The 144179-nt window shown below is 36.4% G+C and overlaps 9 protein-coding genes and 3 long non-coding RNA genes across 16 annotated transcripts; 7 read left to right on the top strand and 5 right to left on the bottom strand.

Moving 5' to 3' along the window:
- The first annotated feature begins 3618 nt into the window (after positions 1-3618).
- On the top strand, positions 3619-11491 carry LOC132630270 (UNC93-like protein 3). Its single transcript, XM_060345859.1, has 10 exons — positions 3619-4006; positions 4416-4579; positions 5796-5859; positions 5935-6048; positions 6214-6258; positions 6347-6597; positions 6683-6773; positions 8925-9037; positions 9125-9248; positions 11141-11491. Exons 1-10 carry the CDS (start codon positions 3851-3853, stop codon positions 11324-11326), a joined length of 1308 nt encoding a protein of 435 aa, XP_060201842.1. The 5' UTR covers positions 3619-3850; the 3' UTR covers positions 11327-11491.
- A 2182-nt stretch (positions 11492-13673) lies between these two features.
- On the top strand, positions 13674-14351 carry LOC132633722 (uncharacterized). The gene has a single exon (XM_060350222.1). The coding sequence runs from the start codon at positions 13848-13850 to the stop codon at positions 14229-14231; it is 384 nt and encodes a 127-aa protein (XP_060206205.1). The 5' UTR covers positions 13674-13847; the 3' UTR covers positions 14232-14351.
- A 3587-nt stretch (positions 14352-17938) lies between these two features.
- Positions 17939-20803, top strand: LOC132630272 (DNA-directed RNA polymerases II, IV and V subunit 6A-like). Its single transcript, XM_060345861.1, has 6 exons — positions 17939-18087; positions 19744-19777; positions 19874-20049; positions 20142-20193; positions 20294-20361; positions 20470-20803. The coding sequence occupies exons 1-6, from the start codon at positions 18056-18058 to the stop codon at positions 20537-20539; spliced, it is 432 nt and encodes a 143-aa protein (XP_060201844.1). The 5' UTR covers positions 17939-18055; the 3' UTR covers positions 20540-20803.
- A 13650-nt stretch (positions 20804-34453) lies between these two features.
- Positions 34454-36097, bottom strand: LOC132630279 (putative late blight resistance protein homolog R1B-17). Its single transcript, XM_060345867.1, has one exon. The coding sequence runs from the start codon at positions 36095-36097 to the stop codon at positions 34454-34456; it is 1644 nt and encodes a 547-aa protein (XP_060201850.1).
- A 54-nt stretch (positions 36098-36151) lies between these two features.
- On the bottom strand, positions 36152-38652 carry LOC132630275 (uncharacterized). Its single transcript, XM_060345863.1, has one exon. The coding sequence runs from the start codon at positions 37787-37789 to the stop codon at positions 36152-36154; it is 1638 nt and encodes a 545-aa protein (XP_060201846.1). The 5' UTR covers positions 37790-38652.
- A 2209-nt stretch (positions 38653-40861) lies between these two features.
- LOC132630277 (short-chain dehydrogenase TIC 32 B, chloroplastic-like) lies at positions 40862-48747 on the bottom strand. The gene is made up of 8 exons (XM_060345866.1): positions 48503-48747; positions 43420-43651; positions 43245-43324; positions 42872-43024; positions 42711-42790; positions 42322-42406; positions 42190-42236; positions 40862-41151 (listed from the first exon to the last, which is right to left on the bottom strand). Exons 1-8 carry the CDS (start codon positions 48612-48614, stop codon positions 40978-40980), a joined length of 963 nt encoding a protein of 320 aa, XP_060201849.1. The 5' UTR covers positions 48615-48747; the 3' UTR covers positions 40862-40977.
- Positions 48748-51013: 2266 nt separating this feature from the next.
- Positions 51014-56532, bottom strand: LOC132630276 (short-chain dehydrogenase TIC 32 B, chloroplastic-like). Its single transcript, XM_060345865.1, has 8 exons — positions 56192-56532; positions 53516-53747; positions 53335-53414; positions 52801-52954; positions 52470-52548; positions 51954-52038; positions 51824-51870; positions 51014-51337 (listed from the first exon to the last, which is right to left on the bottom strand). The coding sequence occupies exons 1-8, from the start codon at positions 56301-56303 to the stop codon at positions 51164-51166; spliced, it is 963 nt and encodes a 320-aa protein (XP_060201848.1). The 5' UTR covers positions 56304-56532; the 3' UTR covers positions 51014-51163.
- A 15990-nt stretch (positions 56533-72522) lies between these two features.
- LOC132633723 (uncharacterized) lies at positions 72523-75046 on the top strand. Its single transcript, XR_009579760.1, has 2 exons — positions 72523-73363; positions 74697-75046. It is a non-coding gene; the product is annotated as an uncharacterized LOC132633723 (long non-coding RNA).
- Positions 75047-83503: 8457 nt separating this feature from the next.
- Positions 83504-92209, top strand: LOC132630280 (probable ADP-ribosylation factor GTPase-activating protein AGD6). The gene is given in 4 exon segments (XM_060345868.1): positions 83504-84374; positions 87660-87749; positions 91432-91881; positions 91884-92209. Coding segments are annotated over 4 exon segments (1341 nt in total). The 5' UTR covers positions 83504-83630; the 3' UTR covers positions 91941-92209.
- Positions 92210-95569: 3360 nt separating this feature from the next.
- On the top strand, positions 95570-105840 carry LOC132633724 (uncharacterized). 2 transcript variants are annotated; one of them, XR_009579761.1, is made up of 4 exons: positions 95570-95731; positions 97600-97677; positions 99942-99998; positions 100755-101016. It is a non-coding gene; the product is annotated as an uncharacterized LOC132633724 (long non-coding RNA). The 2 variants fall into 2 exon arrangements; XR_009579763.1 differs by lacking the exons at positions 99942-99998; positions 100755-101016 and adding an exon at positions 105609-105840.
- A 9755-nt stretch (positions 105841-115595) lies between these two features.
- LOC132630281 (uncharacterized) lies at positions 115596-116150 on the top strand. Its single transcript, XM_060345869.1, has one exon. It carries the CDS (start codon positions 115596-115598, stop codon positions 116148-116150), a length of 555 nt encoding a protein of 184 aa, XP_060201852.1.
- A 1774-nt stretch (positions 116151-117924) lies between these two features.
- LOC132630284 (uncharacterized) lies at positions 117925-135353 on the bottom strand. 4 transcript variants are annotated; one of them, XR_009578558.1, is made up of 4 exons: positions 126779-135353; positions 120173-125765; positions 119358-119410; positions 117925-118344 (listed from the first exon to the last, which is right to left on the bottom strand). It is a non-coding gene; the product is annotated as an uncharacterized LOC132630284 (long non-coding RNA). The 4 variants fall into 4 exon arrangements; XR_009578561.1 differs by having other exon boundaries at positions 118510-119410; XR_009578560.1 differs by lacking the exon at positions 120173-125765.
- Positions 135354-144179: the final 8826 nt, after the last annotated feature.

Here is a 144179-nt window from a genome sequence, read left to right on the forward strand (position 1 = left end):
ATAATATATATATATATATATATATCGTTTTTTAATACAAGAAATGCAAAAAAAATAATAATTATAATTTCCTATTTCGTTTTTTTATTCACGAAATACAAAAAAAAAAAAAAACCTATTTCGTTCATTAAATTACGAAATGCAAAAAAAAAATAAAAAAAAAATAAATCAGTTTCCTTCATTAATACACGAAATAAAAAAAAAGAAAATAAATCAGTTTCGTTCATTAATTCACCAAATACAAAAAAAAAAAAAAAAAACCTATTTCGTTCATTAATACACGAAATGCAAATATATATATATATATATATATATATATATATATATATATATATATATATATATATATATATATATATATATTTTTTTTTTTTTTTTCCAATTTCGTTTTTATATGAACGAAATAATTTTTTTTTATCCTATTTCTTTTTTTAATACACGAAATGCAAAAAAAAAATTATAATTTCCTATTTCTTTTTTTATTCACGAATTGAAAAAAAAAACCCCTATTTCATTGATTGTGTCACGAAATGCAAAAAAAAAAAAACAAAAGAAATAAAAAAAAAACAAAAACACCTATTTCGTTGATTGCACAACGAAATGCAAAAAAAAAAAAAATACAAATCAATTTCGTTTTTATTCACGAAATAAAAAAAAATAAAAACACCTATTTCGTGAATTGATTCACGAAATGCAAAGAAAAAAAAATAATAAATCAGTTTCGTTCATTTAATTCACGAAATAAAAAAAAACACCTATTTCGTTGATTGTATCACGAAATGCAAAAAAAAAAAAAGATAATAATAAATCAGTTTTGTTGATTTAATTCACGAAGAATAAAAAAAAAATTAGGATAAGCCTATTTCGTGAATTGATTCACGAAATGTAAAGGAAAAAAAAAAATTCTTGCATTTCGCTACATGTGTAGCGAAATGCAAGTGATTGAGTCGGCACCGGAATAGTACGTTGTGTGGGTATTTCGTTGGTTATCCAACGAAATACCCATTTTGATCTAAAAAAAACATACTATTTTTATCTAATAGCTGCAAAAATAAGTCATTTTAGCTCCGGACTCAGTTTTGTTCCAGCAGCTAATGAAGAAAAGGTTAAGTGAACTTTGTACATCGACACTTGATTAAAGACCTCAAAGATGTATATGGTGGGAAAGAATCTCAATCTTTCAATATTAAAAAATTGATTTAGATAGTAAAAATTATTTTAATACGATAAGAAGGCCGATTATGAAAAAATGGCTAAATAGTTAGTCAATTGTGGCAATACGCATTGCCACCTATATATTTTGATGATAATTTAGGAAAACGAAAGAGCACTTTCATAGTTTAATGGTAACCGTATAAGTCTAAGTAAAAAACATAATTTCCATTAAATAGCTAGTAGTTAAAAATTTAAACATCATATAAATTATCAAAAACTTATCCACCCGTAGGCATAATCTAATTTAGTATATGAATTTATATAGACTATAACTATCTCAAGTTAATATAAAAGCTATTATGTTCCTGCGAATTCAAAAGTTGAGCTCTAGATCCAACTATCCAAACCCCATAGTTTATACACATTCAATAATACTTTCAAATACACTCTTATCACTAAATTATAATTACTTAATTTGTATACATTTTCACCTTAATTTTTAGAAATTGCTAATTCAATTCTCATTGTTTTCATTATCTTTTCTCTTTCTCTTGATCCTCGACCATCAATGTTATAGAATTCTGTTAATTTGATAAACATGTCACTTTATACTCTGGTAACTAAAACATAAATGACGCTATGATATGACTCAAAAAAGCCTCAGAACTTTGATTTAATGGGAAGAACATAACACGTGACGTGTGAGTTAACTACACGTTACGGATTCTAGTATGAGCCCGTTTGGATTGGCTTACAAGTTGCTTATAAGCTGTTTTCAGCTTTTTTGAGTGTTTGACTGGCCAACTTAAAGTCATTTTGTACTTAAAATAAGCTCAAAAAAATATTTAGGCCCATTTGACTTAACTTATCTAAAGCAGCTTATAAGCCTCGTCCAAACAAGCTCTATATTCCGGACAAAAGTATGAAGAGAAGGGTAAAGGGGCTAACCGATTATCCAATTTTTTTTTTTTTTAAATGTGACCCAAATAAAAAATATGACCCAAGAATCTTCAGTCAAGGAAAACTTGGGGTGTATCTGGAATCATGGGTCTTTTTTTAGTAATTTTTACTTGGCATAGCTTACTATGTTACATATTTATGGAACATAACTATACTTTTTAATAATTAAGTTTAGTAGCTATAATATTATATTTTTACAACTTATAGCTACCCACTTTTCTACCAATTAACTTACCACTCTCCACACCCATATTTTTTAGTTGCACACTTTCTTTCTCCCCCCTTTTCCTAAATATACACGTTTCTAACTCCCCATCTCCCCTAATTTCGTGCTTTTCAAATCAGTTTCTGATTTCTTTCACTTTCTTTTTTTACTCTGTATTAATTGCTCATTAATTTTAACCTTTTACCCTCAAAATTCAACTCTATTTCCTAAAATATGTAAGATTCTCTGTTATTTTTGCGTTTTAAACGACGAATATATATTTGAATTCATCTGTTGAAATATTGAATTCAAGTTGAGTTCATAATTGAGGTAACAACGTTTTCACTGCAACTTTTTTTTTTCTAAAATTTTGAAAAATATAGTCAAAATATATGAAAAATATATCTGAAATATAGTCAACAGAAACCAGAATAAGTAATATTGAACATATTAATCAAAATATAATTAAAAAATATAGCCAAAATATAGTCATAATTGAGTTCATAATTGAGGTAGCAACGTTTTCACTGTAACTTTTTTTTTTTTCTGAAATTTTTCTAAATATAGTCAAAATATATAAAAAATATATCTTAAATATAGTCAACAGAAACCAGAATAAGTAATATTGAACATAATAATCAAAATACAATTAAAAATATAACCAAAATATATATGAAAAACAACTAAAAATTTCAGAAAAAAAAAAAAAAGGTTGCAATTACACGATGAAACGTGTAATTCAGTTGATGAACAAATCAAGCTTTGCATGATTTATGGAACATTAAAAAGAGATTTTTTTTAGTTATATTTTGGGAAAAAATATGAAGAGAGTTTTTAAATTCAAATTTTATGTGAATGATTAGATGTTGAATGAGATATGTGATTAGATATGGAAGAGAATGAGATTTGCGTGATTTATGGAACATTAAAAACAGATTTCTTCTTAGTTTTGAAAAAGATTTTTTCCCCTTAAATAGAGGCATTATTTGCTCAACAGTTCCGTGTATTTAGTCTATATTTTGGCTATATTTATGCGACGCGTCCAAGACCTAAATATAGGAAAAATCAGCTACGAATTGTAAATAATGAATTTGTGATTATAACGCAGCTAAAAGATAGCTATTTATGAAAATTTTACCTTTTTTTATTCCTAAAGTTTGTTATATACTTCAATAAAAATCAAATCTTTTGTCTGTTCCACTGGGAAAAAAGAAAATCTTGATTAGTCTCAAATAATAATAAAAAAAAAAATCTCAACAAACATTAATTACTATACAAAACAAGAAACTTATCACTATTTTTCTTTGTTTTTCTCTCACCCACCATGGCCATATGTCAGTTATTTTGAGTAGCCTGTTTCTGTATGTTTTTTTCTTCATAGTCCTTTTGCCGGCAAATGCCTTCACTCATTTTCTCTCTCTTTTGACCAAAAAAAAAAAAGGAAAACTGTATATATACACTTGTATACATAAATTCTTTGGTGGGTATTTATTGTAACTTGTTAATCTTGATTACTTTTTTTTTTCCTCAATGGATACTGATGAGGAAAGACCCCTTGTTGAAAATTCCAAGAATCAAGAACCAATTGTGAATAATGAAAGAGATGTTCATATTTTAAGCTGTGCTTTTTTATTGATTTTCTTGGCTTATGGGGCTGCTCAGAATCTTGAAAGTACTATTAATACGGTATGGTTTTTAATTCCCCTTTTTAATGAAGTTTTGGAGTTGGTTTCTCAAATGATCAAATAACTAATAGTTATTATATCATAAAGTAATCAAGAAAAAAAAAGTAACTTCCTGAGATAATAATTCCATCGGTTTCAATTTAAGTGTCTTAGTTTGACCGGTGAGACTTTTGAATCTTGTGGCCTTATGTGTAAAGTAGCAAAAAGTTATTTGCATGTTGTGGCGGTAAAGAGACACTCTTTTTGGGACAGACTAAAACGGGGAGTAAGACACTTAAATTGGGACGGAGGGAGTATTAGTTGAGTGATCACGTGAGAAATCAACCCTGTTGGACAGAATTTGTTTTGGTTCTTGGTGATTTAGAAGTTGAAGTGAGTGACTTTGAGGTTTTTTTTTTTTGTGTTTTCAGGAAGGAAATTTAGGGACTACATCACTTGGGATATTGTATTTGTCATTTATGGTTTGCTCAATATTTGCTTCATTGGTGGTAAGGAAACTTGGGTCAAAGAATGCTTTGATTCTTGGAAGTACTGGATATTGGTTATTTGTAGCTGCCAATTTGATGCCCAATTGGTATGATTTCTTTGCGTTTATTGCATTTTGCTTTTCCAAAATTAAATCTTTGACCAAAAGGGGATGCTTAGGATATGTTGATGACAGTGATTGTGTGATGCTTGTGGTTGTTTTGTAATTGTAATTGGAATTATGTTTAATGATGTTTGTGCGCTTATGGATCCTTAATGTGAGTTGAAACATGAAACTTGTAGTCTATTGGACTAATTACTGAGGTCTATCGGATTTCATATTTCACCTTGTGAGGTTGTGGCATTAGCCATGAAGTTCATTGAAGTGGTTACAGAGCTAGACACCATTGCTAATTGCTAGTAGCAATAGTGTAGCCTTGTCGTAGTTGCGCTTAGAAGGATCAGTGAAAGCTTTTTAAAAGTGCTTTTCGAAAGAAGTACTTTGGGGAGAAACTACTTTTTCTGCTTCTGCTTCTACTTAAAAACACTTTTTCTCCTCCTAAAAGTTTGGCCAAACACTTCAACTCTGAAAAACAGGTACTTCATTTGAAGGAAAAAAAAAAAAAACACTATTGGCCTTGGAGAAGCTTGGCGAAACAAGCTATAAGTCATCAGTCATGTTCTGAAAATGAATGTTTCAGGATAATAGACATAGCATCCTAAAATTACTGTTGCCTTTCTCGATCTCCCATAAGTTTAATTCGGGAACACTAGTTATGTTCTGAGGTTAGCCAAGGTGCTTGGTGAATGATATGCTTACATTGAAGTGACTATTAGAAAACACTAAAACTGTATCAGTGGTGGAGCTGAAGATATGTTCTACCTTGTCTTCAGTGACAGATTTTTTTCCCATCATCTGGGAATTGCGATACATTAGTGTGGTTCCATTTCAAGTATAGAATTTACTTTTCTTGAATTCTTAGCCTTTCATGCATATCCCTATAATTTTACCATGAGACGTGTGTTATCTTGATTTTCTAGGATATAACTAAGTTATACTTTATTGAAAGACATAAATAAGCTATAAATATCTTCTTTTGGACTCGTAAGTTGCCTAATGCTAAGGACATTAGTCAATGACCTTTAACATACCACATCAATGATCAGAACATTTTTAAAAGTTCTCTCATCTTGATTCTACAATACAAGTTTAATTCGTGCCTCATTGCTGTGAGATTTTTAATATATTAATAGTTAAAAATTGATTCTGTTGCTTAAGGTATTCGTGAATTTCATTTGTCAGCATTGATTAAGCTATCTTGTAGGTATACCATGGTCCCAGCTTCTTTATACCTAGGTTTTGCTGCTTCTATAATATGGGTTGGGCAGGTATGACTTTCTTTTAAGAAGTTGAATTTTGTTTTTGCCTTCAGCAATAACCTTAGTCTTGTCATTTGTGATTAGGGGACATATCTTACTTCCACAGCACGGAGTCATGCAAATGATCATAGCTTAAATGAAGCAGTAATAATTGGTAAATTCAATGGTGTATTCTGGATGATGTTTGCACTTCATCAGGTACCTTTTATGAACTTTGCAAGTAAAGCTTCTTGATATATATATATGTGTGTGCGTGTGTGTGGGATAATTACATTTTTGGACCACTGGCTAGCGTCCGTAATTAATTTTGGAAGACAGGCCAAAAATGATATTTTTGTGTGCTTAACTTTTTATATGTTGCAGTTTGTCGGAAATCTTATCACTCTTGCTTTGATGAGAGACGAAGAGGTAAGCATTTATTCAGATTAAATCCTCAATTTCTCAGGATCTTTTTTTGTCTTTCATTAAAGATATGTTAGTTTTTGTGTTGCTACAGGGAGGAAGCACTAGCGGCACAACTTTACTTTTCTTAGTTTTTGTGTGTACCATAACCCTTGGTGCCGTTCTAATGTGCTTCTTAAGTAAGAGAACTGGTAAAGAGGAGGCAAGACAACAAGACTCCTCCGCTAGTTTTGTTTCTTCTGTGGCAACTTTGTTAAAGTCTATCATGACCCTTTTACAAGACATAAGAATGCTCTTGATCATCCCTCTTATTGCATATTCAGGCTTACAACAAGCATTTGTATGGTAAATGATACTTCTAATATTTCATTATAGTAGAGTTTGAGGCTCCTTGTGCTGTTCCATTATTTTAATTGACGTCATGTTTCAGGGCTGAATTCACAAAGTATATCGTTAAGCCTATAATGGGTGAGAGTGGTGTTGGCGGTGCAATGGCCATATATGGGGTTTTTGATGCAATTGTAAGTATGCAAATGCAGAAACAGACAATAGCCTGTTTGGCCAAGCTTCTCCAAGGCTAAAAGAGTTTTTTTCTTCTTCAAGAAAAGTATTTTTTTTCCAAAGTTGAGGTGTTTGGCCAAACTTTGAGGAGAATAAAAGGTGCTTCTGAGTAGAAGCAGAAGTTGTTTTTGAGAAGCTGAAAAAGTAGCTTCTCCCCAAATGCACCTTTTTGAAAAACACTTTTGAGAAAAGACACTTAGAAGCACTTTTTTTAAAGTTTGGTCAAACACTAATTCCTGCTCAATAGTACTTTTCAAATTGATTAGCCAAACACAAATTACTTTTAACCATTAGTACTTTTTTGAAAAGCACTTTTCAAAATAAGCTGATTTTAGAAGTTTGATCAAACAGGCTATAATTCAATCTTTAGTCACATGTTGACTCAATATGTTGTTTGACTGTGTTCTTTGAGCAAACCGCATTTACTCTTTATGGTACTGGATTGCATCGTTGGTGGTGTGTTCTTCAGTCTTCTACGAGGAAATTAGAGCAGTATTGTCCTTTTCACATTCTCTTTAGTTGTGTTTCTAGTCTATTGGCGAGCCTTTAGTTATAAATTTTGTTTATTTCGTTATTTTTCTTTTCTTCTTTTGTTCCATTTTTATTTTTTAGATTTAAGATCTGCTTTAGAAAACATCTTAATCGAGTACTAAGGTAGTTGTAGTAATAAAAATACTGTGGTCTGAGAGAGTAATTGATAATCTTCAGGGATAGAAGAGAATTGACAGTGCGAATTGAGCACTAACCAAAGTAACACATCATCCATAGAAATATCATTGCAAACGATCTACTCTAGCTGTATCTCAGGCGCATTTAAGTCATTATGATACACATTTTTTGTAGTCTGGGAAATATGTAAATTCCTTGTATAATGCTAATAGATGGCAAATTATGTTGTTATCAAAGTGCATATTTGTTATATATTGTGTTTGATAGAGTTATAACTAGAATAAAATGCTTGAGTTACTCTGTAAGAAATGCAAGGTAAGGCTGCGTACAATAGAATAGACCCTTGTGGTCCGGCCCTTCCCCGGACCCCGCGCATAGGGGGAGCTTAGTGCACCGGGCTGCCCTTTACACTGTAATGAGAATAAAAACTGATGTGAATATACTTAAGTGCAATGATTTACTTGTTGCAATTATTTCTTGTAAGTACTAATTATCACAGCGTGACTGAAGGAACTATGTGACTCAATTATTCTTGTGAACCCAGTGAATATAAAAGGGAAGACTCAAAGGAGCACATTTCAAAAACATTGAAAAACCTTCAAATATAATTATAACAGTTCAATGACAACTTAGTTGGAGGCCGTTAGTAACACTAATAATGGTTTCTTTTTGTCTGAGTTATGATTGAACAACATATCCATTTCTGTTCCTTCCCCTGTAAAATTCCTACATATCTATTAAAACATGTTCTCCCGTAAACTTATGAAGAAATCATATCAGTTTAAACTGTATTTTCAGGAAATAATAACAAGACTAATTTAAAGGCACAATACATGTACTCTCTAAAATCAACCTTCATTAATCGAGACAACGTGTAGATATTCTAGTTTAAGGCAGCTCGATATTCATAGTTTTCCATTAGCTCAATTACAGGAAGTTCTGAACGTTTACATAATCTTGACACCTGCTTGGATTTACTGTGTCTTGAACAAAATCTATTCATGGTTAGGTATACTGCTTGTATAGGGGAGATCTTTCCATCATTAATAAAAATATTTACCTTATCAAAAAAAGATTCATGTTTATGTGAAAGATAAATTTAAAACAAAAAAACAAAAGAACTATACAGTTCACTGCCTGGGTTTTGGTTGACTCATTTTTTTTTTAATCAAGCTTGGCACAAAACTATACAGTTTTTTGATATGCTATCATAGCTATATTTTGTAATGCTTTCAAATAGGTTTAAGCAAATCTTAGACATTCCTTATTAGCTTTTTCAAATTTACTACAAAATTTGTAACTCTGCATGCACATTCTCTGTAGAACTGTGGGTATGTCAGATTTGATAGTAGTATCCAGGCAGAATACATTTGCCTGATCACCCTGATATAATGCTGTGATAATTATTTTATTGTATGTATGATTGGTGGACATTGTCTCAGTGTTCTCTAGTGGCTGGGAATTTTACCTTTGGTCTCTCATCTATCTCGATAATTGTCTCCGGTGGAGCTTTAGTTCAGGGTGCTGTATTGGTATGGATTCTACTGACTCACAGGTTTGCTTCGTGTAATGTTCCCTTGTTACTTTTTGGAAGAAGTTGATCTTAGTTACTTCAAATCTTATTGTTTTTCCTCTATTTTAGTGCAACTGGTGGAGTCCTCGGCATACTATATCCACTTCTGATTGCAGCCTTGTGGGGCATAGGCGATGGAGTCCTGAATACCCAGCTAAGTGCATTGCTCGGGATACTCTTCAAGGATGATCTGGTATTAATTGCCAACTTTTCCTATCATTTTGACATTTATAGGAATAGTTCCTGAGTATGATGCTTTTTTGTCTTTCTTTAATAGCCTGTTTGGGCAAGCTTTTGGAAAGCCAAAAGTGCTTATTTTAGAGAGTTGAGTCTTTGACCAAGCTTTAAGGGAAAAAAAGTGCCTTTGAGTAGCAGCAGAATTGTTTTTCAGAAGCTGAAAAAAGTAGCTTTCCCAGAAGCGTTTTGGAACTTTGGGCAAGCAGAAATTACTGCTTTAATATTGCAAAGTGCTTTTCAAATCTGATTAACCAAAGACAAACTGCTACTCTCTAAAGTACTTTTTTGGAAAGCGCTTATAACAAAAAGGACTTTTCAAAATAAGCAGATTTAGAAGTTTGGCCAGATATGGTATAAGTCCCTGAGTATGATACTTTGTATCTAAAGCTATAATTTTCCATATAAAAGTAAAAGTGCCCATGAATTTGAGTTAGCTGATATAAGTCACTGTGCAAAGTAACTTACACCAGACTGCCCAGGGGCCAGAGTGAAGCCTCAACAACATACCGAGTGTATTCCCACTAGTGGGGTCTGGGGAGGATGGTGTGTACATAGCCTTACCCCTACCTTATAGAGGTAGAGAAGATGTGTCCGAAAGACCCTCGGCTCAAATAAAGCAGTTTAAAGCAAGTTTGAAAAGGAAATACCGTAATGAAGAGCATAACAGTATCAACAACAAATAATACGACAGCCGAAAACAAAAGAATAACAGATGCTAATAGAAATAGAAATCGGCGAATAAGATAATAGGAGAGTGATAATAAAGAAAAGGAGACAACATGTATTACAAAAATCGGGTAACAATATAATATGAAAGTAATACTATTAATACTGATATTGATATGGGAAACTAGACACGCTCAACTACCTAATAACCTTTTACCCTAGAGTGAAGCCTCCCATCAAGAGAATTTTAAATCTCATAATCATCGGTGGAAAATTCATGCGTACGCTGAATGTCAAACAGTGACCAGTATTGTTTAAGCTTCAACCGCCTGAAATGCTACTCGACATAAAAAGGAAGGAGCCTGAACATTTGTTATATGGGGATTCAAAATCTCTTTCAATGATATAGATCTTGATTTTGGCAGACAAGGAGAAGGGTCTTTCTAGTTTTCTTTCATTTTACTATTATAGAAACTAGTACAAAGAATCGGCTTTGACCGTGTGGCAGTTCATGTTCTGGCTAGGTCAAGGGAAGTAGGTTAGAAAGACCCCGACCCCTTTTTAAATGTACACATGTCTGGAGGCTCTATTGCTGAAGCATATCGTACTTTGTTGAAGATATAATTAAGTAAATAACAGTCTATTCTTTCTGATAGCTTAAGCTTTTATGAGACAGTTGCATAATTCAACATGATATCAAAGTAGGGAGAGGTACTGGGTTCGATTCTCGCCGCCACCCGTTATAAAAAGAGTTTTCATGTGCTTGGCCCATGAAAAAAGAATCAGGTTCGCAGTTGTGTGTGTGTGGAGGGGGGGGGGGGGGGGGGGGGCGCTCGGGGTATTGAAGAGCTAATTAAGTGAATATAAGTGTACTCTCTCTAAAACTTTTAGAGAGAGGTCACAAATTTACACTGGTCTTACACTGCTTGTTAGACATTTAAGTAAATATAATCGTGCCCTCGCAAATAGCTGAAGTTTTCGGATGAAACGATTACACATTTGAACATACTTTAGAGTTTAAAAGACGGTCTTACACTTTGGCGTTTATCAGTGTAATGCTTGAATTAGTTTAGTGGCAATCTCCTCATAAATGTTCTGAATTCTATTACTTAATATTATGCCTGCCTTTCACTGGATTCTTGCTTTTACATTAAATATCTAATCATTTCGTGCTGAACGCAGGAAGGAGCATTTGCCCAGCTTAAGCTTTGGCAGAGCTTTGCAATTGCCTTAGTCTTTTTCCTCGGCCCCTACATTTCATTGCAGACAATGCTAGTGATTATGTTCGTTGTCCTTTGCTTGTCGGTGGTTGGATTTCTTCTCCTGACTCTGAAGATAGAAAAAGCATTCTCGTATCGAGCTGCCTAAGGCGATGCCAGCGGGACATTTTAGTGTTGTATCAACTATGCTATCTTCTAGTTCTGCAGTGTTGTATTTATATTTGAACCTGCCTGGTGCATTGTTTTCTGTTCAATTGAATTTTCAAGAAATCTATTTCACAATATCTATCTTGTGTCTGCTGTTTTCTGTTCATGTTATTCTTTAAAAGTCCCTTGTTTCAGTTGCTTAGAGTAGGAGACTGGAGATGTGCTGAGCGTTCACGTACATACTTCAACTGATAAATGGCCCATATATTACTCCATCCGGTTAAAAAAGAGTGTTCACTTAGCCATTGGCACATCCCTTTAGAAAATACTAACTTCTAGGCAAAAATAGGTGATTTGACTAAACGATCTTTAATTAAATAGGTATTGAGATTTAATCACTTAACACAAAGGTAAATCTGAAAAAATAAGGTTAATTCTTTTTTGATTTGGTAAGTAAACACTCTTTTGAACAGGAGGGAGTAATGAATATAGAGGTAGAAATGATGCCAGGTAGCTGCTTGTAGCACTCCTATTTAAAACTTCAGATCGGCTTTGCTAAAGCCTAACTTCAGACCTCAAGTTGAAAGTTGAACTTTATCATAGTTCAGGCTTGAGAATTGAAGTTAGGCTTTGTCAGAGCACAACTTCATACCTATAGGTCTGACTTTCAATCAGATCTGCATATTTAAGTTGATTTTGAGGCAATTAAATTTTACAAATTTTGTAAATCTAGACTATTCTTTAAATAGGAGTCCCTAAAATGGCTATTTTGCACTTCACCCAATAAGGAGAATATGAGTCTAGCCAAACTAGTTTGGAGTTTGAGGGGTAGTAATTGCTGCTGAATTTTGAATGCTTATGGTTTGTGACATTGTTTAATTGGAGTATGGTTTGTGACATGGTTTGTGAAATTATGCTTTCAAGTCAAGCCATACCATTAGCTTAGGACTTCGATCCAGTGGTAAGAGTATCAGTTATAGGTACCAAACATTGAAATTATGTTTTCAAGTCAAGCCATATCATTAACACAAGGCGTTGATCTAGTGGTAAGAGCGCAACACGTGATGTGTAAATTAAATGCACGTGAGAGATTCAAACTTTGGCGCATACAAAAGGTTGATATTTAAGTGAAGAAGCGCATAAGCGTGTCCATTATCCATCGTGTCAGGCATTACTATCAAGGCAGTTTTCTCCATTCCAAATTATGATTACCTAAAGGAACTTAACACGTGGAGAAGAAAAGAAAAGAAAATTGACAACAGTTTATTGGATTACACGAATGGATAAGAAAATTTACATTCATCCTTTTATCACATTGAGTTAATGGGAGCGCCATTGTTGTCATAGTCATTATGATTATGATTATCATTTTTTTTGTCATTTTAATAATCATTATGATTATCACTGCATTATATCATTATCGTTATTTTCATTGTTTCTGTGCTGTAAGGAAAAGAAGAAAAAGAAAATGCAAACACCTAAACTTATGGTCAAAGAGCAATATAAGTGTCATGTTGAGCACTTAAAAGTTTTATTCTTGTATATATACCTAGGGCAGTTGACACGAATCCGAATATTTATTCTATAAACTATAAAATAATTATCATAGTTTTCTCACCAAACCCATACCAAGAAAATAAAATAATATAGTGCCATATTGTCCACGTTGTCCACCAAAATAACCGTTCGTTTTAGTTGTAACCCTCCTTTGTTATCTCACCAAACTACCAAAAGATTAGCTTCATCTTGGTATATAATGGCGGAGTTAGTCAACCAATTATTCATCCATTACAACTAAAATTTACCTTGTATATACAGCGAATTTTTTTATATCAGCATTGTATTTAATATGTTATAACAAGTGGCTTATCTTATTTTTGAGTTAGTAATTCTAATGAACAATTACATGTAGTTATCATTTAGGTGATCTGATAGTGCAAAAGAACATGAACGAACTATGTAGTTATCACCTTTTATGGACTATTACATGTAATTATCATTTAGGTGATCTGATAGTGCCAAAAAAAAAAACGTGATTTGTGTAATTATCACTTTTATGGACGCACGGTTACATGTAGTTATCACTAATGTGAGTATGTGACCTAATAGTACAAAAAAATCAAAAATAGCGATGATAACTTTTGTCGCTAAACAACAAAAATCGTTGCTAATCTTATTTAACGATAAATTAGCTAGCGACGGATTATCAAAAGAACTTGTCAGCTACAGGCTATGTACCAACATAATATATATTAGGGATAAATTTCGTAATCACTTTTTTTTTTTCCGATACTTCAATGTATATATAAGGTAAACTCTAACAAGTATCAACAACTAAACTACTTGAAACCATGTTGTGCTTTACATTCTCAAAGTAGTTAAGGTTAGGTCCATCTTTCCCATAACAACAACAAACATCCTTATTATTATTATACCTTATGTTTGACCATTAATAAACATGTAAACCCCATTATATTCATTCATTCTGTCTTCTCTACAAAATTCATATTCTTTTTCCAAACATGAGCTTCACTTTCTGGATGAACTCAATTCTTGAAAGGCTTTCTTTGAGGCTACCATTGCTATTCTATGCAGCAACATGGACAACCCTTTTAACAATAATAGTAGCAGTGGCTTCATTTTCACCGGAATTTGCCTTTGTATCGGCGATAACACCGTCTTCTTCCTTCTCTCAGGCTTGTCATAATCATGGAAAAGGATCTGTGAGAATTCCATTGGATCTTCCATTAGAGGTTTTTTGTTTCCCTACTGAGGTGTTTAAAAGGTCTAAACTGGATTTGCTTGTTCCTCCTATTTTTGCGGCAGCTATTGTGGCTGTTTCTGCTTATGCTGTTAAAGCTTTGGCTTTGTGGGAGGTTGATGATCATGAACAAAATCAATTTTGACTTTTTTTTTTCTTCGTTTGTAAGTTTTTTGTATTTGTTAGGATTTAATTTTGTCACACTTCATTTTGATTCTTTCTTTTGGAATAGTAATATATTACAGTCTCTAGTTTTATTTGGTCATTACCAGAAAATCGCTAATTTCTGACCCAGTCATGCTGAAATTTGGCTCTCGGTAAAGAAGTTACGACGGAAGGTCCATTGAAAATTTAACCTACTAGCCAAATTTTGATGGATTCTGTGAGAAATAATTAGCGATTTTTTGATAATAGGTGTGTAACAATTTATATTTTGCAGTGGACCCATAAATTCTTATAAGGGACGTCAGAAATGTTACATCAAAACTTTTATTCGACCCGAGGGTCTATAGAGAACAGCCTCTACCTTCAACTTTTGTTTCCCTACTGAGGTGTTTAATTAAGAGGTCAAAAATGGATTTTGCTTGTTCCTCCAATTTTTACGGCAACTATTGTGGCTGTATCTGCTTAGGCTGTAAAGCTTTGGCTTTGTGGGAGGTTGATGATGCACAGAATCAATTTTGATTTAAAAAAAAAAAAAATTGTAAGTTTTTTATATTTGTTGTTTGGGATTCAATTTTGTCACACTTTATTTTGATTCTTTGGAACAATATCATACAGCCCCCTCTAGTTTGTCTAGTTTCTTTGAATGAAAATATTTTTTTGTTGGTCACTACCAGAAAATCGCTAATTTCGACAGACGTTTCGTTGGAATTGGCTCGTCGGTGAAGAAATTACGATAAAAAATCGATCAGAAACGTTGCCGATGAGCCAAGTTTGATTGTCGGAAACGTTGCCGACGAGCCAAGTTTGATTAAAACGTAGTAATTTTTTAGTCGTAAGCATAACCATTTATATTTTGTAGCAGAGCTGAATATTCGAGTAAGGGAATTCAGAAAATACTACATTAAAAGTTTTCCTCATATAAAGAAGATTCAACAAGTTATATATAAAAAATTAAATCTATATGCAGTACAAAAAATTTCAGCTAAGAAATTTAGTTGAACCCCCTTCATCATACCTAGCTCCGCAACTGTTTATAAATGAGTAAGATCTTGAATTCAAACACTGTAGTTTATCTTGAATTCAAACTGGTGTAGTATCTTAATCAATTCAAATATTGTAGTTTATCTTGAGTTTAAAGGTTGCAGCTTATTCATTTTTTTTTTTTTGTTGGTAATTTGTTGCAGCTTATTCTTCGTAATAAGAAACGGATTTACTCTTCCTTTAGAATAGGTATTAGAATCAATCTGCGTTTACTTCACAAATTCTGGCACCCTTTTCTCTTAATTTCTCATTGTCAAGCTTTATAATTTGTTAACCCCTTGCGAGTTGATCGGTAGTCATGTCAGCTCAATTGGTAAGAGGCGATTCCCTCTGGGGAATGTAAAGGAGCACGGGGACGCGGGATCGAGCCCAAGTAGCGCTGCATGCGTGAACATGAGCTGATACCTGAGCGACTGTGCAGAGACAATACCTTTGGTGGTGGGTCCCAGAGTGGATTGCCTCACTAAAAGGCGCCTTTTTAGTGAGGCAATCCACTCTGCAGCTCAATTGGTAAGAGGCGATTCCCTCTGGGGAATGTAAAGGAGCACGGGGACGCGGGATCGAGCCCAAGTAGCGCTGCATGCGTGAATATGAGCTGATACCTGAGCGACTGTGCAGAGACAATACCTTTGGTGGTGGGTCCCAGAGTGGATTGCCTCACTAAAAAGGCGCCTTTTAAGTGAGGCAATCCACTCTGGGACCCACCACCAAAGGTATTGTCTCTGCACAGTCGCTCAGGTATCAGCTCATATTCACGCATGCAGCGCTACTTGGGCTCGATCCCGCGTCCCCGTGCTCCTTTACATTCCCCAGAGGGAATCGCCTCTTACCAATTGAGCTGGTACATAAATATTCTATATAGCAATAAAAAATACGGAAAAGGCTCAAATATGTCATTGAACTATCGAAAATGGCTCATTTATGCCACTCGTCAATAGTTTGGCTCATTTATGCCATCGCCGTTACGCAAATGGCTCATTCATGTCATTTTTCATTAACACAGGTTTTACAATAGCAGATACGACACGTGACCTCCAATTAGAGGTCCACGTTGTTTAATTAAACCAGCTAATTTCAAATCTCAAAATAATAATAATAAAAAAATCCGACCCAAATTAATGAAAATTGGCATGAATGAGCCATTTTGGTAACGGTAATGGCATAAATGAGCCAAACTATTGACGGGTGACATAGATGGGTCATTTCCGATTGTTCGATTGCATATTTGAGCCTTTTCCATAAAAATATCCGGATAAACAATGTCGTTACGTTATAGAGATGTCAGCTCTCCTCGAATTAGGTAAGTCAAGATGTCTGCTCGAATTTCTTTGAGTAATGGTATTGATAAATTGGAGTTGTGTTGGCTATGAATACAAATTAAAGTTGTTTTTGAATTTTTATGAATTGTGAGTAATTTGGAGTGAAAAAAATGAAAACAATTTTTTTAGTGTTTTTTTAAAGGGAAAAGGGTCAAATATACCCCTCTACTTTATTTTATTAGTTAAATATACTCTTCGTTAGGCTGCACCAAGATTTGGAGTTAGATTTAAATATTAAATTTGAGGTGAGTTTTGAGATTTTATCATTTGGGTGTGTTCTTGTTTTTTTTTTCCATGGAAGAAGATGAAGCTAGAGCTTGATGATGATGATGATACGCGGGTCGGGCGGGGCGGGTCAACAAAAAAAGTGATTTTTTTTTAAATTGGGTAATTTGAGAGAATTTGGCGATTTCCATCCAAATAGGGGCATAAGTGTGAAGTTTGAAGAAGGCAGGGGTATTTTTATTAACTTTCACTAACAGAGGGTATATTTAATTAATAAAACAAAGTAGAGGGGTATATTTGACCCTTTTCCCTTTTTTAACCAAACATAATTTTTGAAATTCAACTCCGGAAAAATGAATTTTGTCCGTTTAGGCTGAGCTAACCCAATTAGGGGTGGGCATGATACAACATGGTACGGTATTTGGAACTTCGGTACGATAATTTCGATTTACGGTTTTTAATAATACTATACCATTACCATACCAAATTAATTCGGTATGATTCGGTATTATTAAGTTGGGTTTCAGTGTTGTGCAGTATGGTAAATCGGTAATCATAGTTTGTTTGAGTTTGAATTACATATATGACTTCGGCTATTGAAAAAACATCTCAATTATATCGTACCAACACCTCATACATGTAAAAATATTCAAAAGAAGTACAATCAATTTTCTTTGTAAATCAATTACACCAAAAAGACCTTTCAATTAAGATAGAGTAGTCAAAGTTCCAACATCTAAACAAATAGTTTTGTACTAAACTAATTTATATATTTATTAGTATTATAATACTAATATATATAAATTGTTTATGTAACTATATACTTCGATATTTTCTTTATAATTGAATACTATGTCGAATACCAAATTTTTTAAAAATGCATACCAATAAAATACCAAATATCAATGATATAAAAAATTTCGATTTAATATGATAATCAGTATGTATCATAACATTTCCACCCCTAAACCCAACCACTTACTTGGATAGGATTGGGCTAAGATTATTAAGGCCATTTAGAAGTGAGGCTTTTAAGCCCAGTGGCCCAGCCTCATAAACAAGGACCCCATATTATTTAAGTGTAGTAAATTGCAAACTAAAAACAATATTTTGAGTTGCATTTGTTTCAATTCCCATATAAATAGGGCTGGCTATACCTCCCTATAAATATTATTGTACAAAGAATTAGCAGAGAGGTTTGACTCAAAGACACATTACAATGGCGGACGAAGACTATGATATGGACGGAGGGTTTGTCCCGCCGCCCTTTCTTGCTTTAATCTTTATTTGGTTTAGGGTTTGTGCTTATTTAATCTTACTTCTTTGTTGTTTGTCTTGTCATAGAAGCTTAGGGTTTGCGAATTTGTGTTTTCTTGATTTTTTTTTTTTTTTACTGTCTCCTTTGTTTTCAAAGATTTTCATTCCTTTTAAAGTTTTATTTTATTCTCTGAATTTTGTACATAACCCAAAATCAGTAGGGGTAGTTGTTACCTATGAGTTTAATCTTTTTGTCCTTCTATTAGATTGTGATGTGTTCCTAAAGCATGAGAGCATTGAGAGGAAATAAAGCAAACAAGTAGATGTGTCCCTTTTGTGGAAGTTGGGGTGTTTTGCAGGATTAAACTTTTAAAATGAGGTATTTTACACAATTCAATATGGTAACAGGGCTATGCAGAAGTTTCCATTTGAGTTTCATCACAAACTAACAAAATTGGTAGGATGATGGTATGGGTTAAGCTTAAACGTGGAAACATGGTCTAAAATCTTTTTGTCGTTTTAATCTTTTCAGTTGGAGCAATCTATCCCCTCTAAATGACATATTACCCGTTTTAGACTTTATTAGCTCCATCAATATGGCTTGGAGACCATATTTTTGCTTTCTGGTTAACTCCCTCATTTAGAATTGAAGTTTTTGTTCTCAGGAGTTAACCATGCATCTACTTGATGCCTTCCTACGACGACATCTTTTTTCACCAAAAAAAAAAAAAAGAACGGGGAAACATGGTCAGTGAGGAATCATATAGCTGACACCAACTTGTTTGGGATTGAGGCTTAGTTGTTGTTGTTGTACTTCCTTGTGCATGTTGCAAAAGGAGAAAAAACAGACCCACATACGAGTAGCATATTGAAGATCCAAAATAAACATGTCAAAAATTCTCGAACATTTAAGATTTTAGATGATGTTACTCACACTATTTAATGACAAGGATCTATGTATAGTTCGAAGAGTCTATTCTTAAGATGACCTTGTAGGATAAGGTGGAAAGATACCCTTTTAGCATTAGCTAGACTAAGGTTGCTCTATAACGGCTCTACCATCTGGATTGCTGTTTTTAATGGATCACTTGCATCGGTTTAGAGATTATTATGAAACTTAGCTAATTAGTTCATTTAAGGTAGTGTGGCTGGTAATATACTATTTTGTCCATCAAAATTTGAAGAAAAAATAACATAAATTGTTGAACGAGCTGCATTTCAGGAGTCTCACATGACTGGTAAGGGGAAGGATGTTAAGCAGTGCTGGAGGTTAAGGTCATTTAGCACTGATGTTACAAGTGTACTTTTTTTCTCAAGAAATGCTTTGTATTATTAATATAACACAGTATTTCAGAATTATTAAAACATTGGAGCATTTCAAAAATTGCAGCAAACCTTCTCAATGCATATTGCTTTATGGAGTGCATGCTTATACAAACTTGGGAGATTTCTACTTTTCTTGTGTCAAGCTTTCCCTAAATCTAACAATATGCATTGAGTAGGGTATTGCCATTTTGTACTCCAGCAAAGAGAGCTATTTGTTTGTTGTTTTTCCATTTGGTGGTTGTGAAGCAAAAATATGTTTAGATTTTGGTAAAGGTCTGTGGGTATTGTACCTATTAGTCACTTTATCTGTCCATATTTGTGCAGATACGTGGACGAGCCATTGGATCCTGAGCCTGATGTAAGATGATTTCTCTTATTCATGGTCCTGATTGTAGGTGTTAATGTTGCTAAGTATTTGATGGAGTATTTTTATGTCATTCGGCATAACTGACAGGAAGGAGCAGAGATTGAAGAAGATAATGCTAACCCTGAGGAGATACCAGACCCCCTATTGGGTGAAGCTGAGGAAAAAACCGAGCAAGAGCCTGTGGAACGACCTCGGAAAACATCAAAGTTTATGACAAAATATGAACGTGCAAGAATCCTGGGAACCCGTGCTCTCCAGATCAGGTCATTTTGCTTTTTCCTTAATTTTGCTTGATAAGCTTGTGAAGAGAGATGCATTTTTTTTTTACTTGGTTTGTTATTTTGTCCTGTTGCAGCATGAATGCTCCTGTGATGGTTGAGTTGGAGGGGGAGACTGACCCACTTGAGGTAAGCCTCTTTGAAAACTTAATGCAGAGTGCAAAATGTCTATTTGGTGAAGTTTCTAGATAGCCTGAGTCTTTTTGTTAATGTTCGTTTATGCTAAAAGATTGCAATGAAAGAGCTCCGAGAGAGGAAGATACCATTCACAATTCGTCGTTACTTGCCTGATGGAAGGCAAGACTTCCTTGATCTTTAAGCATCTGTTATTATTTCTTTCCTTGTACCTGGCCTCATCCTATGTCTTGTCGTTTCCCTCATTTTTTTTCTCTTGGTGTTTATCAGTTATGAAGATTGGGGAGTCGATGAATTGATTGTTGAGGATTCATGGAAGAGACAAGTCGGAGGAACTTAACGGCTGAAGTGCTCCTTTGCTTACAGGCTTATGAGGAGTGTTATCTGTTGTTTCTGGTCGTCATGCTCTGTTGAAAACTAAAGTTCTAATGGGTATTATTTGTTTAAGTGTCAACTACTTGATGGAGCTAGGGCTCTGAACTTGGCATGCCTTGCCTAGTTTTTGTATGTGAACCAGTAGGTCCTGAGACTCCAAAAGTTTGTTAAAGGGAAATTGGAGTATATTCTCAAGTTTTCTGAGAAGGAAGGCTTTGCTCATTTTGCATATCATAACTCTTCTAAGATTTTCTAAATGTTTGCCCAATTATTTCTTTTAAACTTCTAAAGATTGCCTAAACCACTTCTAAGCAGTTCTTCTGCTGGACTAATTTGTCACTAAAGGTTTACTCTGCTTCCTGAATGTATTTAAACGTTGTAAATAATGTTCATCTTCAGTATTAACACGACAAATTGAAGTGATATGCGTTTGTGGTACATTTGAAAAAGAGAGCCTGCCTTTCTGGTGGATGTCAAGACAGAATATTACCTGTGTTTTACTAATTGAAAAATATTAATATTAAAACATTACATGTTAAATCCTTTATTCCCTCTTAAATTTAACTAGAGTTTGTTAAATATCTGAAGGTGATTAAAAAGTGCATATTTTTGGCAAACTTAAAAGTATGTTTAAAGGACCATTTTCAACCTACCTCAAACATAAGGTTTCATTTGCCATTCTCTCCTATTCAGTGTTATAATTGATTGAGACCTGAATATGTTTACCCCTCCGTTCTCTCATCCATAGGTTCTTAGAATCCAGTTCTGAAACAAAAATTACATGAAAGAGTCATTTAACCGCTACATTTTGAGAAAACACAAATTATTTGTTTAAAATATTGATATTTACGCGACAAACATAACAATCCCCTAAAAGTTAATGTGATAGGTTAACACAATTAGAATTTGCCAACTGTAAAACTTTCACAAGAGAGTTATTCACTGTGGCTGATAACCAAAATACAGGTCTTAAAGACATGGATACAAGGCCACTGGTTCGAAGCAGAAGTAGAAAAGCTCCACTCTGCACATTTCTATAACAGTTTCACTAAATATGAATGAAATAACATTTCTTTCCGGGCTAAGTTTCTCAGGAACTGCATTTAGCTAATCAATTCTTTAGAGCTGCATTGATCAAGTTGTTGCTGAAATCCCAAAGGTTACGTGTTAAATCTTCGTCTCGTACTCTTTGCAGTCATTGAAGAAGTTTCCAGAGACCCCTTTCAGACTTGGATGCAAAGCAACATAGCAAGTTGTAGCTCCCCCTGTAAAATATAATCATTTTTAGTACAGCTAGTATTTTCCCCCTTCAAAATCTAATGAGAGTTGAACATATTTTTGAAGTAACGCTGCCTAGATGCCAAGGTAAGCCCCAAACTCACAATTTAAAGTCCATTTTTATCAGTGAGAATGAAAAGCAATTAAATTATTAAAAGTTAAAGAGCACAATGTGAAATCATTGTTTTGGAACCTTAATAAAAATTATACCGAAGTTGAAGGATGTTCAATTATGATATTCTGTATACTAGTAGACTTGTGGAGTGGAAGAGAATCAGGGCAGGAATCATGAATAAACTAATCGAGTTTAAGTAATAAACAACGTCGGTGTAAACAATTTTATACCATCAGGTCATCTTTATCTATTATAGCAGGTAACATATCTTATTTTCAAGATTTCGAATCCCAATTTTAAGGAGACTTACCTATAAATATTTTTTGGATGACCTCATAGTGTACATAATAATTACGCTGACGATGTATCCAGGTTAAACATTCGGACAAAATCCATGCCCCCCCAACCAGTTAGCCAGGCTTCGAAAAACTTTTAGACTCTAAATTATATGAAGGACAAATCAATTGGCAAAAAGAAAAGAAAGCTCCAAAGTCCATCTTAGTCACTATGGCCATTTGGAGATTATCTGGATTCCAATTCTGGAGGGTATACATGGACCTTGAACCCCTCATCTCCACTATACTCAAGTACCTCTTCCTGAATTGAGATAATTGAGTTCACAGCAGAGCTGCTGCACCAATGTAGCTCAACACTCCGTAGCACTGGAATATCGCCTAAGCATGAAGGGAACTCCTCAAATTTCTTACAACTTCGCAGAACAAGATGCTCAAGGGAAGTTAAGCAGTCAGAGGAGAAATTCCATCCTTCGATGTCCAAAGAATCTAACTTCAAGAATTTTAGTTTCAGGAACTCTCCGTCTCTCATGTCCCATTGCGCGCCCTCAAAGGCTCTGCAAAATAGATTGAGGACCTCAAGGTGGGGTAATCTACCAATTCTTGAAATTTCACTCCATGGTAGCCGAAACTTTGACAACGTCAGTCTTTTGAGATTCGAGGGTAAGTTGAACTTACATGAAGAGAGCGACTGACCATAGTGTAATATCTTGAGTGATTCAAGTTGACTTAAAAACTCCAATGATGGAAAGTGATAGCAGTCCTTCGAGTCCATTGATATGCATCTCAATTTCCGAAGATTTGGTAACCTTCTCATTACTTCATTAGGATCCATGGCACGATATTTGTCACAGATAAGGGAAGGGGTGGAAATGGTTTGCATGTTTTCAAGTCGGATCAAGTTCCATCCGTCATAGCCATCCCAACCAAAAGTAGCACGTGCTTCAACATGAAGATGTCTCAGTCTAGAAAGTGTCCAAATAGTGTTGTCACGACCCAACCCCGTAGGCCGTGACTAGTGCCCGATCTGAGCACCCGAACCCATCTATTAAGTATTATCTCAAATTCCATCAACTCATTCTAGTATATGGCGGAAGCCGACAAGGCTTTATTTCAAATTTAAGTAATTTCCAGAAAAATTTCGGCAGAGTTTCCTTTGTTTTACGGACTATCCAATATACCCTGCACGCAGAAAATACCAACAAAAGCCACACAGGGCTAACCAAGCAAGATATAAACATATGCGGACCGGCCGCCTCGGCGTATAGGATCGCCCAAACAACATATGCGGACCGGCCGCCTCGGCGTATGGGATCACCCAAACGACATGTACATACATCCATACAGAAAGACCCTAACCCACAAACATGTCCACAGACCTCTAAACAGACCGACAGAATCATATGACGGGACAGGGCCCCGCCGTACCCATGAACGAATATATACAAATGCACTAATAAATATATATACCAAAAGTATAAGCTCCGGAAAGAGAGGAGCACTCCGAATAGCAGAAAGGGTGTCCTAAACAGGTGGATCACCAGGCTGTGCGTCTGTACCTGCGGGCATGAAACGCAGCCCCCGGAGAAGGGGGTCAGTACGAAATATGTACTGAGTATGCAAAGCAGAAGGTACAGAAATAAATCTAAATAATAATCGAATCAGATATATAGAAAATAATACATATCAAAATGTTTATTCCCAAAGTATAAATTATGCATAGGGCACTGGAAAATGTGGTCGCCCGCCTGTCGATGGCGCCACAACACAGCATAACACCAGAAAGTTTCAAATCTCCGAATCCCCGTCACACATCACAACACAGCATAACGCCAAACACAGCATAACGCCAAACATAAGTGGAACCCGGCCCTCGAGCAAGGAGCACGGTGAACCATAAACACAGCATAACACCGGAATATATCAAAAAGCGCACGACAACAGAACCGGCCCGGGAACCGGCGAACGATATCATAGTAGGCACGAGCGGAGTAGTGAGGAATCATATGCATAAAATCATTATTATAAATCCGAAGGATAAGTAAAATAGTCATATTTGAAATCGGAGTAATAATTATCACTTTTTGATTCAAAGTTGTCGAATTTACATAAAGGGCGTCGCGGGACCCACGGACGAGTATAGACCCGAACTGAGTCCGCCTATGAAAAACATACCCATTATACATCAAGCAAACTCCTATAAAAATTATTGGAGCGATCCGAGCCTCTATGCGAAAAATATGGCATTCAGAGATTACAAAATTCCCTAAAGCGAACATTTTCCATGCGAATTTCGGAAAGCGATTACTTCAAATACATCATGGTTCATATTTCATAAAAACATACATAAGAGTGCCAAAGAATATATATATATGGATCATAACATGCTCGGATCTCGAATTTGGAGTTCCCTTAAAGCTCCAATCTAGCCTATGTGAAACTAAGGCACGCCAAAAGAAGGAAGGTTGCTTTACATACCTCAAACGCTCTCCAATATGATCCAACTCCAGCTAAGTCCAAACTATGATTCGGGCTGCCCAAGGTCTACAAACAAGCCATAAAATGCCAAACATTAGCTAAAGACTTTTTGGGCATTAAATTCCAATTTCGCCCTTAACTCTACGGAAATTTGGGCGGCATTTCCCCTGTAAATAGGCTACCCCGAGAATTTAACCCGGCCATATCAATCAACAACAACAGCAACAACCAACCTAACAACATCAACAACTAATTCGGAAAGCAATACAACAACAATAGCTTTCTTTTTCCACTATTCAACAACTTACATAAATTCAATTCGACAACTTACCTTCAAGCCAAAATCGACGCTTATACATTCACATACTAACCCATGCCCCTACCAACAATATTTAAGGACATTCTAAGCAATTCATACAACATTTCCAATAATCCAAATTTTTCTCCAGCTACCCGAAACAGCCCCCCTAACCGAAACAGCCCCTCTAACTTTTTCTTCATTTACAAATTATGGTTTGTATTCACAATTCACCTTCTAACAATACTATCTCGTCCATATACCAATTACATTAAATATACAAAAGCCCCCAAATCAGTCCGCAACATCTACAACCTCAATTTGAACCAATGAACATTCATTTCCAGCATAAAATTCAAAGCGACGACGATTAAAACATTAAGCGATATTCATTCGCTCATTGTCATATAATGTGAACCATTTCAATCAACACTACACATACACATATATGGATGATTCCCAATTGTTCTTCACCTTACAATGATCATAATCAACTAACTAAACATTAATTCATAATTTCAATCACAACACAACAACACCCATCACACGCCCAACCCTCATACATATGGCATCCACTTCACCATTCTTTATTTCATGATTTTTAACCATAATAAGATACTACAACATGAATATAACCATCATAACACAAGAACAAGATCAAATCTTACCTTTTTATCTTCAACTTCCACAAGCCTAGGGTTTCCACAAGATGAGAAATAGTGGATTGATCGCTCCCACAATGCTTCCACGCTACTTAGGGACCTCAATATAGTTGATTTGTGCCAAAGAAATAATTTTTGGAAGGCTAGAATTGATCTTGATTTTTTTTTCAACTTGGCCGTGAGGTTGGGGGTTTTCTCCTTCAACTTTTAGATATTTTTTTTTTTGTGGGAAGTGAGAAAGATGAATACATGGTCATCTTTTAACTAATATGAAGTGCATTGTTGTCCCTTGGCCCACATTAAATGAGTTGGACCACTTAAAAGATGACACCAAATTGTGTGGGCACCACATGGAATTTGTGGATGACTTTCCACTTCTAATTTTATCACTTTTGGTCCCAAATTTTTCCTAATTGATCCATACCAATAAATTCATGCACAACTTATATCTCAAAATAAAATCGAAGGTCAAGAATCCCGACTTTGTATCCCGAAATAATTTTGTCCCTAACTTATCGTAATTAATCCAGATTATTCCACTGTACAAAAATACGGGTTCTAACATCCTCCCCCCCTTAAGAACATTCGTCCGCGAATGTTAGATTTATCTCACGGGTCATACAAACAATTTGGGGGAGTTTCCTTCTCAACTATCACAACCATACATTTATTGATCAAACAACAAAGTCAAATAGAGAATTGGATTACCTGTAGGTTCCGAAAATAAATGAGGATACTTCTTCTTCATATGCTCCTCAGCTTCCCAGGTCATTTCCTCTCGGTTATTGTTCCGCCACAGCACTTTAACAGAAGCCATATCTTTGTTCCGCAACCTTTTTACCTGACGATCCAATATGGCTATAGGCTGCTCCTCATAAGATAGCTCCTCTGTGACTTGAATATCATCTACAGGAAAAACTCTGGAAGGGTCACCAATACACTTACGAAGCATAGAAACATGAAATACCGGGTGTACCGCTCCCAAATCAGCTGGCAGATCTAATTCATAGGCCACCTTGCCTATTGTACGAATAATTTGATACGGCCCAATATATCTCGGACTGAGCTTCCCTTTCTTGCCGAATCTCATAACACCTTTCATAGGCGACACTTTCAGGAACACCCAATCGCCAATCTGAAACTCTAACGGTCGACGTCGTTTATCAGCATAAGATTTCTGTCGACTCTGGGCCGCTAGCAATCTCTCTCGAATAAGTCTCACCTTATCCACGGCCTGCTGGACCACATCTGGACCGATGAACTGAGTCTCACCCACGTCAAACCAACCAATCGGAGATCTGCATTTCCTGCCATACAAAGCCTCATAGGGTGCCATCTGAATACTGGAGTGGTAGCTGTTGTTATATGCAAACTCAACAAGCGGTAAATGGTCGTCCCAGCTACCCCTGAAATCAATAACGCAGGCACGCAACATATCTTCCAATGTCTGAATAGTGCGCTCGGCCTGTCCGTCAGACTGGGGATGGAAGGCTGTACTCAGGCTCACCTGGGTTCCCAATCCTTCCTGAAACGATCTCCAGAACCTAGCTGTAAACTGGGCACCTCTATCGGAAATAACAGACACCGGAACTCCATGAAGTCGTACAATCTCCCTGACATAAAGCCTGGCATAATCCTCAGCTGAATAGGTGGTCCGAACCGGAAGAAAATGGGCTGATTTCGTCAGCCGATCAACAATAACCCAAATAGAATCATACCTCCGTGGAGTGCGAGGTAGACCTGTAATAAAGTCCATATTAATGATCTCCCACTTCCACGTCGGTATCTCCATCTCCTGCAATAGCCCACCGGGCTTCTGGTGCTCAATCTTAACCTGCTGGCAATTTGGACACTGAGCAACGAACTCTGCTATATCTCTTTTCATACCGTCCCACCAATATAGGCATCTGATATCATGGTACATCTTCGTCGACCCTGGGTGAACAGAATATCGGGCGTAATGTGCCTCGCCCATAACCTGTCGCCGCAACCCTGCAACGTCAGGTACACACAATCTGCCTCTGTGAAATAACACTCCATTAGGTGAAATCTCAAACGGAGTCTTCTCCTGTGCCAGCGCTGCGTCTCTGTACTTTGCCAGAATAGGATCCTCATACTGATGCCGCTTAATATCTTCTGTAATAGAGGACTCAGCAATACCTCGAACAGAAACCCCAACATCTCCAGAATCAACCAAGCGAACTCCAAGACTAGCCAACTGATGAATATCGCGAACCATTTCTTTACTCTCTGATGGCACGTCTACTAGGCTGCCCATAGACTTGCGGCTGAGTGCATCCGCCACAACATTAGCTTTCCCAGGATGGTAGAGAATGTCAACATCATAATCTTTCAGCAACTCTAACCACCTCCGCTGCCGCAAGTTCAGCTCCTTTTGCCTAAAGATGTACTGAAGGCTCTTATGATCTGTATAAATGTCAACGTGAACCCCATATAAGTAATGTCTCCACATCTTCAAGGCATGAATGACCGCGGCCAGCTCCAAATCGTGAGTAGGATAATTCTTTTCATGTTTTCTGAGCTGCCGGGAAGCATAAGCTATCACCCTGCCATGCTGCATCAACACACATCCCAAACCAATACCAGAGGCATCACAATAAATCACATACCCATCTGGACCCTCCGGAAGAGTCAGGACTGGAGCCGTAGTCAACTTCTCTTTCAGCAACTGGAAGCTACGCTCGCAAGCATCTGACCACTGAAACTTAGCTCCCTTCTGAGTCAGCCTTGTCAAAGGCGCTGAAATGGAAGCAAACTTCTCCACGAATCTCCGATAATAACCAGCCAATCCCAGAAAGCTACGCACCTCTGTCGGCGTCGTAGGTCTAGGCCAATTCTTTACGGCCTCGATCTTCTGGGTATCCACCCGGACGCCATCAGCCCCAATAATATGTCCCAGAAATGCCACTGAAGATAACCAGAATTCACACTTAGAAAATTTAGCATATAATTCCTGGTGCCGAAGTGTGCCAAGTACCGTCCTCAAATGGTCTGCATGCTCTGCTTCTGACCGAGAATAAACCAGAATATCATCGATAAATACGATCACAAACATATCCAAGAACGGTCTGAATACCCGATTCATCAGGTCCATAAATACTGCTGGGGCATTTGTCAGCCCAAAAGACATAACTCTGAACTCATAGTGCCCATATCGGGTCCTGAATGCTGTCTTGGGAATATCAGCCTCTCGTACCCGTACCTGATGGTAACCCGATCGCAGGTCTATCTTCGAGAAGTACCTGGCACCCTGCAGCTGATCAAACAAATCATCAATCCTGGGGAGGGGATATTTATTCTTGATGGTTACCTTATTCAACTGCCGATAATCAATGCACATCCGCAGCGAGCCGTCTTTCTTCCTCACAAATAATACTGGAGCTCCCCAGGGTGACGCACTAGGCCGAATGAAACCCTTCTCCAATAAATCTCTCAGCTGCTCTTTCAATTCTTTTAATTCTGCAGGTGCCATTCTGTACGGAGGAATAGAGATAGGCTGAGTGTCTGGCAACAGATCAATAGCAAACTCTATCTCCCGTTCGGGAGGTAGACCCGGAAGCTCATCTGGGAATACATCTACAAATTCATTAACCACTGGGACTGACTGAAGAGTCGGTGCCTCTGCCTCTAAATCATGAACACGGACCAGATGATAAATATACCCCTTTCTGATCATTTTCTCAGCCTTGAGGTATGAAATAAACTTACCCCTCGGCGATACTGTATTACCTGCCCACTCTATAACTGGCTCCCCTGGGAATTGGAATCGGACTATCTTCTTTTGACAGTCAACATTAGCATAGCAAGAAGCTAGCCAATCCATACCCATAATCACGTCAAACTCGATCATATCTAACTCTACCAAATCCGCCTTAGTGCAGCGGCCACAGATAATCACGGAACAATCTCTATAAATCTGACTGGCTATAACAGAATCCCCTACTGGTGTAGCTACCTCAAAAGGCTCTATCGGTTCGGATTCTATCCCAATTTTATCAGCAACGAGTGGAGATATAAATGATAATGTAGAACCAGGATCAATCAATGCATACACATCACGAGAGAAAACCAGTAATATACCTGTGACGACATTAGGCGAAGCCTCCTGGTCCTGTCTGCTGGCTAAAGCATAAATGCGGTTCGAAGGACCGCTAGAACCCGAAGCTCCGCCACGACCCCTGCCGCGGCCTGCTGGTGCTGGAGTACCTCGCCCCGCAGGGCGCATCGCCACCGAGGCTGAAGATGAACCACCGGCTGACCCGGTAGACTGAGCTGAACTGCCTGTACCACCTCTAGCCGGACAGTCTCTCATCTGATGGCCCTGACGGCCGCACACAAAGCATGCACCCGTAGCTCGGAAACACTCTCCCGGGTGCTGTCTCCCACAGTAGGAACACAAAGGTCTGGGTGGCCTCATCTGACTGCTGGAACCTCTGTTCAACTGTGAACCTGAAGCCCTGGAGCTCGGGCCTGCCCCTGAATATCCGACACCCTCAGATCTCCTGCCGGTAAACTGTGGGGGTGTACCCCGGCCTGACGGAGGAGGATGTCTGCCTGACTGCTGCTGCTGAGGCTGTCCGCCTCGAGAGTCTCCAGAATAACCTGCGAATCTGGCCCTCTTGGGCGGCCTCCTGTCCCGATCTCTGCTAGAATAATCAGCTCTATGTCGGTCCTCCATACCTAGGGCATAAGCCTGTAGTCGGGCAATATCCATGTCTGCCTGCAATGCCACCGCCATACAGCCATCAATCAAATAGCGGTCTAACCCCATCACGTATCTGTGCATCCGATCGGCCATATCTGCTACTATGGCAGGTGCATACCGGGCCAAAGAATCAAACTCCATATTATACTCACGGACGCTCCGACCCCTCTGCTGCAGATGCAAAAATCGGTCAACCCGCGCTCGCCGTAACTCTGGGGGCAAAAAGTGGTGAGTGAAAGCAGTCACGAACTCGTCCCAAGTAGCTGGGGTAGCACCCTCACCCCTGGATAGCTCCCAGGACTCATACCAGTGAGCAGCAACATCCCGTAGTCTATGCGAAGCCAACTCAACAGACTCAGTCTCTGAAGCCCTGACCAAATCTAGTGAGCGCCGCATCCCCCGAATAAAGTCATGGGGGTCCTCGTCGGGCTTAGACCCGTAAAACTCTGGAGGGCCACATAATAGAAACTCTCGAACCCTCAGGCTGTCACGCCTATCGTCATCATCATCATCTCTCCGCCCGCGTCTGCGAGCCTGTCCCGCTACCAGAGTGGTCAATAACTGCACAGCCTCTCTCAGTGTCCTGTCCTCCGCCCCTTGCTGAGGAGCTGGAGGCGCGGGAGCTGAAGCCCCTGGAGCTAATGGTGAAGCTGCTCCAGACTCCTCTGACGATGAAGACGTAGCAGAGTCGGCTGGCCGGGATGTAATATCACGCATCATCTGAGCAAGGGTCCGAGTACCCTTCTGAGCCCGGCTGGTCTCTCCTACTACGCCCTTTTTCTTCTGGGCGGCCGTCGCCTTTTTCGGAGGCATCACTGAAAGAAAAACAACAACAGATCAAAACAGAATCATCCTAATAGCACAGTTCTATCGCACGATCTAAGATCAGAAGAAAAGACAACATCCTAAATGTCCTGTAGCCTCCTGTTTATAGATGTGGTGCACAACACACCGATAAACAAGACTCTACTAGACACGATCTGTGGACACTCCGAGGACAAACCGCTCTGATACCACTTCTGTCACGACCCAACCCCGTAGGCCGTGACTAGTGCCCGATCTGAGCACCCGAACCCATCTATTAAGTATTATCTCAAATTCCATCAACTCATTCTAGTATATGGCGGAAGCCGACAAGGCTTTATTTCAAATTTAAGTAATTTCCAGAAAAATTTCGGCAGAGTTTCCTTTGTTTTACGGACTATCCAATATACCCTGCACGCAGAAAATACCAACAAAAGCCACACAGGGCTAACCAAGCAAGATATAAACATATGCGGACCGGCCGCCTCGGCGTATAGGATCGCCCAAACAACATATGCGGACCGGCCGCCTCGGCGTATGGGATCACCCAAACGACATGTACATACATCCATACAGAAAGACCCTAACCCACAAACATGTCCACAGACCTCTAAACAGACCGACAGAATCATATGACGGGACAGGGCCCCGCCGTACCCATGAACGAATATATACAAATGCACTAATAAATATATATACCAAAAGTATAAGCTCCGGAAAGAGAGGAGCACTCCGAATAGCAGAAAGGGTGTCCTAAACAGGTGGATCACCAGGCTGTGCGTCTGTACCTGCGGGCATGAAACGCAGCCCCCGGAGAAGGGGGTCAGTACGAAATATGTACTGAGTATGCAAAGCAGAAGGTACAGAAATAAATCTGAATAATAATCGAATCAGATATATAGAAAATAATACATATCAAAATGTTTATTCCCAAAGTATAAATTATGCATAGGGCACTGGAAAATGTGGTCGCCCGCCTGTCGATGGCGCCACAACACAGCATAACACCAGAAAGTTTCAAATCTCCGAATCCCCGTCACACATCACAACACAGCATAACGCCAAACACAGCATAACGCCAAACATAAGTGGAACCCGGCCCTCGAGCAAGGAGCACGGTGAACCATAAACACAGCATAACACCGGAATATATCAAAAAGCGCACGACAACAGAACCGGCCCGGGAACCGGCGAACGATATCATAGTAGGCACGAGCGGAGTAGTGAGGAATCATATGCATAAAATCATTATTATAAATCCGAAGGATAAGTAAAATAGTCATATTTGAAATCGGAGTAATAATTATCACTTTTTGATTCAAAGTTGTCGAATTTACATAAAGGGCGTCGCGGGACCCACGGACGAGTATAGACCCGAACTGAGTCCGCCTATGAAAAACATACCCATTATACATCAAGCAAACTCCTATAAAAATTATTGGAGCGATCCGAGCCTCTATGCGAAAAATATGGCATTCAGAGATTACAAAATTCCCTAAAGCGAACATTTTCCATGCGAATTTCGGAAAGCGATTACTTCAAATACATCATGGTTCATATTTCATAAAAACATACATAAGAGTGCCAAAGAATATATATATATGGATCATAACATGCTCGGATCTCGAATTTGGAGTTCCCTTAAAGCTCCAATCTAGCCTATGTGAAACTAAGGCACGCCAAAAGAAGGAAGGTTGCTTTACATACCTCAAACGCTCTCCAATATGATCCAACTCCAGCTAAGTCCAAACTATGATTCGGGCTGCCCAAGGTCTACAAACAAGCCATAAAATGCCAAACATTAGCTAAAGACTTTTTGGGCATTAAATTCCAATTTCGCCCTTAACTCTACGGAAATTTGGGCGGCATTTCCCCTGTAAATAGGCTACCCCGAGAATTTAACCCGGCCATATCAATCAACAACAACAGCAACAACCAACCTAACAACATCAACAACTAATTCGGAAAGCAATACAACAACAATAGCTTTCTTTTTCCACTATTCAACAACTTACATAAATTCAATTCGACAACTTACCTTCAAGCCAAAATCGACGCTTATACATTCACATACTAACCCATGCCCCTACCAACAATATTTAAGGACATTCTAAGCAATTCATACAACATTTCCAATAATCCAAATTTTTCTCCAGCTACCCGAAACAGCCCCCCTAACCGAAACAGCCCCTCTAACTTTTTCTTCATTTACAAATTATGGTTTGTATTCACAATTCACCTTCTAACAATACTATCTCGTCCATATACCAATTACATTAAATATACAAAAGCCCCCAAATCAGTCCGCAACATCTACAACCTCAATTTGAACCAATGAACATTCATTTCCAGCATAAAATTCAAAGCGACGACGATTAAAACATTAAGCGATATTCATTCGCTCATTGTCATATAATGTGAACCATTTCAATCAACACTACACATACACATATATGGATGATTCCCAATTGTTCTTCACCTTACAATGATCATAATCAACTAACTAAACATTAATTCATAATTTCAATCACAACACAACAACACCCATCACACGCCCAACCCTCATACATATGGCATCCACTTCACCATTCTTTATTTCATGATTTTTAACCATAATAAGATACTACAACATGAATATAACCATCATAACACAAGAACAAGATCAAATCTTACCTTTTTATCTTCAACTTCCACAAGCCTAGGGTTTCCACAAGATGAGAAATAGTGGATTGATCGCTCCCACAATGCTTCCACGCTACTTAGGGACCTCAATATAGTTGATTTGTGCCAAAGAAATAATTTTTGGAAGGCTAGAATTGATCTTGATTTTTTTTTCAACTTGGCCGTGAGGTTGGGGGTTTTCTCCTTCAACTTTTAGATATTTTTTTTTTTGTGGGAAGTGAGAAAGATGAATACATGGTCATCTTTTAACTAATATGAAGTGCATTGTTGTCCCTTGGCCCACATTAAATGAGTTGGACCACTTAAAAGATGACACCAAATTGTGTGGGCACCACATGGAATTTGTGGATGACTTTCCACTTCTAATTTTATCACTTTTGGTCCCAAATTTTTCCTAATTGATCCATACCAATAAATTCATGCACAACTTATATCTCAAAATAAAATCGAAGGTCAAGAATCCCGACTTTGTATCCCGAAATAATTTTGTCCCTAACTTATCGTAATTAATCCAGATTATTCCACTGTACAAAAATACGGGTTCTAACAAGTGTATGGCAAACAAACTTCACCTCTCAAGGCTTTGAGAAGAAAAGTTTCAAGGTACAAGAGTTTAGATATTGTTGGTGGGACAGACCTCATGGTGCCCTGAAGAGCTAGGTACCTTAATTGGATCATTAGCTCAATATCTTCAGGAAAAGAATCTCCAACATTAATGCATCCCAAATCCAACACCCTAAGTAATCTAAAACCAATACATATAGGGGAGACATCATACGGCTTTGTCATGGATATGTCATTAATGCCAAAGAACAACAAAGAGCGAACCTGTGGTCCTGAGGACCTAGACTTGACAAAACTCTCCCTTTGAGAATAGATGCACAGCCGACGTTGAGTATGTATAGTACGCGGCTCTTCAGGAGATACAGAGTATGTAGACTCCAAAATATCATCCAAATCATCACGGAAAGTGCGTTTATTCTTGTTACATATAAGCTCAAAAAAGTTCTTTTCTTCAGCTTTTCTCTTGCAATATTCACGCAACAGATCATGAACATGGCAGACTTTCATGGAGCCATTGGATCTCTTTCTGGTAGCCATTACTAGGCTTCTTCCTATCAAGTCCTTTAAGTAGTTCTCTGCTATATCCTCAAAGCTCTTGCCATCTGTTTGTGGGACAAACCCTTCCGCAATCCACAACCATATCAATTTCTTGATAGGAATGAGGGGATGCTTTAGAAATTCACCAAAATAGAGAAAGCACGGTTTTAAGTGATCAGGTAAATGCTTATAACTCAACTCCAAAATGATCGTGCACTGATTGTACTCATCAACAATATATGAACTCATGCTCTCCGCGACTTCCTTCCACCAAACCTCTTTCTTTTCTGTCCTAGCCAGAAGCCCAGCTACCAGAGTAACAGCTAGTGGAAGTCCTTGACAACTTTTTGCAATTCGCATTCCTGGTTCCTTTAGTTTTTCTGGGCAGCAATCTGTTGGAAAAACCTTCTTATGTAATAACTCCCAACTTTCTTCAACGGTGAAAAACCGAAGAGGAGTGGGATGATTGTCAGGCTTCATATCAGATTCAATTTGTGAAGCCAAATCTTGCAGTCGAGTTGTGATCATTATTCTACTACCATTATCATCCTCTGGAAACGACCTCTGCAAGTCATCCCAAGCCTTGATATCCCAAAGATCGTCTACGACAATTAGGTACCTCTTCCTCTTTAACTTTCTATACAACAGTTCAGCTAAATCTGCATCATCTTTCATTTTAGTCGCTTCATCAACATCCTCGAGAACTTGGGATAAAATCCCCAAGAGCAACTCTTTCCTTTTATATACTTCAGAAACATAACACCATGCGCGTTTGTTAAAGTAATTAGAAACCTTTTCATCATTGAACACTTTTTTTGCAAGAGTAGTCTTGCCAAGTCCAGGCATTCCAACAATTGAAATTACATCACGCTCTGTCATCCCTCTGGTAAGGCCATCAATGATATTTTCTGCCACGTCATTGAAACCCACCACTACATCATCATCATCGATTGTTGGAGCATTAGTTCGTGATAATACACAGCTGGAAACCCCTCGAACATCACAACCCGTTTCAAATTTTGCTGTTGTAGATATGTCATTGAACTCTGCCTGGATCAACTTAAGTTGTTCTACAATGTCAGACATCTCAACCACACTACACCAGATGTTCCGATCCTCAACCAAAAATGAGTCAATTGCTTATTCCGCCTCATAGGCCGCTTGCATAACACGTGCCTTCAGATTCTTTAGCTCATTGTTCTGCTTGATAACATCCCAGAGGTTCTTCTTCAGATACTTTAATGTGTCATGCACTCTTGCAATATGATGTTTGGGGAAAGGAACCCGATCAACTTTATGGAGGAGGAGTTCTTTCAGATTTCCTAAGAAAGAATTGAGAAAGCCTAGGTCATTAGTCTTGGGGAATTTGGATGGACCTCTTCCAAAAATATCTCTGGCCACTGTCTTCATGATTCTAGTTCTTTCTAGAAAACCAGAAGTGGCTAACTCCATTTTGTTCAGCATGTCTTCATTCGATTCCTTATTACTGAGTGACATAATAAGTGATCCGACCATCTTCACTGTAGCCCGCCCTTGTGTAAACAAAACATTTAGTTCACTTCCAAGAGAACGGCAGTCGTCTGGTGCATTAAGGAGAGCTTGCAGAAACACCACTTCCTCATAAAGAATTTGAATTCGATCCTTCAAAGTAGCCATCCACTTAGGTCCCGGAAGATCCATGAGATGCACCTCTGCCTTGATAAGCGTGATTTCTTCCTGCAAAAACGTAAGGCGTCCGGTACTATGTCTAGCAACTTCTTCATCCACACCATCTGTGTAAAGGAAGAAAATTGAGGGAGTAATATTACGGGCGATTGATGCAATATGTATCAGTATCAACTTTACCAACTCAGGATACTGCTCCGGAAGATCTGAGAGATAATTTTTCAGAAACATCAAGTCTTCAACAAGGCCATTGATATTATAGTTTGAAAACTCCTCCAGGGCGATCTCATAGTTTACTAGCTCTGCAAGAGTGTCCAGGAGAAAATCAAGAAAACCAGCATCAAGTTCTTCCACTGCTAAAGTGTTCTTCTGACAGGGAATATAATAATGAATGACATCACAGTTGATAGGAATGATTCGTCGAACCAAACAGGAAATGACATCATTATTAGTTCCGCATTCAGCTGGTTCACTTGCATTGCCAATAAAACACCTATAAGATAGATGTGCTGCATCACTGATCACATCCGATGCATGAGCCAAAAGATCTTGAAATTTCTCATTTTCAACGGACAGCTTCGCTACAAACCTTAAGAAATTCTTCAGGAATATTAGCTTTGTTTCAAGAGTTATAATTTCCCCATTCATAGGAAAATAAGCTGCGATACATTCCCTTAAATCCTTTAAATTCTCCAGTACACAATCAGTGAATTCCACAACAAATTTGTCACAAAAAAGGGAATGAGAAAATTTTGAGATCAAAACAGTTGTATAGACTTGTGTAATTTCTGCTTTCAAGATATTAACCTTTTCCACGGCATTGGAAACCAGTTGAGCCATGCTAGCGGGCATGTTTCCATTTATACTCTTAGTATAGAGAGATTGAAAATCTGATTCTGCATTTCGCACCAGACCTTCCACATGCATCAACACACTTTTTGATTCGCTATCCTCAACGTACCGACAAGCCGAACACATAAGGAAAGTCCTCAGAAGCCTTAAATCCATTTTAAGGGTCTGGATTTGATCATCCATCTCAGAAGGTGAGTCTTCATGACTGTCTACACAATATTCCAGACATTTCAAGAGATCATCAACAATACTGTAGGCCATCCCTCTGTCCTTGCCGCTATCTTCTGCTGATTTTAAGCAGAAGCTTTAAACACAAAGTCCTGCAAGTAGAAAGATTTCAGGCCAGCTACCTGAAAACAATCATGAATATGCTTGCACAAATATAGTTAAAAGGAGAAGAGAGACTAGATACAGCAAAATTCAATATTGTGTTATTTATTAGTATTTTTATTTTTTTTAAATGACGGCGGTGTCTGGGTCAGCTCGGGTGCATTCCACTGGGTACTTGTTACCTCCGACCAACACAGATATCGGGTATTACCAAGTGCACATAGCCGAAGGAGATGAGCCCGAGACCACATGCGTAACGAGGTATGGAGCGTTTCAATGGCTCATGACGCCGTTGGGGTTAGCTAATTAGCACGCCATCCACTTTTTGTACTCTTATGAATAAGATTGTTCTCAGTGGTTAAGCCGGGTGAAGATCTTGCTTCCAAGTTAGAATAGTATATCGAAACATATTTCAGAGAAGATAACAACTGAGGCTTAGGCAGATGGAAAAAAAAACCTAGGATTTTTTGTCAGTAGAATTTGAACCCGAAACTCATGATTCTCCGCCACTTCATTGACTAGTGACTACTAGGCCACACCATTGGGTGCTATTTATATCTTTGGCAACTAGGTAAATATTTGATCACTAATTTCACCTTTCCTTTAACATTACAATGTACATTCTAAAAGAAAAAGTTGATAAATCATAGCATACTGATGAAAAGGAAAATACGCAAGTACTCAGAGGGGGATGTAGCCTTTTGGTTATGGGTCCATCTGAATCCATGACTTTCAACACGAAGTGTATATATATATGTGTGTGTGTCTAAATCTACTAAAATCTCAACAAATTGCAGATTTGAACTCATAATATTAACAGGACAACGAGTTCAATGTCGAAAATGTTAAAAGTTGAACTCATTAAGTTTAAATCTTAGATCTGCGTCTGTCGGTACTAATGTTTATGTACTAACCTTGATTCAGATGATTTTTCTGTTTGCTCTCAGCTGATCATGCAAGCCAAACAAATATTCTTTTTTGGCTGAATTTGTAAAATGGTCCAAAAATGGAATCAATTGAAGAAAACTGAGAAAGAAATTTGATGTGAAAGATTGAAAAGCTGTAGTTGACTTTTCTTGAAGTAATGAAATCAAATAGTGAGCCAGTGAGTCCAAAATGCCTCGGTATAATTAATATCCAATTTTTTTATTCATCTTTTGATTAAACAATTTTCTAAATGCAACGAATCCAAGGCTGCTTTAGCGTTTGGTGAAAATTGACCAACCAGTTCATTCCAAGCTACATTTGCGATAAATCTAGCAAAACTATGAACTATCTGCAAATGCACAAGCTAAAAGGAAGGAATTTTCACCAAGGGTATATTCTGGTCACTTGCTAGGTGTAGTTAATTACACTACATAGTAAATTTAAGGATTTGTAGGCTATTACGTTCCTTCCATTACAGTCAAATCAATCACGACTAAGTAATTACTTGGTCAATAAACTGGTCAAACTAATTCTGATGTGAGTTCCAAGCGTAACCTAACAAACGCATGCTCATGTGTTCACAGATTTTGTTTCTTTCTCACCTTATAGTTGATTCGTGCCACTTTATTACTTCCACCGTTCCCATTTGTGTGACAATGTTTGGTACGGAGTTTAAGAAAAAAAAAAAGTTTAAACTTTTGATTGTAGGAATCATTCGGCGGGTCATATCGACTGTTCATATTTCTTCAATTTCCGCAACTATATTGTTGTCATGGTAACCAGTGGTGGATTAGAAATTTCAACAAGGGTATTCAAACAAATCGGAAGAATGTAATAGACGAGATTTGTACATATGACCTAAAATAAAATTTTGAACCTTCTTTATAGTGATATTAGAATCTCCTCTTATCTCAAGGTTATTCGACGATTTATAATATGAAAATAGATTTGTTTTTTCCTATTGATACAGGAAAATTTCTCGTCAGCTTCTCTCCTGATTTTGACTATTTTATCCATAAAGTTTTTTTAAAATTCATAGTGATACACTCAAAAACTAATAAAGGAGAAGCTTCGATTGTAGAAGAAGTAGCTTCCTACCTCCTTCAAGAAGAAAATGAATATTTGCCATCTTTGTTTTAACTAGCTAAGCGTAGGAGGAAAGAAAGGAAAGAATTCCTGTTTAAGATGCTGATCATTGTTACAATGATTGACTCCAGATTATGTTTACTCCTCCTTTCTCACATCAATTGGTTATCTGATCCATTTCTGTAAACAAAAATTACATAAAAGGAGTAATTTAACCACTACATTTTGAGAAATTACAAATTATTTCTTTAAGACATTGAATATTTCTGCGACAAACATAAGAATCCCCTAGGAGCTAATGTGATAGGTTAACACACAATTAGAATTTGCCTACCATAAAACATTGACAAAGTTATCCCATGCAGAGTTATTTACGGTGGCTGATAACCAAAACCAGGGGCGGTCCTATGTGGTTTCAAGTGGGTTCATATGAACCCACTTCATTGAATAATAACACTGTATATACATGTATATTTAATCTATTTTTAAAATATATATATATGTATATATAGTGTTATTTATATATTTCTTATATATTGAACCCACTTGGTAAAAATTCTAGGTCCGCCACTGACCAAAACATAGGCCTTATCTTACGACTAGAATTCCTCTTTTTCCAATCCAATTCCTCCACCGATGCGAACCCCAGTTAGATTATGGCATGCTACACTTTTGAGTTATTGCGAGAACCCGTAAATATCTTTTGGATTCAGGAACAACTCGTAAATATCTTTTTTCCTTTGGGAAGAGCTAGAGCAGCAAATGTTGTAGCGAAGCTGATTGCAAAAGAGGGGAATCAGCCACATGAAAATTAACTTCTGGGGAGGTACGCTTGATATCCAAAAACAGCTCAACAATAGTCGAATAAGTGGAGAATGTTGGGGAGAACAAAAAAAGTTTGGGTAGAGTCGGATCTAACTGTTGGCTAGGTAAGTGTCCTGTAATAAAAGACATATAGACAAGGCCACAGACTAGAAGCAGAACAAGAAAAGCTCAACTCAAACACATTTCTATAACAGTTTCAATAAATATGAATGAAATAACATCTTCTTTCCAGGCTTAGTTTCTGAGGAACTGCACTTAACTAATCAAGTCTTTAGAGCTGCTCAAGTCTTTAGAGCTGCATTGATCAAGTGGTTGCTGAAATCCCAAAGCTTACGTGCTAAAGCTTCGTCTAGTGCTAGCTTGCTTGGCTCGTACTCGTTGCAATCGTTGAAGAACTTTCCAGTGACCCCCTTCAGGCCTGGATGCAGAGCAACATAGCAAGTTGTAGCTGCCCCCTGTAAAATAGAATCATTTTCAATACCTATTAGTAGTATTTTCCCTTCATAATCTAATGTGAGGCAACATAATTATCAAAGTAAGATTGCCTAGACGTTCATTGGTATTGAACCTTAATTCTAATTTCCTAGAGATATGATATCTTAAGTCAGCTTCTTAAAGGGACTACAACATTTTAGGCCGCGGAAATATGAGATAATAGTAAGTTTGTGATGCCCTTAGATGTTCTGCGGCACGTGCTCTAAACTGATGTATTCAACTGAGTTTATAATCTTGGCAGACAAGCCAGGGTAATCTTTGAGATTTCATTATGATGGGTATATATCATTGTATTTGTTGGTCTCCAACCAGGAGTTCCTAATAAGCGCGAATCATCAGCTCGCACTGACTACGTCACTGCCCTTCGGACCTTTATCCACAAAAATTATATCTTAGTTTTGCTAGAAGAAATTTCATTTTAAGTGGCATCAAAAGTTCATGCAGTCTGCAGATGTCTGGATAAATTTGAAATCATACTCGCTTAGCCAGAAAAATCTAATCCTCTAAATACTTGAATGCAGGATTGCAGAGGCAATGCACCGATTTTTGAAAGGTGCTTCTTTAATTTCTGAATGTCCTATAATGCATAGTTAGGAAGCCAATAATGTTCTGTACAAAATGTCTTGATCAATTGATGCCAATAACTCCTATTCCCTTAAGTATGTAATCCTCTGCATATTTGTAATAACGTTCTACAGGGAAATTTTGAGGCAACTAAGTTAAAAAGAGGGGAAAAAAGAAGAGCAGAGCCCTCACACCTCCGGTCAAGTGGTAAGAACGCAACACGTGATGTGTAGTTAGGCGCATGTCACGGGGGTGAATTCTGTTGCAGATAAAAGCTTTTTCTTTAGTGGAGAATGGCTATTATCCACGAGTTTCAAACTGTGTGTCACTAGCCCTCGAGGATTTCTTGGTTTAAGAAAAAAAAAATCAAATGTGGCCATGGGAATACGACTACTATGTGTATTCTATTTCTTGCCAGGAATTTACCCATTTACCTGAGGGACACTCTTCCATAGGAAACTAGAGAAAGCCCTTATGATATCTGTCAGAGAAAATCCAAGTAAAACTCCAGAAAAACGGGTGTCCTCAAACTAATCTTTTCGTAGAGAGTAATATACAATACATACTCATCATAAAGACAGAATGTCTCATGAGATTTGTCATTATTAAACCTGGATGCACTGAGTTGACAGTTATATTTGCTCCCTCTTCCTGCATTTTAGGAGAAGATTACATTAGTGTCGCATCAACAGTTTAAACATGTAGATTAGAAGATTTGCACAATTAAACATGGTATTAAAATCGACAGATATTTTGAATTCTGAGCCTCACGACCTATAGTCAAAAGAATTTCCACGTGCTTAGTCACTAGCATGTGACTGAGCATACTGAAGACTAACAAAACAAACTGTTTAAGCTTGTAAATGAAACAGTTCACACAATTCAACAAATTTAGGCCGTGAACGAAAACAGATCCTACTGGCATCTTACAGTAAGCGAAAGTTTAGAGAAGTACCTGTAAGCGGCGAGAAAGCTCATTGGCATGTAAAATATTGGCTAATTTGGATTGACTATATGCTTTTTTGTCATGATAGCCGGTTCGAAGAAACAACAGATTGGAGAAAATTAGAACGAGTAGTCACGGTTTTATAGAAATTGAGTATACTAGTGTATACCTGCTCTTGTCATTGATTTTGTCAAATTGTATTCCTTCTTTATAAGTGAAAAGGTGAGCTAGCGATGACAAGTTCACAATCATACCCTGAACACCAGTAGCTTTTGCTGTTTCCTTCATTTTGTCTAGAAGTAGATTAGTCAAGTAGAAGTGACCTGAAAAACCAAAGAAAACAACATAAAAGGTTTGATTCAGACGCAATACTTCTACCCAAACATGTAACTGCTAATTCCTAAATTCAGCTCATGTACTTGAGTTGATTAAATGCTACTTAAATTCAGCTAAGCCAAGCAGGCTCTAGTACAACTACCAAAAGGTGCATTTTGAGATAAACAGTGTACAAAAACGACTATAAAATAGTTTGTCAGTGTATACCTAGATGATTTGTCGCGAATTGCATCTCTATACCATCTTCTGAAAGCTGAAATGGACAGAACATGACACCTGCATTATTTCTGGTTTGCAAATTCTCATTAGGCAAACATGTTTTGTTTTTAACTAAAACCCAACCAAAAGGCATATTGGAGAAACATAGAGATCAAGCAATTACATTAAGATGTTGAGAGGAAGGTTAAGTGCTTTGAAGTTATCAACAAATGCCTTGACAGATCTAATTGAGCTCAGGTCAAGTTTCTCAATATCGACACGAGCAGTTTTATTGTCCTTGAGAATAAGCTGTTTTGCTTCATTTGCAGCCTCCATATTTCTTGCTGCAATAATGACATGAACATTCCTCATTGCTAAAACTCTGGCAGTTTCCAAACCAACTCCACTTGCACCTCCTGTACGTCACAAATGCATCATTGTAAAAAAGTTCACTTAAAATTACCAAAAGTCTGGTAAAAACTATACAATAACCATGTACAGCATGAACCGAGGCGTTAGAGCAATGGTAAAGTTATTTTCATGCGACCTATAGATCACGCGTTCGAGCCATGGAATTAGTCACTGATGCTTGATTCTGGGTGAGCTGCCTTTATCACACCCTCTTGGGGTGCGGCCTTTCCTTAGACCTTTTTGAACACGGGATACTTCGTGCGTTGGGCTGCCCATAATGGTTAATTAGATTATCAGGTTTGTTAGAAGCAGATTTTGAAGTATTTACTATTTAGCATCAGATTGCCTGACTTTCCTCCACAGAACAAAGAGAAACTGGATTGTCTGTTTAAAATGTTCAGAGCTCCACTATGCAGCTCCATTAGGTTCAGCCAAATTTCATCAATTATATGGAGGTGACAAAATTGGACAAAACATTTTCTATATATAACATGCAAAACGGATTTCACAAAAAGATTCATAATTATTTTTCTTCCTGTCCGGTGGTTATAAATGTTCATATAAAATTTAAAGGAAAAAAAAAACATTGTTATAAAGTTCAAATAAAATTTAAAGGAAAAAAACACTGTTATAAAGTTCAAATAAAATTTAACGGAAAAAAAACATTTGTTATAAAGTTCAAATAAAATTTAAAGGAAAAAAACATTTTTTATAAATGTTCATATAAAATTAAAAAGAAAAAAAAATAAGTTTCCATGTGATAAATCGAACCGTTTGTTTCTTTTAAGAAGTCCTTAAGCAACAGAATATAAAAAAACATAGTTATAAAGTTCAAATAAAATTTAAAGGAAAAAAACATTTTTTTTAATAAATGTTCATATAAAATTAAAAGGAAAAAAAAACATAAGTTCCCATGTGATAAACCGAACCATTTGTTTCTTTTAAGAAGTCCTTAAGCAACAGAATATACTCCTTTTCGGATTTTTTTCCCGGGAATATTATGATTACACAAATTAATGAATGCAAGACATTGTCTTCCATAGATATTTTTATCACTAAATAAGTAATACTGCCTCCGTTTCAATTTATATGAACCCATTTGACTGGGCACGACATTTAAGAAAGAGGGAAGACTTTTGAAACTTGTGATTCAAAATAAGCCTTGAAAATTTGTGTGGCCGTAAATCATTCATAAAGTGAATTTGTTTCCAAATTAAGAAAAAGGTCATTCATTTTGGTACGGACTAAAAAGGAAATAGGTTCAAACAAATTGAAACACAGGGAGTATATATTTTTACTTTATATTTTACTACTAAAATCATATTTACTTAGTTAAAAAAACTGAGAGTAAGTATTTAGCTTCTATTCCCTCTATTGTTCGACAACAACCGAGAACATTAACACTCCAGATCTAGAGTAGTTAATTTTTTATATTATTGAAAACATAAAGAATATATAGATCTACTAAACTTTTATTATTGAAAACATAAAGAATATATAGATTTACTAAACGTTTATTATTAAAAACATAAATAAATCTTTTATTAACGATTGGAAACATAAAGGATATCGATCTAGATCTATGAAACCTTTATTATTGAAATACTGCTTCACGTTAGATGACAAGCAACCTTTTTTAATTGGAAGTATTTCCTTTGTTTTCCATCCCAAAGTGTTTAAAATCTGTGGCCCAATATCAACAATCCTCAATACCCTTTCATTTTTTTGTGCGGAGTGCCCTTCAAATGCATTGGGTCTTTAATTTTTGCCTCTCAAATTGATGATCTTTAATTTTTGTCTCTTTCGCCTAATATCAATAGGTATGGGGTTTGAACCCTATTTAGTAAAAAAAAAAAAAAAGAAGATAATTTCACAAGGCGGAGTTTTATAACAAAGTTAGGCTTTAAGTCAGAATTTTGCTTTTAGATATAAGTCAAAACTCTGCCTTAAGTCAAAACTCTACTTGATCAGGCAAAGTCTGAAGGTAAGACAGAGTTTTGCAGGCAAATCTCTGCCTAAAGAATATAAACTCTACCTTGTGAATTTTTTTTTAAGTTTTTGACTGAGCGGGAATTCGAACCCAAAACTAAGAGATTCTAACGAAGAGCGAAAATTAAAGACCACCAATTTAATGACCAAAAATAAAAGAACACCCCAAAATAAGGGCATTCCTACGAATTGCCCAAATTGTTTTCCTAAGAACTTCATATTAATACTAATATTTTATCTAAAACTAGTCAAATATAGAAACTTTTTCTAATAAACAAGATAGAGATACACGGAAGAGTGACATATACCTAAATTGAGGACCCTTCAATAAGAAGAGTCAAAGATGCTAGATTGGTCAGGATGAGTGTTTGGGTAACAAAGCTAGCTAGCCGAGTAGTGTGAAAGGTATCGTTACGATAAACTTAATTTGTCCAATAACCAACTCCGAGGCTGCCCATGATTTAGTGCGTAATAGGGATCGGTGGGGATATTTTTCCTTCAACCAACGATTCATTCACTATGAACTAAAAAGTGAACAAGTTAAAAATTACAACAAAGTCAACTAAAAGATAATTACAATAACTGCTCATAATAATCAGAACTAATTATGTGACGAATATGACAAACAACATAATACAAGTTAAATTGCACTACAACAACAACTACACTTTAGCTATATGAATCTCTACTTTCTTTTAAGCTCATTTCATGTCAGTAGCGGCATACTAAACAAAACAATAATATAAAAAATATTTGCACAATCTGTGTATACAAGTAGTTAAATTACCATAACCAAGGGTGGAGTTAGGGGGACGCAAGGCCGAGGTTCATCAAAACCCCTTTCGTTGGAAAATAACACTCATGTTGAATCCTCGCGACTTGTCAATTCATGTGTTTACCTTTTTTATATCTTGAATCCCCTTCTGGCTTCGCCACTTACCATAACCAGTGGCAGAGCTACATATATCGAAGGAAAGTCAACTGAACACTCTTAACGAAATTTCTAAATCTACACACTATCTATATACATAAATAACTTAAATTTTTATGGTAGCAGCTTTATGAATCATATTTTACTAAAAGTGAGAAACTCTTACCTTCAAAGTTAGATTACAATTTTGCCCCTCTTGTATAACAAAATGCAATAAAATTATCTAATTCATTAAATATTAAGAAGTAATATTTCAATTACATGAAAGTTGAATCAAACTTTTCAAGAGCGGTAATGAATTTTAAACTGCATTGAATCAAACCAGAAAAAATTTCTATTCATTTTCTATGATTGAATTCCACGGTAATCTGATTGCTCCCTTGAGCTTCCACTAGCTATTAAAGTCATCGTTTCACAATCTTTTCATATTTTATGTATTGATAAAATGCATAATATATTGCCATTTCATATCACTTCTAGAGTACCTTCTCTGTGTCAAATATTTATCCATTGTTTAAATTATATCTACCATAAAAAGGGGGTGCTCAATCATATAAGAACATCCATATAAAACTTAAAGTCATTTTTTTCCTTGAATCAACTACAATTCCAAAAACATCTTTGTATAAAAATGTAAATATACATCCTAATAAAAAGTTAAATAAAAAAATCAAACGTGAGACATCAGCTTTTGATTTTCTCGAGTACAATGTATCTAAGCACTAAGCTTATATAATTAAAGCAATTTATTTCTTTTGAGTAATGGATACTAATGATGTTTAGCTTTTATTATATTAAAAATTGTAATCTTTCAAAGTGTAATGAGTACAGCTATTATTATTAGAACAAATTATAACGGCAATCATGTTAATGAATTATCTCATCAGTTCAAGAAAACCAACAGATGCACTTCTCTGCATTATAAAGTTATTATTTCATGAGAGGAAAGAAGCGGAGGGAAATAAGCTTTGCTTCACAAAATGGGATGGAGTTAGAATCAGCTAAAGCTAGCGAAGCTTGAAGTCAAGGAAAATTCATGAGGCTGGAGAAGCTGTATACAGAGCAATGATATCTAAGGTTGTACATATATTTATTAGTCTTTATATTTTTCCAACATTTTATTTCGTCTAAATTTGATTTGCAGAATTCCAAATGATATCTGGGCCATATTTCATAGCATATAAATACAGTTGCTTAAAAATGATGTTCCTTCGATATTTCACCATTTGTTGACAAAATTCAAATTTTCGAGTATTTGATTTGATGCATGCATATGCGACATCGAGAGATATGTATACTCTTTTTCCTGCACTAGGATCTTTTTCTCACGGGGTTTTTCCTAGTAAGATTTCAACGAGACATACTATCTATCAATAGACATCTAAGGAGGAGTGTTGTAAATATTAATATTAGTTAATTGTGAATGTCCATAACTACTACGTGTAATTCCACCATTAAGTGTAGTAACACTACCCATCCACTACCTCCTCATTCATCTCCCACAACCCCATAATCTTCCCCACCTTCTCATCAACTACTTCTACTTGAGTTATTCCTAATATAATTGCCCCAATCTTCTCTATATATGATTATGTTATTGTATTGCTTCTTCTCTGGTATATGTATCAATGTAGATGTAAATACATGAAGATAATTGACCAATTAGAAAATTCTCAATTTTGGAAAAAAAAAAAAAAAGGTATTTCTTTTTAGTAATTTCTTCATGGATAGGAAACCAACTAAATATTTAATGGATTCTTCCATCGTGTCAAATATTTCTTTAAGTTCTTTGATTTATTAGAGAAGTATGCAATAAGATGTCGGATCTCTCAAATCCGACATGTTTTTATGTGGTATTCTCAAAGCTTTTGTAATCTTAGAAAAAGGGTATGCGCGTGCCGAGAGACTAGTAGGACTAAATATGAAGTAAAAAAACCTGTAACAATGGCTGTGAGATTGGCGCCATCAATGCCATGAGTGACCTGCTCAGCAGTAGAAGCTGATCCAAATCCACTTGGACCTGGTCTTCCTGTTATCAACCTCAACATTTTTCTCACACTAAATTATCCAAATTAAAGATATAGTGACACAACAAAAGTTCAAACAGGAAAGAATAGAAGAGGCTCAAGAAGAAACCAGTTTTGGTTCAAAATATAAAGAGTGATTCTTGAAGAAAGATAGTAGTAATTAAATTAATTAATGAGAGAAATGACAAAAATGATCCCTTATGTTTGAGGATAGATTCAAAATAGTCTTAAGTATACACTGGACAACTTTGGTCCCTTAAGTTCGCTAAAAATTAATACTTTAAGTCCCCCTCAAACATTTATCAAACTTTGTCTATTAGATTTGCCGGGAACAATGAAAAAAGAAGTTTTAACAATAACACCAAGAAAGTCCAATCATATCCTAAAATATGCAACACAGAAAAAATTGTAGATAGGAAAAAGATATTAAAAATATAGCAGAAATTACATCTTAAAAAGCTACGGTAGACTATAGAATTAAATAAAAAATGGGAGACACTACAAAAATGTACCCTATATGTGAGGTCCCACTAACTGCCCCCACCCCACACACCCCCATAACCCAAACCGTAGGACGAGAATTGTTCAATACATGCTTAAGGGACTAGTTTGACCTTAGCCTCAAACATAAGGTACCGATGAAAATAAGGTACCGTTGTTTTCATTTTCTCTAATTGATGAAGATAATGTTTGAAGGGGAAAAAGACAACGACATGAAGGTTGCAAATTGCAATGAAAGAGATGTATGGGTGGGTTGTTGAGACTTCGAGAGTAGTAAAATATTGACTTAATATATATAAAAAGAATTTTTATTTATTTATTCCTTCAGTTTAACGTAATTTGACTACGGAGTATAACAAAGAATAAAGATACTTTTTAAAATTTGTAATTTTAAATACATTATTTTTTTAAACAACCTAGTAATAAGTAAATAGTGCCATTATTTTAGGAACAGATTAATAAAAATAGTATTTTCTTTTTAGTTATCATAGTTACTAAAATATTTGTCATTTTAGGAAAAAATTCAAGATAGAATTAATTATCTTTCCCTATATTTTAATTTAGTAAACTAGATTGGCGGTGAGTGTAAGGAAAACTGAGATTGAAGAATAAGGAAAATTTAGTCAAAGTATTTTTCAGTTAATATCTTTTAAGAAACGTTTAAAAGGAAAACATAATAACAATTAAAATGGACGTAAAGGAGTACCCTTTTTTCGCTTTTTCTCTTTTAACCAAACCTACAACCCAACCCTCGAAATCAAAATGAAAAAAAAAAAAGAAAAAAAAACTCAAACCTACAATTTAACTATTTCTTTTACAGTTAAATTCATACTTGAATAGAAGTAAGAAGGAAATGAAGTGTGTATCAAACTTTGTTTCTTTCCTTCTTGTCGTTATGTTTGACTTGTTGCTACTTTTATTCAAAAGGCAAGATCATTTTTTTTTTCCGAAATTATAAAGGTATTCAATATTTCCCAATTTTCTCCATTATATAATGCAACTATAACCACTTGACATTATAATTACTTTCCAGTCCCCCATACACTTTTCTAAATTTCAGAATAGCATTTCTATCAATGATGCTTTTCATATTTCATTCCTACAATTGATTGAGATCTGAATAATCACTTCTCATAATCCATTTGGCAAACAAAATTACATTAAAGGAGTAATGTAACCACTACATTTTGAGAAAATAAGAAATATTTCTTTAAAACTGTTGGCGGATTGCATTGAATTTGGGCGAGTCAAAATGGATTGTGTTAATAAATGAGCTCGTCAAAAGTTTTTTGGGCTGAAATTGGTTGAGCTGAAATGGACTAAGAAACGGATCTTTGTGCTTTAATATCTTATTTTTTTATTTTATTTTTTTATAATTTGTCTAAGTATCTAATAATTTTTATTTTATTATGATTTTATAAAACATATAAAAAAAAGGTCTTTTGAAAAATATTCCTCATGAGTCCACTTACTCTACATGTCAACCCAAATTTTACATAGGCTAGATTTAGCGGATTAAAATGAGTTGAGTTAATAAATGACTAGCTTATGACTTCTTAAACTTAAACGGGTTGGACGGATCATATTTTCATGGGCTAGTTTTACTACCTCTATTTATGCATCAACTATAAAAATATATATAATCAGCTAAGAGTTGCATAAAAGCTTAGATGGTGAAGTCTGTTGTCAATTGTGAAAGGTTAATCACACTATTTGACAAGGCGGATCTACAACATAAGATGTGGTTAAGTGAATTCAGTAATTTTTGCTCGGCCTATGAAATATCTATAAATATTTGACTATAAACGCAGTTATTATTGTCTATTAACTTGGTGTAGTTGATCCGCCTCTGATACTTAAGTTTGCCTACCGTAGAACTTGAACATAATAGACGTTGCAGAGTCATTTACAGTGGCTACTAACCGAAAGAACACTTGATATTCATATTTTAAACATAAGCTTAAAATTTAAGAACCAACAAGCTTAAAACTCAACAAACTTGTAACAACAGTTTCATAAAATATGAATTAAATTAATTTCCTTTCTCAACAACTGCATTGAACTTATAATCAAGTCTTTAGAGCTGCATTAACCAAGTTGTTGCTGAAATCCCAAAGGTTACGCGCTAAAGCTTCCTCTCGTGATAGCTTGCTTGGCTTGTGCTCATTGCAGTCAAGGTAGTACTTTCCAGTGACCCCCTTTAGACTTGGATGAAGTGCAACATAGCATGTTGTAGCTGCCCCCTGAAAAAATAGAATCATTGTTTTATTACCTAACGATATGATATATTAAGCCCTTATTGGCTTTGACAAAATTCATTTTAAGTGACGTTAACGGTCAAAATAGATGCAGTGGTGTTCGGGCCAGCTTGGACGTGTTGAGATACTACTAGTATAAAGGACAGCAGAGGCAATGCACTGATTCTTGAATCTATCCTCCGTTCTGCAGAGTTACAAAAATTTAAATGCGGCTATGCAATTAAGTTATTTGTGATAAGGCACTGTCCCCACAGGAGGAAGGGATTCATCTGAGCCCTATTTGTCAAAAAATTATACTATGTATATCAGGTCAATTTTTTTATGTATATATATTATATGTTGAATCCCCTTTACGTGTTTACTTTTTTTAACTTTTTGAATCCGTTCTGTGAAAATCCTGTCTCAGCCACTGACTGACTGTTGAAATTCATAAAAAGGTTAAAATGTTTGCAAGGAAGTGAATTCACTTACCTGAGGGACATTTTTCCATAGGAAACAAGTGAAAGCCCTTAAGATTCCTGTCAAAGAAAATGCAAGTTATTAAAAAAGCTCATGAACCTCTAAGCTAATATTATTTTGTGAATGGTTAATAAATACATACTCATCAAAAGAGCAGAATGCCTCATGAGGGGTGTCATTATTAAACCAGGATGCACTGAGTTGACAGTTATATTTGCTCCCTCTTCCTGCATTTGATGAAAAGATTACACTTTTTAAATAGTTTTAGTAGTACAAATCTAGTTGCAAATTCAGGTAAAACAATTTCATTCTTTAATTTACTATATTCTTTTTAAGCCAATGCTATTTGATGAATATTAGATGAGTTGCACGATTCAACAGTTTAAACATGATAATTAGACGAGTTGTACGATTGAACATGGTATAAAAGTAGACAACACATTCTGAATTAGAGTCTCACCACTAAGTGTCGTCACAGAATCTCTATGAAGGAACATATTGAAGAGTGACTAATCTCTACCGGTTTAAACTTTTAGATGAAATAGTTTTTACAGTTCGACAATCTTAGGTTGAATCATTGGTTTGATGAGCCCATGATAGCAACGCAATTTCTCCATCCTACAGACAGCTTACAGTAAGCAAAAATTTATAGAATTACCTGCAAGCGGCGAGAAAGTTCGTTGGCATGTAATATGTTGGCTAATTTGGATTGTCCATATGCTAGTTTGTCTTGATAACTGGTTCAAAGAAACAATAGATGGATGAAAGTTAAAGTGAGTAGTCACAGGTTAGTACTAATTGAATATACTAGTGTGTGTCTACATTGCACTGGTGCAAAGGTTGATAGAGTAGTATCTATATTACTCGAACTCTTCATAAATGCCACCGAGTGTGTGTCAGATCCTCCAAAAGTAGTGTATTTTTGGAGGATCCGATACTGGTGCGACAACATTTTTTAAGAATCCGAGCAACATAGGACCGTATTATACCTGCTCTTGTCATTGATCTTGTGAAATCTTATTCCTTCTTTGTAAGGGCAAATGTGAGCTACTGATGATATGTTCACAATCCTACCCTGAATACCAGTAGATTTTGCTGTTTCTTTCATTTTGTCTAGTAGAAGGTTAGTCAAGTAGAAGTGACCTGAAAAACCCCAAAAAAATAAAATATAGATCCATTAGAGCAAGTTCTACCAAAAATGTGTACTCAAAAACTTCACTGTCGATTCTACAAGAATTTATTATGAAAGCTTTTCTATTTGCTTCTCTTCGATGGAAGTTTGATTTTTCCCATAATGTGTACTAATTTTTGGCCTAGTTCTTCTTCTGGTGATCCGTTCAACTTCTTATAGGAAAGCTTAATAACGAGCATAGAGAAGAGCTCATGATTAGCTGTTCGGGAAATTTCTAAACGAACAGCTTCAGCTAAATCTTTCAATTTTCTTATTTACTATGTTCAATACTATGTACTCTTCTATCCGTGAAGTAATAGAAATGGATATTACAGAGTTTGTCAGTGTATACCGAGATGATTTGTCGCGAATTGCATTTCTACACCATCTTCTGAAAGCTGAAATGGACAGAACATAATACCTGCATTGTTTCTGTTTTTGCAAATCCTCATGAGGGAAACAATTTTTTTTTTTTCAACTAAAACTCAATCAATAAGGCAGAACTAGAGAAACATAGAGATCAAGCAAATTACATTAAGATGTTGAGAGGAAGGTTAAGTGCTTTGAAATTATCAGCAAATGCCTTGACTGATCTAATTGAGCTTAGGTCAAGTTGCTCAACATCGACTCGAGCAGCTTTGTGATCCTTGAGAATTCGCTGTTTTGCATTGTTCGCAGCTTCCATGTTTCTTGCTGCAATTATGACATGGACATTCCTCATTGCTAAAACTCTTGCTGTCTCCATACCAATGCCGCTTGCACCTCCTGTAAATCCAGGGTGTGATAGACGAATCGGGAAAAGAAACGTGTTTCGTGGACAATATGGATGAGATCATAAAGAAGTTCTCGAGTAAAAGCTAAAAATTGAAGTTCCTCTTCCTCTTATAGGAAAGGAGATTTAACTTGGTTCATTTTTTGTTCATTCATCTACTGCCAAGTTTAAATCTTTCTTTCCTGAGATTCTACATTCCAATTCCTCATACAATAAAAGTTTTTTTTTTTTTTGTGAATCATTAGCAGTTGTTCTTTACTTGTTAATAATTACCAGTAATCCACTCACTTGTTAGGAGCATCTTTAGAAGTTTTTTTTTTTTTTTTTTTGGGTTTCCTCGCGTTATTTGGTATCCACATTGGAGTCCAATTAAATTCGAATTTAATTTGTGACGGGAAGTTCCATATTGCGGGGGATAAAGAACTCGCTAACAAGGGGACTTCACACCACAGAGCTCGAACCCTCGAACCGAGGACTATTTGTATCTTTAGATATTTTGAGTACTGCTAGCATTAGCAAGAAGCATCAAATTGCCTAATTTCCTCTATAGAACAAAGAAAACTTGTATTGTCTGATTGAAAATTGAAATGTTGTTCAGAATTAGTTCCACTATGCAATTCATGAGATGATAAACAAGACTGTAATGATTATGTTGGAGTTAAAAAATTGGACAAAATAGTAAACTTTTGTTGTAGAAAACATAAGAATATAGATCTATTCATTAATGATAATTTTTCAAGAACTAGTCAACTACAGAAAAAAAAATCCATTTTTTTTTTATCAAAGAAAATCTAAATGCCACCTAAGATCCTTTTAGTTAGCAATATACTACCAAGGCAGATCACAAGCTTCACATAAATGATGTACAACCACCTATCTATATTGTCATATTGATTGACAAAAAGTCAAAACCTAATAAATTTAAAACATCACAAGTACTTGAAAAATCTTTGTCTAGAACAAATTAAAGACTGCCGAGCTCCAACTCAAAGGGAAGTTAATAACTTTGGCCCCTCAAAGTAACGGCCTCAATTTTTTTTATTTAATATTATATATTATTACTCCAATTATTTAAAAGATACTAGATTTATGCTTTATTTTTTTGGAACGTGATAGAAGTTATTAGAAAAAAAATAGAGGTTCATTAAATAAATATTTAAATCTCATAATGATATACGATATGTGAAAAAGAACAATTTAGTGATGATATTTATAATAAGAAAATAAAAATGAAGTCTCTTGTAAAATCCATAACTAAGAACCAATTTCGTTGAACCACCCTTAGCTCATAAGGAACAAACAATAAAATCCATAACTAAGAGCCATCACTTACGTTAGAATTTGAGCCATTGCAAGGAATTCTTTTCACTAGAGAAAAAACAAGGAAATAATAAAAATATAAAGAAAATAAGAAACCCCATTATTCCGGTGAGCTAGGTGAACCAAAGAGTCAAAGACCAGCGATGAACTTTCATCCAAACACCTACCTATCAAGTATCGAATATCAATGATTGCACATGCACGTAAAAATTACTCTTTCCGTCACAATTTATCTGACATCGTTTGACTTGACAAAAAGTTTAAGAAAGAAAGAAGGTTTTTGAAAATTGTGATCTAAAACAAACCTTAGACAATTGTGAGGCTACAAATCATTTCATTACGAGTAAATGAGAGATTTTAAAGTTAAAGTTGTTTCTAATTATAGGAAAGTGGCATTCTTTTTGGGCCAGACTAAAAGAAAAAAGTGTCACATAAATTAAAACAGAGAGGTTAGTAGTATGAGTTTAAGTTCTATGCATCCATGGTATTGTAAAGTATGCTCACACGATTTGATCACCATAATTTTTGGTAGATCTCTATAACAAATAGTGCTCACTCCATCCCAATTTTAGTGTCTTATTTTCTTTTTTGGCTTGTCCTAAAAGAGTGTCTCTTTCTATATTTAGTAAATTGATAATTCAAACATTCTACATGACAAGTTTAACACCACAAGAGTCAAAGGATATTTTAGTACATTATACACATTTTTAATTTTAGAACCATAAAATTCAAAAATCTCTTTTTATTCCTTAAACTTTGTGCCAGACAAACTAAGACCTATAACATGTTAAATTACAAAGACTGTGTTAAAGATCTGCACACTATATATCAATGTAGATATTCTACATTGGACCACTGGCAAATGTCTCTGTATAACCTAAGGTCAGGGGTTCAAGCCAAGAAACTAACCATTAATACTTGCATTAGGGTAGATTGCCTACATTACATTCCGTTGGGATACAACCCTTCCCCAGGCCCTATGTGAATACGAGATACTTAGTGCACCGGATAACCCTTTTTCTCAGTTTATATAACTTAAATCTTTATGTTATTACATTGTAATTCAAAAGTGATACTAAAACGGTTGAGCAGATTTATGACTGGGACATGAAAAAACCTGTAACAATGGCTGTGAGATTGGACCCATCAATGCCATGACTAACTTGTTCAGCAGTGGAAGCTGATCCAAATCCACTTGGACCTGGCCTACCTGTTATCAACCTGAACATTTTTCTCACCCTAAATTCTCCAAGAAAATAAGTATATAACACAAAACAAGTTCAAAAACAAAGAGTAGAAGAGGTTCAAGCAGAAACCAATTTGGTTTAAAATATAAACAGTACTGGATTGTTGAAGAAAGATAAGAGTATATAATTAATGAAGACAAAATTTGAAGAGGGAAAAGGACAATAAGATGACGATTGTAATGAAATAGAGATAAGGTTGGGGGTGTGAATATATAAGACATTATTAGGTTACTATATATACACATAGATGAAGTGGAAGAGTTGTTGTTGGTAATGAATTGGGTATAGAAGAGACACATTAAATTCAATTAATGTCCAAGTCGGTGACTGCCTCTAATTACCTTCACCAACCTCTCAACTGTTTTCCTGCTTTTTGGTTCAAAAATATTATAATGGTCTATCTTATTTGCACCCATGATGTATACAGTAATTGTTTACACCAGAAGGTTACAAAATTTATCTAGTTTTTTTTTTTCATCTTAATTTATGTGGTGGTATTTGATTGAGCACAAAATTTAACCAAAAAAAAAAAAGGTTTTTTGAAGTTTGTTGTTTAAAATAAGTCATAAACATTTGTCTGACTATACATCATAAAATTAAGGGCAAAATAGAAAATGCAAAGCTAAATTGTTTCTATATAAAAAAAAAAAAGGAAAAAGAAGTAGGACATTCTTTTCGAGACAGACTAAAAAAAGAAGTAAAATACATAAATTGGGACAAAAAGAGTTTTCCGTCCGTCTCAATTTATATGACAATCTTTCCCTTTTAGTCAATCACAAAAAGAATGACAACGTTCTATATTTAGCAACAATTTAATTCTACAATTCCCACTTTACCCTTAATGAAATGATTTCTAGCCACAAAATTTTATTTGGCTCGTTTTACCACAAGATATAAAAGTCTTCCTTTACTTCTATAAATTGGGACGGAGAGAGTGCTAGATATTACTAATTTGGTAAAATAAGAAATTATTCTAATAACTTCTTGCAACCAGTTAAATAATTCTGATAGTGTTAACATATTGATATTATCAATGTGTATAATTTAAATTATAAAAACAAATGTATAAAAGAATGGACTTGATTTACTTTTACCGATAGTATAAAGAAATTTTACACTATAATATATTTTAATCGATTATATTATGTAATTTTTCCTTATTTTCCTCACATTTACATATTATTACCTGTAGTTAATCGGATTGTGAAATTTTATTGATATTATCAATGTATAAAGTAGAATGAAAAAGAATTAGTATGCTTCAATCAGTATCCCAGTCATAATCTCAATCTTCTTGAATATTCCTTGTGGAATGGTTTCTTCAGATGACAACTTTTTGATTTCTTGGCATTTTGTATTGATTGCACGTTTTAAGTATTAATTTAATTCCCTTAGTGGTCGTTTGGTTTAAGGTATAACATGGGTTATGCCGGTACTAATTTTTATACCAAGTTTGGTATAAGGTATAGATTTATCCCGGGATTATTTTATACCTTGTACCAAACGTGGTATAAAAATTAGTGCTGGAATAACTCAACTTATACCTTCTTAACCCACTTATACTGGTATTATTTTATACCATCTTTCAGATGGTATAAAATAATACCAACAGATGGTATAAATTAGTCCCGGGATTGTAATCCCGGGACTATTTTGACCTCAAACCAAACGACCACTTAATATCTATCGTGATCCTACTTAATAAAATAATGAGGGCACTCTTATCTCGGAACCACTACTCCACTGGTAATTGAGCCTCACTTCTAGATACTTGCTAGTTTGACCAAAACAAAGATTATATTTCAATTTCTATATATAAAAAAATTATTATGAATTGGTGCATATTCATATTGGACACCTTATTAATGCCACCTTCAACATTGTCATATTCATACGTGATCAATGCCATGAATATAGTAAAGTTTTCCTTAAATTATTTTTCCTTTTCTGACGCCCCATCCTAATAAAAGAAAATCATGAACCTTAATTTATTACTAAAACAATATATTCACATATCTTGTTTTTAGCTTATCGATGTAGTTTCACGGCGTTCAATAAATTTGAAGTAAATTTGAGGCTTACAACGTGATAATAATAACTTCTAGATATCATTAGGAAACATATATTTATGGGCAAAATTAAACATTTGTTCTTCGTGAAATGTAGTAAATATGTTATACAGCTTTGCCTCTACAATAATTGAAATAAACACACACATACAGGTCCAAACTAAACTACTAGTAAGTAAACCTTCTGTTTCAGTTTTTTTTTTTTTTTTTTTTTTTTGTACTGCCAAAAAAATCATTTTTTTTTTCTTTTAGTCCATCTTCAAAAGAATGTAATTTTTTTAAATCTAGTAGATTTTTAATTTTAATAATTTCATTTCCTATTTCAGGAATGACATCATATGCTTGAAATTATAAGATTCAAATGATAATTTTTGATATACTAGGCACTCAAGACCCCAAGATTTAAGGGATCATTTTAATATGATGGTACACACTTTTAGTTTAAAATAACAAAATTTATTGTTCTTATATTACATTCTTATATTTTGTGTTCGGCTGAATAAGACACCCAGTGATGACATCGTGCTCACTAGCTACTCTTCAGCCATATTGTTATGAAATAGTCATTGTCATAGAAATTTCATGACAATATCCTGAAATTTCGCATGTGAAATTAAAATTTTATAATAATGAGTATTTTTTGAAAATTTTAACTTTCTTTTTTATATTTTTTCAATTACTAAAATTAAGCTATTACCTCACACAAAGTGAAACGGGAAGTAAAAAATATTACGCGTTGGTGAGAAAGGGACGGGATATCTCTATCAAGTACGAATATATATATCATTATTGTAACACAGATAAGCCTAGGAACAATTGACATCACGATTCATGAATCCAAAACAAAGTGGTCCTTACAAACTTATAAGATCGTGTGAACATGCATGCATGTATGTTATGGAATATTTATGGCCTTTGCTGTTTCTTTTGGGTACAATTCTAGCAATATCGCCGAAGCAAAAGCAGCACTATATGGAATGGTTGGGCTAAGAGGCATGCATGGTTATAACAACCTTATTCTAGAATGTGATTCTCAAATTGTGGTGGAAATGACCAAAGATAATATTAACATTCCTTGGAAGATGAAAGATATTATAAATCACACTCAGGATATGACAAGGAACATACAATGCGAGGTTCAACATTGCTATCGTGAAGCTAATCAAGTCGCGGATGCACTTGCTAAATGGAGCATTACTAATACTTGATGATCCTATCTAGTTCGAGATTACCCTCCACAGCTGTTGGACCTTATCGTTTGGATCATATTCAAATGGCCTCTCTAAGGCATAAACGGAGGAAGAACAATTTTTGCGTAAGAGGATGAATTCCAGTTTTGCATTAGTCTTATTGAACTTACTGTATAGTTTTATTAGGGACTTTAAGATCCCCAGGTTTTGTGAGGTTGGGTCATTTAATGCCCCCTCTAACTATAATTTTGGTGATATGCTAAGGTAACACCACCATAAGGCGGAATTTAAAAAAAAAATGTTATGGAATTATAAGTTGAGAATGAAATAACTTAAATGTAACCAATTAATCTCGTACATTATACGTAAAAGAGAAAAAATGTTGGAGGTTTAGATAATATCGTGTGAACATTTATGAAGTTACAAGTTGATGAAGACACTTAAATGTAAACTAAAATCTCGTAAGTAAAACAAGAAATTGTTGGAGGTTTGATAAGATCGTGTGAACGTTTATGAAATTACAATTTGATGAAGATACTTAAATGTAAACTAAAATCTAGTAAGTAAAACAAGAAATTGTTAGAGGTTTGATAGGATTGTGTGAATATGTATGAGATTACAAGTAGTTGAGGAAGAAACTTAAATGTAAATCAAAATCTCGTACGTAAAAGAGGAAATTGTTGGAGGTTTGATAATATAAGATCGTGTAAACATGTAGGATGAGATTACAAGTTGAGAAAGAAACTCAAATATAAACCAAAATCTCGTACGTAAAAGAGGAAACTGTTGGAGGTTTAATAAGCAAGGTCGTATAAACATGTATGAAATTACAGGTAGAGGAAAAAGGTTAAATGTAAAACGACCCTCCATTTATCAATTTGGAGATCCGCTAGTTAATTAGGCTTATGGACTAATGTGATACAATTTGCTACTAACAAAAATGTTAATGACTCCCACAACATAACAAATGGTAAAATTAATATCGGTGTCCCAATCAGTTTGTACATATCTCAACTATTTTTTGGGTATTTGTATGACTCTACATATCAAGACGTAGAAAGATGGGGAAAAATCATATAATTATAACCAGCTCCTGCGGCTGATTTTTTGTCTTACGACACATCATGGTAATTGATCAAGTGCATTTTTCTTTCTCCACACTTCGAGTACTCAGAAACGGATTCACGATTTGAAGTTTATGCGTTCTGAAATTTATTATATGTATGTATTCAGTAGATTTCTCAATAACTATTCAATGTTTGAAACAAAAGTATTAAATTCTACTTAACCCGTTCCATCCATGCGAGTTCTGCCCCTGCGAGGGCTTGTTGGAAGTTTGAATGTCTTGTGGCTAAATGACGAAAATGCTGAAAAATTGGTGAATATGAGAGTTTGTTTGCTGTTGTTATCATGAATGCTACTTCTATTTACTCTACCAAAAAACATTCACCGAAGAACAAATATTTTTAGCTCTAATAATATATGAAAGTCAAAATAGCTGAGAAATGAATTCAAATTTAATTTGTACTTCCATATATAGTTTCATCAGCAATGAGATCACGAATGCAGTTGAGTCCTATTAATGAGATATTGGATTTTTTCCAACTCCTCCACTGGCAAAGTATGGAGGCTTCCACACTTGTTTTAAGAATTATTTAATTTTCTTATTATTGTTATTTTTTGGCTAAGAATTTATGTGTTTGATTCAACTATATTTTTGGAAAATATGAAATAGGTCATCTAGTCTAGTATAATTTTAAGATGTTCGGCCGGGTGAGGTCGGGTAACCAGGGTCAGATGGGAGGTTTTTGGTTAAAATGGATTGAGTTTTTATTTAATGTATTTCGGCTTAAAAAAAGGAAGTGTCCGTCGTTAAAATAGTGGCGGAGATACATCTTTTGGCTAAGATGACATTTTGAGTGAATTAACAAAAGAAAAGTGACTTTTCTGACACAAAATAAAGAAAAGTGATTTTATTCACCTATTTTTTGATGGTTCAATAACTGTTTGAACTCTCTTCGTAAATGAAGTGAGATACTTATTTTAGTTCGATAGGGGTTGCTCCTTTTTTGCGGTCACCACCTTCGAAAGAAACGAAAGACTTCTTTCACTAACCTCGTAGTCATTCTCAGATAGATCATAATTATAAGATCAAACTTGAAGATAAGTGTTTTACTTAATTATTGGTCTGACTAATTTTTCGATCAAATCTCCTTTAATCAGCCAGTTTACTAAGCATTTATCCACGCACTACAAAAAAATTGGTAATTTGCGGAGGTTGAAAGTTGCAATTCGCTGGGGTTTTAGCCTCCTCAAGCAATTAACGGAGGCTAAAACCCCGCGAATTGCAACTTTCAACCTCCCCAAATTACCTTTTTTTTGTCTGACGTACGTACGCAACGAACTTCAAACCTTGCCACAAATGGTATGATGTTGTCCAACTACATCTTGATTTATTTTTTTTTGTACTAAATATTTCTAAGAAAAATATTTTTCTTATTTGTGTTTGCTTAGACATAAAGTTAGTTAGGGTGTCAACGCAGCATGTGGATTGTGGGTGAAACACAATAAGGTTTAACAATTAGGAATAGTGTCATAAAGATGATGTCTGCTTGTTAACGTAACTTAAATTAAGTAAGCAATGCATGGGCAAATGGCCAGCATTTATAGGCGATGTAAATTCTTTGTCAACGGAAGATATCATGTTCATTGACATAATTCTTTTATTGTATCTATCCGATCATAAAAGCAAGTAATTAATTGAATTCTGACGAATCATAATCCAAATCTGGCACCATGCACATGCATGGTTCAGGCTTAAGGTATACTAGTCACATGAAGTTACTCTATGATCTACATGCATCTACATTAATATACTAGTTTCATTTTCCCGGTTCAAAGCTGGTAGAACATAGTATGTAATTCGTGAAATTAATTTAGATGCGCAAAGATATTTAATATTTGTGTTGGTGAAGATAACATATAGTACATAGTAAAATTAGTCTAGATGCCTGAAGTTACCTGCTAATTGTGTTGGCAGAAGATAGCAGGTATTCCGTAAAATTAGTCTAGATACGCAATCGATATTTGTATTGGGAGAAGATAGCCTATATTACATTAAATAAAATTAGTCTAACACTAACTATGCGCAAGCTAATCCGGACATCATAGTTAAAAAACAAAATATATACTAGCTAGCTTTACTTTTTTTATTTTTAAGTAGGTGACCAAATTAAATCAATTCGATGCGCTTAACATATAGGGAGGCAACTAAAGTCTATTTTATCTTAGGCACATGAGAATTTTATTGAAAATCAAGATGTCCAAACGAGGAAATAATTCTGTATGATTAGTTATATTTGAATAGAAAAAGATAATCTTATAAAAGATTTATAATATTTTATTTATCAATATTTTTGTTAAAAATGTAATATATTAACAAAAATAAAAATTGTAGTAACCCATCAAGGTTTGTGCTGAGTGGTAAGTAGTACTACTCCTTTATCCTTCATCAAAAATCTCGAGTTCCAATACTGCTGTGTACAAAATAACCTTTGTTAGAGAGTATTTTTTTCATTCAATGTAGAACTTTTAACCTTTGTTAGAGAGTTATTTTTTTTTTAATTCCAATGTAGAACTTTCGACGCAAAGCCAATTTAATAGTGCTCCAATACAAATACCGAATGAAAAACCACAAAATTAAAAAGTTAGCAGTAGGCCATCAGATCGATGACAAACGGGATGGGCTTATGTAATAAAGATTGGAATATGACAATCAGTATTAATATATTGTTGATCAGTAAAGAATATCTACTTCTGGTCATCTCGTTAATTATTCTTAAAAAAATTACAATTATGATTTTTATACTTTGACCCACTTATATAATCAACAAATGAAAGGAAATGAAGAAACTTTACACAAAAATATTACTCCATCCGTCTCAATTTATGGAGACTTTTCCTTTATATTCAGTCACAAAAAAAAAAAAAGATACATTTTTATATTTAGTATACTAATTTAACTTTAAACTTCTCAATTTATTTTAAATATATAATTTATAACCACACAATTCCTATAACTTATTTTAGATCAAAAATTTTAAAAGTCTTTCTCCATTCTTAAAATCTATATTCCGTCAAACGCATTCACGGAAAATGAAATGGAAGGAGCACTTAATTTACGAAACGAGTTAGACTTTTATATTTGTCACATATCAGATCCAGAGTTAGCTCAGCAATATTCCTTGAAGACAACTGCAATTATTAATGGATGCGATGATCCTAGAAATAGAATATACCGAGTATTTTATTTGTGTTATATATTATGTGTCACGATTTAGTAGTGGAAAATATTGTTTGCATTCGACCTTTAGATCAATATGCATTACTTAAATTTAATCCTATTTCTTCACTGGATCCTATTAATTTGGGATGCTTTATGTATCGGGCTATCCTTTTTTTACTTAATCATAATCAATTAATTAGTAGAGATTTATATACACAACTTGTTGGACTAAGCGAGCTGAGAGATATGATCTTAACATTATAACATGGCGTGATGTTGTTTGTTTTGGGTCAAATTCACGCGATCTTTTTCTAAAAGGTCTCGCGCTATTAACATTATCCCTGCATCTTATATGTACATGTCTTTTCTTTTCAACTATCAATGTGAGACTTTATTTGCACACTCAACAATCTCCCTCTCGAACTATGTTATGCGTGGCCCACTACCACGATCCACCAGTTAATTTTACAGATTCACTATGTGCCACCCACATGAACGGAGCCAAAGCCCTGAGCTAGCTTCACTACAAGAAATATGGCTTTTAGTGGCGACATAAGTCAGTCGCCACTAAAAGAATCATATTATGGCGACTTTAGTAGCCCCTAAAACTGAAGCATATCGCTAAAAAAATATTCTACCATATTTCGAAGAAAGTCGCCACTAGAGAACAACGTTTAGTAGCGATTTTAGTCACCACTAAAAGATATAAATCTTTAATTGCAACTATAAGCGCCACCAAAGAATGATGTTAGTAGCAACTACAGTCGCCACTAAAGAATGACTTTTTAGTTGCAACCTCAGTCGCCGCAAATATTGATTATTTTTGTGACAACATATAGTCGCCACTGAGCCATTTTTTTCAGTAATTCAACCAATGCTGGCCTGATTGATTTTAAATGGCGACCTACTTTTTTGAAATGAATATACATGTATTTCTATCGATTCACGTCTATTACTAATAGCACATAATTCAACAAAAACAAGCATTTCCCAAGTAGAATATTATAAATAAGTACTTTCATTACAAAATAGTCAATTAACCATATAGTACCCAATACGTTATCATCATTGTCATTGTATGCATTTACATATCATTGTCATTGTATTCATTTACAGATGACCAAAAGAAACAAAACATGAAGTGTATTCACTCTTCAAACTCCTCCTTGTTGGACGCCTTTGACCAAAAAACAAAACATTAGGTGTTTTCAAACTCCTCCTTGATCGTCCCCCTTTGTGATTGTTTAAGAACCTTGTGCCTGCTATTAAGAGAAACAAGAAAACACAAGATCACAACATAGTCATTTGAACTGGCCATGCTTATACTCACCAGCAAAGTGTGGCCAAATATTTTGTAGATAATATATTACTATTATTACAAATGCATACAACAATCAAGACTTCTTAACCAGAAGAAGGATGAGGTTCTAAAATCAAGCTGGATGACACAAAGTTTGTGTTTTAGTTCCATATGAAGATAAGTAAGTTGATAAATTTAACCACACAAAGTCTATCAGACCTTCAAAACACCTTTAAGGCGACTATTTATAAGTTGCTACTATAAATTTGGAGCCAAAATATTTGAGTGGGCGGGAATTGTAATTCAGCAGATACTAGTGGCGACACAAGACAAGTCACTGCTAAATCTTTACCTTCTGTGGCAACTGTAGATGTCGCCACTTATATATATCCTTTTGTAGCAAAATATTAGGTCGCCACTAAAAACTCGCTACAAAAAGCCATATTTCTTAGCTTGTAGTGCTTCTTCTTGTGCGTGTGCATCTCCAAGCTATATCTGGCATGGTAAAGGTAGTATTTCAAATCCCGTGTCATCACTCCTAGTCATTTCTTTACTCGTTTCGTCAAATCAGCCAAAAAATATTCTTAACATTGTGTGATATTATCCGTTTCGAGTCAAGTTCGCATGATTGTTCTGATCTCATACCGTTGAAAGTATTCTCACACCTTCCATGTAGCTCCCTTCTTTCCAGCTACTAATAATATAAAAACTTTATTCATACATATCCAACACGATTCATGTCTTAACACATTAATAATTGACTTGGTGTAAAACACTGAGTACGAATTGGTTTTTTCTTTCTTTAATGGAGGTGGTTCGTGAATAGGAGCAAAAGGAAAAAAGATAAAGAGGGTTTCTGGCAATGATTGAAGTTATGCAATCTTCTTGGCCCAATACTATATAAACCTTAGTTTATCTAGTATTCAAAGTTTTTAATATTTTTTACTGACATATAAAATTTTAAATCATTAATAATGATACTAAAAGATCCCTAGCAAATATTAAATTTGAAGTAAGTGTATTAATATGATTAAAATTTAATCCAGACTAATTGGTATCATCTATATAATAGACTAGGGGGCAATGGCCCGTGCTGGCACGGGCCCAACATATTGAATTTAGAAATTCCATTTTCATTTTGGGAGGAGTGTTTTAGAGCTGTTGTTAAATGATATAGGATATGTGCAATATCTGAATAAGAATATGCAGCAGCTGTTCAACAATAGAGTAGCACTTTGAGCTTTCAGAAATGCAGTAGCTGTGTAACATAGAGCCTGTTTGGATGGGCTTAAAAAAACAGCTTATAAGCCCAAAAAAAAAAAACTGGGATAGCCTAGTCCAACAGATCGCCTCCAATTAAAGAAGCTGAAAATCCTAGTCCAACAGATCGCCTCCAATTTTATCAAAAATTTCCCCTTCAATGTGATAGAGATAGAGAAGTTAAGTTGTCACTAACATTGAAACCATAGCTTTCAAGAAGTCACAATTACATTTTGACAATTATCGAGAGAAACATGCTAAGGAGTAAGGGACCCTCTAGAGTATCAAAACACAGATCACTTTCAAGGTATTCACAATGAAGTAAATGAATTCTAAATGCAAATTACAATTTCTTCTCCGGCGTTCTGCCTCCAACTTTATGTACCTCTCATGTTTATTAGATAAGGAAGCTAGTAACCATTGGCAACATTAATACTGGCTTAAATTTGGGTCAGTCCCACAGCATTCATAAAGGCATAGCAACTTTTCCTTATAATGAGTTTCAAGCATTACTAAAACATAGGTAGCAATTCGACCTCCCAAAATGGCGAAAACGGACAAAGAAGTTGGACAATCTTGTGAACAAGAATTTCCGGGTGGGTGTTTGAGAAGAGAGATTAACTTCATGATTCAATTTCTCATGGATAAGAGATAAAGGGTAATTCACACAGTTCTATTTTACAGTTCATTCCACTCTTTCTACAAACTTTCTTAAGTTCTTTATAGTCATTTCACTGAAGTTTCAAGAAATAAATGGCATTTCTTTTTTAATGTAATGAAAATGGATATTGGCTTAACCCAACTATAGGAGCTAGCTGAAGTATTTGATATACTAAAACTGCTTTAAGAACTCCAAAAAAAAAAAGGGAAGAACATCATAAGTGCATTGCTACAAAACCTTGCATCATTGAACCTTTAAATGCTTTGGCAAATGTTACGACATATTGGGCTTTATGGACATGTAATAGTCAATCTAATACTTGGGAAATATATTTAACACTTGAAAATTTAATTGCTATGCAAAATAGTTTATAGACTTTAGGAGTCTCTCCTATACAAACTCTGTATTTTTTGGCATCTCAACATTCAATTTGCAAGCAGAATTGATGTGTTAATAAACCACGATGAATGAGTTAGCAGAGTAATATGAGAACAGGTGAGTACCACAAAGATAGTTATTAAATAGGTGAACTATCTATACGGTGAAAACCGGATATGAGCCAGAACGGTGATAAGGTAAATTGGTGATGGAAAAGGAGCGAAAACATACCGGATGCTGTTCAGTCCTACCCGGAGAAGGCATCTGTACCGGAGCTAAACGAGTCTGTCTTCTCCGTCATCGAAACGGCCAAGTCTGCTGATCCGAGCGTCTGTGGTCGTTGCCCCGAATAGTCGTTTGACCGGGTGGCCGTTGGTCCGCGTAACCGTCGCATGCGGACCCCGCACCAGTGGCGTGCTGTCATAGTCAACTACCTACCATGCGTGTGTCAGACGGCGCCGTCAGTCTAATCCCACCAAATCCGTGCAGGGCTGTCATTGTCATGATTATTTTATTAGTCTTCATTTGTGTGAGATCCAGAGGGTGGCACTATAAATAGGGCATGTCCTCCTTCCTTATGGGGGTTGGTTCCTACATTTTCTCCAAGAACACTTGTAATAGAATAGCCCATATATACAATCTTTCCTTCAATTTCTGATCCGGCCACAACCGTTTTGTTCACGTTTTAGCGTATTTAATCCATCAAGCATTCTACGCCGTTCATAAGCATTTGTGTTCGTAAACAAACCGCCATCACTAGCCATTTCATTAAAGAACTCTTGCATATATATTTTCTCTATCTCATATATATATTAAGACCCAAGCACATATCTTATACCCGCTTATAAATTCAATTGATTATCCGATTTCGGGGTAAACAGTTTGGCGCCCACCGTGGGGCTAGGATAATAGTGGCTTTCGATCTTGACTTATATCACATTCATCAAAATCAAAAACGCCCCTGCCCGTATCTACGAAAACGGACTAAATGGCCGACGCTGAGCAATCCGGTCATGTCAACAATACCGAAATTGTGGCGGAAAATGCAGGCAGCGGATTACGGAAATTGCCAAACCCCGCTGACTCGAACCCCGTCGATTCAAGGGAGGGACTCGACCGGCAAAATACCGTGGATCAAGAGAATGCCGCCCTGCCGGCCACTGATCCTCTAAATACTCACAATTCCGCTACATTGTCTCGGACCCAGGGCCGAGGAAACCCGGATGCGCCAAATGACGGTGTGAGCTTACGTTTAATTTTTGAAATGTTGCAGGAACAAAGAGCGGCGATTGCCGAGCAAGCAATAACGATTGCCCGGTTACAGAGCGGGAAAGGTGAACCGGGGCCGGAAAAGGCAAAGGGTACTGCTGAGATCGGAAGAAATGAGACACGAATGGTTGAGAGCGACGGTTCCGGAGCCGGCTCCTCTACCGAGGTTCTAAAGATGCTCGAAACTTTGGCGAAACGGGTAGATTCGACCGAAAAGAGGGTCGAGACATACAATTCTCGGGTAGACCAAATACTGGGGGGCCCACCTTTGTTGAAGGGGCCGAATTCGAAAAGGTACATTCAGAGACCTTTTCCGCCAAGTGCGGCCCCAAAACTGATCCCGAAGAGATTCAAAATGCCCGATGTACAGAAGTATGACGGCACAACGGACCCGCACGAGCATGTGACCTCATATACCTGTGCCATAAAGGGCAATGATATGGAGGAAGATGAGATCGAGTCGGTGTTGCTGAAAAAATTTGGCGAAACTCTGTCGAAGGGGGCGCTGACGTGGTATGACCACCTACCCGAGCATTCGATCACTTCCTTTGAAATGCTCGCTGATGCCTTCGTAAAGGCACATGCCGGTGCCATAAAGGTGCAGGCCCGTAAGGCCGATATCTTCCGAATAACCCAAAGGGACGACGAGCTACTGCGGGAGTTCGTTAACCGGTTTCAGAGGGAACGAATGGAACTCCCCCCGGTACCTGAAGAATAGGCCGCACAAGCTTTCACAAAGGGGCTCAACATGCTAAGTTCAGCTGCTTCGGCCAAATTAAAGGAAAATTTGTTGGAATATGAGGCCGTCACATGGGCTGACGTCCACAATCGGTACGAGTCAAAGATTCGGGTGGAAGACGATCAACTCGAATTCTCTCCGGTAAAGTTAAAAGTGAATGGAAGCTTCGAGAAACCGAGGAAGGGTTATGAAGGGAAATCCGAATCATCTAAAGAAAGTTTTCGGCCATACTCACACTCAGAGAGATAAAATTTCAGGTCGGAGAAGCCAAGGGAAGGCCCGAGCCACTTCTCAGGTCGAGGTAGCAAGCAGGTCGAGCGCCCATCAAACAGCCCGGGGCTCTCGTTCAGGAGCGATGCCGGAATTTCTGGCAGCAATAAGGTTCCACCAAAGATCTCGGAGTACAACTTCAACGTCAGTACCTCGGATCTTGTCTCGGCCATCGGTCGCGTCCCGGATGTGCGGTGGCCGAACCACTAAGGACAGATACGGGACAACGGGATCTGAATGTGGTGTGTGAATATCACGGAACCCACGGTCACAAAACTGAGGATTGCCGCCAGTTGAGAGAGGAGGTAGCCCGGTTATTGAAAAACGGCCACCTCAGAGATCTATTGAGCGAGCGAGCCAAAAACCATTACAAGGAAAGGGAAGCTCAACGGAGGGTCGAACCGGTTGAACATCAGCATACAATCAACATGGTAGTAGGGGGTATTGACATCCCTCGGGGTCCGGTAATGAAGCGGACAAAGATTTCCATTGTTCGGGAAAAACGCACCCGGGATCATTTACCCTGGGGTTCTATCTCCTTCGACGACGAGGACGCAGAGGGCGTCATTCAACCGCACAATGATGTGTTGATAATTTCTATACTTATCTTTAAAACTAAGGTTAAACGTATCTTGATTGACCCAGGTAGCTCAGCCAACATCATTCGGTGGAGAGTGGTCGAACAGCTGGGGCTGCTTGATCAGATCGTACCAGCAACCCGGGTACTCAGCGGGTTCAACATGGCAAGCGAAACCACAAAAGGGGAAATCTCGTTGCCCGTGAACATTGAAGGCTCCATTCAACAAACTTTGTTCTACGTGATCGAAGGGGACATGAAGTACAATGCATTATTGGGCAGACCTTGGATACATAGCATGAGGGCAGTGCCTTCAACGTTGTATCAGTTGCTGAAATTCCCCACCCTAGAGGGGGTGAAAACCATCCACGGTGAGCAACCCGCAGCAAAGGAAATGTTCGCTGTGGAGGAATCAACGCCCCGGTCCAGGGAGCCAGCTCACGAAGAAAGGGGTGTAACCGGAGGGGAAGCCCCCCAATAGCAATCAAAGAATACCGGGTCAGATCCGGTATATGAAGAGGATGACTTCGGGGTACCCAGATCTTTTGTCATGCCGGATGACTCGGACGCGACCAAATCGACCGTGGAGGAACTGGAGCAGATCATCCTGTTCGAGTTCTTACCAGACAGAAAGGTATACCTGGGCACGGGGCTCACCCCGGAGCTCAGGCGCAAATTAATTGAGTTTCTTCAGGCTAACGTCGATTGCTTTGCGTGGTCGCATATAGATATGACAGGTATATCACCAGAGATAGCATCACATAAACTCAGCTTGGACGGGAGGTTTCCCCCGGTGAAGCAAAAATGGAGGCCCATGGCGGAGCCAAAACACGCCTTCGTCAAAGACGAGGTAACAAAGCTTTTAAATATAGGTTCCATCCGGGAGGTAAAATATCCGGATTGGCTCGCTAACGTGGTGGGGGTGCCCAAAAAAGGTAACAAATTTCGAATGTGTGTCGATTATAAAGACTTAAACAAGGCATGCCCGAAGGACTCATTTCCGTTACCTCACATCGATAGAATGATTGATGCGACGGCCGGACATGAAATGTTAAGTTTTCTCGACGCTTACTCCGGGTATAACCAGATCCGGATGCACCCGGAGGATCAAGAGAAAACGTCCTTCATTACTCGATATGGGACTTACTGCTATAATGTCATGCCTTTCGGATTCTGTATACGCAAAAGTTTCATCTGGCTTTCGCATGAAGCAGTGGTGACGATGAGGGAGCAGAGGCCGGAGCTCGTTCGCCTGAGCTCTGGCGGCGGTATTGAGAGCAGAAGCCTTCAAAAAAATTTATAAATAATAATAATAATAAGGTATTCTACTTTAAATAGATATGTAGCTATTAATTGTATTTAACATATAAATATGTACTAATGTTAGTTATGCCATGTAGTATTAGTTGGTCAACCCTATATTATTACTAATTTTATTAGCTATATTTCTTCTCTTTCGAGGAAGCTCAAACAATCATAGTCGACCCCCTCCCCTATTTCACACAATACGTCGTCCATTATTTCCATATTGGCTTATGTAAGTGATGATTATGAATTTACGAACTTTTAAACATCAATGGCTTTTATAAGTTGTGATCAGCTCAAAACTTTTGAATTAAAGTTCGTTGGGGATGATTCTCATAGTTATCATTGAAATTCAAGGGGGAAAATGGTGACTTAGATATGTGAGTGGAGGAGTTTGTGGCGGAAGTGTGATGATTATACACTTTGTATACACATTCAATGTATATACAAAATATATATGAAGCGTAATATATTATACTAAGTGTATAAATAAAGCATATCTGCATTATAATGTGTATAGTGGTATTGGGGAGGAATATACACGTGGATATACCTAAATATACATCGGATACTACAACAGCAACATACCTAGTTAATCCCACAAGTGGGTCTTTATTGGATGCTAAAGGTGAAAATTCATTCGCAGTATTTCCGAAGAGCATGTGGATAAAACGAGGTTTTATCAAATAATCTTCTAGAATTGCAAAATTTATTCATCTATTTTTGGGGTGCGGCCCTCCCCGTACTGTGAACAGGGAATGCTTCGTACATCGGGCTGTCTTTTTTTTTTTTTTCATTTGGTTGTTGTTTTAGTGATGCTCAGTTTTGTTATTGAATATGTGAGACCAATGTAAAGGGGTTTCCTTCCAGTTCACTGAATTTCTTTTCAACTGAATGAACAAATAGGGCGACAGGAAGGTGTTGAACATTGGGTTGAGTTGTTACGAAAGTACTTTATTATGAATAAGTTCGTGTGATTCGGAAGTCTGACCTAATACTCAGAGAACAGTTTTTTCCATCCTTCATTTTTGGTTTAATATTTGTTCTTTAGATTAGAATGAATTGGTCCTTTGACAGAGTGTGTCACTGGTACTATGGTTACGCGCACTTCGCAGCTTTGGATGAGCAAACAAACCTTCATGTTTCAGATTCAATTAATTATTCAAACCATATTAAAGAAGTCAAAAGGTTCTGAGAAATTCAATTTAGCGGAAAACTACCAAAATATTTCACAGCTCTGATTATATTTAACATCTGAGTTTGATAAATATCTGATGGGGACCAAAAGTGCACTTAGTCCCACTTCCCATCCCAAGCAGCCATACTTTGTCACCTTTCCTTTTGCCTCCAAATATGCCAATTCATACCACATGGAAGAAGAAGATTGGTTCCCAAATCTATGCAATGTCATCAAAGCAGGTTCCATATCACTCTCTCCAAGCTTCAACCCTTTTCCCATCTCATTTATCACTGGCTTTCCTGATGCTGGCAAGCAAAAATGCTCTATCGCTGACTTAAAATTAGGCACATAAATCTCTGTTGATTTTTTGTCTACCAACTTCTTTCTCAAAATACATGTATTACGAATTTGATTTGGTTTCTTGAAACTGCATTCTTCTCAGTACATTGTCTGACACTTTCACCATTTTTTAAAGGCAAACAAGGAGATTGTTAAGATCCAGAGAGTGGTTGCTCCGATGAGTCAAGTGCAGCTAAAGAACCTAATCAAAGCCCATAAGGTAAGTAGACGTATATTTTCATATGTGCCTGCATGTGCGCGCTCACATGCTCGATTAATGAGCTGAAGTTTTAATTTGTGGGATAAACTTAGCCTGACAAGTTGTTCTTTCATTTATAATTTTCCCAATTGTGTATCTAAGTGCCATAAAATATTATTAACCTGCGTGGTGTGGTTAAATTGATTTACTTCATTGATTGCTTTATAGTACTTTACTTTTCAATACCTAAATTTTTCCTGCCTTTTGATTGTGACTGTTTGTGGCTTACATTGGTTCTGCGGGTTAGTTGATTTAATTCTCACACATATGTGCTTGAACTTGCGATGAGAATGCGAATATTGGTATCTGGTATTTGTTTCCTTCATTGATTAAAACTTCACTATTAAGTAGAACTTCACCTTTACGGGTAACAAACCTTTTGTATGTTAAGAATGCCACCAACAAAATGACTTCCTGATTTTCTAGCCATCCTTTTTTCTCTCTCCTTTTGTTCTGTGTTTTTTCGGTGTTCCGTTTTTTGTACAATCGGACTGTGATGATTTAATTATCTATTCTGATGCTTCGCTTTATTTTTCTAGCTTCACCCTCAAGAAAATAAAGAAAGAATTAGTTTAGAATTAGCAAACTAATTAACCAGTGATTTGATCTCATAAGTGAGAATTATTTCAGTAGAGTTTAGGTTCATTATAACTGTGTATGCTTCATTTTTTCTGATGATGGAAACTTGAAAGCACAAAGATGTCATGCTGCTTGATTTCTGATTCTTTTTGCGAGTTCTAATCGTAGCGGATAATTTTCTGAGAAGGTATGAGATTTTTCTCATGTTAATCTTTCAATGTAAATGCCTAGAATTTATAGCTTGGTCTCAGTTGAAGAGGACATGATTTATTCTTCTAGGAGGACCCCTATTTCTTCCTATGTATTTAGATTTTAAAAACTCCTCAGATTATGATTTACCCTTAGTTCAAAAGGACATAATTAGAGGAAATGTTAATTTTTTAAAAAGGAAATGCCACATTGTTTCGGGTGCAAAATCTGATTATACATGAATACTCTTGATGTAGGCTTTATTGTGGTCATTTATTGGAATAGCAGCAGTATTGGGGGACTGCATCATTCTATCATGTTTTGCATATATGTGGCTAATGTGACGGTTAATATGAGATAGCAGCAGAACAGTTAAATCTTGCTGATAGGTTCTTTCCTTTTTAAGTAAAAATATTTTCTTTCTCCTGTCTATTTGAAACATTGCCTTATGAGAAGGGATCTCACCATAAGTGGTCACCTTATAGATGTCAAAATTATGACAGTCTAAGTGCTACAATTTTTCCAGGTCAGCTGAGCATGGACTCATATAGAAGGCAAAAAAGTCCTTGACATTTAGCAGACCTTTGTGCTTCACAGGTTGTAATTTGAAAGCAAAACTGTCTTGAGTTCTTAGATGACGAAGGTAGCGTATTTTGTGCAGATTTCTTGGCTTTCACATTTGTGGATGAGACCTGCTAAAAAACAATAGATGCGAGCTTCTTCGTCTCTGGTGATTGTTGAATTCACCATGTGAATATTGAATGCTCTATCTTATATGCTCTTATACTATCATGCTCTAGTGTTATTTTGAAAGTACTGCAACGAGACTTCACAATATTTTTCTTCCAATGTGAAAAAGAAGGAAGAATAGATCTATTTTTGGTACTCTTTAAATAGCAATTTCTTTTAATTGATTGGTGTTAACTTGATTTTTATAGTTGCTCCATAACTTCTCCTCTGTTGTGGTTTTTGGAGTGGTGAAGGTTTACCATTAGACTGATGACGTCAACTCCTGCTAATGATGAATCCAAATGTGCTTGCTGTGTGATGTATCAGCAGATGCAAAAAAAGTCTATAATGTTGTGGGTTTAATATGGCTCCAGGATACTATACAAGTCCTTTTGCACATGTAATGGAGATGAAAGTATCCTATTCCTGTTTGGCACATGAACAAAAAATTGACATGTATCTATTGTTTTGCCCTTACGTATTAGTTTTTTCTTTTTATATTTTTCATGTCAAAACAAATATAATCATACTAGCAACACATGCCCGTGCGATGCACGGGCCGAACATGTCTATTCGCTTTACTGAGCCAGTCTTTAAGGTTTGTATTTTGAAAATAACTTTTAAAAACATTCTAATTGTTATTATATATACAAAATGTATTTTATGTACTATCACTTTAGTTGTAATTAAAAGTCTTTGAGATGGAAAGAGTCGGACTTTTTTATCATTATCATGACAATGAAAGTTGTTCATTGATGTAAACAAAATTAGTAAGAATATAAGGGAAAATAAATATTTTGGTTCTAAATTTTTTCTTTTAGATTCTTCAATATTTTATATGTATATCGATAGATTGATATCCATTTCAATTAAGTAATTGTTCAGTTCAAACATAAGAACCATTTTGTTGTATATATTGGATTAAATATTTTTATTAAATTAATTTTAATTGTTACAAGGAAATCAAAATTAGAAAGATATATGTTATATCATTAATCACCAAATTTTAATTCTGAAATGAAAATATAAAGTAATACATTTTATAAATGTAAAAAAATAATAATCAGAGACTGCAAAGGAGGTAAATAAGTAAAGTATTGATAATGAAGGAAAACGGGGATAAATGTCACTCCCTCCTTATACTTTTACTTGTCGATGTTAACATATCAAGGAAAAAAATCACGGAAAAAAAATCTTCTTCTTATTTTACCTATCACATTAATTATTCATTTTCAAATCATTTTCTGAGGCTATTGAGACTATATACCAATAAATATAGATATTATGATCAAATATATACTTTATTTATTAATTTTAAAAGAACGTGAAAAGTAAAAAGTGAACAAGTTATGTGTAGGAGCATTAAAATAACTTTTGGTACAAATTTGCATTGCTATTGTTCGTCCTCTCTTCACATTTAAAGTGTTGACAAAGAACAAAAACGGGAATAATAGAAATAGAAAAGAAGATAAATATAGAATAGAAAAATAGACATATATTTTTAGTAATGTGGCCAAGTAATATGGACGAAGGGAGTACTTCATTTTTATTAATTTTTAAAGAACGTGAAAAGTCAAGTATAGTAATGTGGTCAAGTAACATGGAACGGAAGAAATATTTTATTTATTAATTCTTAAAGAACGTAAAAAGTCAGGTATAGTAATGTGGCTAAGTAATATGGAACGGAAGGAGTACTTTATTTATTAATTCTTAAATAGCGTGGTCAAAATGAACAAGTAAAAGTGCACGGAGGAAATAAATATGTGTTGGAGAATTAAAATAGAAGTGCACACGTGTGTACATGAGAAGAGAATAAATATTCAGCACTGTGGCTTATATCCACGTGAGATTTATTTCTTCTCAAAGAATGTGAAAAGTCAAAAGTGAACAAATTAAAGTGCATGGAGGAAATAAATTTGTGTAGGAGAATTAAAATTGAACTGCATATGTCTATACACGAGAAGAGAATAAATATTCAGTTAGAACACGAAAAGTCAAAAGTGAACAAGTAAAAGTGCACGGGGGAAATAAATGTGTCGGAGAATTAAATTTAAAGTGCATACGTCTATACATGAGAAGGGAATAAATATTAAGTATTATGACACATGTTTACATGGGATATAAAAATAGTTGAATAAAGTGTACAAATTATATAGCTCATGGTACAAGAATTTAATGCGGGTACAATTCGTGAAGCTGTAGGTACAAGCTTGAGGAGCAGTGTTCGTCCCCCCAAGCCGCTTACATATAATAGAAATGTAAAAAGTCAAAAGTGAACAAGTAAAAGTGCATGGAGAAAATAAATTTGTGTAGGAGAATTAAAATTGAACTGCATATGTCTATACATGAGAAGAGAATAAATATTCAGCTAGAACATGAAAAATTAAAAGTGAACAAGTAAAAGTGCACGAAGGAAATAAATATGTTAAGAATGTAAAAAGTCAAAAGTGAACATGTAAAAGTGCACGGAGGAAATAAATATGTTAAGAATGTAAAAAGTCAAAAGTGAACATGTAAAAGTGCACGGAGGAAATAAATATGTTAAGAATGTAAAAAGTCAAAAGTGAACATGTAAAAGTGCACGGAGGAAATAAATTTGTGTAGAAGAATTAAAATTGAACTGCATATGTCTATACATGAGAAGAGAATAAATATTCAGCTAGAACATGAAAAGTTAAAAGTGAACAAGTAAAAGTGCACGGAGGAAATAAATATGTCGGAGAATTAAATTTGAAGTGCATACGCCTATACATGAGAAGGAAATAAATATTAAGTATTATGACATATGTCTACGTGGGATATAAAAATAATTGATTTTAAAGTGTACAAGTTATATAACTTTTGGTACATTTTCTATAAGAATGTAAAAAGTCAAAAGTGAACATGTAAAAGTGCACGGAGGAAATAAATTTGTGTAGGAGAATTAAAATTGAACTTCATATGTCTATAAATGAGAAGAGAATAAATATTCAGTTAGAACACTATATTAATTGGTTACTTCGTCTAAATTTGGATTTGCACTGACTAATTGCTTATTGCTCTATCAATTTCAGTTTATGTAATTCTATTTCTTTTTTTAGTCTATTAAAAATATTTTTTCTAAATTTAGAAATTAATTAAACTAAAAGTTTCAATTTTATTCTTAATAACTAGCTTTTATAGCCATCGCCTACCAATCGCTACATGGTGCCTGGGTTGTTCGCTACTAATAATAACTAGGTAATCGTGCTTCGCGCGGGGATCAAAATATCAATAACTAACTAATTAACTATATAATAGCCACATACTATGATATTTCAAACAATTGTTTTTAATATTTTTCAGTTCAAGCCTAATAAATTAATAAAGGTGATTTTTTTCCGTTAAGAACCATGTAAAGAAAGAAAATAATCAAGAAAATATGATCTCCTTACGTGCATATGACTATAACTTAAAGACATACAGTCAAATCTCTCTATAATTGTCATTCGTTATAACAACATTTCATTATAACGGTCTGATTTTCTTCGAAACCAATTTTTCATGTTATATTTTACTTCTATATAATAGCATTCTACCTATAACAACGGTGTCATTCATTATAGCGGTACACTCTTTGTAAAATTATCTCTCCATAATAACCATACTCAAATATTATGTGATAATATTTTGTAAGAAATATATTACGTGTAAAATAAAATATTAAAATATTCATGGTAATCATCATTAATATCATGCACATAGTAAATTTCAAGAGACAGCGGATGCAGAAAGTGATAACGGAAGTGTCAATGAAGAGCCTCAACTTACTACTACTTGGGATGAGATAGAATAGTCAACTGTTAAGCTCTTAGACAACCTTCAAGAGAAAGCTATTTAATCCCTTTTTGCTGAAAGTTTGGACAAATTCTTCGTCAATTCAAGCATTATATTATCACTAAGAGATTAGTTACGAAACAACCTACAATTGTAGAATTCTCATATCAAACTTGAAATATTTAAATTCTCAATTAATTTTAAATGTATATATTCCTGAGATTTTAATTCTTTATCGGTATGGTTCAACTAATTATGGATTTGTTAGTAATTTATTAATCTTTCTAAGTATTAATTAATGAAATATGAAAATCAATTAAGATTTTAAATTTAACAAGTATATTGTTTTCCTTTATAATATAAAAAATACATAAAATAATAGTTTGCGTACTTGTATTTATAATAGCTAAATGAGATCTAAACATCAAATGCAAACATACATACATACATAACAGTACCTCACTATAGCAGCAATGAAATTTCCGGACAAACGCTGCCATTATAGAGAGGTTTGACTGTAGTACGGTTTCAACTTTGTACATTTAGTATGTGCATATAAGTATTAAATTCATTTTCCTTTCATTATGGAACAAATATTAATACTTTCAAATTTCTCCTTATTTATAATCCAAAAAAAAGACTATAAAATAAAGAGGAATGAAGTGAAAGTGCAAAATCTGCCCTAAATCTATTGCATGTGTCATTTTTGCTTCTTTTTGTCATTGTAATTTCCTTGCTTCCTTAGTTTTAAAAAAGAAAAATAAATGTGTATCAACCTTCCACTATAATTAATTCCCTTTCATCCTCAAAGTCATTATATACTAAAATTTCTAAATTTTTTAAAAATTTATTGAATACTTCTGAAATCTTCTCCTATAAACTCAACATACACATCAAAAAGTGTGGAGAGAATTCGCAAGAGTTCAGATGGATGATACTCCAAACTTCAGTTTTTTTTAAGAAATATCTTTTGGCCATTCACCTGAATAGGTTATCACGTTAGAATCACTAAGAGAGAAATAAAAATAACATAACCAAGAGAAAAGATGATAAAAAAGAAATAAAGTATTAAAAAATGAGAAGAAAAGAAAAGAAAAATCTTAAATGGGAGACACACATTGTTATTCAGAACATTTTTTTTCAAACTCGTTGTACGATCGACAATGAACTTACTCAAGAGGTTACACATTTATTGTAATCCTTTTCCATTTAAAAGAAAGCTATAGTAAAGGATGAATAAAGAATTGGCGTTTTAACCCATAAAATAGAAGAAAAAGAAGTATGCTAATAGTTTATACCTTGCTTTTGGTAGAGTGCTAAAGTATGATACCGTCCAAAAGATAGCATATATCAATGGTACACAACACATTAGAACATGTAGCTATATCAGGATGTCAAAGAACTGCAATAATAATTTATTATCATATTTTGGGAGCCCCATGTAGCACCAAAATGTGGAACCAACTGAACAAAATAGATCTTTTTGAAATGGGAATGGGAACACGTTAAGAACTATATATGTGAACTAGTAAATTGGCCCAAGTTATAAAGTTAATATATAATTAGTTCAAACATTTATATATGTTATGGCTTTACTTATTTAGATCTTAGTTTCTTGTGTTTATTCGTTCAGATCCCTTCCCCCTTTCTCATTCTACACCCGCATGTGGTCCCTCTCAGTTTGTGCAATTTCTTATATTTTCCATAAATATTCTGGAGAATTTCGAAAAAATGATCACAATAGTTATTACGTTATTCACGAATATTTGATTTTGGCATTGATAATTGTTCTCATGCTCTAGCTGAAGAAAGGGGAGTGTCGAAGTTGTTTCAAAGGTATTAAGAAGTGCATAGACATTAATTCATAGTATTGGTATTAATTAGAGAATAAAAACAAATGGTCAAAAATAAAAAAAATAAAAACTTAAAAAAATCTTTATATGGAAAAGCAGTACATGAGCATAAAATTAGTTGCTGAAGGAAAAAGAAGAAAGCAAAAAATAAAATATTTTTTCCTTCTAGCTTTTGATAGCATGACTGATAAGAACTATGAGTCCACCCTTTTAGTGTTCACCAAGATATTAAAAAGTGCATAGACATTAATTCATAGTATTGGTATTAATCAGCTTTTGATAGCATGACTGATAAGAACTATGAGTCCACCCTTTTAGTGTTCACTAAGGTATTAAGAAGTGCATAGACATTAATTCATAGTATTTGTATTAATTAGAGAATAAAAACAAATGGTCAAAAATAAAAAAAATAAAAACTTAAAAAAAATCTTTGTATGGAAAAGCAGCACATGAGCATAAAATTAGTTATTGAAGGAAAAAGAAGAAAGCAAAAAATAAAATATTTTTTCCTTCTAGCTTTTGATAGCATGACTGATAAGAACTATGAGTCCACCCTTTTAGTGTTCACCACCTGAAGGTTCACCAAACAGTTTAGGGGACCTGGTCCCTTAAAGCTGTCTTCCCAGATAATGATGGAAAGTAAGTAAAACAAGATATTTATGTGTAAAACTCCTTGCTTAAGGGATTAAAAATCACGAACTATCCCAGTAGGATTTTCAATTTCACTAAACTGAGCAATGTTTCAGATTACAAGCTTTTACAACCTCAGAATTAAACTCTTAATCCCTCCCCTTACAGTAACTCTATTGCAAGCTCTTTCTTTGACTAACTCTAGTCAACCACCGAACTAATTCAGCTAACTCTAGCTGAATTCTCACACCACTCTGACTAACTCTAGCCAAGTGTTTACAACAAAAGCCTGATAAAGACAAACTACCTACGAAACTCTTCTTAAAGAAGTGTAGGTTTACAATGTAGAGATCATAAAGACTAGACAATTCTAGGACTTAAAACATCTTCCATTGTTGAGATCTGGTCGTTGAAATCTATCTTAGCTTATTCTTGAAGGCCCTAAGAAGAACTGTGGCGGCTGCACTTGTGAGAGTCTAATCCTTTTAGGTTTTCAAGTGTTAGGTCAAATAATGTCCAACATGTTGTATAAATATGAGACCAAATAGAGAGCATGTGAGGAATACGTGACCATGAGTGGTAACTTTCCACGGTCTTTTAGTCTCTAGTACACATATAGTTGTGCTGCTGCAGTTCTGCCTGAATGGTGCAACAGCTTAACAACTATTAATTACCGTGCAGTACTCCCATGAGACCTGATAGAGGACCTGGTCCTTGGGTCTTTTGTCAATCATCAAAACAGTAGAAATACTGTAACTCATCAATGACTTTAATGGTCCACATCAACTAAAATGAAAAAATAATGTTTAAAAATCTAAGAAATTTCTTCAATCAATGAGCTATTACACCGACATTACAGAAAGGAAATATATTTAAGCAAAAATATTTTCTAAATGAAATATTCCTAATCATAACGAAAATGGAGCAAATCATAAATTACATGTACAGTTTCAATCAAATAGATATATAACAATTATCTATTTCCTCCCCGAAGAGGAACCACAAATTTCATTGGAACGAAAGTTCCAAATCAAAGAACCCCAGATTTTGTTTCTAAAACCTAGACTCATGTTTTGAACCCCCAACTGGTTATCGGAATTTGGAAGTTGAGTTGGCTGATTCTGTTAGTAAATATAAGGAAATTAATCTTTGTTCCATAGTGCGAACTCATTTTCATGATATTAGATGTTGTATGATCCCGACATATCAGCTTGCAATCTCTTTTTAGCCTTGCTACATTAGTATTGGAAAAGCAGAATTTCAAAGAAGACGTACATTTGTATATGTTCTCTCTTTGAGATTTTTGATATTTCAAATTTTTTCCTTTGGTAAACTCATATATAGGGACTTTAACTAATATATTAGTCACCCAAAATTTAGATTAATAATGATTTGATTGATACTAATTGGATATGGGAAGATGATGTAGGTGCTATAACATACACGTGTTAGTTGAGTGGGAAAACATATTTGTCATGAATAGATGGGCGTAAAGAGACAACATGTAATTTGTTTTGAAAATATCACTGCAAGAAGTTTCTTGAGTAGTGACTCTTCCTGTGCTATTGTGAGAATGAAATAATGGATTGTGGTATACAGATGGAGATATGGTGTATTTGAGAGGAATGTTTAAGTCCCCAAGGAAATACATTGTTCATGCATAATTATACAATGCCTATCCATTGTTATACAAAGCATATACGTTATTTATACGCTATATATAGGATATAAAAATGTATATGTAATATAATACTATATATAGTGTATAAAGATGTATATGTATTATATAATAGTGTATATACGTTTTATATCTCATGTTATACCAGTTGAATATGTTGACATATAATAAATTAAAATAAGGGAGCATAAACTATCATAATCTAATGTGCAATGAATGTGCGATTGGACCTTCCTATTTCATGGTCCCTTTCTTTTTCTCTTTTCGAGATCTTCTTATTCCATGTTTACCATGTGTGAAAATAAAATTTATTAATTCTTCCATCTCAATTTAAATGTCTTACTTTCATTTTTTATTTATCTCAAAAGTATATCTCTTTATATATTTAATAAGTTAAAAATTTAAATATTCTGCATGACAAATTTAAAATTAGAAGATCCAAAAAACATTTAATACATTATACGCATCTTTAATTTAGAACCTAAAATTCAAAAAATTTACTTTTATTTCTTAAATTATGCGTACTCAAACTAACACACTTAAATTAGAGACTAGCAGTAAACCAAATGACAAAAAAATAAAAAGGTTTTTTTTTTAAAAAAAAAGAAAAAAAAAAGGTCTAGTTGTAATCCAGCCGTTATCCAACTCATTCCATTTCGGTGTCGGCCATTTGTCCTTCCTTTTAACACCTTCTCTCTACCCACCAATTCCCCCGGCCAATTTCACAATTGTAGATCCGATTTCGCGTTCCGAATCGGATTCGGGTCAAACAAAAATGTCTTCATCACGTCGGCTCCGAGATCTCCAAGCCCAACCCGGCAACAAGATCTGCGTTGATTGTAATCAAAAGAATCCTCAATGGGCATCCGTTTCGTATGGTGTCTTCATGTGCTTGGAATGCTCTGGTAAGCACCGTGGCCTTGGAGTCCATATCTCATTTGTCCGATCCGTTACCATGGATTCCTGGTCCGAAATCCAGATCCGTAAAATGGAGCTCGGTGGTAACGAAAATTTCAATAAATTCGTTTTCCAATACGGTATTCCAAAGGAAACCGATATTGTTACTAAATACAATACTAAAGCTGCTTCGATTTACCGTGATAGGATTCAATCCCTTGCTGAGGGTAAACCCTGGAGGGACCCACCTGTTGTTAAGGAAACCCTAAAAGTGGGACCCACAACTAGTAGAAATGGTGGTTGGGATAGTTGGGATAATGATTGTAGTAGTAAAGATATGAGGAGGAATAACACAGTTGGGGATTTTAGAAGTGGTGGTAGTAGTGGTGGTGCACCGTCTAGGTCGAGGTCGACTGCGGATATATCCAAGGAGCAGTATGAGGCGTCGGCTGCGAATAAAGATAACTTTTTCGCGAGGAAAATGGCCGAGAATGAGTCGAGGCCGGATGGGTTACCGCCATCTCAAGGAGGGAAGTATGTGGGGTTTGGATCAACTCCTGCACCAATGCCGGCTAGGAATATCGGGAATCAGCAAGGGGATGTTCTTTCAGCTGTTACTCAGGTATACAGCCTTCGATTTCGTTTTACGCGGTGAGATTTTATTGGACGTAGATTTATATGTTAATTTACTTATATATGTATTATGTTAGTGATAGTTGAAAAGTGATCTGGGTTAGATATATGTGATCAAAGTTAAAAATGTGAGTAGTTAGGGGTCGTTTTGGTTGTTGATTAGGAAGTGAGTTATTTATGTATTAAAACCAACATAACTAGTACCACGTCTGTTAGCATTTTAGTTGTTACGTATAAAATTCAGCACACCAAATATGGTGATTGGTTACCCGTTTACAATCTCGCATAGCTATAGTACCTCCGTCCTAATTTATATGAGGGCGTTTGACTGGGCACGAAGTTTAAGAAAGAAAGGAAGACTTTTGAATCTTGTGGTCTAAAACAAGCCAAAAAATTTTTTTAGGCTAGAAATCATTTCATTAAGGGTAATGAGAGTTTTAGAGTTAAATCGTTGCTAAATATAGAAATTGTCATTCTTTTTGGAACTGACTAAAAAGAAAAGAGTATCATATAAATTATTTATGCAGGGTACAACAACAACATATCAATATAATCCCACCAGGTGGGGTCTGAAAAGAGTGTACGTAGACCTTACCCCTACCTTGTGGCAGGTAGAGAGGCTGTTCCGATAGACTCCCGACTCAAGGAGAGATGAAAAAGCATCAGTAATAATAAACTGTAATAATAAGTACCAGCAAGATAATATGATAACGTAGTAAAAGAAACAATCAGGTAATGCTAGAGATTTAAGACACGTAACAAAGATACTACTCCTAGTACAAAAAAGAAATCCGTGCGCAACCTACTAATCCTCTACCCTTATACTCTATCTCGGCACCCTCCTATCCAGGGTCATGTCCTCGGTAAGTTGAAGTTGCACCATATCCTGCCTAATCATCTTCCTAAGACTTCTTCTCAGCCCAACCAGGGCCAGCCTCTCTCACCTCCTCACCGGAGCATATGCAGGTCTCCGCTGCACGTGTCTGAACCATCTCAACCTCCCTTCTTGCATCTTGTCCACCACGTAGGCCACTCCTACCTTGTCCCGAATCACTTCATTTCTAATCTTATCTCTCTTGATAAGCCAACATATCCATCTCAACTTCCTTATTTTTGCTACCTTCATCTTCTGGACATGTGCTTTCTTAACAAGCCAGCATTCTGCCCCATACAACATAGTTGGTCTAATCACCACTCAGTAGAACTTGCCTTTTAAGTCTTGATGACACCCTCTTATCACACAAAATGTCGGGAGCGAGCCTCCATTTCATCCATCCCGCTCCAATACGATGTGTGACATCCTCCAATCTTCCCATTACCTTGGATAACTGACCCCAGGTACTTGAAACTACCTCTCTTGGAGATGACTTGGGTATCAAGCCTCAAGTCCTTGTCCGCTTCTTGAGTTACGTCACTGACCTTGCACTCCAAGTATTATTCTTAGTCCTCCTCAACTTGAAATCTTTAGACTCCAGGGTTTGTTTCCACACCTCCAGCTTTATGTTAACACCGCTTCGCGTCTCATCAATCAGAAATATGTCATTTGCTAATAGCATGCACCATGACACCTCCCTTAAATGTGCCGCGTCAGGGCGTTCATTGCCAAGGCAAATAGAAACAGGCTAAGCGCAGATCCCTGGTGCAGAACCACCATGACTGGAAAGGGTTCCGAGTCACCTCCCACCGTCCTCTCTCGGTCTTGGCTCCATCATACATGTCCTTAATCACTAATTTATGCTATGGGGACCTAAGCTACATGGACTCGCCATTTTGGGTGCCGTCCCCGTCCGGGATACAGTCGGGTGCGGGGATGGCAAACGTCCGGGATACGGTCAATTACATACGGATACTTTGACCGGAGTCCATTGACAAATTTGGGGGAAAAATTTGAGATTTTGATTTCTCAAAATTAAAAATAAAATAGATTTAAGATAAGAAAAATGACATACCTTTAATATTATAGTACTTTTATCTCATGTTTGCTGCTTCATGTTTTAGATAAACCAAGAATACAAGGTTGTGTTGAATTCGGATGGCAGAAAGAAGCAGTGATATAGATGGAGGGTTTGTTTTCGTCCTTGAATGGCTTTCTCTTTCTATCTTGAGGAAAGAATGAAAGACTGTGAAAGAGACGACGTAGAGGCTTGAAAACTTTGCTCTGTAAAAGCTTGAAAAGGAAATTTGGGGAATATGAAGAAGACGACTACTTACAGCTGGAGGAGACATGTAGTTGTGTACAAGCTGAATTAGGACCCTTAAAAGTCTTAATTATATTAGCGTACAAAAATGACCCCTTTATTCTTCATATGTGCTACTTTTATCCCCTTTATTTTTCATTATATGCTACTTGTGACACAAAATTGAAAGGCACCTAATTATGCTATGTATAAATGTTTCTTTCTTATATAATATAGGGATAATTTTAAAATTAATTATTAACATGTCAATTTTTTGATAATTAATTTATATTTTAATCGCATAAAAGCACAGACATATTTACTGATTGAACATAATAAAATTGACCCCTTTGTACAACGGATTATTCTTGGAGCGTATTTTTTCATATTTACAGCCGAATCCCCGCATCCGTATCCATAACTGGATACGCACCCCCGAATCTTAAAATGTAGATTTTGCCGAATTCGACACTCAAATCCGTACCCATATCGGATACCCGCACTCGAGTCTGTGTAACTTAGATGGGGACACCTCTAGCTTCCAAGCATCTTCAAAGAACCTCCCTTGGGACTTTGTCGTATGTCTTTTCTAGGTCAACAAACACCATATGCAGGTCCCTCTTCCTCTTCCTATACTGCTCCACCAACCTCCTCACAAGGTGAATGGCTTCTGTGGTTGAGCGAGCTGGCATGCATCTGAAATGGTTCTCTGAAATAGACACCTTCCTCATATGCACTTCCACCACTCTCCCACACTTTCATGTATGGCTCAACAACTTGATACCCTTGAGCTGTTGCAATTTTGGATATCTCCCTTGTTCTTGTACACTGGAATCATGCCAGGGCGACCCTTGCATAACTAATCACTACATTATAAATACCTGCGTAACTCAACCAGCAACCAAACGACCCCTTAATGAATATGAATGTGAAGGTTGTGTAAAATTTGTCAAAACAATTTAAGATATATGGAAAGAGTGCCATATAAATTGGGACATAGGGAATATTATTATACATTGTAGAGTGAACTGATTGTACCTGTGCTGTTTTATGTTTCCTCATTTGTAGCTGATGGAGTTGTGGTGTGGTATGTGTAGGGATTTGGCAGGTTATCTATGATAGCTGCCACAGCAGCACAATCAGCTGCAAGTGTGGTTCAAGTGGGGACAAAGGAGTTGACTTCTAAGGTATTTTGATTTTCCTTCTGGATTTAAAATTAATGGTTGTGTAATGGTGTTCTACTTTTCGGTACACTTAGTTTTTTTTAATTCTCGAGAGATATCTATATCTCTTGATTCCTTTTTGTTTTTTCGATAATGTAATGAAAATTCTATTTAAGAATAGTACCCTGAGAGTGCGATGGATAAGTAGTACCACCCCAATAATATGCATCTTAGGACACTAGCTACTTATCGAAAGAACTAATGAAGTTAAGACACAATTTATCCTTTTCATGTCTATTTATTGAGTAATGTTTTGAAAGTATGAGGAAGTACCTCGAGGGCACTAGAAAAATGGTGAGTTCTGCAAAGAGCTCTGGTTGATGTAACCATGATAGAAGAAGAGTAGAAAATTGAGTACCTAATTTTTCCAAAATGGACAGCGGGTTATCCATGTCGACTTCCCAGTTGCTTTCTTTTATCAAGTTATTGCTTTTGTAGGTTGATTACTTGAACTCTATTTAAATGCTAGTGCTCTGTGATCATAGCTCTAATTTGGATTAGAAAATTCATTTTCAAGCGAAAAAGCAATATCTATGTGCTATAAAGGGATGCTTTTATTTACGCTTGAACTCACATATCATTGTGTTAAACTGCGCAATAAGTGTTTAAATAATATCCGAAGTGTTGCACTTTGTTGATTTTTGAGGACATCTGAGAATGAAAGGTTGAAATTTATTTGTGTTGCAATGATGCAAATGCTTTCTGCAAATCTTCTATTGTTAGTATACTTATGTTTAACTGGATAGATGGTATTGCCAATATTCTATTCATTGCGCTTGTTAAAGCTATCTATTAATAATCTTTAGTTGATGACTTTACCTCTTCATGTGCTTTAATATGTTCAATAATATTTTCGTTGTCTTTTAGATACCCCTTTAAGTATTTCTAATATTATGAGGTTATTTCACTTAGTTGATAGGACTCAGGTGAGTTTGATGTTATGCTTTAATCGTTGAGGTAGATTTCCAACAATATTCTGCAGGAGTGAATGTTGGACCTGTAAGACTTAACATATCCACAAGGTGAGTGCTGTAGAATTTTTTTGGGGGGATAATGATGTGGTAAAATGCATATGTTGAGATGCAAATGCTTACTGCAAATCTTCTATTGTTAGTATACTTATGTTTAACTGGATGGATGGTATTGCCAATATTCTATTCATTGCGCTTGTTAAAGCTATTAACTATCATTAGTTGATGACTTCACCTCTTCATGTGCTTTAATATGTTCACTAATATTTTCTTTGTCTTTTAGATATCCCTTTAAGCATTTCTAATATTATGAGGTTATTTTACTTAGTTGAAAGGAGTAAATGTTGAGGTAGATTTCCAACAATATTCTGCCGGAGTGAATGTTGGATCTGTAAGACTTAACATATCCACAAGGTTAGTGCTGTAGAATCTTTATTGGGGGATAATGATGTGGTAAAATGCAAATGTTGAGATGGATGTGCGATTATACAAAGATTAAACAAGATCAGAAATGATCAAATGTTATAAAGAGGGAAAGTAGTACATATAGAGGATACAACAATGAGAAAGTCGCCCAAGAACAAGTTTTGTTCATTAGAATTGCTAGTCATTTTTTAGAAGGTAAAGAATAGAATTGCTACTCATTTTCTCTTAAAAGTTCTGTTACACTTTAAGAATAACATCCAGAAGCAAAAAAAGCTTGCAAACTAGTTTTTAGAGTGGCAAAATTCTCGGATTTTAATTTCTTTTAAGAAGGGACTATATTCAGTCAATATCAAACACATGAGTTATAGGTGATGTCAATGTTAAGTTTGACTCATATAATCTTTCTTTAGTATGTGTAGGAGGGACTGTGAAAGGGATGGTTCTTCATTGTGGTTGAGGTGGTGTTTTGCTTAAAATGATTTCCCATCTTTGGCGATTACTGTTACCTGTGTTGGTGAGAGCTGGTAGTACTTGAAGGTTTAGTCAAGGTGCACACAAGCTGGCCTGAACATTAGGGTTATATACTAAAAATAATATAGGGTTGTTCAAGGAATGTGAACAGGATCCAAGAACGGTATATGTGAGGATCTTCGTGGCATACGTTGAGGTGTTCTGGTTTGATTCTTGATCTGCAATGAATGAAGCTGAAAAAGTACAAAATGAAGAGAGAACTATCCTAAAGAAAGTCCTTATGGAGTTCCTTAAGAATAACCCTTTGAGGTAACACCCAAGGGGGTCGTCTGGTGCTCAATGAAGTGAGTGTAAATCTTGGAGACCAGAGTTCAATTCTGAGACTCTGAGCCTTGGTGGATAGAGTTATCTGGTACTTATGTTGGTGGGAGTTAGCAGGTACCTGGTGAAAAGTCGAAGTGCAGACAAGTTAGTGTAAAGATTACTTGTAGGAATAAATATTTCTATAACCTCTATCTTAAGACTGGAATTAAGTCAGGAAAATATTGAATAATATAGCATTAGATCAACTAAGTTGATGCTGAGTACTTGCAACACTTACATATACCAAAATCATCTTTGGTTGCTACAAGATTATGCTGCTTAATTCAATCAATCAACCACTATGGCTCAATCAACAAATTAGTTGGGCTTTCTACACGGCTCCTTTCTATTCAATCTGCACAACACACCGTGTACTTGCTGCAATCAGCCTTCTTTTATTCAGGCTTTGAGCTGATTATGCTTTGTGAAGTTCAAATATGTGCAATCATAAATTTTACTTATTAGTTTGTCCAAATGCAGTGCTTAAGAGCTTTAGCAATCGGTATAGAACTTTTTTGCTCGTCTTCCACTTATTTGTGTTGCTCTAGTCTGCTGGTTCACTTAAGTGAGTTGTAAGTTAGTGCAGATTTAGCTGGTCTTTGAGAGTTAATATGCACTAGGATAATCCTTTAAACCACCAATTTTCATCTCCAAAAAGGTTGTTGAGCGAGTTGTCATCTTTCAGTAAAGATATTCAGTTCTAGTCAGAAACAGCATAAATTAAGCTACCTCCCACAGAGATTCATGTTGTCTGCTAATTTCATGTAAACTCGGTTTTGAGATGGCTGTTCCGGCGTTCCCTATATCAATGAAATGACTATCTTGGGCACCTCTATGATAAACAAAGTCCTTGCCACTGCAGAGTCACAAGTTTTTCTGCATTTCTCTGCTATATCAGTGTAACACCTTAAGTGCTTCTTCAGAAAATATTTGACATCTGATTCCTGTTTCGGTCAGATCGACCCTTTAATTTTCTTTTTAATGTTTCCTTTCGTTCTGCTTAATTTCTGTAATTGTCCTGGAAAAGCGGTACACTTTCATGGAACTATTTTGACCAATGGTGGTCCCTATAGTTCCTAAGATATATTTTCCGTAGGAGAAAAGAGTTGCTATTTTGTTACCTTGTCAAAAAAAAGAAAAAGCAAAAAAGAAGAGTTGCTATTCGATGGATAGATATAATTCCATTTGCTATCATGTGCTTTAATTGAACTGGAGTTAGTTTCTATGCTGCCCGAGACAGTGTTTGGTTTTTAGTCCCTTTCTATCAAGAGTCTATGAAGTTCATCCATGTATTCCGTAGGCATGAGAATTGCTGTTTGAATGAATCAATTGGCTATTTTCATCTAAGCTTAGAAGCAGTGGAGTTGAATGATAAATTGATAATTGCGATGCATGTGCTAATCTTGTTCTTGCAGGTGAAAGAAGGTGGATATGATACCAAGGTTAATGAAACAGTCAATGTTGTCACGGCAAAAACAAGTGAGATTGGACAAAAGAGTTGGGGTATCATGAAAGGAGTCTTGGCTATGGCTTCGCAGAAGGTAGAGGAATATGCCAAGGACAGTCCAACCTGGAAGAATGATAGCTGGCAACGAGGTGAAAGCGAAAAGAACGGCTATTATCAGGAGTTTAATCAGGATTGGAATGCTTCTGGAGGAGCCCCGTCCTCTGGGAGGAATAATTCTGTCAGCTCTTCGTCGTGGGATGATTGGGACAATGAAGACAAAAGCAAAGTAAATTCTACAAAAGGTGCAGCAGCGTCCAACAAGAACGATGATTGGGCTGGATGGGACGACGGTCAGGATGATGGATTTGATAATCACTATCAGAGTGCCTCCAACAATAAACTTGCTGGGAAATCAGATTCCAAATGGACCGATGGAGGTTTCCTCTGACGGCGGTGCATGCTACAACTTCTCAGTAATTTTTTGCCCTTCCAGATTGGATTTTCTCCATGTCTTATTGGAAAGGATTTGTGTCTGAATATAGTTGATATTTGTACCATTGTCAGCAGGTTGGGTTAATTGCTCCTCCTGTAAAAGAAGAAAGCAAAAGCAAACATAATTAGACTGTTGTTGAGGACCATTATTCGGAGCTAAAAACATTTAGTTTACATTTGGATTTGTAAACCATTTTTGTAATTCTATTTTATTCCTGTTTCTGTCCTATATATTGGAGATGTTTCGCTTGTTATGTCTCGTTCTTCTGTGTTGCATATGGACATGTAAGATCATGGATAAATGGTTTTGGCAGCTCAACATCTTCGTCTGGCTCATGAATTGTATGTTACAGGTAATTTATGCACTTAGCCATTTATGTCACTCTCTGAGTCTCTGTTAGTTCCTGCTTTGACTGAAGTTTACTTAAAATTCGAACTTCATGATACATAAATTCTTGTATAACTTAATGATGATATTATTTAATATCGCTAACTTATTTCTATACCATTAACCAAACGACTTATAACTTAATTACAACACGGTTTTCGGGTTTGACGGTTCCATTAAAACTCTTATTTTGATCTGGATGCCAAGTTTGGGGATACAAGTTCAAGCAGCTCTCTCCACTTATTCACCAAGTTGTGGTAATATAGTGGACTGTCGATTAATTTAATTTAATTAACCATTAGAATTTTGAGATAACTTCGCTGAACACATCTTATGGAACTGCACATAGTAAAAAAAACATGCAAGGGATTTTGCTACATTTTCTACTAGACATCCTCAGGAGAACTATGAGATAAAATATTACCATGGGAAAGCCACGAGCAGCTTTTGCCTGGAAAAAAGAATCATGAGCCTCTGACACATGTATGCTTAGCAGGCGTGATGTCGGGTACACTCGAGAACATACAGAGCAAGATGCAGTATGTCGCATTGTGAGAGAACAACAGAGAAAGATTCAGACAATCAGGCTTATATGTCATTTTAAAATTATAGTAGCATATCATGGCCTCGAAACACACTTTCTTTTTCAGTTACGAGCCCAGGTTTGACTATTGAAACCCGACTTTTCACCATTGTCCTTAATTTACCAGGTGAATCAGACTATTGTCAAATTCCCCTCATTCGCCAAAAATACAAGATTGATTCCTGGTAAGGGCACATCCCAAGCACATCTGATTTGTTCGTGAATAAGGAAAGAAATCTTGACAGGATTTGTAAAAGGAAACGACAAGTGGAAGGCAATAACATATGAAATTTCATATTTCTAAGCGAAGTTTAAACAAAAGAATTCACAAATAGAAGTGCTAATGCTACAAACCAGTCCATGAATTGTTAAAGCTTCCAATGAAGCAAAATATAATACAAAAATGTACGAATTTTAATAGGAAGAAGCTTTGAACAAACAAGCAGTAAATGTAAGACTAATGATTTTTTATAAGATGTGTTCAGCGAAGTTATCTCAAGTGCAGACTTTAAATCTTTCCATGATGCTATCACGTCATTGATAACATGCGAGTAATCTTGACTTTCTATTAGCTTAATATGTTTATCGTAATATATAAGAGAAAGAAATAGTGTGATTTATGCACTTGTATATTCCAAAATCACCAACTTTTTGGATTGTAAACTTTTTCCCTTCCTTTCTTTTACAGAAGATATATAGCATGTTGATGTTAAAATGTGAATCTTGCCTTGGAAGAAGAAAAAGACTTTTTGATTTATGTGATGCATGAATTTTGTTAGTTCATGTATTCAGATATTAGTGTAAGGATACATGTATGGTTGAATACATATATTTGAGAAAAAAGAAGGATGAATGGAATTAAATGATGATACATGTACTAGATTAAGTACATGCTAGGATAGTCCTATAAATACCTAGGTACTATAGTCATGGGATGAGAAGAAAAATGTAAGCCAAAATGGAAGTTAAGTTGGTGGAAGAATATAATCCCCACTTCTCTTCAAGAGAATGATTGAATTTGTAAGTCAAGTTGAGTGGAACAGAAGAATCGTTGCCTCACTTATTTTCAACTGAGAATTTGAGTAATTTGAGAGTGCTCATCCTCCCCTGATTTTCCAACAGTTGAGTCCCCTTTCCAGTAGAAGTAACAAGAACTCCACGTTAAAGGAGCATAGCAGCCCAAAAATAGCATCACTACATAACCAAAAGGAGAAAAAGGGAAACTCAACGACAAGGTCCAACCATGAAGGCTAAATCTGTTCTTGCATTAACCAGCACGCGAAACTCAAGAATATATAAATGTAATACTAAAAGCCAAATAACTCAATAGCAGAAATATGCAGACAGGCACTGCAACATGAAGTCTTAAGGAAAATCCAACAATATTCCTAGGAATTTCAACACTAAGCGAAATGACAAGTCTAGATTTGCAGACAAACTTGATACAAGAACGGATGCGCGGAAACGAGAAATTAAGAAGATAAACAAAAGGAAAAGAAAAGATAGATAATTTGACACAACTTAAGATTCAATGTAGCAACCACAGTTATATAAAACTAAGACCTCTAAATTATCATAAAAAAAAACACCAAATTCTTAAGTTGACCTCAAGGGAATTGAATTCCCAAACAACCAACCTCTCATCAATCAAAGATTCAACAATAGCCATCCATGACCTCTCTCACAAGTTTCTCTCTCTAGAGACAACTCTCAAAATCACTCATCAATTTATCAATTCACCAAAAGCCCCCTCATGAAATAAAAATACTAGCTATTTATACTAATGAAATAAAGAAGATACTACATTATTGCAATTATACCCTTAATGAAGTAAGGGCCTTGTTTGGATGTCTTCCATGAAAGTGAAACTTGAAAAGGCTTGCATTTAAGTACTAGCCCCTTTTGCATGCATAGCCTCCTTCTCCAAATAGCCTCCCAAGCTATCTTCCATATCTTGAATGTGACGTTCTTGAAGCCTTCCATCCAAGCTATCTCCCATATCTTGAAGGCCATCCTATGTGGACCTCCCATGATCTTCAAAGACTCCATCTTTATGAAGCTTGATGGAGTTGGTCTTGTATCATTCTCCCCTTCTTGAAAAGGATTCGTCCTCGAATCTAAACCTTGCAAAACCATAAAGGAGACAAACAAAAACCAAGTCCTCAAAGGATGAGGGTTAGTGTTAGGGTGGACTAACCTGCCACCATGCCAAGTAAGCACAAATTTGTGATATGGCCAAGTATCAACCATTTTTAAGCAACATAAACTCTCAAGTAGAGCACTAAGAACTTGGCTAACCCAAAGATTAAGAAATGAGGATATTCTAAAAGAGCTAAGGGTTTCAAGACACCAAGTTGGCAGGACATACAAATGATCCTCAATTGCAAAATGACACTATTCACACCAAGTTAAGACTTCCACTACAGGAAATTTGACTTTTTACGGCCATCGCTTAATGAGGGGATGTGAATCCGGTCGTTACATGTATATTTACAATGACCAAATTATTTACTGGTCGTTAAAATTAATTTTTAGCCCACCTATAACGAAGGGATGATTTTCGGTCAATAAAAGTTACACTATCCGGTCGGTAATTCTTACAATTAAGCGGGAAATCAGGGGCGCGATATATTCCACCAAATTCCTGGTCAAAATTAAATACTAAACCGCATAAGATAGAGTCACTAGAAGTTAGGGTTTTCTACTTTTGTTTCCTTTGAGCCTGAGTACCGCCTCTCCTCTCAAGTGTGCCCTAAGATTGACCTCTCCATCTCCGCGGCCGACGAGAATAGCACTTTCAAGCTTGTAAGTTTTCTATTTCTCTTCATTTTCTTCGTTTTCTACTTTCTTAAGATGTACTTAAAAATTTGGGCGGAAGTTGTGCTAGCAAAATCTTTAGTGGATATGGCTTTTGGAGAAGGGAGGCTGGCCACAAAAAAAAAAAAAAACACTAGTATAGTAAATAGCTAAAAGGACAAGGACTGTTGGTTCTTGTTGTGGTAATCAATGATTTATGTGATAAAATTGGAGAAGTTTATTCAAAGATTGCAGTTTTCCTTTAACTCATATTTATCTTATTCGCTCATCTTCTTATTCACCTCTAAGATTTAGGTGCCCCTAATTTTTGGCAGAGCAATACTAATTTAATGCTCTGTAGTGTTATTTTGTTGTAAGATGGTTTATAGCAAGACCAGTGATAAACCTATAGTCTATCACTTTATTTTAGAAGAGGAGAGTTCAATTTCATGAGTTTTTCTTTAATTTCTTTGATGTTTTCATTTTCAACTTGGCTTTCATATGAGTCATATCTACCTTATCTAATATATATATATAAATCATTGTGGTGGCATTTCGAAATATTTGATACCTACTTATCACTTCAATGCTAAAACGACCATATCTCAGCTTCCATGTTAATTAGAATATGACCGATACCTTCTCCTCCTGTTACCTATCCTTTGCATGACAAACTTTTCTTTCTAGTCAAAAGTTAGTTAAACAGAAGTTGAAAAATTGTGCTTTGTCTTTTGGCTTAGCTGTTGAGGATGATGGACTGAAGATTACTTTCCATCAGTTCCAAATTAGGCTCATTATCCAAGTATCCAAGAGTCACTTTTTCTTCATTCAATACAAACATCCAGACAATTGTTTAGCTGAAACTATTGCCCTTAAAGTGATGTAACGTTCTTATGATTGGGCTTAATGCTCATACTGTTTAAAGAGAGTGCCTTAGAATTCAGCAGTCTTTATTGCGCTGGTCCCTAACTAATTCTCTTTCCCTATCCTAGAAAGTAGAAATCAATTTTCAATTTAGGTAAATGCCAATTGCTACAAGTTTAATATATTTAACTCTATTTAATTTATATGGTGTATAATTTTAATAGACTAAACAACTCTGTTTTTTATTTTGAAATTATTAGAAAGTATGCGATTTCTAAAATCCGATGTGGAATATTTTGAGCTTTGAATGACATGAGTAAAATTTTGAGATCAGCATGGGTAAGAGATGAATGGTCTTTTGTGGGGTTTGCAATATCTGATTATTTGTTTCATTTGCATGATAAATTGTTAGTTCATTGTTGGCAAAAGATAATAGATGGATGAATCAGTTAATGATTCTGTTGGGATTTATTAAACATGGAGTGCCTTCTATATTGAGTGAAGTTCCCCCATTTGTTATAACTTGTCTTTGGAACATCGTAACTTCATTTGAAATGAAATTTTATTGGGTCCATATTGTCTTTTTTTTCAATAAGGAATACTTTTTGATTCTAAATTGTCAAGTTTTTAGTAAATAATGTTCAAGTTCATTTACTACATGAAGGGAGAGGCCAAGAGAAGTTTTTCATGTTAGAGCAAACAGAGGCCAAGCTACTGAGATCATAGTTTGACAGAAAGATTAAGTATTCTTTATATTTAGCCCTGACATGATTGCTTTAAATTCAATATATAGTGTTATTGTTGTCGAGTTATCTCATGTATTAATCACTAACAAATTCTATCAAATCCAAAGAAGAAAAAGACATGTAAAATGATATATGATCTTCAGTATCTTATTTGTGACCTTGGTGTGAAGGGAGAAAATAAATGAAAGCTCAGATGCATGCTATAAGGTAATCCCTATCTATATAGTCTAAGTTCTATACTTTCTACTTGTGTTGTTTGACATGTAGAAAAGATGTGCCAGAGGGAGCAGAAAAGAGCAATTGGGAATAGTTCGTCAAGGAGCATTTTTAACTAAAAAATTTAAGGTATGGATTCTTGTTATTATAAGTGGCAGACTATTACTTTGATGTGTGTTGTTAACATAGGAAGTTGAAAAGAAAACAAATAAAATTAAAAAGACGCATGAATGACATAGAGAGTAAAGGAAAGGTAGAAAGAACAAGTTGGGAAAACGGATGGAAAACCACCAGTCAAGAAACAAACTACAGGAGAGTTTCACACCAGTATTGCTTCAGTTCTTACTTTTTTTTCTTTTCCTATTTAATGCCTATGCTAGAACAATTTATGATCTAGCATTTACTCCACCTGTTGAATGTGAGGTTAATCTATTTCAGTTTCTATGTTTCAATGTGCACATGTGCTAAAAATAAGGGAAAAGTAGAAAGCAAAAGAATCTTACACTACTAGTTGGAGAACTAAATAAACATCTTTAAGTTAACTCATCTTTTGGGCGAAACTCACTACTGGATGGGAAACATCTAAAGTTAACTTGTTTTTCTGGGGTGAAGAACCTTAGAGCATATTAGCTTCTAAGGTGAAAATTATCTAATGCACATAGGGGTACTAATTAGTTTCTAATGCCACATTTTTGGCAATTTGTGTGATCACTATTAGAAGAGAGATGGTATAGAGACTTCTCTTAGTGCATATGTTTGACTAGTTGTTACATCCCGTGTTTTCATGCGTTGGAAAGTGTACGAGTTAAATGATGTTAGTAATGGACACGAGGTTATCCCCCAAGGTTATAGGTGGTTAGATTGATGGTACAAATGTGTTGTAAATATCAGAAGTTAAACAAATAGAAGAAAATAAGTTTCGTCGAGGTTTAAAATTTATTTGAGTGAAATACGGTCCAAGCTATGATATTCCGTATTTTTGGACTAGGAAATTGAACCGTCCAACATGAGGAAATTTATCCGAATCCGGAGAATTTGGTTATATTTAAGCATGAAAAACAAGAACTTGGTATATGTGAGGAATGAAGTCCAAAAATAATTTGGGCCTTAACAAGTGTAACGACGGTGATTGGAAATTATATTTTATGTATGGCAAACGAGGCGGCGGACTAGTGTTATATTACATGGTCATGATAATGGGTACATGAAGTATATAAAAAAAAAATGATTACTATTTAAGTGAATTGAGATCAAGAAATTAATCATGCGGATAAATTATTATGTGTTGGATTTTAACGGGATATTATTAAGTTGACTATCAAATTATGGATGGGCATGGGAAATGGGCATCCACGTGGGGGCCATGGAGATGGGGGGAACTGGTGACTAATACATATTATGAGGAAGTAGGTGGCATCTTTATCAAAGAGTGTATTTTTTTTACAATATATGTAATGATTAAGTTTTGACTCCATTATTATCCAAAAAAAAAAAGAAAAGAAGGGATGGTGCATTTAAGATCTGACTTGGGGGACAAAATGGAATTAAGTAGACATTAAATTGTACAAGTATTAAAGTACACCTTTCCACGTGGGCTCATTTCATGAAATAAAGGAGATGACTAATATATATGTCTGTACACACGGATGAAAATGTTTTGTTTCCTTTAGAATTAAAATGGCACCATTGAGTGTAATAATTAAGGTGGGCCCACTTTGATTTAAAAGTGGTCACATTGATGTCTTATGTAAATTTAAAAGGCACGTACCAGCAAGAAACAAATACAAACACTTTTACATTTCAGATGGTTCTTTCTTCCACTTGGGAAATTTTACATAAACTTTAAGTAAATTCCTTGAGCATGAACGTTTCCAGCAATTTAACCTTGGGGGAGGTTGTTTTGAAGAGGAAACGTGACTAGCGATATAAGGTAAGAATTCTTCTATTCTTGATATATTTAAATTCATCTCGGTCATAGCTATATTATGAGATGAGAACTACAAAATTAATTGCGGAAAATCGGATAAATTGTTGTTGTTATGATGTGGACTGTTTGGTGGTTGTTATAAATTGTTTGGTGTGCTGGAATATCGTGGGATTGGCTGTATTTGTTGTTGTTATATTATGGATATACGGAAATAAAGAAGTGTACACAAGTATTGGCATTCGAATGTATATTGGGCTGTTTTGGGAGTAATTTAAGAATGGATTTAATCCTAGTTTGATATGAAATTGTTGGTATTGTTGTTGTTGGTATTTTGATTGATGTTTGGCTAAGTTGGAATTTCGAGGATTGTTAAGTTTACAGGGGAAATGCTGCCCAATTTTCTCTAGAATTTACGACGCGTTCTTATAATCGATTAACTAATGTTAATACGAATTCTCCCGTGAAGGTAACGACGTGACATTGGGAGAGACCAAGTGAACGATAACATAGCTAAACGACAAAGGTATGTGAGGCTAGTCCTTTCTTTCTAATGGCATGAATCTTATAGCATAAGTTTTTTTCCTCTTCATGAGTTCCTATTTTCCGGAAAGCTAGAAGCCTAAGTCCATAAATGTCTATATAAGATAAGAGATAAGAGATATGATACGATGATGCCATATTGATAATGATGCTATTTATTTCTTACACCCACCTTATGTACTAATTCCTTCAAGGTGAGGCAGAATGTCAATAATTGCTCCATAATGAAATCGGGGGATCACGACCGTACGCCACCCCGACAGAGTACAGTTGATCTTGAGTCTTATGCATGTACTATGATAAGCATATTATTACAAGTATTTTTTTTATGAGCATGTCATGATCATATTACACCGCGCCTAGTTGGCCGGGCAGTCACCGCCAAGGCGGGCAGCTATACGGATACACCATGACCTTTTGGCATGGGCAGACACCACTAGTGGGCGGCATGAGATGGTACCCCGGACGCGGGAGGCCTGGACGCGGGCTAATGTTATTGATTATCACACCGTTCCGATATGGACGGGCAGCTTGCATATTATGCATATATGAGATTATGATGAGTATGAGTAAGACAACATGCATTACTTCTTTTATGATTGTCATTCAGATTCAGATGTTTCATATTGATGTTCACATTATATTATCACTGTCTTTCTTCATTGTTTATGCCTCTCATACTCAGTACAATGTTCGTACTGACGTCCGTTTTCTTTGGACGCTGTGTTCATGCCCACAGGTAGACAGGGAGGTGAGCTTGGTCCAGACCCTTAGTAGCTGTCAGCTGATTGAGAGCACTCCATTGTCCGGAGGTGCTTATGATTCTTCTTTTGGTATATATGCATATTTTGGGCACGACGGAGTCTTGTTCCGTCTATATGTTTAGTATGTCAGTAGAGGCTCGTAGATACGCAGTGTGGGTCAGATGGTCTCACAAGATGTTATTATTATGTATATATTATTTTGATGGCCGAGAGGCAAATCTATATAAGTATTTATGTTTCTATAAAAAATATGATTTTCCTACAATTCGTGTATAAAATTGGTAAAAGAGCACTAAATGAGTAAGATGAGTATTAGAGCGAGTGGTGCTCGGTGGCTAGCCCCGGGTACCCGTCACGGTCCCTAGCTGGGTCGTGACACTAGTGGCCTTGATATTGTGATTTCAATTACAAAAGTATGTGTAATAAAAATGTGTGAGAGAGCTTCATAGATTTCTAATAACTGGTGACATTATGAACTTGTGAAAATGGTTCCTTCCAACTAATTTTTTGTCTTGACACCCATTTATCTCACAGTAAAATATGGTTCCAGGTCCCTCATTTTCCTCAACAAAAAACAACAACAACAAGCCCAGTATAATCCCACTATGTGGGGTTTGGGGAGGGTAGAGTGTACGCAGACCTAACCCCCACCTTGAAAGGTAGGGCGGCTGTTTCCGAAAGACCCTCGGCTCAAGAGAGGAAAACAAGAGAGGAAAAACAAGACAAAAGGTTAGATAGGACCAAGCATATCGAAAACAATAAGAAAGCAAAGAATAGCAAAAGCGAGAAAGTCATGGTAGAACAGTTCGGAAAGAAAGGAGCATTAACTACTCTAGATAACTAAGATAACCAAAGTACAATAGCCCAACAAATATAAGCAGCAATCCAATGCAGAAATCAAATGGCAATAAACAAATGAGCAAAACTACAACTACTATGGTGAAAGGATTAGCCACCTAGCCTTCTATCCTAATCTGAGTCCTCCACAACCTCATATCTAAGGTCATGTCCTCGGTGAGATGAAACTGTGCCATATCCTGTCTAATCACCTCTCCCCAATACTTCTTCGGCCTCCCTTTGCCTCTCCTGAAACCGTCCATAGCCAACCTCTCACACCTCCGCACTGGGGCATCTGTGTCTCTCCTCTTCACATGCCCAAATCATCTCAGCCTCGCTTCCCGAATCTTGTCTTCCACCGATGCCACTCCCACGTTATCTCGGATATCTTCATTCCTAATTCTATCCCTCCCAGTGTGCCCACACATCCACCGCAGCATTCGCATTTCCGCGACTTTCATCTTCTGAACGTGAAATTTCTTGACTGGCCAACACTCCGTCCCGTACAGTAAGGTCGGTCTAACCACCACTTTGTAGAACTTGCCTTTAAGTTTTGGTGGCACTTTCTTATCACACAGCACTCCGGAGGCGAGCCTTCATTTCATCCACCCTGCACCAATACAATGTGAAACATCATCGTCGATATCCCCATCTCCCTGTATAATAGACCCAAGATACTTGAAATTTCCTTTCTTTTGAATGGCCTGGGTACCAAGCCTCACTTCCTCGTCAGCCTCACGCGGTAGGCCACTGAACTTGCACTCCAAGTATTTTGTCTTGGTCCTACTCAATCTAAATCCTTTAGACTCCAACGTCTGTCTCCAGCCCTCCAGCTTATCGTTAACTCCGTTGTGAGTCTCGTCAATCAGGACTATGTCATCCGCGAACAACATACACCAAGGCACCTCCCCTTATATTTGTCGCGTCAATTCATCCATCACTAGGGCGAATAGAAACGGGCTAAGAGCTGATCCCTGATGCAACCCCATCATAACAGGAAAGTGCTCCGAGTCTCCTCCTACCGTCCTTACCCTGGTCTTAGCTCCATCATACATGTCCTTTATCACTCTAATGTACACCACAGGTACACCTTTAGCCTCCAAGCATCTCCATAGGACCTCTCTTGGCACTTTGTCGTAGGCCTTTTCTAGGTCAATGAATACCATGTGCAAGTCCCTCTTCCGCTCCCTATACTGCTCCACCAATCTCCTTAAAATATGAATGGCTTCTGTAGTCGAGTGCCCCAGCATGAATCCAAACTGGTTCTCTGAAATAGACACACCTCTCATCACCCTCATTTCCACCACCCTTTCCCACACTTTCATAGTGTGACTTAGCAGCTTGATACCTCTATAGTTGTTGCAGCTTTGAATGTCACCCTTGTTCTTGTACACGAGAATCATTGTACTCCACCTCCATTCTTCCGGCATCTTCGCTGTCCTGAAAATGACATTAAACAACCCAGTCAGCCACTCCAAGCCTACCCTGCCTGCATTCTTCCAAAATTTCCCAGGAATCTCGTCAGGTCCGGTCGCTCTTCCCCTGCGCATCCTACGAACAACTCCCTTAACCTACTCAACCTTTATAATCCTATAATATCCAAAGTTGCAACGCCTATCCGAGTGCTCCAAGTATCCCAACACAATGTCTCTGTCCCCTCCTTCGTTCAAGAGTTCATGAAAGTATGACTGCCATCTCTGTCTAATGCGAGATTCCTGTACCAACACTTGGCCATCCTCGTCCTTGATGCACTTCACTTGATCCAAGTCGCGTGCCTTCCTCTCTCTCGCCTTGGAGAGCTTGAATAGCTTCTTATCCCCACCTCTGTCCTCTAGTTCTGCATAAAGGCGTTCAAAGGCAGCCGTTTTAGCCGCCGAAACTGCCAACTTCGCCTCCTTTCTCGCCATCTTATACTTTTCCCTGTTCTTCCGCTTCTCTTCATCATCCTTGCTATCTACCAACTTCACATATGCCTGCTTCTTTGCTTCTACCTTCCCTTGGACTTCTCCATTCCACCACCAATCCCCTCAGTGCCCACCACGGCGGCCTCGTGAGACCCCCATTACCTCTCTAGCTGCTTCCCTAATGCAACTGGTCGTCCTATCCCACATACTGCTCGCATCCCCCCTGCTATCCCACGCTCCAATATCCATCAACTTCTTCCCCATCTCTAGGGCACTAGACGGAGTCAAACTTCCCCACCTAATCCTCGGTCGGTCATCCACGACCCTCTTCTTCTTCTTCCATCTTATCTCCAAATCCATCACCAATAGCTTATGTTGGGTCGTAAGATTCTCACTCGGTATGACCTTGCAGTCCTTACAGAGGCCTTTATCATCTTTTCTAAGAAGCATAAAGTCTATTTGCGTCGCAGCCACCGAGCTACGGAAGGTTACCAAGTGCTCTTCCATCTTCGGAAAACTCGAGTTGGCTACCACCAATCCAAAAGCTTTTGAGAAATCCAGGAGTAAGACTCCTCCACCATTCCTGTCCCCGTAGCCAAATCCTCCATGCACCTCGTCATAACCCCTCGAAACAGACCTAATGTGCCCATTGAAATCTCCTCCTATGAATAAATTCTCAGTAGGCGGTATACTTACCATCACTTCGTCCAAGTCCTCCCAAAAACGCCTTTTTACCTCCTCGTCCAAACCCACTTGTGGCGCGTAGGCACAATAATGTTCAAGGTGAACCCTCCAACGACTAACTTAATCGCCATCATCCTGTCATTGATCCTCCTAACCTCAACCACCTGATCTCTAAGCTCACTATCTACTAAGATCCCTACCCCATTCCTATACCTCGACTTACCCGAGAACCAACGCTTGTACCCGTCCACCTCCTTAGCTTTAGGTCCTACCCATTTAGTCTCTTGGACGCAAGCTATATTAATGCTCCTCTTCTTAAGAATCTTAACTAACTCTATGGGCTTTCCTGATAAAGTCCCAATATTCCAAGACCCTACTCTCAACCTAGAAGCTCCCTCAACCCCCTTAGCCCCCCCAACCCTGGCCCCCGATCCCAACCGAGAACATGACCCTAGTCTACCATCCCTCAGCAAAGCCAGTAAAACAAATATATGCTAGTGAAAGGTTAATCTAAGACAAACAAAGGGTCAATACTAAAGCACAAGTTAGCAATAGTGTATAAGCAGTGAAATATGCGGAGCAGGCAAAATTTATAAGGCTAAAAGACCGGAAATGGGCTATTGGAGGTACCAACTCCAAGTAAATAAAACCTGTTCACCACCGAGAAACCTCTGTTCGCCGCCGGAAATGTTGTTCTCTGCCGGAAAATACTGTTCACTGGCCGGAATCACTGTTCACGGCCGGAATCACTATTCACCTACCTGTGCAGAAACTGCCCGAAAACCTACTGGTGGAGGATTTCCGGTCGCAGTGAAGAAGAGAGAGGGAAAGAGGAAAAAAAACAAAAAAAGGAGAAGGAGAGAGAGAGAGATGGCCGGTCGGTGGTCATCGTCACCGGTCGCCGGTGGCCGCTTGGGGTGGCTGGTTTGGGGGTGGGTGGGGTGGGGGGCAGGGGGGAGGAGGAGAAACTTACCGTTGTTGAGGAGAGGCGAGAGAAGAGAGAGAAGAGAGAGAAGAGAGGTCCCCCATTTTCCTCCAAACTCAATTAAAGCTTGCAATTATTGTTTATTATTTCATTCACTGACACAAAGGGATATATTTCCTGGAAAAGAATAGTTTTATTCATGCTCATTCTTCTTACCGTTGCTTCTGGTGAGTTCTTTTTAAATTTCTGTTCATCCTTTTATGAAAGATGTTGATACATCTTGGGTAAGATTAATTCGTCATAACTCTACTTGGATTTTAAAATGAAAATTACATTGTTAGTGTACTTTAATATGTATTAGCAGATTACATGTCTCATTAGTCAAAGTTATTTGTCCGACTTTTTATATATGATTGGTTGCTTGTAGCTATTTCTTAGTAGGAGTTTGTTACTAAACTGACATGAAGTTCTGTTAACAGATTAAGAATTTGAAGCTTGAAGAACCGTTCCTTGAAGAAAGTGCAGGGCAAGTTCAAGTACAAGAGATTTTCATTTGGTTAGGGGTGGTCTGAAGATGTTCTCTTATGTACATATGCAGCATTTCTAGTTTGTCTTTCTAGGAGTTGATAAAAATAATGTCACATAGTTTGGATGTTTATATTTTGTGGCAATGCAATGCTTTAGTTCTTTGTATGAACAATGAAAATTTTGAAATGCATATTGATTATCTGGTAATTTTTAGATGTGCCTAAGTGCGAAAACATATAAAATATTGATTACTAATCAGTGTAATTAAAAGTAATGTTGAAAGGGATAAAATTAACAAGGCAATTCTAAAAACAACTGAATTAGTTGTTTGTCACTAAAGAGTTTTAATGACCGGATGATTAATCAACGACGGGAATTTCCTGTCACGAAAAAGGAATTATAACGACTGGAATTTATGTTGTCGTTAAAGAATCTTTAACGACCGGATAGAAAATCCAGTCGTTAACTTTTAACGACAAGGCTTTTAACGACCGGTGACGACCGGTTTTCTTCCGGTCGTTATTGACTTACAGCGACCGGATTTGGACTTTTAGCGACTGGATTTACCCTCGCTACAAGCCTCTTTTCTTGTAGTGTTCACCAGGGTCAAATGGAAAAGATACCCACATATCACGGACAAGGCAACAACTAAGTACCCCAATAGGATCCCGCCCTCTATAATATGCACTCCCAAAAAGATCATGAATGTCATCATATGCAAAAAGATAATAAAGAAAGGTGTCACGCAAAATAACTTCATCTAGGGTGTCCTCAAATGTAGTTTCACTATTAAACTCAAGAGCATGGTCAATCATACTACTACTATTCGGAACACCCAAGGAAGAATTGGCAATTTGCAGACAAGTTTCACCTTCCTTTTGAACACTTCCCCTCCCAATAAGTGGATCACAGTTCCTCAAGGGAGGATCTCCATCATAGGGAGGAGTGTTATCATCCCATAGTGGATTTTCAAATACCATGTAGTCACCAAAAGTGGCCACACTTTCAATGTTACAAAACATCCCACTAGGTACTTCACTTTCAATAGTCATGTCATCCTCAAATAAAACATTATCCTTTACAAAAGAGTAATCCATGAACAATGAGGAGTCAAAGCATGTCATTTCACTCTCAAAAGAACCAATGTCATCTTTCAATGCATTTTCGCTCACATGACTATCTACATGACACACATCACCACTACAAATTGGAGTCTTATCACATGACAGTAAAGTATGATCAAGAGACTCATTTTGACATGAAACAAGCAAGGGTGAGATGTCACATTCTTTCAATTGACCAACTATATCAACATTATCACTAACTAAAGGTACATTAAACACATCACAAGGATCCTCAAGTAGTGAATTATCATTACAAGAAAGTTGATCAACACTAGTTGGTAGTATGTCAAACTCGCAAGAATTACTAACATGATGACCACATGACATTGTACTACCATTTAACTCACAAGTATCAACACTAGGTGGACACAAATCGATCTTGCAAGAAGAATCAATTTGGTCATCTAAAGGATCAACTAGTGTTTGAGCACCTTCATTCGATAATGCACTATCATTCAAAGCACAAGTGTCAACACTAGGTGGACACAAATCGACCTTACAAGAAGGATCAATTCGGTCATCAATAGGATCAACTAGTGTATGGACACTTTTAACAATGACATTACCAAAGCATGGCAAAGAAGCATTAGGCTTAACACAAGGTAAACTAACTTTCATACTTGATTTGGCATTCAAATCACACAAAGATGTAGGAGTATAAGGATAAGTGATCTTACCTTGGTGTTCAGGTAAGCTCCTTTGACCAATTGAAGGAATGGTTGGGACCGCCGTCCTTGCCTTCAAGCATAGGGTTTTCTCAAAAAAGGTACCCTTCACAGATTAATTTCTTCTCACATGGGGCTTGGGATATTGACCTCTCAATATCCTTTTCATGTCCTCCCAAGTCTTGATTGGACTCCTCACTCGTCTCTCACAACTTTTCACATACTCCCAATATTTGACAAGCTTCGAGTCAAAAGTTTGAACGGCTAAGTCCATCTTCATTTCTTGTGAATAGTTGCAGCTAGCGAAGATTTCATCTATTGTAAACTCCCATTTCTCATATTCTTCTCCACTAGCTTCCCTAGCCAAGGTAGGCCACTTCACATGGGTATCTCACACTTTTGCACTTGGACTCCTCCTAAAAAGTATGCATGGAAAGAGAAATTTGCCTTTCTTGTCCATTACAAATCGATGCCAATCTTGTTCATGTGGGATTCCATGCCTTTGGAACCAAGGGAATCCTAAACATACATGACAATTATCCATCGGAAGCACATCACACCAAACCTCCTCTTGGTACTCGCCAAGTGAAATGGATACCATCACCCTCCTATCAAACCAATATCCTCCCTCATCATAATAAGGATTTCGCCGGATCACATAAGGTAACCTTAACACTTCAACCGCACGAGGGGTGATAAAATTTGTGTAACAATCGTCATCAAGCATGAGAAATACCTCACTACTACCAATGTTCACCTTGGTCTCCATGACTCGCCTCTTTGGGACCACCTTCTTTTGTATAGGATGACCCCAACTCGTACTCACATTCCCACTCAAGCCATTATTCTTCGGATAGGAAGTACTACAAGACATAGCATTGGCATGGCTAGTAGAAGATTTTCCATAGTCAACATTAGCACTCCCACTACCTTTATAGCCATACCCTCCACGAGTCCTATTTGTATAAGGATTTTCCCCATAAGGCCCATAAGATACATGTGAAAGAGAATCATTCCTCGAGTTGTCTTCATCTTCATGATGTATAGTACATAATTTTCAGCTTCATTATCTTCACCATACGAATCATAATAAGGGTCTTCTTCATCCCCATCTTCCTCATGAGACACATGAGTACCAATCTCTTCATATTCTCCTTCAAAATGGTAATTCTCTCTTCGAACTTCCTCATGATCACAATTTCCCATATAGTCCTCATATTCCCCATCGTCACACCCTTGATAGCTCCCATAGTCCTCCCCTTCATAATTACAACCATCATCGTCATAACAATCATAATCGCCACCACATGAATCGAAATCCATGGAGAAGTACCTGCAAAGAACACTTAGCAAACACGTTAGTAGTAAAGAAACCTCATCACACTTGTGTTTACACTCGTTTGTGCTTGGCTAGATGAACTCACACAAAGAGCCTTTTACCACTCAAATGGATTGGCCGGTGTTGATTCTCGATTGGATTCGGTTACTTGCAAGGTGCACAATTGCTACTTGAGGTCGGAATGGATTCTTGTTAAACTCGAAGAAAGACGGACGACTCAATTCAATCTAACAGACTTGAACCAAGAAATTAACAACAAAGTAAAAATGAAGAAAAGCACGAAAGAAATGGCATGAAAGAAATGCGGACACAAGAACTAGCAAACACAAGTAGGAACAACTAGTAAATGGCTACTAGTTGAGAGACACAAGAAAATGGAATGCAAAAATAGGGAAAATAATTAAAATTTTGGCCCGGGTAGGTGATAACTTGAAAACACAGTCGTGAAGCCCCTATTGATCTAAGGTATCAATTTGAAGTAACGAATTTTTTTAAATTTCTATACTTTTTTTTTTGCTCCCTACCAAAGGATTAGGGACACAATCCAACAAGCAATCCCAAGAAAATTTTTGGAATTGAAAAGAATTAAGAATGAATCACCTGATCGAAATTGATGAAATTAGACTTACACGACCAAGTAGTGGTGTTTCACGGTCCGTATAAGTTTCCACGGGCCGTATAAGTGGTCGTGTAGCAAGGCTAACTTGAGGCAGAATGTTGGTTTTTAGGGCCAAGTTTCACGAGCGCTCAGGTTGACTTTCACGGACCGTATAATGTTTCACGGTCCGTGGAACCCGTCCGCATCTTAGGACCAAAATTGGACAGAAACTGGTCCAAACAGCTTGCCTTTCACGAACCTAAACTTGAGTTTCATGGACCGTATAATAGTTTATGATCCGTGGAACTCGTCCATATAATATGATCTCGGAAAAACTTCAGTTGGCTCGGGATTTGTGCACGAATTTCTTAGATTTGCTGACTCTTATGGCCCCACACAACCTAGTATTTTCTTCTTTGGGTAGAAAACATCTTTTCACAACTTTGGGAAATATATTTTGGATCAAACTCACCCTTTGGTCTTCTTCTTCCCTGTGAAGATATGAAGATGCTCAAGAATATGAAGAACAATTCAAAATTTCAACTATCCCCAATTCATCTCTGAATTCGCTCAAATTTCGGATCTAGGCTCTCCTTCACTTGTAGAACAAAGCCCAATAGGTTTCAAGTTCCAATTTCACCCAAATCAACTAGACCCACTTCAAGTTCTTCAACTTAACAATGGTGAAAATCTCAAAATAACTTAGAATGACTCGAAACTTTGGATTTGAAACCCTAAACCTCTAAGGAACTCAAATCTAACACTAGAATCAACAACAAACAAGGATTTGAAACAGTTTTTTTTTTGTTTTTTGAATTTCGATTTTTTTTTTGTAGAATCAAATCCCAAGCTAGATTTGTTGAAACAAACCTAATTAAGGCTCTGATACGAATTGATACAAGAACGGATACGCGGAAACGAGAAATTAAGAAGATAAACAAAAGGAAAAGAAAAGATAGATAATTTGATACAACTTAAGATTCAATTTAGCAACCAAAATTATATAAAACTAAGACCTCTAAATTATCATCAAAAGAAACACCAAATTCTTAAGTTGACCTCAAGGGAATTGAATTCCCAAGCAACCAACCTCTCATCAATCAAAGATTCAACAATAGCCATCCATGGCCTCTCTCACAAGTTTCTCTCTCTAGAGACAACTCTCAAAATCACTCATTAATTTATCAATTCATCAAAAGCCCCCTCATGAAATAAAAATACTAGCTATTTATACTAATGAAATAAAAAGACACTACATTATTACAATTATACCCTTAATGAAGTAAGAGCCTTGTTTGGATGTCTTCCATGGAAGTGAAACTTGAAAAGGCTTGCATTTAAGTACTAGCCCCTTTTGCATGCATAGCCTTCTTCTCCAAATAGCCTCCCAAGCTATCTTCCATATCTTGAATGTGACGTTCTTGAAGCCTTCCATCCAAGATATCTCCCATATCTTGAAGGCCATCCTATGTGGACCTCCCATGATCTTCAAAGACTCCATTTTGATGAAGCTCGATGGAGTTGGTCTTGTATCAAAACTGCAATTCTTATGCGGTAGTAGAAGAAGGGGGTGAAGGTGATGCACGCTTAGTAGAAGGCTGAAAGTGATACTTTACGCGAGCTTCAGCCAAACAGTGCTGATAATAGGCATGGTAAGGATCCGAAGCATACAGGAAACCAAACATTGCATTACCAGCTTGTTTTTTCTTAATGCTCTCCTCACAAGCTTCCCCGAAATTCGCCACGCAATATACAACCTTGTCAACAAGACCTCTAATAATAGGTGGAGGAACAACTTCACTCGCTGGAGGTGTTAGTCCCACATTCCCATCCATTGCCATCGCCATCTGTTTGTGCAAGAAAAGAAAAACAAAACAATCAGTTTGATCTCCTAAAATCCAAAAAATATGCTTTTATCTTCAGTTTGTTTGCGAATTTTCAATCGGGGACTCAGAATTTCATTCAAAAACTAATACTCCACTGCTAACCTAATAAAAAGACGTGAACCCCATAAACATGCAGCAACAAAAACTCCAATAATGAGCTTATTATTCTTTTTGTAATTCACTTCTCTTCAGTAAAAAGTAACATCTCGTATTTTACACTAACAACTAATTCCAGATTCATCAAAGAAAACATTAGAACAGCAAATAGAAAACGAATCTAGGTTTTTTTTTTTTTTTTCGCTTTTCACGAAAACAGAATAGATAAAAACTAATACTCCGGAAAAAAGCACTCAAGTACATATAACAGGAAGCAAATTAAAAGAAACTTACCTGATTAGACAAGCAAAATCAAGATATGGAATTAACAAGGGTTTCGGTGTTCGCTGAAGAAGAAGGAAAAACACTAGTTTCTCGTCTCTCTCTCTATATATATTTATAAGGAGCAAGTTAAACGACCTTTTTTTTTTCTTTGCCAAAAATAAACTAACTTATTGAATTTGGTACAAAAATACCCTCCTTCAGCCTATTGTTATAAAAGATGTCCTCAACTTTATATTTTGGTGCCCCTCCTTCAAGCTATTGGACCTAAAATACCCTCAACGTTATGTTTCGGCTTTGATTTCGCTGAAGAAGAAGAAACAAGGAGCTTCTGGTCTCTCTGTCTATATATAAGAAGCAAATTAATCGACCTTTTTGTTTTGCCAAAAATAACCCTAACTTATTGAATTTGGTTAAAAAATAACCTCCTTCAGCCTATTGTTATGAAAAATGTCCTCAACGTTATATTTTGGCGCTCCTCCTTCCACCTATTGGACCTAAAATACCCTCAAGGTTATGTTTAATTGGCTTCGATTTCGCTGAAGAAGAAGAAACGAGTAGCTTTTGGTCTCCCTCTTTCTATGTTATATATAAGGAGCAAATTAGCTGACTTTTTTTTTCTTTGTCAAAAATAACCCTAACTTATTGAATTTGGTTCAAAAATACGCTATAAAAAATGTCCTCAACGATATATTGTGGCACCCCTCCTTCCACCTATGTTGAACCTAAAATACCCTCAATGTTATGTTTTGGCTTCGGTTTTGCTGAAGAAGAAGAAACGAGGAGCTTCTGTTCTCTCTCTCTCTCTATATATATTTATAAGGAGCACATTAGCAGACCTTTTTTTTCTTTGTCAAAAATAACCCTAACTTAGTGAATTTGGTTAAAAAATACCCTCCTTCAGCCTATTGTAATAAAAAATGTCCTCAACGTGATATTTTGGCGCCCCTCCTTCCATCTATTGAACCTAAAATGCCCTCAAAGTTATGTTTTGGCTTTGGTTTCACTGAAGAAGAAGAAGAAGAAGAAGAAGAAGAAGAAACGAGGAGCTTCTAGTCTCTCTCTAAAATAGGGGTGTCAAGTGGGCCGGGCCGGGCCATTTAAATGTGGGCCACAAGGGGCCGGGTCGTGGCCGGGCCGGGCCGTAAGTTAAGTGGGCCGGGCTGGGTTTTAGTTAGTGGGCCGGGCCGGGTTTTAGTTAGTGGGCCGAGCCGGATTTTAATTATTTTAAAAAAAAATTCTAATGCTAAAATTTATTAAGTTTAATACTTTAAAATCTAGTTGTTGTCAACTTTATTTTAACCTTCAAGTTCCTTAAATTATACTTTGGCCCTATTTTCAAACTATAAATACCATTCATTCTTCTCCATATTATCTCACAATTCCCTACTCTCCTCTTTCTCTAAATTTCCTACTCATCTAAATGGGAACTAAATGGGAACAATGCACATGAGCTTTGATACTAAACCAAAGTTCTTAATTTAATTATCTCATCTGATCCTAAGTCCTAATGTCATGTGCAGATTGTCACGTCTCCATCATCGGTGGAGACATTTCAATATGCTAAAAAATATTTAATTATTATTATATATAAAATATTTGAAACTAATAAGATTATATTAATATATTATTATATATATAACTAATAGTTTATATTATTATATAGTATACTGTATAACCTATTGAAATATTTTTGCACTTGTGTAAGCCAACAACAAGATAGTAACTTAAAAGGGGTATTTGATTTATTTCACGCATCAGCAATTTCAGAGGTAAATTATTTTTCATTTAGTAGCAATTAAATATTAACGAATTCGATTCCTCTTCATTTTTATTGTCTCCATTTTTCTCAAGTTCTTACTTGAATAAGAGACACATTACATGAGTTAAAATTAATGGTTAAGTTTTAATTAACTAAAGTAAGATTCTAACTATGGTTTGAATAATTAATAAATATTTCATATATTTGCTTCCAAAATTTTAAGAATCCCACAATTATAGCTACAACTATTTTATTGGGATACAATGTTTTTAAAATACTTATTATTAGTAATAAATGTAATACTTATCTTTTTTTTTTTTAATTTGAAGTGGGCCGGGCCGGGCCGGTGCCCCGGTGGGCCATCACCCGGGCTTATGGTGAGCCGGGCTGGTGGGCTGTCCACCTTGTCCGGCCCAGCCCCCTAATAAAACCCACCTAGCCCAGCCCCTTACACCTATTAGTGGGCTTGGGCCGGGCCGGTGGTGGGCCGGGTTTACCGGGCCGGGTTCGGGCTGGCCCGGCCCACTTGACACCCTTACTCTAAAATGAGGAGCTTCTAGTCTCTCTCTAAAATGCCATCATTTATGTGTGTCTAAATCACATTCGCTAGAAACTTTTTAGTTTGGGGATGTTAGATTTGAGTCAGTAACTTCACATCTCAAACCCCCTGGTCTCCACCAAAGAAAAAAATAATCAGTAATATGTATGTGATCAGTAATATATACGTGATCAGTATTATGCATATATGCACAGAGATTACTGAGTTACGTTCGCATATTTAGAGCCGTTAATATGGTAATAGCTCTAACTCAACTATGGAACATTTGAAATATGATTATAATATTCAAACCGAGAAATTAATTGAATCAAACAAATTAAAGATAATGTATAGATTGAAAAATTATATAAGAACTCATGGTGTACCACAATAATCAGTTATATATAGATGCGCACGCACACACATAGTAAATGAACTCATTAAGGTCATCAAATATATAAAAACCCAACTGACGAGACTGAATAAAAGTAAAAGTTCAAAATTCGATAGGCGTGGTTAAGAAAATCGATAAGGATTTATATAGCCGACTCCATTTTGCTTGGAATTGAGATGAACTTGCAGTATCTTCATCCGTTTTGGATGTCATTGAAAATGTTTTAGTGTTACTCAAGGAATGTGGTAAAAGGAAAGCTGAAAAATTGCACTTACATATATTTCCTTGCAAAAGATAAAACTCACAAATATTTCGCAAAAATTTCAAGTTATAAACATATTTCCCATGGACATCAAAAAATAATGCTTCTTGATTAAGGTGTAACAATATAAAGGTGAATTTGATGAAAGTCGTGCTTTCTTTCTGCAAACACAAGGAAGCGCAAAGATAGACAAAAGGCCTAACAAAAACGTCTGTGCATGGGGTAAGACTTATAACAACGTATATGTCACACCTTTATGCAGCATTATACCTTTTTTTTTTTTTTAATAATTTAACTGTCACCTTTGATCATTGATGGGCAAAAATTACAGATTAGAGTTTGGCATTCCAAACTTTTGACATGATCATTGAGAAGTGACTATACTAGAAGGTTAGCTTCTCTAGTTAACACCAAAAAAGAATAGCCATTGATATCTAAGAAGAGCCATTGTAGCATTATACCATTAGACATTAGAAGAAGACATGAAAGATAAACAATAACAACAACAACAACATACTGTTGCAGTTTGTCTCTAGAACTGCAGGTTAATTTCAAAATGTTTAGCTGCAGTGCACAGGTGTCTACAAGACCTAAATTCAAGGTATAATAGATAATGTAGGACTGAAAAAGTCGAGGAAGTGCACACCAGAATAAGTTGCTGTTTTTTAGCCGTTTAGCTGTTTCTCTCTTTCCTAGTTTGTTTAGAAGTCTGTTAGCTATTTTTTAGTTTAGTTCCTTATTTTCAGCAAGCAGTAAAATCTGTTTAGCAGTACTCTACTGTAATTTAGTTAAGCTATGATGTATATAATCAGTTCCTTATGATCAATAAAACATCGATCTTTCAAGTCACTTATATTTCTTTGCTGTCAAATCTTAACATTGGCATCAGAGCCTTTTTTTGTTCTTAAGGGACTTGTGAGAGCTTGAGAGTTTTTGACTGAGTGAAACCCAAACACTTAACCAGACCATCCATAAAATCAATTTGCCAAGTTATGGAAGGTGAGAGTGTTTTCTCATCAATTGCTCCACCTGTTTTTGATGGCGAAAACTATCAGGTTTGGGCAGTCAGGATGGAAGCCTACACGGATGCATGTGATCTCTGGGAGGCAGTAGAGGAGGATTATGAAGTTCCTCCTTTACCAGGTAATCCTACCATGGCTCAGATCAAAACTCACAAGGAGAAGAAGACCAGGAAGTCGAAGGCGAAGGCATATCTCTATGCTGCAGTATCTCCTACTATTTTTTTCAGAATCACGACTCTTAGATCGGCTAAGGAAATATGGGATTTTCTGAAAAAAGAATATCACGGGGATGAAAGAATTCGAGGCATGATGGTCTTAAAACTGGTGAGGGAATTTGAAATGCAAAAAATGAAGGAATCTGAGACAATTAAAGAGTATTCAGATAGACTTATCAATCTGGCTAATAAGGTAAAGTTACTTGGTGCCGAACTTTCTGATATATGGATTGTGCAGAAAATCCTTGTTACTTTACCTGAAAAGTTTGAAGCAGCAATTGCTTCACTGGAAAATACAAAAGATCTGTAAAACATTACTTTGGCAAAGCTTTTGAACTCTTTGCAAGCACAGGAACAAATAAGATTGATGAGGAACGAGGGAGCTGTTGAAGGAGCCTCGCAAGCAAGGCAACAATTCAACTACGGAGGCAAAGGAAATAAGCAGAAGGAAAAGAAGAACTATGCCACGTCAACAGAAGTTGCTGCAACTAATGGCAATTCCAGCAACAACAACAAAGGTGGAAAGTATCCAGCTTGCCAGCATTGTGGGAAGAAAAATCATCCACACTTCAAGTGTTGGAGAAAACCTAATATGAGATGCAGAAAGTGTCATAAACTCGGTCATGCTGAGATTATTTGCAAAGAGAAACGACCACAACAATTAAATGAAGCACAAATTGCAGACTGACAAGAAGAAGAGCAATTGTTTGTGGCTACTTGTTTTATAAGTAAAAGTACTTCAAGCGAAAGCTGGTTAATTGATAGCGGTTGTACAAATCATATGACTCATGATGAGGAGATTTTCAGAGTGTTAGACAGATCTGGAACCTCTAAAGTCAGAATTGATAACGGTGATTATCTTCCTGCTAAAGGGAAAGGCACAATAGCTATTGAAAGCTATTTAGGTACAAAGTTGATTTCGGATGTACTCTATGTTCCTGAAATTGATCAAAATTTATTGAGCGTAGGGCAGTTTTTGGAGAATAATTTCAAGCTTATTTTTGCTGACAAGAAATGTGTGATCTTTGATCCAAAGGGTCAAGAAATCTGTCAAGTTAAAATGAGAGGAAGAAGTTCTTCCTTTGATCCAATGGAGGAAAAGCAGGCTGCCTATCTGAGCCAAGAGATGACAGCAGATGTATGGCACAAGAGACTCGGACATTTCCATCACAAGGCACTCTTGTACATGTCGACAAACGATATGGTTCAAGGAGTACCACCTATGGAGGAGGAACACTCAAGTTGCAGCACATGGCAATTGGGAAAGCAAAGCAGGATGCCTTTTCCCAAGGCAGCCTGGAGAGCATCGGTGAAGCTTCAATTAGTCCATACCAATATTTGTAAACCACATAAGACTGCTTCTCTTCAAGGAAGTAAATATTTTATCGCATTCATTGATGATATGACAAGAATGTGTTGGATTTTTTTCCTCAGGTTCAAGTCTGAAGTACCTGAAGTGTTCTGGAAGTTCAAAACTTTGGTAGAAAATCAAAGTGGGTGTAAGATGCAAATGCTGAGATCAGATAACGGTACTGAGTACACATCTGATCGATTTGAAAAGTTTTGTGAACATGCAGGAATCGAGTGTCACACCCCTTTTTAACCTGGGTTAAATTAGAAGTACGACATATTTGAGATTCCTATTTTTTGTTTATTTGTTTTAAGGAGTCGCCACCTAATTATTTATGGTGAATTTGGACACCTAAAGTTTAAAGTTATGTTTAAAGTTAGCTCTGTTTAAGGTCTGCGAAACTTAAGATTCTAGGTAAGGGTCCAATTAATCTAAAGGGAAGGTATTAAGCATCCTTTAAGACCCATTAACAATGGTTAACCGACCGGACTTATAATTTGTTAGGCTTAAGTGTAAATATAATATTTTAAATATTTTAAGAAAATATCTTGAAAGTATTGCTAAGGCCTTAAATAGTAATGTTATTCACAAAATAAGATTTGTAGAAAATAGGATGATTTGCCTATGAATAATAGCCTTGTCACGACCCAGCTCCGTGGGCCGCGACTGGAGCCCTACTTGGGCACCCGGACAGACAAACATACCAAACCGTCATATTATAGATTATCTCAGATCTCATATTAATCATTAAAACAAATTTAAAATCAAATATTATCTTAAGAGGTCACGCTTGTAAAGATATCATATCCAAAGCCAAAAGGAGCGGCGGAATACACATCGCCGATCATATATACTGATGCAAACATATGGGCCAGTTTGGCCGCCATAACAAATAGGACCGCATTAAGACATAAATCATAACCAAAATGAGTACACATAGGACCCACGACCCACATATATGACTACAGTCCTCTACAAATCCAAAACGAAGACATATGACGGGACAGGGCCCCGCCGTACCCAAATAGTCAGATATACAGAAGTATATACATAGCAAAAGATGTATGTACCAAAAGTGGACTCCGGATCAAAAGGGAGTACTCCGAAATAGCAGAAAGTGGAGCCTACAGTGGTGGATCACTGGTATCTGTACCTGCGGGCATGAAACGCAGCCCCCGAAGAAAGGGGGTCAGTACGGAAGATGTACTGAGTATGTAAAGCATAGAGTACAGAAATATAAGCCACAACTGAAAACAAACAGGATACAAAAGGGGAATACTGAACAGTATATCAAAATCTGTACTGAAAACGTATATACCTAATGCAGATAAAATCATGCAAAAGCTCAGGAATGTGGTCACCACTCCGACGCTGGTGCCACACACAGCATAACACCAGAAGGTTCAAATCTCCGTACATCCCCGAACACACATATCATCATAACATATCACCAGCCATATCACAGCATAACTCCAAACGGAACCCGGCCCTATGGCGAGGTCTCGGGAACCGTAACACAGCATACGGCCAAATTTATCATAGCGCGCACGAACCATAGCCGGCCCGGGAACCGGTGAACGAAGTCATAATAGGGGCACGAGCGGAGTCGTGAGCAAACAATGCAATTTATATATCAAAACACCTTTTGAAACTTGATAATATCATATGCTAACTCATTAGTCAAGTAGTTCGAACAATTAGTCAATACGGGGTTCGTTTCACAAAAGTACTTCCAAAGTAGTATTTATGGTTCAAAATATAATTTAGAATATCGTGGCAGTCAAAACATTACTTTATGATAGTCAAAATTCATAAACAAAAGTGCTTTGCCGACATTGTACAAAATGAGACTAATAGAGCAAACAAGGGACCCTCGATGCTAGCGGGCCCACCTCGGGTCAAGTCGAGGTGGCGGACATGAATCACGGACATTTGGGGTCTACGGAATCATACATGGAAGTTTCGAAGTGATTCGATTACATTTACAAAAGTTCCGGACATTTGATCACTTTTCAACAAAATATGAGTTTTATAATTCAATTCAATTGTGTGAATAGTACTCAATTTCCAATTCGGATTTCTAGGAACAGAATTGCCCTCGGGGCTCCAATATCGACCCAGTATACCTAAGACATGCCAAAAGAAGGAATGGGTAGCCTTACATACCTTATATACGTCTTACGCTCGTCCAAAACTCCAAATCCCGTTTCGCTCAGAATCTACAAATGGTCAAAGTTACCAATTAGGAATTGCGAGACTTTAAGAATTCATTTAACTTTATATTTGTCTACCGAAATTTCGGCAGCACTTCCCCTATACATATAACATCCCCGAGGCTTAGCTCAGCTCAATATCAACAACAACAACCCCACAATACCAAATGAATCAAGAATCACAACAAAATAGGTTCTAGCATCAATATTCTTCCTTTCTACATAAAGCGACAACTTCCATTCAAACTCCACAATATCAACTAATATCCACATTATCATATTCATTTACTCATTCAAGGTTATTCAAACGTATTCCAATAATATTCCATGCAATATACATGAATTCAAGTAATCCGCCACTTTCCATATTCTATCCGAAACGTCAACGACTACGACGAACCTACTAACTCGCATTGTTTCCTCCCAAATTTATTAACAACAACCATAATCCACATTTAAAGTCTTACTTTCACAATTATGTAAGAATATACAAAAATCATATAATTTTCCCATATCAACATACAACCAACTTCAATGCCAACTCACTTCGTTAAACCTTTATTTACGTCATAAATGCCACAACGTCACAACTAGCAAGCTAAATAAAATTTAACTCACCTCCCCATACCATTATGGCTCACGGCCATACATGCTTCACACACACACACACGCCATGCACACACACATCACAATTTCATGGGTTTTCATGCAATTTTAACCATTTTAACACATATGATTCTTCCATAACAAAAGAGATAAAATTCTTACCTTTTTCTTCAAGAATTTCCACTTTGTAAAAAAAGTACTCTTTTGCTTCCAAATTTGTATCACATTGAAGAGGGTTTCCAACTTAATAGGAAAACTAGAAGATTATGATTTTTGGACCAAGAATTGATGAGCTAAATTTTTTTCTTTCTCTTCCTCTCTCTAGCCGAAACCCTCTTAGTCTTTGGCTCTCTCTCTCTCTTGTTTGTTGTCTTGAAATGTTCTAGTGAATCCCATACAATTTTGACCCTTTTTATTTAAAATGCCACATGGAAGAATTCCCATGGGCTTGGGCTTGGCCACCCCATAGCTCTTGGGCCTCAATTCCATTAATTTTTTTTGAGCCCAATTCATTGTGGATTTTATTTGTAATTCCCGAAACTAATTCCCGAAATTCCAATTTCGCCCTTGGCCTTCTTCTGTATTTCCGCATCAATATTTTTCATGAATAACACACATATATGAAATAAAATCAAATATAGCCCTCATTTCCTACAAGCAAGATTATTCCAAATTTTTCCGAATGCGCAAACACGGGATATAACATTCTCCCCCCCTTTAGAACATTCGTCCTCGAATGTTAAATTAGCCTTATAGGGTTTTATAAATATGGTGGGGGAGTTTCTTTTTAGGAATAGCACACATAAGTCATTTGTCAATCAATATAACCAACTTAAGAGCTTAGATTACCTGTGGGCGTAGGAAACAAGTGGGGATACTCTTTCTTCATTTCGTCCTCTGCTCCCCATGTCATTTCTTCTTTATCATTGTTTCGCCAAAAGACCTTAACGGAGGGTATATTTTTTTTTTGGTACGTAGCCTCCTCACCTGACGATCCAGAGTAGCCACAGGTCTTCATAAGACAAGTCTTCCGTCACCCGAATATCATCCACCGAAAGTTTTCTGGAAGGATCACCGACACATTACGGAGCATGGATACAAGGAATACCGGATGTAGTTTCTCCAGATCAAATGGTAAATCTAACTCATAGGCGACCTCGCTTATCTTCCGAATAATCTGATACGGCCCGATGTACCACGGACTAAGCTTACTCTTTTACCGAATCCCATTACGCCCTTCACAGGCGATTAGTCACATCTGACTCAATTAATTTAGTTTCGCCCACATCGAACCAACCAATCGGAAATCTGCATTTTCTACTGTATAAGGTCTCGTATTTCGTATGGTGCTATCTGGATAAGGGAACGATAACTATTATTATAATAAGCAAATTCAGTTAACGGTAAATGATCACCTCCACTATCCTTCAAATCAATAACATATACCCGTAGCATATGTTCCAGTGTCTGAATAGTACGCTCGGCCTGTCCGTCGGACTGAGGATGACATACTGTGCTATGACTCACATGAGTTCTCAGCCCTCCCTGGGACGATCCCCAGAAGTTAGCCGTAAACTGGGCACCTCTGTCGGTTATAATAGATACAGAGATTCCGTGAAATCTTGCTATCTCTTTAATATGTCATCTGGCATAATTCTCAGCCCAATAAGTAGTCCTGACCAGGAGAAAACAAGCTGATTTCGTCAATCTATCAACAATAACTCAAATAGAATCATACCTGCGTGCAGTGCGCGGTAAACCCATAATGAAGTCTATATTAATCATTTCTCATTTCCAAGCTGGAATTTCATTTCCTGTAGAAATCCGCCGGGCTTTTGATGCTCGATCTTGACTCACTGACAATTTGGGCATTGGCCAGCGAACTATGCAGTGTCCCTTTTCATACTGTCCCATCAGTATAAACATTTAAGATCATGGTACATTTTCGTGGATTCAGAATGAATAGAATGTCGAACCTTATGTGCTTCGCCCATAATTGGCCATTGCGGCCCTGCAACGTCAGGCACACATAATCCGCCTCTGTATAGCAATATCCATTAGGTGAAACCTCGAACTGGATCTTTTCTTGTCAAGGGTTGTATCTCTGTACTATACCAGAATAGGATCCTCGAACCGGCGCTGTTTTACCTCTACCATAATTGATGACTCAACAATTTCTCGAACAGAAATTCCAGTATCTCCAGAATCTACCAAACGGACTCCGAAGCTGGCTAACTGATAAATTGTCACGAACCAATTCTTTCTTATCAGACTGTATATCAATCAAACTGCCCACGGACTTGCGGCTAAGTACGTCAACTACCACACTAGCTTTTCCAGGATGATACAACATATTAACATCAAAATCTTTAAATAATTCGAACCATCTTCTCTGTCGCAAATTCAGCTCCTTTTTCTTAAAATATACTGGAGGCACTTATGGTCCGTATAAATATCAACGTGGACCCCATGCAAGTGATGCCGCCACATCTCTAAAACATGAATCACCGCAGCTAATTCCAGGTCATAAGCGAAATAATTTCTCTTGTGCGGTCTGAGCTGTCGGGGAACATAGACTATAATCCGACCATGCTGTACTAATGCAAAACCTGTCCCAATACCGGAAGCATCATAATAAATAACTTTCCCGTCTGCCCCCTTTTAGGAAGAACTAGGACTGGAGCTGTAATTAATTTTTCCTTCAGCAACAGGAAACTGCATTCAAAAGTACCGGTTCACTGAAATTCCACTGCCTTCTGAGTTAGCTTCGATAATAGTGTCGTAGCAGACACAAAGTTCTCCACAGACCTCCTGTGATATTCGGCCAATCCCAAAAATTATGTACCTCAGTTGATGTCGAAGACCTAGGCTAATTCTTTATCGCTTTGATCTTGTGTGTCAATTATTTCCATTTGTACTTACTTTACTTCACTTGCATCCGCTTTCCCCCCTTTGGGGTTATACTTATACCGTATCCGTGTCTTTTCTTTCTAATCTATAACTTGGTTTTCTTCGTACAAGACCTTAACCAAATCACGAGGCGATGAGAACTCTCGGTTATATAGTACAAAATCTTATCTGATAGCTGGCACTCGAATAATTTAATTAATATAGCAATTTATCCTTTAATAATCATATCCTTCCTTCATACCCGTCCCTTATCCGTTGTTCTATTTTTCTCAATAGTCAAATTACTCAATATTCGCATGATTCATCATTCCATGCCATAGGTTTTTCTTTTGCCCTGCATTATTACATTCCAGTTCGTTTTTCGCAAGTAATTTCGTGCCTTGCCCGTCGACTCTTTTAGGAGCTCTGCTTAATTACGTTCCTTACGGTTCACCCCCCTTTGGTCTCCTTACCTTCCACTCAATTATTCTCTTTTCTTTCCAAAATATCGCCGTATTAGCATCTTCCAATCTCAACCCAGAGCAAAATCAATATCTGTTTATCTCATAACATCTGTATCATACCTTTCACTTTGTCTCATAAATTATATTCTGTTAATGTCTTCCATATATTATAGCACTGTCTATTAAGGTTCTCCAATCGATCGGCAAAATCATAAATGGGGTCCTATACATACATACATATATATATATATATATATATATATATATATATATATATATATATATATATATCACTGTCATTTCTTTCACAAGACATCTGCAATCATTGGTTCAACTCACTCTAATTCTAGAGCTGCATTGCTCTTTCTTATTTTTCACCAATCTAATCCGTCTCAGCCCACGCGACCTTTATAAAGTTTCTGATCATTCCACGTACCCTAATTTCCTTTTAGGTTACTCCAACTTTCCTATTCGCCTCTTGTATCCATATTTGCGAAAATTTTTGTACATTTCCCAGGGGGTCACCCATCCCAGAATTGGTCTGGCCCTGGCACGCTTAACCTTACAACTTTAATGCATTTAGACGCGTTAAGGCCGGTATAATGGCATAAATTTCCCCGCACAACCTTTATCACATAATTTAAGGCAAATCGGGGTCTTACGTATTTTCAAAACGTTCTCGTAGCGGGTTCCACCCCGATCTAGAGAGAATTCCTTTACTTTTCGGACTATATAGTCACCGTGTCGCCCCCTGTAAATCCTCAATATTCACCTTCATGCATATATATATATATAATTCTAGACAGTCCACAAATTTAGGTTTTCATTCCACAAATTCCATCTCCGATTAGTCGATAAAAATTCATAAAATGTTACTATAAGGCATTCTCCAACTACCAGCAAAATAAAACTGAAGTCCGACGAACTTCACGGAATCTTAATTCACATAATTACCACCATATTTATATTTTTCTTTTTGAGTCGTGAGCGAACCATTTAATTCTCAACTACCTGTCATACACTTCGTATCCTTCCAATAAAATAAAACTTAATCGTTGGACATTTTTGCCCTTCAGCATGGGCTTTTCTAAAGCACGATGTGGTTGGGACGTATTCTGGTCCGTTCAAATGAATTGCAAATTTGCTGCTCATATATGCTTTCTCGAATTAAAATTTCCCAAATAAGGGTAATGCTTCTTACAAATGACATGGAGAGTATCTCTTAAACTTTAATCCAACATAGTAGATTTACCCTATCGGTATCGACCTTCAAGACAGGTTAAGAATTTATATCTCATTTCCCTTTTCGTATTTCTAGAAAAATTTGGGCAGAGGTTCCTCTGTATTTCTTACTATCCCAAAACCTGTACACAGGAAATACCAACCATGCCTCGCAGGGCCAACACATATACGTATATACATATCATATCATATCGCCTTATAGCCACACGGGGCTAACAATTTCAAATAAAAGTATAAATATGCTGAGGCTTACCTCACATGCCCAACTCAACTGCACCTGCTACACTGTTCATGTTTATTTCTCTTTTCAATGTTCGACTTTATGTTTTAATCGTGCTTCAGAATACCTTACCCAACATACGTCTTTCATACCATTGTTTACCTGAGTACTGTGTAGCTTCCAATGTCAGCAGTCGCTGTCTTACGTCGATACCGCTCTCCAGCTGCAATCAAAGGTTAGAAAAAAAAAGGAATTCATTTCCTACAGCTGGCTCTATCGCACGATCTAAGATCCAAAGAAAGGGATCACCCTAAATGCCCTGTAGCCTCCTGTTTATAGATGTGGTGCACAACACACCGATAAACAAGACTCTACGAGACACGGCCTGTAGACATTCCGAGGACAAACCGCTCTGATACCACTTTTGTCACGACCCAGCCCCGTGAGCCGCGACTGGAGCCCTACTTGGGCACCCGGACAGACAAACATACCAAACCGTCGTATTATAGATTATCTCAGATCTCATATTAATCATTAAAACAAATTTAAAATCAAATATTATCTTAAGAGGTCACGCTTGTAAAGATATCATATCCAAAGCCAAAAGGAGCGGCGGAATACACATCGCCGATCATATATACTGATGCAAACATATGGGCCAGTTTGGCCGCCATAACAAATAGGACCGCATTAAGACATAAATCATAACCAAAATGAGTACACATAGGACCCACGACCCACATATATGACTACAGGCCTCTACAAATCCAAAACGAAGACATATGACGGGATAGGGCCCCGCCGTACCCAAATAGTCAGATATACAGAAGTATATACATAGCAAAAGATGTATGTACCAAAAGTGGACTCCGGATCAAAAGGGAGTACTCCGAAATAGCAGAAAGTGGAGCCTACAGTGGTGGATCATTGGTATCTGTACCTGCGGGCATGAAACGCAGCCCCCGAAGAAAGGGGGTCAGTACGGAAGATGTACTGAGTATGTAAAGCATAGAGTACAGAAATATAAGCCACAACTGAAAACAAACAGGATACAAAAGGGGAATACTGAACAGTATATCAAAATCTGTACTGAAAACGTATATACCTAATGCAGATAAAATCATGCAAAAGCTCAGGAATGTGGTCACCACTCCGACGCTGGTGCCACACACAGCATAACACCAGAAGGTTCAAATCTCCGTACATCCCCGAACACACATATCATCATAACATATCACCAGCCATATCACAGCATAACTCCAAACGGAACCCGGCCCTATGGCGAGGTCTCGGGAACCGTAACACAGCATACGGCCAAATTTATCATAGCGCGCACGAACCATAGCCGGCCCGGGAACCGGTGAACGAAGTCATAATAGGGGCACGAGCGGAGTCGTGAGCAAACAATGCAATTTATATATCAAAACACCTTTTGAAACTTGATAATATCATATGCTAACTCATTAGTCAAGTAGTTCGAACAATTAGTCAATACGGGGTTCGTTTCACAAAAGTACTTCCAAAGTAGTATTTATGGTTCAAAATATAATTTAGAATATCGTGGCAGTCAAAACATTACTTTATGATAGTCAAAATTCATAAACAAAAGTGCTTTGCCGACATTGTACAAAATGAGACTAATAGAGCAAACAAGGGACCCTCGATGCTAGCGGGCCCACCTCGGGTCAAGTCGAGGTGGCGGACATGAATCACGGACATTTGGGGTCTACGGAATCATACATGGAAGTTTCGAAGTGATTCGATTACATTTACAAAAGTTCCGGACATTTGATCACTTTTCAACAAAATATGAGTTTTATAATTCAATTCAATTGTGTGAATAGTACTCAATTTCCAATTCGGATTTCTAGGAACAGAATTGCCCTCGGGGCTCCAATATCGACCCAGTATACCTAAGACATGCCAAAAGAAGGAATGGGTAGCCTTACATACCTTATATACGTCTTACGCTCGTCCAAAACTCCAAATCCCGTTTCGCTCAGAATCTACAAATGGTCAAAGTTACCAATTAGGAATTGCGAGACTTTAAGAATTCATTTAACTTTATATTTGTCTACCGAAATTTCGGCAGCACTTCCCCTATACATATAACATCCCCGAGGCTTAGCTCAGCTCAATATCAACAACAACAACCCCACAATACCAAATGAATCAAGAATCACAACAAAATAGGTTCTAGCATCAATATTCTTCCTTTCTACATAAAGCGACAACTTCCATTCAAACTCCACAATATCAACTAATATCCACATTATCATATTCATTTACTCATTCAAGGTTATTCAAACGTATTCCAATAATATTCCATGCAATATACATGAATTCAAGTAATCCGCCACTTTCCATATTCTATCCGAAACGTCAACGACTACGACGAACCTACTAACTCGCATTGTTTCCTCCCAAATTTATTAACAACAACCATAATCCACATTTAAAGTCTTACTTTCACAATTATGTAAGAATATACAAAAATCATATAATTTTCCCATATCAACATACAACCAACTTCAATGCCAACTCACTTCGTTAAACCTTTATTTACGTCATAAATGCCACAACGACACAACTAGCAAGCTAAATAAAATTTAACTCACCTCCCCATACCATTATGGCTCACGCCATACATGCTTCACACACACACACACACGCCATGCACACACACATCACAATTCCATGGTTTTTCATGCAATTTTAACCATTTTAACACATATGATTCTTCCATAACAAAAGAGATAAAATTCTTACCTTTTTCTTCAAGAATTTCCACTTTGTAAAAAAAGTACTCTTTTGCTTCCAAATTTGTATCACATTGAAGAGGGTTTCCAACTTAATAGGAAAACTAGAAGATTATGATTTTTGGACCAAGAATTGATGAGCTAAATTTTTTTCTTTCTCTTCCTCTCTCTAGCCGAAACCCTCTTAGTCTTTGGCTCTCTCTCTCTCTTGTTTGTTGTCTTGAAATGTTCTAGTGAATCCTATACAATTTTGACCCTTTTTATTTAAAATGCCACATGGAAGAATTCCCATGGGCTTGGGCTTGGCCACACCATAGCTCTTGGGCCTCAATTCCATTAATTTTTTTTTGAGCCCAATTCATTGTGGATTTTATTTGTAATTCCCGAAACTAATTCCCGAAATTCCAATTTCGCCCTTGGCCTTCTTCCGTATTTCCGCATCAATATTTTTCATGAATAACACACATATATGAAATAAAATCAAATATAGCCCTCATTTCCTACAAGCAAGATTATTCCAAATTTTTCCGAATGCGCAAACACGGGATATAACAAGCCTTTTAAACGATAATTTGACAAAAGTGATCTTTAAGTAAAAACGATATTATATGAATATGATGGTATAGAAATGCCTGGACTTATGTTCTTAAATATGATGAAAAAGGCCATGAATTTCTTTCTATTTTTTTTATCGGCTAAAATATGTATAATTGGGTAAATCTTAAAAATGTTTATAAAATACAATTGGTTTCATATTTTGTGTGTTAGTGACATTTTGAAATTCCTAAGATGGTAATAATGAGAAATGATTCCTTTAACCCAAAAATATATAGGCATACTAGTTGAAAATCAATTATTCAAATAAATATTATAGATACCATAAATAGTTTAGAAAATAGAGGTGAATGTGATTTGTGGAATCAACTACCCATTACTAAACTAAAACCCTTAATGTCACTAAAGTTTATCTAAATTAACAAACAAGAAAAAATGTTAGTCATACAATACACATTAAATGCATACAAAAATAAAAATAGAGGAGTAGGTATGATGTAAATGGGCTCAGTCCATTTTCCAAAGAAAACTGATGTGGTCTGTTGCGGCTGTTCGCTGTTGGGCTTCGGCCCAGATTTTCTTTTTTTGTATTGCTGCGAACAGATCTAGACAGAGGGAGGAGTGATGTTTCGTTGGGCCTTGGCCCAACACCGAATGTGGGAGAAGACGACGAGTCGCCCGGACTCATATGCGAGATGTCATGCAAAAAATAAAAATAAAAGAAAAGGATTAGTACCTGCTCGACGAATAAGATTAAACATGTAAAATATGAGTTCAAAACAAATCAGTAGATTATGTACATGTTTTATAAGGCTGTCCGAATCAATTAACACAAATTAAGCAAGCCACCTGATTGCTATACCTCTGATGGCATACCCGAAATGAAAGAGATTAAATTCTACCTAATCATGAGGAATTTTAACTGGAAAACAGTGACACTAAATATTCCTACCAGACATGCGGACTCAGATTAACGGAGAGAAAAAAAAATGAAGTTGAAATAGCAACCAGATGTAAAGAAACAGAGACAGCAACATATACCCAGACATGGCGAGATAGACTAATTAACATCACCGACTAGGACTCAGGCCATAATGCATCAAGACAGTATGAATTACACGAGCGAGGAGATCATGGATCATTTTTTGGTGTCGATTAAAAGATTAACCATTACTACTAGTATAATAATGTCCATTTGAGTTTGTAAGGAAAGTATCATGACTTAAAAGCTTTGAACAAAGATCTAAATACTTCTACCCTATGAAAATATATAAATCGGTACAGTAACACATAGAAATATGACCCGAGACAGTAACATTTTCATTAAACCTTCATACATGTGATTAAAAGGATGAATAAAGTTAAACAACCTATCAAAGTAAATATTCTAAGTCATGATAACATTTATACTCATCCACGTGATAAATGAAAGGAACAAAGAATAGGATTTCAAGAAAATTTCAGCATGGCAGGTAGCAGAAGAAAAAACAAATTAACTTAACTGAAGTAGAATCATAGTCATGCTTAAAACATTCATTATCCGAACACACAAAAATAAAATCATCAACATGGATTTTTCCTAAATAAGCAAAGACTCTAGATACGGAGGGAGTAAATGAACTAAAATAGAGTCGAATTTACCTTTTGTGGGTGCAGTGAACAAAGACTTTGAGGTCCTCTTCAGATCTACTCCTTTGTTATGAATAAATTTGAAACTTGACTCAAATGAATTCCGAAATCTCTGTCACTGCTAAAGTCTACTGAGACAGAGAGAGTAACTCTAGAAATTAAAGGTTCTTCCCCTTTTAAAATGTGCAGAGAATGTATTTGATATGGTAGTGTTTCAAGATGTTCCAAAAAAATCCCCCCCTGCTAAAACATTTAATAAAGTATTTATAGATGTAGAAAATTAGGATTTTTGTTAAAGAGAGGAAGAGAAGAGAGAGCCGTTGAAATGTTAAAATTCTGTCCAGAAATTGGGGGGGGAGACAGAGAGAGTAGAGAGGACATAGGCGTGGGAGGACAAGAAGAAATGGAAGGGAGCCTGAGTGAAATGCAGTCAAAAAAGGAAGAAGCATGTGGAGCCTATTAAAGAAAAAGGGAAAAAGAAATCAGGGGAGATGTGTGGCGTGGAAAGAGGAATGCAAATGCAAAGTTTTCTTTCTTTCTTTTTTTTTTCTTTTTTTTTTCTTTTTTTTCTTTTGGGGTAGATAGCTATTGTCAAGAATTTACCCCTTGTAAAATAATATTTTGATGAAATAAAAATTATAATACGTTGTTTTAAAATACGAGCTTCAAAATGAGTCCAACATTGATATACTTCCGAGCAATTGCTTATGAGGTGAAAATTGTTGATTCTTCCTCTATTTAATTATTCTTGGGTTTCTAATTTAATAACTAGTACAATATATACTATGTGATGACAATTAATAATTAATATGTAGAAAATAAGGATTTAACAAAGTGTTGTCTTGTAATTAATTTAACGATTCCAAACCGAAAAAAATGAAACGATGACGAATATTTAAAAATTTGTGATAAAGTAATGCTCGTGATGTTGAAAATAAAAGTAGTGAAAATAATAGTAGTGAAAATAAAGTATTTAGCTCGTCAATAAATTTAGATGCCCGAGTGAATAAAATTAAATAAGGGAGGGACAAAATTGGGTGTCAACATCGAGCATCAACTCACTGCCCCATATACTCTGTAACAAAATGGGGTAAGTGAAAGGAAGAATAAGACTATAATGGGGATGTTGAGGTGCTTGTTATATGAGAAGGGCCTATCAAAGAATTTATGGGCAGAAGCAGCTAGTACTGCTGTGTTTTTGTTGAACAGGTTGCCTACAAAAGCAGTGGAGGGAAAGACACCTTTTAAGACATGGCATGGATATAAGCCTTCCTTGAAAAACTTAAAGATATTTGGTTAGTTGTGTTTCTCTTATATTCCATAGGTTAAGGGAGACAAGTTGGACAAGAAGGCTCAACCCGGAGTGTTTATCGGCTATAGCACAATCTCTAAAGCTTACAGAATTTTGCAACCTCAAATAGGAAAAATTGTGATAAGCAAAGATGTGTAATTTTATGGAGAATGAGCAATGGGATTGGGAAGAAGGTAAGCAAAAGCAGATTACAAGCAATCTGCTGGATTCTAATAAGAATATTGATCATCAACCTGTGAGAGGAACAAGGTTGCTCTCTGATATATACCAGAGATGCAATGTGGCGATTTAGAGCCTTCTGGATTCGAGGAAGCCATTTCAGATCCCAAGTGGCAAGCCGCAATGGAGGAGGAGCTTGCAATGATTAAGAAAAGCGAGACCTGACTGTTATACCCCATTTTAACCGGAGTCAAAATGGTTTACAACATCCCGGTAATTTCGGGGTTAATTAAAGTTAGGGAGTCGCCACCTAATTATTATGGTGAATTAGGGCACCTAAGGTTAATTAATGTTATTTTCTAAAGTTAACTCCGTTTTAAAGTCTACGAAACTAAAAGATCTAGGTAAGGGTTCAACTAATCTAAAGGGAAGGTATTAGACATCCTTTAAGATTCATTAACAATGGTTAACCGACCGAACTTATGCTAATTAATTTAAGGCTAAAAAATGCGAATATAACATTTTGCAATATTTAAGAAAATAGCCTGTAAGTGTTGCTAAGGTTATAAAATATAATAATGCTATTTAAAATAAGACTATAAATAATTTAAGAAAAGGATATTTCATAAAAAGATATATAGGTAGAGAGTTTTCAAATAATAACGTAATGCATTTCTGAATTTAAACAAAGAAACAATTATTTTCACAAGGACTGAAATCATTTTTATAAACCATATATCTTAGCATCGTTTGTTTCCAAACAAAAGTATTTCGTAACATCTTGTATGAATTTAAGGAGTTATACATAAATAACTACTTTAAAGAAACTTGATAGATTTGAGCATGGAGTTAGAAATACGTTATAGTAATATGTCGATGATGTTGGAATACGGGTTTGCTCTAAAAATACAGTGAAGGAGAAAGATGCATGTTTAAAATAAGATCTGATAATGCCAAAAGCTAATCTCAATTGGTTAACCCTTCTTCAAATTTAACTTCGGGTAAAACAAAAGAAAACTACTCTTTTAATTTAGCTTGATTATTAAAAAGAACTTCAACCTACTCTTCTTGCAATTGATATTTCAGAAAAAAAACTTTCACCATAACGAAAATTTACTTTTTAATAACACAACGAAGCTGTCCAAATCTTAAAAAAAAAAAAAATCAGTTTTCAATAAGTTAAGGAAGAAATAATTAGACCACGTTTCCTTCCTAGCAAGACTATCAACGACGTAAGGGTTATGGATACTTCAATTCTAGAACATCAAAACGTTATAGGCACCATAATCTACCCTTTCTAAATTGATAGCATTCTAGGCTATATCCTTCCAAGAGAACCAGCATATTCAAGGGACAATCCCACAAGTAAAAAAAATAAGATTGTAAGAAAGTTATGACGGATGCAGCTTCCTTGCACTCATTTCATTTCTTTTTTTTTTTGTTCAGATGGAAGAGAGAGAGAGAGAGAGAGGAAATGAGTAATGAGGGACAGAGGCTTCGAGGCAGCATGGTCTCAGACGAGACCGCTCGGACAATGAGTCTTTACAAAGACTCCATTTCGCTCCGAAGTGTACATTTAAAAAAAATGAAGAGATTAGTGACAAGGGAATTTACCCGAGGATATCATGGTTTTAAATGCATACATAACATGAATTTAACGTGACCACATAGGTACTGATTTATTTTTAGCTAATTCTCGTGACACAACAAAACTCAATCCGGATTATAAATGCAAAGAAAAGTAAACCCAAGCTTAAACATCAAGGGGGCAACAGACAAACAGTAGTGCAATAATCAGGTTAGAACATATATTAACATTATAACAAGTGTCTCATAATAGGGTCATGTGCATTTGGTGTAGTCAACTAAATGTGTACAAATAGAAAAGGGACAGTCTTTCAGATTCTCTTAGCAAATGGACATGTAAGCCGAGTGATTTGGTCTTAATAACAGTCTTGGCATAATCATAAAGAGATACAGTAGACATGGATTCCATAGAAGGAGCTAAACAGACAAGACTAGGTATCATGCTTGCTAAATCTTTGATAACTTAAGAGGAAACAGTCTCTTTGCAGGTTCATACAGTGCATTTAAGACAACATGCAAGTATTTCTGAAGAAGAAGAAACATGTACAGGTACAGGGGAAAAGGGGAGGGTAGATATGAAGATGCCTTAGTCATGTTTAGCTCAGCCATGGAGTCATATAGGCTAGTCATGCGCAGTTCAATCATGGAATCATATAGGCAGTTTCAGAAAAAGTAAACAATCCAATTAAATATAAGGCATGCTTTCAAACACACAACAAATTGTGCTAAATACAGGATTGAATCTTCATTTAAACAGACATGCCATGTTCAATTTACAAAAAAAGGTTCATGCCATTTTTGGGTCTTTCAAGCAAGTACTCAAACCACAGATTTATTTCCCTTTGAAAATAGAATAGTCTGAATCAAATATTGGCACATACAAACTAATTTTGGGCAAAACAGAGGCATACAAGGGCATAATTGATCATTTCTCACATATAAAGACATGCTTTATTCCAAATGAACTATGGATCATCCTAACAGGTATAAAAGTAACTTTAAATGTCAATTAAGCATTTTTTTATTCAATCTCCTATATGCATATCTAAACCCCAACTTGACTTCTTAAATACAACCTCAGTATACTACTAACACATGATAAGGACTATTAAGATTAACATGGGTATTAACAGACTCAGACTAAACTAAATAAGGCAATAACATTTAACATGGGCACTTATTTTTAAAAAAAGGAATTAACAGGTTTATGGAGTTATACATACTAACATTTGAACATAAATATGAACTAGTGACATATTTGAAAGATTAATCATAACAACATAAACTAATGCTAACACTACACTAAAGCTAGACTATACTAATCATACAATGGTCATTAAACCAACATAAACAAACAACCCCATATTAACTAAAGGACAGACTTGTAATGCTAAACTACTAACGATGCTATACTAACAACTAATTCATAAATATACACAAACATATAGTAAGCAGACACTAAAATAAATCCATAAGCAAAATAAAACAAGCTAATCAAACTGCCAAACAAGACAGATGCACATAAAGACCTAATAGATTGAGCCAATCTAGACATACCGAGCAGGTTCAACTATTAAATAATGTAGAGAGCATTATTCGTCTGGTTATAATCGACATGCTAAACAACCAACTAAACTAACATACATAATCCTATTAAAGCAGATTAACTACGTGATACAACTCTCATGTCTCGGCAAACTGGACTAGTGAAACATACTTAGCAAAATAGTTAATCACCATACCAAATAAGAACCATACTAAATTAAGCTAATCTAACTACATAAGTTTTCATAGAACAGAACTTAAAGCAGAAAGAGAAGGAGGGTTTCTGACCTTCTTCGTGTGCAGTGAACAGGACGCGGGGTCTCGGATCTGTGCTCGAACGCGAATGACGCTCGAATTCTTTTCGAGTGAAAACCTCAACACATCCAAGCACATGACGCAAAAGAAGGTTTTAAAACAAGAGTAATCAAACTGGACTTTGTTGGAAACTCTACTTAAAATTGATTTATTGATTAAACGGGATTAAATTTGAATGAAAGCCTTAATCAGGGATTTTGATACCTAACCCAGATTCCCAAAACCCTATTTATTTTTCCGATGTCCCCTTTTTTCTCTCCTCCCTTTTTTTCTGAAGATATATGTCAAATATATAGGCGGAACAAACTAGGGTTTGTGGACTCTTGAGTGGGAAAACCAGACCGAACCCTTGGTCAGGGGTTGTTTTGAAAACGTTATAGAATAGGACGAACCTCACATGATTTGATTCGGATCTTGCCCGAAATGGAGAGACCGAGACTCTGGCTTCGAGATTGAATTAGCCGTTTGGAGTCCGAATCAAATCTCTAAAATCGATCTTTTCAGAAACTTCAAAAGTTTTTTGGCCATTTGTGTTGACTATAGTCGAACGTTGCACGGAAATGGAGTGGCAAAGACCCGTGATGGTGAAAGGAGGTGGAGTAGTCATCCAAAAATGGAAGGAAAGAGGAGAAGACGACAAGGTGCGACTGCTTCTTTTCTTTAGGTTTCATTGATGAAAAGGCTTTAAAGATAAGTGGGACGGGTCGGGTAGAAAGGGTAATGGGCTGGTGAGTTTTAAAATATGGACTGATCATTGTCCGGGTGGTGGGCTTGACTGTTTGGGCCATTAATTGGCTGAAAGTATTGATCCTTCTTCCTTTATTTTAATTATTCTTGGGCTTCTAATTTAATAACTAGTACAATATATACTATGTGAAGACAATTAGTAATTAATATGTAGAAAGTAAAGATTTAATAAAGTGTTGACTTGTAATTAATTTAACGAGTCCAAATCCGAAAATGAAATGATGACGAACTATAAAAATTTGTGATAACGTAATGCTAGTAATGTTAATAGTAAAATAGTGAAAAATGAAAGTAACGGTATTAATAGTAGAAATAAAAAATAGTAGTGAAAACAAAGTATTTAGCCGTTAATAAATTTAGAAGCCCAAGGAAATAAATTGGAATAAAGGAGGGACGAAATTGGGTGTCAACAGATGCCCCTCTTCGACCGGAGATGATGTAAGAGTTTTCGGGCGAAGAAGTTGACGTAGTAGCCAATTTTGTTCCGACCAACAAATATAAACTTGGCAGGACTTGAGAAAATATGGGTTAGGAGAATTGGTGGAAAATATCATAGGGGCAGAAAGGATGGTTGGAAAATATTATGGGATGGTAGGGATTATGGCTGAAACCGTTCCGAATTGCCTACATATCTCGAGTTTCGTGAGAATCAAGCTGTATGAAGTTCGAAAGAAGCGGGCCGATACTGACGCTACGCTTTTTTCCCCAGTGTTGGATTATGGTGAGACTAGATATAGAAAGGGATACAAGATTGTGAAAAGAGTTGATTAAGTAGAATTTTAGCGGTGGATATGAAAGAAAAATTTGGATAACCTACGTATCACATGTTTATGGCCGTAGGCGGAGTCGAGTTCGAGAGTAGATCCATGACTTTTGCTTGTGAGTTTGATATTCCTCTTTAGCATATTTGCCCTAGTTCACTGCATGAGATAAATTTCCATGTTGTGTTGTGTCTCTGTATGTAGGTTGTACTTTCTGTCAAAAACTAAAATTCATGTCAAAATTATTAACAAAATCTGGGGTAAAGTTGAAAGTGTAAAACTTATAAAGAGTGTAAAATTGTAATAAATATGAGCGTGAGAATGAGGATGAAGCCGTGTGGCTTATAATGAGGCCGTGTGGCCAAATGTTATGTCTGGTTGTCTTCATGGACTTGGATGAATGCGTGATGTTTATGCCGAAGACGTAATAATATCCCCAATTGTATTCGAAGACTTTAATGATAATAAAAGGCCTCCGTCTGTCTTCCAGAATTCAATGATGAATGTTGTCTATAAAATATAAGGTAAAGTCATTGAAGTAGGTAAAGTAATTGATAAAATAGAGAGTAAAGTAAGTGTAGCCGTCTGGCTTATGAAAATGAGGCTGTATAGCCATATGATATCTCCGGTTGTCTTCGGAGACTTGATGAAGATTCCTGTAAAGTTCAGGGTAAAGTCGTTAAAGTAGGTAAAGTGAATGATGTCTCCGCTTGTCTTCGGAGACTTGATGAAAATTATTGTAAAGTTCAGGGTAAAGTCGTTAAAGTAGGTAAAGTGGATGATGTCTCCGGTTGTCTTCGGAGACTTGATAAAGATTCCTGTAAAGTTCAGGGTAAAGTTGTTAAAGTAGGTAAAGTGAATGATGTCTCCGGTTGTCTTCGGAGACTTGATAAAGATTCCTGTAAAGTTCAGGATAAAGTCGTTAAAGTTGGTAGGGTAAGTGAAATAGAGAGTAAAGTAATAGTGTAGCCTTTTGGCTTATGCAGAAGAGGCTGTATAGCCGAATGATGCCTCTGGTTGTCTTCGGAGACTTAATGATAATTCCTGTAAAGTTCAGGATAAAGTCGTTAAAGTTGGTAAAGTAAATGATAAAGTAATTGGTAGAGTAAAGTGATAGTGTAGCCATTTGGCTAATGAAAATGAGGTTGTACAGCCAAATGATGCCTCCGGTTGTCTTCGGAGACTTAATGATAATTCCTGTAAAGTTCAGGGTAAAGTCATTAAAGTTGGTAAAGTAAATGATAAGGTAATTGGTAAAGTATAGAGTAAAAGTGATAGTGTAGCCGTTTGGCTACTGATGTTGATGAGATCGTGACGGCCAAATTAATGACGTCTTCGATTTTCGACATGTACTCCTGATTTAATTCGCCTTCAATCTCGACAACCTACAAAAAATAGGTATATTTGTCAATAAAGTCATAAATTTATTGTGATAAAATAAAATTAAAGATAAAGTTGGAAATAAAGCCGTTTGGCTTTTAAGGCGAGGTCATAATGAGCCCAATGATGCTTTTCGGCCATAATCGATAGACTTGACTGTTGGTCTCGCAATCTCCTGGTTCAGCACCCCAGATGGTCGGTGTCTCGGTGTTGCGAGTAGTTGTAGAAGTAATCTTCATTGGTGCATGTCTTTGGACTGTTCCCACGGGAGCAACAAAGGTTGATGACATGCCCTTTTCCATTTTTCCAACTGGCATAATGGTTCTTTTCAAATCCCCATATTCCTCAACGGTTATCATGTTCACGTTGGCATTTTCGTGAGTAGGTAAAGGGTTGTTGTCCACATTGGGCCGAGCTCCAGTAAGTTGGATCGCTCCTTCCTTAATCAAGGCTTCAATTTTGTTTTTGAGACCATATCAATCCTCAGTGTCGTGCCCAGCAACTCCAGAATGATATGCACAACGCTTGGAGCCATCAAACCATCTTGGAATGGGATCGGGAATTTTCCTTTCAATTGGTTGTATCACGCTTGCTGCTTTCAGTCTTTCAAATAATTGAGCCAAGGGTTTAGCGAATCGAGTGTAATTACGGGTATTTTTTATTTCAGGGTTTGAACGGGCTTTGGGTGTAGCATATGGTCGATTTTGGTAAGTTGGAGCTTGAACGGATTGATATGGACGTGGGTTTTGATATGGAGGTGCTCGGGGTTGGTAGTAATTTGCTTGGGTGTTGTAGACAGGGTAAGGGGTTAGTGGAGCTTGGTAGGGTTCAACATATTGGTAAGGGTAGAAAGGTTGATGTGGATGGTTAAGGTATGTAATGGCTTGGCTCGGCTTATACCCTTAGATATTTGTCATACCCCATTTTAACCGGGTTAAATTTGAAGTACGACATATTGGTGATTCCTGTTTGTTGTTTATTTTAAGGAGTCGCCACCTAATTATTTATGGTGAATTAGGACACCTAAAGTTCATTAAAGTTAATTTTCTAAAGTTAGCTCTGTTTAAAGTCTGCGAAACTTAAGATTCTAGGTACGGGTTCAACTAACCTAGAGGGAAGGTATTAGGCATCCTCTAAGTTCCATTAATAATGGTTAATCCGACCGGACTTACGATTAGTTAGGCTAAGGGTAAATATAGTATTATAGAAGAAAATATAGACTTGTAAATATGCCTAAAGTGGTAAATAGCCATGTGAGAATGCTTATTTAAAATTAGACTTGTAGAAAATAATAATTTGCATAAAAGAAAATAAATTGAAGAAAAACGCGGGATGGTGTAATGTTTTAAACATGTTTGAAAATAACTCAAAAGGGGAGGCATTAACTGATTTCGTTCTTTAAAAGTAAAGATAAGATGGATTTTGTTTTTCTCAATGTACGTGATTGATTCAAACTTGAAGAGTTGTCGATAAAGTATACATGAGTTCATACTTACATCTTAGTGACATTTCAAAATTTTCTAAGATAATAAGAATAGGATGTACTCTTAATTCAAAATAGATGTTCACGACTTCGCGTCTTTGAAGATCAATTGTGTAATATAAGTGAATATTATAAGTACTATAAACAATTTTGGAAATAGACAAAATAGATGAAAGAAAACAAAGTTGATGGAATTACTTAAGATGACTACTTATTGTTTCCACAACTACCCGTACTAATTCTCTATAACTCGTATAAACTAAAAATGCAAAAATAAAGTGTTAGTCATACAAGGTAAATAAAAAATACACAACAAAAATAAGATAGAAGGAAAGAAGAGCAAATGGATCGGTCCATTTTTTTAGGACTGCTGCTGCAGCCTATTTTGTTATTGGGCTTTGGCCCAGATTCTATGTTCTATTTATGCTGCGGGCCGACTCGAGAGGAGGTTTGTTGGGCTTTAGCCCAACGCCCAGTGAGGAGGAAGAACAAGTCTCTCGGACTCGTATGCGATGGTCATGCATAAAAACAAAAGAAAAAGGATTAGTATATATCCCAATAAATAAAATTGGACATATGTAATGCAAATTCAAGACAGGCCAATGGCCTTCACCTAAAACAGGGAGGGCTGCCTATGATTAGTATATTAATGTCTTCTTAAACAAACAACAAGAAAAGAAGCGACTATGGCAGATGTAGCATAAAGCAAGCACGTAGAATTCTGAATACTTGCAGTGAAAATGAAAAGGGATTGTATTCGGTCCAAAGCAGAAGCTAACTGAACTGATGATAGGTAAAACAAAGATAAAATGGGCAGTTTTGAACAGAATTATCTCACTTAGAACATATAGCACATTTCCGAGATCAACTGTAATTCAAAATACTCATGCATCTCTTCACAGACAGAAACAGAAACTGAAACAGTTGAGTTCAAAGACCTATACTTCATACGCACATTAGCAGATATCCTATTTACCCAATGAACAATAACAACAACTTCTTCTAACAATGAAACCAGACTTAAACACAGAATTATACTTCACAAACTTGAATCACATGTGTACATAACAGGACTGCAAGATATTAGTTACATTTTCAAGGATGTTTTAGATTGTCAAAGCCCAGAATATAACCTAATCACCTGGGTTCCTATGGAAATAACAATGCATTAACAATGTTCTTTCTTCTTACAACCCAAGTGACATCCTCTGAAGATTTTCAATACCAGACAGAGGAGTATATTTTGAAACCCCCAGTTAGGTTCTAAAATCACTCGAACACCAACAAAATAATTCGAGAGAGTATGCAAAAGTACAACATACTCTTCAAATTCCTATGCTTCAGTTAACCAACTAAGTGGGAAAAGCAGACAAATGCTTCCATACAAATTATGCCATAAAAGAACGAGCTATAGAATATACTGAAAATCAGAATGTAAATGGCATGATCATGTAAACAGTCCGAGAAGTCATACAAGACACAAAAGGGTATCATTTGTCTTTTACAAACAAGTCATATGGTATGTTGCTTTAAGTTGCTCATAGTTTTTACCAAACTCACAATCCGGAGATAAATCTTTCTAATCTATTCCTTCATGTCAATTATAACCTAAGGCAAAAGGATCATGTCTAATTTCATACTAGCAGTACCAACAGTAATTTTAGGCATAGAGTGTTTAAACTGTTTGATCAAACAACCAAATGAACATGCGCATCAATATGAGGATATACATATTGGACAACTAGACTCAACTACTGCATACTAATGCTAACACAGACAAATAAACTAAGATAGAACTAACTTATATGCTAACATATATTAAAGCCAAACCAGCCAACCAATTTATATGCTGAACATATCCAGTAAACTACAAATTCAATGCTTAAAACAAACATAGTTAAATGAGCTTGATCAGGTACAGATTTAACAGAAATGATCATATAGTATACAACAAGCAATTTTTGTCAATAAAGGACTTTAAACAGCATTACAGGACTTAATAGGGCATTGGTGCAGGTTTGCAAACTATGAACTAGACAGATGTTAACCCAAATAACTTATACGACAATAAAGTTTTAAGTGAAAACTAAACACTTATGCATTTGAAAGCCAAACTATATAACCTAGCAACCTTCACTAAATCATTTGAACAGATAAAAACACATCATTATCCCTTAACATCGATCAGATTCTGTCTTTTAACAAAAAAAAAATAAAAAAAATCATGACAATGTAAACTGGAGGAAGCCACAACTAAACAGACAAGCGACTATCATCTAGCATTAATCGAATTCGACTTAAACCGTGCAGCGAAGACATGGTAAACAGGCCTAAGTCTCAAACTAGCCATTCAACATTAATCTTATCAGTTTAAACAGGCAGCCATGATCTTGCAGACCAAATAAAATCAACAACCAATATCGATATGTCGTATAATCATTTCATCACATCTAAACCCAGGTAAATTACATTCGTAACAGAATACGTTATTTCGAACAAATAGAGCAAAAGAGGGACATTGCTGACCTGTTTTGGGTACAGTGAACTGGGTGTCGACGGCCTCGAATCTACTCGAACACGACGAGCTCGAAACCAATTAAAGTAACTAAGCTTCAGATCAAAATAAAAATAGAGTGATACGTTAGCTGTTATTTTCGGGTAAGGCTTTCTTTTGTGATTAAAACTTGTGTTTTGTAGGGGGTTTTGTGGTTCCGGATCCTTTTTGATCTTGGGTTTCTTGCTCATCCCCTTTTCTAAAACGATGCTCAGTCCCCTCCCCAAAACTCAATCCCCCCTAAAACGATTCCACTTGTCTTGTATTTATAGGGTTCCATTTCTACTGAAGAAAGAGAGGAGCGTATGAGAGAGGCGTGGGGGACAGGTGAGTGTGGAGGTGGCAGAGAACGTGGGGGACATGGGAGAGTGGAGACGACAGGGAGGATGGAAGAGACGAAGTGGGGGGGAACGTGAGGAGAGAGGAGTTGAGCGAGAGAGAGAAGGAAGACAAAGAGGGAGAGAGCAGCGGCTGAAGGTAAAGAAGAGGAAGAGAAAGGGATTAGGGGTTAGGTTTTAGAAATATAAGTGGGCTGGACCGGGTCGGGTGAAAATGGAATTGGGCTGGACCGGTTAGTTGGGCTCAGTTGGTCCGAAAATTTAGGGGTAATGGGCTGGTCGATTAATTTAAATGTGGGCTGATATAATGTGGGTTGGGTATTAAAATGTGGGTTGTTTATTTGGATAGGGAGGTAATATTGTATTTGTATTTTGGCCATTAATTCGGCTGAAAATCGTTGGTCCTTCCTCCTTTATTTAGTTTTTTTTTTTGGGCCTCTAATTTAATAATTAGTACAATCTATACTATGTGGAGACAATTAATAATTAATATGTAGAGAAATAAATATTTTACAAAGTGTTGTCTTGTAATTAGTTTAAACGATTCCAAACCCAAAAATGAAACGATGACGAACATTTAAAATTTGTGATAAAGTAATGCTTGTAATGTTGAAAATAAAAGTAGCGAAAATAATGATAGTGAAATAAAATAGAATAGTGAAAATAAAGTATTTAGCTCGTCAGTAAATTTAGAAACCCGAGTAAATAAAATCAAATAAAGGAGGGACAAAATTGGGTGTCAACAATATTCATGACTGCAACTACATCTCCTTTCTTCTTTTTGGTCCCGCTGATAGAACCAGATTGAATAGCTTTGTTTACAGCTTGCAAAGCAGTAAGATCCTGAATTTTTCCTGATTTGATTCCTTCTTCTAGGCTTCTCCCATTCTGACAACTTCTGTGAATTTTTGCCCCATCATGCCAATCATTTTCTCATAAAATATGCCAGCTTGGCATTCAATGAAGGTGGCAGTCATTTCTCTATCACTCATCGGGGGTTGAACCCTGGCTGCTTCGGATCTCCAACGTAGCGCATACTCGCGGAACGACTCAGTTGATTTCTTGGTTACCTTGGTCATGTAGACTCTATCTGGTGTGATATCGGTATTGAAACTGAATCAGTCCATGAAGTCTTGTGCCATGTCGCTCCTGTTGACACTCAATTTTGTCCCGCCTCTCTTCCAAAATACCTATTTACGCCTCTAATATTTTTAGAAAAATTAAAATATATATATAGTCATTTTTTACTAAATTATCAGCTTCTCATCAATACCAGCACTTCATTATTCTATTGCAGTTACTATTGTTGTTGTTGTTATTATTATTATTATTATTATTATTATTATTATTATTATTATTATTATTATTATTATTATTATTATTATTATTATTATTATTATTATTATTATTATTATTTATTACTATTATTATAATTCACAATTTTATCATTTTTTTAGCATTTTTTACCAGCTTACGCACACGCATCGCATTTATCTTTTTGTGTAATTAAATAATAGTATTTATTTTACTGTGGATTTTCAAAATATTATTGCACGGCTATTACAACGCCAATTTTTATATCTGAGCATTAATGATTGCATATCTCATATTGAGCAATATTTTAACACAAGTTATTTAAACAGATCTTTATTTAAATTTAGAAACCAAACTATTTTTTGTGCACGTAGTCCGTATTTTTGACTTACCGGACCCCAAATCAAAGTCCGATTAACTCCTAATATTTTTTGGACTAGACCATGTTTTTTATCTCAATGTTTAGACCAGTACATGTTTTAATTCACTAGTCCATCCTTTTAAAACCCAGTCTAAAATTGACCCGGTCCACAAATGGACCGGGTCCGATATATTTTCATCAAAATAAGGGAAACCTAAAAAGGGTTCCCCTCATTTTTTTTCCGCTTCCGCCTCTTCTTCTTCCTTTCTCTCCATCTCTTTCCTCCTCTCATACCTCGCCGCCGCTCCCACTATTCCCTGTTCCCCGCCACCACCGCCGCCTACCCCACTCCCATTTTCCTCTGTTCCCCACTCATATTGTCTCCCCCCACTCTCTCTCTCCCGCTCCTCCTTCCCCTTTTCAGTACAAAACAACAAAACAAACAAATCTATAAAGAGAAGAAAAACAACGAGAAAGAGGGGGAAGGCGAGAATCCCTTTACGAAAACAGGTGGGAGAACCCCCAAAATTGCCTTGCAAAAACGAGCTAGTGGAA

The sequence above is a fragment of the Lycium barbarum genome, chromosome 3 (assembly GCF_019175385.1).
Source record: "Lycium barbarum isolate Lr01 chromosome 3, ASM1917538v2, whole genome shotgun sequence".
NCBI lineage: Eukaryota > Viridiplantae > Streptophyta > Magnoliopsida > Solanales > Solanaceae > Lycium > Lycium barbarum.

Bases quoted from the DNA above. Each gene is read 5' to 3' on its own strand.
- LOC132630270 (XM_060345859.1), top strand. From the start codon at position 3,851: ATGGATACTGATGAGGAAAGACCCCTTGTTGAAAATTCCAAGAATCAA. The intron at 4,007-4,415 runs GTATGGTTTTTA...TTGTGTTTTCAG, and splicing joins TTGAAAGTACTATTAATACG to GAAGGAAATTTAGGGACTAC. The intron at 4,580-5,795 runs GTATGATTTCTT...GCTATCTTGTAG, and splicing joins GCCAATTTGATGCCCAATTG to GTATACCATGGTCCCAGCTT.
- LOC132630275 (XM_060345863.1), bottom strand. From the start codon at position 37,789: ATGGCCTACAGTATTGTTGATGATCTCTTGAAATGTCTGGAATATTGT.
- LOC132633722 (XM_060350222.1), top strand. From the start codon at position 13,848: ATGAGCTTCACTTTCTGGATGAACTCAATTCTTGAAAGGCTTTCTTTG.
- LOC132630279 (XM_060345867.1), bottom strand. From the start codon at position 36,097: ATGTCTGACATTGTAGAACAACTTAAGTTGATCCAGGCAGAGTTCAAT.
- LOC132630276 (XM_060345865.1), bottom strand. From the start codon at position 56,303: ATGTTCAGGTTGATAACAGGTAGGCCAGGTCCAAGTGGATTTGGATCA. The intron at 52,549-52,800 runs GTATAATACGGT...TCTTTGAACCAG, and splicing joins AAGATCAATGACAAGAGCAG to TTATCAAGACAAACTAGCAT. The intron at 51,871-51,953 runs GTATGTATTTAT...TTTCTTTGACAG, and splicing joins GCATTCTGCTCTTTTGATGA to GAATCTTAAGGGCTTTCACT.
- LOC132630272 (XM_060345861.1), top strand. From the start codon at position 18,056: ATGGCGGACGAAGACTATGATATGGACGGAGG. The intron at 18,088-19,743 runs GTTTGTCCCGCC...ATATTTGTGCAG, and splicing joins GACTATGATATGGACGGAGG to ATACGTGGACGAGCCATTGG. The intron at 20,050-20,141 runs GTCATTTTGCTT...GTCCTGTTGCAG, and splicing joins ACCCGTGCTCTCCAGATCAG to CATGAATGCTCCTGTGATGG.
- LOC132630281 (XM_060345869.1), top strand. From the start codon at position 115,596: ATGGAAGGTGAGAGTGTTTTCTCATCAATTGCTCCACCTGTTTTTGAT.
- LOC132630277 (XM_060345866.1), bottom strand. From the start codon at position 48,614: ATGTTGAGGTTGATAACAGGAAGACCAGGTCCAAGTGGATTTGGATCA. The intron at 43,652-48,502 runs GTTTTTTTACTT...TGTGACGTACAG, and splicing joins TCTCACAGCCATTGTTACAG to GAGGTGCAAGTGGAGTTGGT. The intron at 43,325-43,419 runs GTAATTGCTTGA...TTTGCAAACCAG, and splicing joins CTTCCTCTCAACATCTTAAT to AAATAATGCAGGTGTCATGT.